This window comes from Pelobates fuscus, chromosome 3, assembly GCF_036172605.1.
Source record: "Pelobates fuscus isolate aPelFus1 chromosome 3, aPelFus1.pri, whole genome shotgun sequence".
In the NCBI taxonomy this organism is placed as follows: domain Eukaryota; kingdom Metazoa; phylum Chordata; class Amphibia; order Anura; family Pelobatidae; genus Pelobates; species Pelobates fuscus.
In genome coordinates this window covers 318,554,543-318,670,870 of record NC_086319.1, presented here as the reverse complement: position 1 = coordinate 318,670,870, position 116,328 = coordinate 318,554,543, and the positions used below count along the sequence as shown (strand labels likewise).

The following is a 116,328-nucleotide window of genomic DNA, read 5'->3' as shown; positions in this document are numbered from 1 at the left end:
AATTACAGTCGGAAAGGATGCAGCATTTGCAAAATAAATTAAAAAGTATGCTTTACACAGCGTATAAGGGTGATGTCACGGCACAACGGGAATCTAACAGGAGGTGAAAGTCATCCTCCTCCTCCCACGACCACGCCGGCAAGGACAGGACGCTTTAAAGGCGTGTTGTTGATGTAGGACATGCAGACCTTTTTAAGTCCTACGCATCGCCACAGCCCTTCGGGATCCACCCTCAGAGAACGACTTACCTCGCCTTAACTGTGAATATCGACACTCTGAGGAGCGATAAACTCCTTGACTACTGGGCGTGCAGGCTTGACCTGTGGCCTGAGCTACCCCAATCCGCTTCAAGTGTCCTGTCAGAAAGGACCTTCAGTGCAGCAGGAGGTATTGTCACTGAGAAGAGAAGTCGCCTAGGTCATGAGATGAACTGCCTTGGGCTAAAAATGGTCCACACGCTGCTGTATTTTAGCTCTGAATGCCGGTTGACTTGCGTGACTTATCCGCCACCAACTAGGGTTCAAGCCGCAATGTTTTAGGGCACTTTCTGCCTGGGAAACAAACAAAAAAATTTATGGCCGCTGCTACAGCAGCGGCTGCAACAATACCTAATTTTTCAGGCATGTGTACATGCCTAATTTTTCGGGCCTCTGGTGCTGCACTGTGGCTTCAAAAACCAAACCCCCCAAAAAAGCACATAACAGGGATTAAACTGATAGGAATAGTACTACTTAACACACCACTCCTATCTGCTGGCACATTAGAGTGCACGCACAGTGCCCCAAATTTATAGTAGGAGGACCGACCAAGCATCTTTTTCCATCTCCCGCTTCCTAAAATCGATGCCATATACACGTCCCTTGATAGGGCGCCAGCTCGTTATTCTCTTGGGCGCCAGCTCGTTATTCTCTTTTTCACTTCACTAGGGACACTTTACTGCACTATGGGCACTTAGACCCACTCTTTGTCTTGCACGGTGTTATTCCTAGCCAGCATCTGTGATGGGAAATCAGGCAGTCATCTAAACGTTTAGATTGAGCTTTAGCTTAGAACACCCTTGAAGGTGTTTAAGGAGATTAGGGCTAGTTTAGAGGATTCTTCTTAGACCTCTATGAGTCTTTATAGCCCTTCTACCTATCCAGCATTTCTGGAAACTAGCTAAGAGAAAGGGTGGCTGTGTGTCTGTGATACATTTAACTTTATATCACCTTATTGTCACTTTATCACTCTGGTCTCCATACTCTCTGCCTATACCCATCTATTTAGAGGGAATTTCCTTGCCCCTGGCAATATTATATAATAGGTAATAGTATTACCATTATTACACAATTAGCCAAAATAGGGGAATGAGTATATTATCCCTTTGTTATTTATAAATGATACAATAAAGACGTCTGTCCATTACTCAATTTACTTTAACAAAGGGTACTAACCACGGTATTATGAAGCATTACTCTGCTTTCCATTTCTCCCTCTATTATACACCTATGCTCACTAGGATTTGTAGGTATCACTTTATTATAGTTGTCTAACCTTTTCCTATGACAGTTTTAGATCTCCTTTTTGGGAGATTTTTTCTTTTTTCAGTTTATTAGCATACTTTCGGGGACCCTTGGTGTTGTACGTGGCTGGGTGGAGGAAGAGACCTTCAATGACATCAGTGAGGACAAGGAACGGACCCTATGTAGGGGGAACAGTCCCTATTCTGCTCTGTGTCAGTGTGCATCAGGGATCCTTAGGATAGGTGTCAATCCATATCTGCCAAGTGACCCTATGTAGGGGGAACAGTCCCTTTTCTGCTCTGTGTCAGTGTGTATCAGGGTCTCTGAGGACAGGTGTCAATCCATATCTGCCAAGTGACCCTATGTAGGGGGAACAGTCCCTATTCTGCTCTGTGTCAGTGTGTATCAGTGATCATTATGATAGGTGTCAATCCATATCTGCCAAGTGACCCTATGTAGGGGGAACAGTCCCTATTCTGCTCTGTGTCAGTGTTTATCAGGGATCATTAGGATAGGTGTCAATCCATATCTGCCAAGTGACCCTATGTAGGGGGAACAGTCCCTATTCTGCTCTGTGTCAGTGTGTATCAGGGATCATTAGGAGAGGTGTCAATCGATATCTGCCAAGTGACCCTATGTAGGAGGAACAGTCCCTATTCTGCTCTGTGTCAGTGTGTATCAGGGTCCCTGAGGACAGGTGTCAATCCATATATGCCAAGTGACCCTATGTAGGGGGAACAGTCCCTATTCTACTCTGTTACAGTGTGTATCAGGGTCTCTGAGGACAGGTGTCAATCCATATGTCAAGGTGTCAATATGTCATATGTCAGGTGTCAATCCATATCCATTGTGATTTAGGAATTTTAGGTGATTTATGCCCTTTATGGATTAAAACCAGACTCTGCATCAACTGTGTAATTTTCCATGGGAGTTTTGCCATGGATCCCCCTCCGGTATGCCACAGTCCAGGTGTTAGTCCCCTTGAAACAACTTTTCCATCACTATTGTGGCCAGAAAGAGTCCTTGTTATAAAATTTGCCTGCCCATTGAAGTCTATGGCGGTTCGCCCATTCGCGAACATTTGCGTAAATTTGCGTCCGCCGTTCGCAAACCGAAAATTTTGTGTTCGCGACATCACTAGACCTTAATTCTTTTGATCTCCAGCAGTTGTCAGCTGATATTGATTCACGACTGCTGTCCATCCCTTCCCTCTTCTGTCCTTCACTGGCCATCTCCGCATATAACACTACCCTCACCTCTGCCTTGAACGCTGCAGCACCGCTCCAAACAGGCACCTAGAGGAGGACCCACCCCCAACCATGGCATACTAAATCAACACGCTACCTGCAAAGATGCTCCCGTTGTGCTGAACGCTCCTGGAGAAAGTCTCGCACCCAGTCAGACTTTCTCCATTATAGATTCATATTGTGTTCATACAGCGCAGCCCTTGCCCTTGCCAAACAGTCCTACTTTTCCTCTCTTATAAGTTCATGCTCCCGCAATCCCAGGCGTCTCTTTGACACCTTTAATTATCTTCTTCGCCCTCCTGTGGCCACCCCCCAAACTAACCTTACTACTGATAACTTTGCATGTTACTTTACTGACAAGATTGAACAGCTAAGGAAAGCATTCTCCCCTCCTTGCCATTTTGTTTTTCAAAAACACATGTATCATGCCTTTCCTACCCTTCAGACATTCTCCCCAGCTACTGACCAAGAGGTGGCAGCTCTTCTCTTTTCCTCTCGCCCCACCACTTGCCCGCTCGATCCTGTCCTATCTCACCTTATTAGATCTCTCTCCACTTGTCTCGTGCCTTCCTTAACGCACATCTTCAACTGCTCTCTCTCTTCTGGCATTGTCCCTGTTGACCTTAAACATGCCACTGTAGTACCTATACTAAAAAAAAAAAACATCCCTCGACCCATCCACCCCCTCTAACTATCGTCCCAAAGCTTCTGGAAAGACTTGTCTTTACCGGTGTGTCTCATTTCCTCAATTCCAACTCTCTCCTTCACCCTCTTCAATCTGGCTTCCGCCCTCTCCACTCTACCGAGACTGCACTTATCAAAGTTACTAACGACTTAATCGCAGCTAAATCCAAAGGCCACTACTCCATACTAATTCTTCTTGACCTCTCAGCGGCCTTTGACACCATTGATCATGCTCTCCTTCTTCAAACTCTTCAATCGCTTGGTCTCTGTGACTCTGTCCTCTCGTGGTTTTCCTCTTATCTCTAGCAATGCTCATTCAGTGTCTCTTTTTCTAATGATACCTCCTCCCCTCGTCCTGTCTCGGTTGGAGTCCCCCAAGGCTCTGTCCTTGGTCCCCTTCTATTTTCTCTTTATACTGCCTCTCTTGGCAAACGTATTACTTCTTTTGGACTCCACTACCACCAGTACGCTGATGACACCCAGTTATATCTCTCCTCCCCGGACCTCTCCCCTGCCGTCCTGCAACATGTCACTGCTTGCCTTTCTTTCATCTCTGACTGGATGTCCTCCTGCTTTCTGAAACTCAATCTCTCTAAAACTGAGCTTCCTCCTCCTAGTACTGATCCTCCTCTTTCGCTCTCCCTTCAACTTTGTGGTACACACATCAGTCCATCCTTGCAAGCGCGCTGTCTTGGCGTCATACTTGATTCTGGCCTCACCTTTGAGCCTCACATCCAGCATGTTGCCAAATCCTGTAGATTCCATCTTAAAAACACAGCCCGCATTCGCCCCTTTCTTACACAAGATGCTAACCCTCTCCTGATTGGTCCTCCCAAAACGCTGTACTGCACCGCTACAATCTATAATGAACGCTGCTGCCAGACTGATTTTCCTCTCTAGTCGTTTCTCTCACACCTCACCCCTCTGCCAGTCCTTACATTGGCTTCCTGTATGCTATAGGAGTCAATTCAAGGTATTAATTCACACCTATAAAGCACTGAACAACTCTAGCCCCCCTTATATCTCCTCACAGATCCATAGCTATGTCCCTTCTCAGTCGCTCCGCTCTGCCCGTGACCACCTCCTGTCCGTTGTCCGCACCCGTATGGCCAACTCACTCTTGCAGGACTACTTGCGGTGGCCCCCTTCCTATGGAATAGCCTGCCTACTGCCATCAGACTCTCCCCTAGTCTAGCATCTTTTAAGAAGTGCCTTAAAACCCATCTCTTTAGGAAAGCTTATGGCCTCCAAGACTAACCTCTACCTCACATACCTGTCTCTTGCTCTCTCCTAAAGGGCAGCCCACCTTATTTGACTGCAAATTCCTGTCCTAATGTGTTTTACACCCCACCTCCTATAGAATGTAGGCTCGATTGAGCAGGGTCCTCTTCAACCTATTGTCCCCATAAGTTTTTTTTTGTAATTGTCCTATTTATAGTTAAATCCCCCTCTCATAATATTGGAAAGCGCTACGGAATCTGTTGGCACTATATAAATGGCAATAATAATAATAATAAAACAAGTATGTAAAAAATGTTTAAAAATTACTCACCATAAACATTTAGTACAAAAATACAGGTTTAGACCACCCAGGTGCAGTATATAGAAATAAAATAAAATAAAAGGATAGTTACTTCCTTTTTGATCGGGTATAGGTATAACAAAAGGATTCCTCTCAATCCTCAATACAACTTTAGACAAAATAGGATGTACCTAAACCTATAAAGTAATAGAAAATACGCTCATAGGGGATTAACGTAAAGACACAAATAGCCCCTTAATATATTGCACTCACAAAATTGAAGTGATTTTCAGGCTCATCAGTTAAGTGGATTCTCACGAATTCCTCACAATTGGAATGATGAATATTGCATGTAAAAGATAAAAATGGCATAGTATAGCACTGTTGTAAAGTATAAATCAGCTTTTAATAGTTGCACTTACAGTGTAAAAGGTATAAAAAGGCCCATCAGTACAAATCTGTTTGTCCCATCACTGTGGAATATGGTAATCCTCATAGAGATATCCAGCAGGAAAAACAGGTATAAAACAAAATAAAATACAAATACAAATAAATAGTTCACTCTACGCGTTTCGTCTGTCTTCTCAGACTTCCTCAGGAGTAATAAAGTGCTTCGAATCCTCTGGGGACTTCACCTTCTTTTTATAGGGCTTTCCGACGTTTTTTTCATCTAATTTTCTCAATCAGCTGATTCCGATCAGCTGTGTTTAAAAGTCAATTTTCACCTTCCTTATATGGAGTTCCGGAAAGCGTCTGTGGAACGCATGTGCGTTCCATTGATCCGGAAGTGTCTTCATTCTCATCAGCCATGCGGAAGTCGTATACACCGCTAGAACGCATATGTGTTCCACTTCGTTCTCTCGCGGACTTCACAAGGATTATGCAGTCCCCGAGGTTCAAAGCAAACAGAACAAAATAAGATCAAATCACATTATATTAATAGCTTATTATCTATATGTTCTAAACAGTACTTCTCTTAAACCATTTATTAACATACAATCGAAGAGATCAAATAAAACATGAAGTATAAAATATAAGATATATTTACATCATTCCTATTATATTTTGATTTCTCACTAACATTGTAGTACATAATCAATTTTCTACATTAATAATTAATAGTATCTTAAAGGTGTAGACAGAGAGTAGCAAAGGGATGTGGGAGGGAATAAAGGGAAGGATTCTGGATCACTAAGACCTTCAAAAATAGTAAAATATAATAGTCAAAAATATATAATAATAAAATAAAAAATATATAAAGTTATAATGATAAATATGAGAAATAATATATATAAAAAAAAATAATAATGGGTATAAAGGGTATAGAAATGTGTGTAAAAAGTATGGACAAAATTATTATAAAAAACAAATTAAATCAAAGTCCACATTAAGACCTAGTGGTTGAAGAGTTTTGAGTCTATGGATCCAGAATCCCTCCCTTTGTCTGAGTTTGGTGGTAATATCCCCTCCTCTTACATCTAAATTCACCTGTTCAATAATTATCCAGGATCAATTACACGTTTTAAACTTGGGACATAGATTACAGTGTGTGGGGACTGAATGGTTCTGAATTCCTTTCTTTATATTATTTAAATGTTCCAAAAAGCGTACCTTCACTTTTCGTCCTGTTCTCCCCACGTATTGTGCCCCGCACCCACACATAAGGAGGTATACTAGTAGATGAACATGTAACACATCCTTTAATTTTAAACTCCTCTCCAGTTGTTGTACTTTTAAAGCCTTGTACATGACATGGCATAAGTCTACATGCTTTGCATTTTCCGCAGGTGTAAAATCCCTTTCTACTATTTTTTACCCCAGTTTTATTCGATGGTTGGAATAAACTGGGCGTAAGATAAGTTGATAAGTTCCTCCCTTTTCTGTATATGACCTTGGGCATGTCTGGCAATTGACATCCCAAGTATTTGTCGTGTTGTAAAATAGACCAATGCTTTTTGATTATTTTGTTGATGGAAAAGGCTTTAGAGTTATACTGTGTATTAAATGAGTATTCAAAAGGGTTCTTTGAGTTAATTCATGGTTTAGGTTTATCAATCAAAAGGTCCCCTCTATTGGTATTTTTAATCTTTTGAGCCTCTAATTCTAACTGATCTTTCTTGTAACCCTTTTCCACAAACTATTTTGTCAAAAGATCTACTTGCTCTGCATATAGTTTCTCATTAGAACAGTTCCATCTCAATCTCGTGTATTGGCTCTTTGGAATTCCTGCAAGCCATTTAGGGTGGTGTCCACTGTCTGATTGGATGAAACTGTTCATGTCTGTAGGTTTAAAAAAGGTTTTTGTTCTAATTTTAGATTCTTCGATGAAAATTGTCGATGCCAGAGCACCAGATTTGCCCCAAATGGACTGTCTGCCCAGACAAATGTCTGTTCCCAACTGTCCATAAAGATGTTAGCGTAGCTAGGGGCAAATCTGGTGCCCATAGCCGTACCCTTGATCTGCAGAAAAAAACTCATCATTGAACATAAAAAATTATGTGTCAAAATGAACCTAAGGGCATCAAGTAAAAATAACCTAAAGTTGGAATCTAAGGTTTCATCTCCCTCAAGTTGCTTTCTCACTGCTTCTAACCCTTGATTGTGGTCTATCACTGAGTATAAAGAGCTTACATCTAGCGTAATCCAGATGTAGTCTTTATGCCATTCAATCGAGTCTAGTTCTTGTAGTAAATGTTTTGTGTCCTTCAAGTAGGACTTAGCCACTTGGGCATATTTTTGCAATGAATGGTCAATAAATTGAGATAGTTTACATGTGAGGGAGTCGATTCCACTTATTATGGGCCTTCCAGGTGGATTTGTTTTAGAGTTGTGCACTTTCGGGAGAAAGTAGAAGGTCGGGATTCTGGGGTGTTCTTGAAAAAGGAACTTATAGGTGTTGGTATCGATGGTATTATTAGTTAAAGCTTCCTCTAGTAAGATTTTTAAATCACTCTTAAACAGTATGTTTGGATTGTTGATAAGCTTTGTATATGTAGTATTATCCCCTAACAATCTATAGGCCTCTCCTAAATAGAATTCCGTGGACATGACCACTATACCGCCCACTTTATCTGAATTTTTGATGACTATGTCATCTCTTTTTTTCAGATAATCCAGGGTTTGTATCTCTTTTTTTTGTCATATTGTTACAATATTCCTTTTTACTTGTTAATTTTTCTAAGTCCTTCGTTACCATTTTATTAAAGACTTCTATTTGACTACCTTTGTCGTAGGGGCAGAAGGTTGATCGAGGTCTAAATTTCGTGAGGGCATCTGTTTCATATTTAAGTTGCATTTTTTGCCCCAACGGGTCCTCTAGCTCCTTTTTGATAAAAAATCTCTTTATGCTGAGCTTTCTAATACATTTCTGAAGTCACCATAAACATTGACATAAAGTGGTGAGAAATGGTGACAAGTTAAGGCACAATATACACCATATAAGATACCCTGGGGAGTCTGCTTTCTCAAATGGAAGCCCTTTGTGGGTTTATTATAACATTTAAACTGCTATGATGCCACAACAAGAGACATAGGCCCGTCAAATCAATCTATGAAAATTCTAACTATGGAAACTGAAATAGCCTTGTCTCTTTTATGGCGTAGATTTACAGAATAGTGCCAAAGGCATACAATGGGGCTATCGTTGTACTTATCAGATATAGCTGAACACAATATGGGCTTCTGTACAGGAGTAGCACACACCAAGTTTGCAAAATACACATTAAAAAAACCTTGTTATATGTGTATATGCCAAAATAGTAAAAAAAAAATTTACTCCAATATTTAGCAGAGATTAACAATGAAATAGCTACGTAAAAAGTATCAACGTAACCTTAGGTAAAGAGCCTGTGATGTCTACTTTATATAAATATATACTTTTGTGTGGCAATTTAGCTTTTTGTGATGGCTACTAAACTTACAAGACAAACATACTGACTTCTAAAATTGTTCCACATTTAAATTTTATTTTAGTCCTTGTATTTTGTGTCCTGTAACTTTCAAAATGAGCTGAAATCCTATACATATTATGTACTCTATAAATCAAGACACATAAATGAATTTATTTTGAATTACGTTTCCTACGCTGGACATATTATGCACATGTTATTATTGCCTAAACTGAGAAAAAAAATTATTATTTTCGTTTTTTTCCCTGTATTTTGACTTTTTTTTATAATTAATGAGAATTTATATATGTATATGTGAAATCAAATTAAAGCCTTTTTTTGTCATCTAAAAACGGTATATAATGTGTGTTGGTGCAATAATGAGAGAGATGCAAATTGCGGTTGAACACAAACAGCAAAAAATTCAAAAATTGCTTGTGTCCTTAAAGGTAAGACAAGCTTCTGAAGCTGTGTCCTTAAGGGGTCAAGATATTGCAATGAATTTGTTAGGTAAATGCAAAATTGTGTATAAAATTATAAATGTTGTTTTACTTGCTGTATCCTGTTATATAATTAATAAGATGGTCAGGGTGTAAATGTTAATAAACAAGACAGCATATAGTTTACTTTTTATTCTTTTGCTTATTAATGGTGCGTATTAGTCCGATAGTACATATATCTCCAGCCAGCTATGTTTACATATGAATGATACAATACAGCAAGCAGTAATGTCCAAAAATCTATGTATAAAGAGTAGAAAATGGCTCCTAGGTGTACCCAATTAAGTGCTAACATTCATGGTAGGGACATACTTAACAGAATATTGGGATGATGAGAAGATGGGATGATAGGCTGAAATGCTCAGCACTATCAGTAGGTGTCAGTATTCCTTTTACACACATGCATGCTAATGACTGTTGTAACTCAAAATAAATTGCTCTTTGCTGCTGTGCCTGATACTAAGTTGCAAATGTTTAACTAATTACTTGCTGACGTATAGACAGTTGTATAACGGAATCATAGTAAATTATATAGAAATAAAGTGATGGAGTCAGAGGTACCATAAATGAAGGAGTCAGAGTCAAATGTTTTGTGTACTAATGCCATAGCCCTGATCATTTGCTAACATATACATCGATTGCAAGGTAGCAAAGTTTATCCATGTTATTTACTAGTAACAAATATTCTAAAATAATGCTTGTATTTAATTTCCAAACCAAATGTACAGTTACTATTGTGCATGGTTAGTTTGACTTTTTGGTGAAATAATTATGTACTTTGAGTATATTATTATTACCATTTATATAGTGCCAACTGATTCCGTAGCGTATTACAATATTATTAAAGGGTGGATTTAACTATAAATAGGACAATAAAAAGAAAACTTACAAGGACGATTGGTTGAAGAGGACCCTGCTCAAACGAGATTACAGTCTATAGGAGGTGGGGTATAAAACACAATAGGACAGGAAATAGAAATCAAATAAGGTGGGAGTGAAGCAGAGCTGGAGGAGAGAGTAGAGTGCTGCCCTTAAGGAGAGAGCAAGAGACAGGTATGTGAGGTAGAGGTTATTCTGGGAGGCCATAGAATTTCCTAAAGAAATGCGTTTTAAGGTACTTCTTAAATGATTGAAGACTAGGGGAGAGTCTGATGGCGGTAGGCAGGCTATTCCATAGGAAGGCGGTCGCCAGCGAGAAGTCCTGCAAGTGTGAGTTGGCCGTACGGGTGCGAGCAGCGGACAGGAGAAGGTCACGGGCAGAGCGGAGAGACTGAGAAGAAGCATAACTATGGATCTGTGAGGAGATATAAGAGGGGCTAGAATTGTTCAGTGGGTTAGCACTTTGAATTGACTCATATAGGATACAGGAAGCCAATATAAGGACTGACAGAGGGGTGGGGTGTGAGAGGACCGACTAGAGAGGAAAATCAGTCTGGCGGCAGCATTCATTACAGACTGTAGCGGGGCAGTACGGCTTTTATACCCCACTTCCTATAGACTGCTCGTTTGAGCAGGGTCCTCTTCAACCTATCGTTCCTGAAAGTTTTCTTGTAATTGTCCTATTTATAGTTAAATCCCCCCTCTCATAATATTGTAAAGAGCTACGGAATCTGTTGGCGCTATATAAATTGCAATAATAATAATAATAATACTAATAATGTTTTAAAGAAAACTAGAGCAGACAGAAAGAAATGAAGAACATATCCTAGAGAAGCTGAAGCAAATGGGGAAAGGTAAGTTCGGCATGACAGGACCACCCATCAAAACCAAATCATGTGTTTAATGTGTCTATGACTTGCCCAAAAGAAGTGTGTGCCAAACTGAGCGACCTCTGTAGCCACTTACCAAGAGATGCACTTCTGGATGTATCAGCCTGGAAAACACAGGCTACAACTCAAGAAGAATGACAAATAGCATGAATGTGGAGAGGGGTGCTTATATCATGTATTTTATTATTTTAGGAAAACATTTCATGCACATGTGTTGTTTTTAAATGTGTAAAGAAAGTTAATAAATGTTTTTTTTTATTTGTGTTTAAAGTGCACATTTTAAACAGTGAGTGATATAAGACAAAAATAATTAGCTGATTTATTAATATACACTGTTCTTGTCACTACAAATTTAAGTGACAGTAATTTTTTTAGATCAATGTTACTTAGAGATATTATTCATCTCCCATGCTGCAATGCTTGAAGAGTTGTGATAGAAGGCAAACGATGTGTGTAAACATGTGCTTTACCAAGCATGGTAGGTGGATTTCAGATGTTTTCCGATTTTATTGCATCCCTAAACCAGTTCAGTACCATCTCTTTATTTTCATTCACCCATCTAATGTTTGCTTTAGTCTTCTCTATGGCTTGTTCCAATGATTGAGCAGCTGTTCCAAACCCACTTTCTTGGTTATCAAATTTGAACTGCTCCAGCTAAAAAAAATAAAAAAAAACAAGAAGCACAAAACAGCATGAACATGATCATCTATTTAATTCAGCGTAGTATTTGTAGTATGTACAAATTCAATTTTACTGTACTATTTTAAACACATTAACATTCCATGTACCCTGACCATGTCATAATGCAATGGATAGTTTAATTCTCTAGTACTCAATTTGTCTAGTAATGAATGGGAAGAAGATATTGCTTTAACAGACAGTGAGAACCAAATAGAACTCGTGTGTAACAGATAAGTGTACAGCATACCCAGACTTAGCTTTAGAAAGATCATATCCATAAATTAATATGTCATCGTGTCGGGAGGAGGATAAAGCTTTTCTTAATGTCTGCTGGTTTATCTTGATTATTGTTGTTTAAATACATTTCCAGTGAAATTAGACTTTTTTTCCTCCAGTAAACGTTTATATTTCTTACCTGTTGCAGATCGAAGTCAGTGGAGAAACGGAGAGTCACCTGTTGAAGTATGTTACGAAAAGAGAATGTGGACCCTCCAAGCCTAAATAAGGAAATTCATAGATGAATAAATATTAAATAATTATACAATTAATTTCAGGGAGAGTACTGGCAACTTTTAGCCTGGAGTGGGGGAGTATGAATGAGTGGCCATTCATGTGCACATAGTTACCGATCTCTGTGTGGATAGTACCTGCTCATTCAGTGCATGCAATATATGGGTTAGGCACATAGTGGCAGTAGGAGTGGCATGCTGTGACATCAGTTTCCATTTGTATAATGCACGGTGTGACGGAACACTTACATAGATGTATGCATGTCTTAAAGATTCTGACTGATTCCTGCTGCAACATAGAAACATAGAATGTGACGGCAGATAAGAACCATTCGGCCCATCTAGTCTGCCCAATTGTCTAAATACTTTCATTAGTCCCTGGCCTTATCTTATAGTTAGGATAGCCTTATGCCTATCCCACGCATGCTTAAACTTTTTTTGAATATAGTCTCCTCCTTTACTGTGTTAATTCCCTTTATGTATTTAAATGTTTCTATCATATACCCCCGTCTCATCTTTCCTCCAAACTATACATGTTAAGATTAAAGTTGAGCGGACACCTGGATTTTCTGGTTCGGCCGAACTTTGAAAAAAAGTCCGGGTTCGGGCTCGAATTTGACCCTGAACATGACCCCGAACCCGAACACCATTGAAGTCAATGGGGACCCGAACTTTTGGGCACTAAAATGCCTCTAAAAAAGTCCTGGAAAGGGCTAGAGGGCTGCAAAAGGAAGTAAAATGGGGGTAAGAGTAGGATAGATGTGTCCTGCAAACAAATGTGGATAGGGAAATCACTTAAAATAACATAAAAAATAAAAATACAGCTGAGCCATAAAATAGCACTTGATGGAATCTTTGATTTTAGCTTTGGAAGAACATAAATCAAAATCTAAAGCATGGCTCTCAGGAGGATCACCAGAATTATCCATTTGAGAGAGGGTTGGAGTGCAGGGTATTCTCTTTTATTGTTCAAACTGAGCTCAACTCCTGATGCATGGAGAAAAGGACTTCACAAGCCTCTGCTATTGTGTACATAGTTTATACTACGTGACCCATAGGTTGAGGAGGCGGTGACCGTGGCGGTGTAGGTGAAAGCGGTGGTGGAGGAGGAGGAGGTAGCCAACACTGTTTTTATTTGTTTGTTTTTTTAATTGGGGTAGCCTCCAAAATATTGGGATTTTGGACATATAAAAAAATAAACATTTGCTGCCTCTGGTGCATTTCTTGCAGTCCTGATGCATGGAGAAATGCTCAATTCCTGATGCATGGAGAAAAGGCCTTCACAAGCTTCTGCTATTGTGTACATAGTTTATACTAAGTGACCCATAGGTTGAGGAGGCGGTGACCGTGGCGGTGTAGGTGGAAGCAGCGGTGGAGGAGGAGGAGGTAGCCAACACTGTTTTTTCTATATATATATTTTTTTTAATTAGGGTAGCCACCAAAATATTGGGACATATAAAAAAAAGACAACTCTGTTCCACAGAGCGACTGACCCGTGCGTGCTGCAGCTGAAACTCCACTATTGTCTGCTGCTGCTCGCACAGTCTCATGAGGCGGTGAGCGGGAAGGCCGAAGTTACGCTGCAGCGCAGACAGGCGAGCAGCAGCAGGGGATAAGGAGGAAGTGCGTAAGGAGGTGTAATGGCGCCTTGCAGATTAGCGAGATCCACCATCAGAGGAGATTGTCAGCAGAACGTTTTTGGAGTTGCAAGCCTATGTTCTTGCCAATAGACAGAGGGTGACCTCCATGAACCCAGATGAAGGAAGAAGGGAGCAGAGGGCACCGGGAAGCACAACCACCCTGGCCCACAAGCTGCCATACAATGCCTTCAAAGACTTCAAGGAAGCAGAAGAAGGCATCGACGACTTTTTAAAAGACTTTGAGCACCAGTGCCTACTCCAAGACGTGGACCCCAGCGACTGGGTCACCATCCTTGCCAGCAAAATAGTGGGGAAGGCAGCGGATATTTACCGGACTGTACCAGAAGAGCAGATCAGAGACTATCCCTTTATTACCTGTTACAAGAACCCTACTACTGTTACAAGAACCCTACAAACCGTTACATAAGTACTCCCTTTTGTTCACCCAATACTATGTTTAGTATTATTCAGATTGTGCGAACCCATTCCACGAACAGTTATAACTATTCATTCGTGTATACGAACGACGGACCACCCAGCCCTTGGCGTGTGCCGCCACTTAACCCCGGTCACCTTTGAATGAATGTTATGTATTAAAGTTATGTATTAAAGTATTAAAGTTATGTAATTTTATACTGTTTTATATGTTGTAATAAAACGTGGGATTTTGGACGCTTGGAAATAATTACATTGTCACAACCGTTGGACTCATTATCTCCAAGCTGGGCGGTAACAATTTCAAAGGATACATTGTGTTACTATTGGTCAACTGTTCATATTGTCTCTGTATCCCATCAGGTCCAGAGGGGGCTGTCCCTGGACCTTGGGTTTTTGCATAAATAGTGATGCCTGTGTGCCATTAAACTCAGTTCATTTTACCCTCAACTCGCAGTCTCGACTCGTGTTGTAGGGAACCGTGAATCCTAGCTCTGCTATAGCTAGTGGGATGTTCTACACTTACAGGTTTTTGCTGATTGAAGCAGCGTTCGACTCTCCGAGTTCGGGAACCAGGACATCCAAGCGGTCCAACCTCCCGCAAGACCGGAGGCAACCGTAACATTACCCAAATCCTCCTGGCCCAGTATGCGGTCACCACCAAGCAATACCGCCGTAAGTTTAGGGAGACCCGGAAAGGGGAGAAGGATTCCCATGCGGAGTGGGCATGCCGCATCACAAGGGCCACCCAGAACTGGCTCAACTCCCATCAAGTCAAGTTCTCGGAGGAGATCACCCAGCTCATCATGCTAGAGCACTTTTTCAATGGGCTCCCCAACGACAAGGTGACAACGCATTCGTATGTCATCCATATCAACTTTCGATGCCATTTACTGCGCCTACCATGGTGACCATGGGTAACGGGGAATCAGGGTTCGATTCCTTAGCGGGAGCCGGAGAAATGGCTACCACATGCAAGGAATGTAGCAGGCACGCAAATGACCCACTCTCAACGCGGGAAGGTAGCGATGACAAATAACAATACAGGACTCTTTAGAGGCCCTGTAATTGTAATGAGTCCACTTGAAATCCTTTAACTCTGATCAATTGGAGGCCAAGTCTGGTGCAGAGTGACTGACCTGTGCATGCTGCAGCTGAAACTCCACTATCGCCTGCTGCTGCTCGCACAGTCTCTCCAGCATGTGCAAGGTGGAGTTCCACCTTGTTGGCACGTCGCATATGAGGCTGTGAGTGGGAAGGCCAAAGATACGCTGCAGCGCAGACAGGCGAGCAGCAGCAGGGTGAGAACACCGAAAGAGTGCACAGCCGCTACAGTGAATGTCACATCCTATTCCAAGTTGCGGATCAGTATAGTGAGGGCTTCTGGTATCCAGTACTCTTTTTACTGAAGCTGCATCAGGGTCCTGGTATGTGGCCGCACAAATGCTGGTGCTCAACACCAGGGGGTGTGCGGTTACCCTGCACCAGACCCTGCTAATCCATTCCACACTGTGACTCCTAACTTCAACATTAGGCATACTGGGTCCCGGTCACTGGACTGCCCTCCTGACCGTGAAACTGCGAATGGCTTGTTAAATCTGTTATGGTTCCTTTTATCGCTCCATCTGTTACTTGTATAACTGTGGGAATTCTAAAGATAATACATGCTGACGAGCACTAGGGGACCGCCGCTCCGCTTTTGCACACTGCTGCCTCTTATGCTGTGCTGGTGCCTCTGTGCGACCAGCGCCTCTTCCTCCAAACTGCACACGTCACTCGCATGACCTTGATTCCATGTGGGGTCTAGGACCTCATCATCCTCCACATCATCTTCCACCCCCTCCTCAACCCTGCCCTCCTTGCCGGTCTGCACACTGCAGAAAGCCACAGCAGTTGGCACCTGTGTTTTTCCAGCATGTAAAGTCTGCAAAGGACATATGGAAATTGATTTAGAATTGTATCCAGGCAACAGTTTTCCCTATAAACTGACCTCTCAGTTTGACTTGTGAGGGTATTGCCCCTTATTACAATATTGTTATATTGGTATTTGACGGTTCTATTTGACTGTTAGATATGAAGTGCAGGCCGCAAATGTACTATTTAGCACCCAAGAAAATTTGAATTAGTCAAACTGCGCTGTAACCACAGTATTTGACAGTTCTATTTGACTGTTAGATATGAAGTGCACACTCCAAATTTACTTTTTATCACCCAAAACAATTAGAATTTTTCAAAGTGCGCTGAAAGCACAGTATTTGACGGTTCTATTTGACTCTCAGATATGAAGTGCACCGCAGGCCGCAAATGTACTATTTAGCAGCCACAAAATTTGAATGTTTAAAAATGCTATGTCACAGCACTATTTGACGGTTCTATTTGACTCTCAGATATAAAGAGCACGCCCCAAAATTTACTATTTAGCAGCAAAACAATAAGAATTTTTACAACTGCGCTGTAAGCGCACTATTTGACGCTTCTATTTGACTCTCAGATATGAAGAGCACGCCCAAAGTGTACTATTTAGCAGTTTAGCACCAAAACAATTAGAATGCTTCCAACTGCGCTGTAATCGCACTATTTGACGCTTCTATTTGACTTTCAGATATGAAGAGCACGCCTAAAATGTATTATTTAGCAGATTAGCAGCAAAACAACTAGAATTTTTACAACTGCACTGTAGGCGCACTATTTGACGCTTCTATTTGACTCTCAGATATGAAGAGCATGCCCAAAATGTACTATTTAGCAGTTTAGCACCAAAACAATTCGAATGTTTACAACTGCGCTGTAACCGCACTATTTGACTCTTCTATTTGACTCTCAGATATGAAGAGCATGCCCAAAATGTACGATTTAGTAGTGATGTACCGAACTGCTCGCTGGCGAATAGTTCCTGGCGAACATAGCGCGTTCGCCACGGCGGGCGAACACATGCGCGGTTCGATCCGCCCCCTATTCGTCATCATTGACTAAACTTTGACCCTGTGCCTCACAGTCAGCAGACACATTCCACCCAATCAGCAGCAGACCCTCCCTTCCAGACCCTCCCACCTCCTGTACTGCATCCATTTTAGATTCATACTGAAGCTGCATTCTTAGATAGAGGAGGGAAAGTGTAGCTGCTGCTCATTTGATAGGGAAATGTATAGGTAGGCTAGTGTATTCAGTGACCACTACAGTCCTGAAGGACTCATCTGATCTCTGCTGTAAGGACAGCACCCCAAAAAGCCCTTTTTAGGGCTAGAACATCAGTCTGCTTTTTTTTGTGTGTGTAATCTAATTGCAGTTGCCTGCCTGCCTGCCTGCCAGCTTCTGTGTCAGGCTCACAGTGGATACTGTGCCCACTTGCCCAGTGCCACCACTCATATCTGGTGTCACAATAGCTTGCATTTAAAAACAAAAACAATTTTTTCACTGTAATAGAATAGCAGTTAGTTGTCTGCAAGCGTCTGTGTGTCAGGCCTACAGCATGTACTCTGCCAGTGCACATTGCCACTCATATCTGGTGTCACAATAGCGTGTATTTAAAACCAAAAAACTTTTTTCACTGTTGTAGATTGAATAGCAGTTACTTGTCTTCAAGTGGGTGTGTCAGGCCTACAGCGTGTACTCTGCAAGTGCACATTGCCACTAATATCTGGTGTCACAATAGCGTGTATTTAAAACCCAAAAACTTTTTTCACTGTTGTAGCTTGAATAGCAGTTACTTGTCTTCAAGTGGGTGTGTCAGGCCTACAGCGTGTACTCTGCCAACCTCTCCAAGTGCACATTGCCACTCATATCTGGTGTCACAATAACATGAATTTAAAACCAAAAAACTTTTTTCACTGTTATAGATTGAATAGCAGTTAGTTGTCTTCAAGCGGGTGTGTCAGGCCTACAGTGTGTACTCTGCCAAACTCTGCAAGTGCACATTGCCACTCATATCTGGTGTCACAATAGCGTGCATTTAAAACCCCAAAACTTTTTTCATTGTTATAGATTGAATAGCAGTTACTTGTCTTCAAGCGGGTGTGTCAGGCCTACAGCGTGTACTCTGCCAACCTCTGCCAGTGCACATTGCCACTCATATCTGGTCTCACAGTAGCTTGCACGCATAGTACCACTAATCCAAAAAAAAATGACAGGCAGAGGCAGGCCACCCCGCAGGGGCCGTCGTGGTCGTGGTGCTGTGATTCCCTTTTGCCCTAGAATAATGCCCAATTTTCAGAGGCCACGTACCCTGAACTTGAAAAGTTATGAGGACATAGTTGACTGGCTAACACAGGACACCCAATCTTCTACAGCTTCCGCTCGGAACCTTGACGCACCATCCTCCTCCAGCTTAGCTTCGGGCACCTCTCAAGATACCACTCACCCGCCTGCCGCCACCACCAACACTAGCACCACACCCGCTTCACTTTATCTGTCAGAGGAGTTATTTACACATCCGTTTGAAGAAATGAGTGATGTGCAACCATTATTGCCAGAGGATGTAGATAACAGGGATATGTCTCAGTCAGGCAGCATTACAAACATGGACGTACGGTGTGATGATGATGATGATGTTGTACCCGCTGCTGCTTCCTTTGCCGAGTTGTCAGATACAAGTGAAGTGGTTGATGATGACGATGCGTCCATGGATGTCACGTGGGTGCCCGCTCAGCAAGAAGAAGAACAGGGCGAAAGTTCAGATGGGGAGACAGAGAGGAGGAGACGAGTTGGAAGCAGGGGGAGGTCGTCTCAAGGAGCTAGAGGCACAGTCAGACAGCATGCATCGGCACCCGGGGTCAGCCCAACAGAACGCCAATCAACGCATGCTGTGTCCACCACCAGAATGCCGTCATTGCAGAGCTCAGCAGTGTGGCATTTTTTTTGTGTGTCTGCCTCTGACAACAGCGATGCCATTTGCAACCTGTGCCAAAAGAAACTGAGTCGTGGGAAGATCAACACCCACCTAGGTACAACTGCTTTGCGTAGGCACATGATCGCACATCACAAACGCCTATGGGATCAACACATGAGTACAAGCAGCACACAAACTCAAAGCCGCCATCCTCCTCCTGGTCCAGCATCTCCAGCCACGTCAACCACTGCTGTCCTCCTTGCCCCCTCTCAACCATCCGCCACTCCGTCTCTCGCCTTGAGCAGTTCCCGCTCATCTGCCCACAGTCAGGTGTATGTCAAGGACATGTTTGAGCGTTAGAAGCCAATGTCAGAAAGTCACCCCCTTGCCCAGCGTCTGACAGCTGGCTTGTCTGAACTATTAGCCCGCCAGCTTTTACCATACAAGCTGGTGGAGTCTAAGGCGTTCAAAAAATTTGTGGCTATTGGGACACCGCAGTGGAAGGTACCCAGACAAAATGTATTTTCACAAAAGGCAATCCCCAACCTGTACTCGATTGTGCAAAAGGAAGTAAGGGCATGTCTGGCACACAGTGTTGGGGCAAGGGTCCATCTGACCACTGATACCTGTTCTGCAAAGCATGGTCAGGGCAGGAATATCACCTACACTGCGCATTGGGTAAACCTGCTGACGGCTGCCAAGCATGGAATGCGTGGCTCTGCAGAGGAGTTGGTGACACAGCTACGCCTGCTGCCACCTCCTCTACTGCTCCTACTCCATCCTCTTCCATAACCTCCTTGGCTGAGTCCGCTTCTGCTGCTGCGTCTTGCTCCACATCAACGGCACCCCCCCAGCTCCCCAGGTACTATTCCACATCCCGGATACGGCAGAGTCACGCCATCTTGGGTTTGACTTGCTTGAAAGCAGAGAGTCACACCGGACAAGCACTCCTGTCCGCCCTGAACGCACAGGTGGAAAAGTGGCTGACTCCGCAGCAACTGGATATCGGCAAAGTAGTTTGTGACAACGGAACAAATTTGTTGGCGTCATTGAAGTTGGGCAAGTTGACACATGTGCCGTGCATGGCACATGTGTGTAATCTGATCGTACAAAGCTCTGTGCATAAGTACACAGGCTTACAGGACGTCCTGAAGCAGGCCAGGAAGGTGTGTGGCCATTTCAGGCATTCCTACACGGCCATGGCGCAGTTTGCAGATATCCAGCGGCGAAACAACATGCCAGTGAGGCGCTTGATTTGCGACAGCCCGACACGTTTGAATTCAACACTCCTAATGTTCGACCGCCTGCTCCAGCAAGAAAAAGCCGTTAATGAATATTTGTATGACCGGGGTGCTAGGACAGCCTCTGGGAAGCTGGGAATTTTTTTGCCACGTTACTGGACGCTCATGTGCAATGCCTGTAGGCTCATGCGTCCTTTTGAGGAGGTGACAAACCTAGTCAGTCGCACCGAAGGCACCATCAGCGACATCATACCATTTGTTTTCTTCCTGGAGCGTGCCCTGCGAAGAGTGCTGGATCAGGCCATAGATGAGTGTGAAGAGGAAGAGGAAGAGTTGTGGTCGCCATCACCACCAGAAACAGCCTTATCAGCATCGCTTGCTGGACCTGCGGCAACGCTGGAAGAGGATTGTGAGGAAGAGGAGTCAGAGGAGGAATGTGGCTTTGAGGAGGAGGAGGAAGACCAACCACAACAGGCATCAGAGGGTGCTCGTTGTCACCTATCTGGTACCCGTGGTGTTGTACGTGGCTGGGGGGAAGAGCATACCTTCATTGACATCACTGAGGAGGAGGAACGGGAAATGAGTAGCTCGGCATCCAACCTTGTGCAAATGGGGTCTTTCATGCTGTCGTGCCTGTTGAGGAACCCTCGTATAAAAAGGATGAAGGAGAACGACCTGTACTGGGTGTCCACGCTATTAGACCCCCGGTATAAGCAGAAAGTGGCTGAGATGTTACCAAATTACAACAAGTCGGAAAGGATGCAGCATTTGCAAATGACAAGTCACAGCAAATCACAGCACAACGGGAATCTAACAGGGGAAGAGGTGAAAGTAATCCTCCTCCTCCCACGACCACGTCGGCAAGGACAGGACGCTTTAAAGACGTGTTGTTGATGGAGGACATGCAGAGCTTTTTAAGTCCTACGCATCGCCACAGCCCTTCGGGATCCACCATCAGAGAACGACTCAACCGACAGGTAGCAGACTACCTCGCCTTTACTGCAGATATCGACACTCTGAGGAGCGATGAACCCTGTAACGGAATGCAGTAGTATAGTCCACGATTTCCGCTGGTATCACAGGTAATCCACAGTCAGAGTTTAGAAAGCAAGGCAATATCCCCAATCCTCCCAATAACCGGACGAAACACAGTTTGGGAGTCAACTAACTTGCTTTATTCACAGACTTCCATATTTATGCAGTTCCCCTTGCAAGGGGTTTCCATACAGATGTTACAGGGGATTTCTCCCATCAGGCAGTGTAATTATCCCAACAGGCATTGCTGCACGAGAGGGATACTCCCACTAAAATGGACGATTAAGTGGATTATCCCCTCGTGCAGCAAAACTGACAATTCACATGAAAATCCATATTTCGCATAATATTACTCACTTTTATACGAATAACCGTTCGGTAGATAGCTCGGGTCTGCGGGCACATTTAGTGAGAATACCGCTCAGATCCCAGCTAAACTAACCGAACGCCGCACAAAATACATTTAACCATCGAGTTCGGTTTTAAACTACCGAACATCGATGGGGAACAAAATGTGATGAGAGCGGAACTCCCGAATGCTCTGGAAGTCCAGTGGTGTTCGTATCGTCGAGTAGCCGTTTTCAGTTCCAGGCTCTCGACGACCGAACACCGCTGCAGAGACAAAGGATCCAAGATGGCCGACCGTCGCATGGTCGGTAGTCGAACGACGGCCACCTAGGAGAGCCTTTAATTACCGATTGCAACATTGTTGCAATCGGTTAATGAGCGCCACGCGACTCTAAGTGTGTGGTCCACCTGGGGAGCCCGTATTCGTTTGGCGAACGGCCCGGATAGCCGCGGTTCGTCAAACGAAGTGTTTGCATGCTGGTAGCTTACGGCTGCCAGCATGCGAACGGCCATAATATAATACATACACAACAAAATATACACAGTACCCCATACAGCCTACGACAACCTTTATACAGTATAGTCCAGAAGTGGCTAAGTTTGCCACAATGCTCCCCCAGAACCAAGCCGGCATACACAGTCTGATCCCAACGGATCGGCTTGGGGATGTCCGGGAGAGTACTCACAGATCACTTTTCAAGTTCAGTTTGTCTGGATAACCCGTCGGCGTTACCGTTTTGATTCCCTGGACGGTAATGTATGGTGAAGTCGAAGGGCTGCAGCGCCAAACTCCAGCGCAGCAGCCTGGCATTGTCCAACGGGTTGTGATCTGTGAGTAAGGAAAAAGTTTGTCCATACAAATACGGCTGTAGCTTTTTAAGGGCCCACACCACGGCCAGGCATTCTTTTTCAATGGCGGCATAGCTCACTTCACCGGGCAACAACTTTCGGCTCAAGTAAGCTACGGGATGTTCTCCGCCATCGGCTCCCACTTGGCTCAGCGCTGCCCCCAATCCAAACATTGAAGCGTCTGTGTGGACAAGAAATCTTTTAGTTAGATCAGGAGCAGTAAGTACAGGAGCATTAGTTAAAGCAGTCTTGAGTTGTTGGAATGCCTGCTCACACTCTGGGGCCCAGACAACCAGTCGAGGAAGGTTCTTGCGGGTCAAGTCCGTCAGGGGTTTGGCCAGGGCACTGTAGTTGGGTACGAACTTTCTATAATACCCTGCAGTTCCTAGAAAAGCTAATACCCGAGTTTTGGTCCTTGGGGTAGGCCACTTTGCCACGGCCTCAATCTTGGCTGGCTCGGGTTTCTGCTGCCCACACCCCACTCGGTGCCCCAAATACTGCACTTCGGCCATTCCTATGTGGCACTTACTGGGCTTTAGGGTTAACCCTGCCTCCCCAATACGATCTAGTATAGCCCCTATATGTCGTAGGTGCTCTTCCCAGGTCTGGCTAAATATGGCGATGTCATCTAAGTACGCACAGGCATAATCTTGAAAGCCGTCCAGTAGCCGATCTACCATCCGCTGAAAGTGGCCGGAGCGTTTTTCATTCCGAATGGCATGACCCGGAACTGGTACAGGCCAAACGGAGTGACAAACGCCGACTTGGGGATGGCATCATCGGCTAGTGGAATTTGCCAGTATCCTTTACACAAATCAATGGTAGTGAGATACTGGCCCCGTGCCATCTTATCCAACAGCTCGTCTATTCGGGGCATCGGGTAGGCATCCGACACCGTTTTGTCGTTTAGCCTCCGGTAGTCGACACAGAACCGGGTCGTGCCGTCCTTCTTAGGTACCAGTACTACTGGTGATGCCCAGGGGCTATCGGAGGGTTCGATAACCCCTAGCTGTAACATCTCGTCTAGCTCTGCCTTCATATGGGTCCGGACTGACTCGGGGACCCGATATGGAGCCTGTCGCATAGGTAGCTGTCCCGGGGTTTCGACTCGGTGAATGGCTAGCGGAGTGTACCCAGGCAAATTGGAGAAGGTAGCCCTTTTTGCTACGATCAGCGCTTGTACCTGGGCACGTTCCTGAGGGCTTAGCCGCTCCCCCAGCTGAACCCCCCGGGAGGGCTCTGTGGCTAAACCAACTTCGCCACTGTGAACTGGAGAAGCCTGGTTGCCCGCCTGCTGCCTTTGGACTATGGACCAGACTTTATGGGAATGTGATACCCCAGATAGCTATACCATGGAGCCTATTCATATAATGAAAGACTATGGGAAAGACTTTAGCTCCATGGCAATTGTACTGTGTGAATAGGATCTGCGCGCTATTCGGTAGTTTTGTGCGCTCAGATCCCAGCTATCTGGGGATATGTGAAATGTCTGTGTGTTATGGTTAAAAAGTAACTTTCTGTATTTTAAAGTGTTTTATGTCTTTCTGTAACCATGTGGTTAATGGAGTCTGTCTATGTGCTGGAGATAATTAGATTACTTCTCCAGCACAGAGAAGGCTCTGTAAAAAACAGTCTGAGCTGGGAAGCTAGGGGTTTTAAAAGATACTTTACTAACTTTTGAACCCCTGGTCTGATCCATGCCATTTTTTAATATGTCGTTCCCCTGAATGGATTGATTATGGATATGTATTTTTATGTGAATGTGATGTATGGTTTTAGAGTTAGGAAAGTTGTGTAAAAGTATATTTTAAACTGTATGCATAATGGGATTATGTGTCACACTAAGGGGAGGGGATGTGTGGGAGGTAACATCTATGTCATTGGTTCTTTTATGCCTCCCCCTGGGTGTGGCCTGTATGTGTGAGTTGGAAATAAAAGCCAGGCTGGATGAGCCAGTCCTGAGTTCCTGTTTAACCCTCAAAATGAAGTGTTGTCTCGTTCTTGGGGGGAATTGGATTGTAAGCTGACTGCCAGGAGTGTAAGCGGATTGTATGCTTTTCTTGTTCAGCTGTTCCAGTTCGGAGTGTTATCTTGTATCCAGTTCAGGAGTTTGGTGTTCTGCAGTAGCTGTGCCTGTCTCTCAAAAAGGGGATTATCGCCTAAACGGATTTTTCCCCTTTTATGCTGAAACGGTCCGTTACAATTGGTGGCAAGCGGCGGGATCGTTCCTACAGCCAGAAGGACAGCTACAGGAAACACCATTTCCGTGGATTACAAATTGAGGGCAATGCTAGTACCCGTACAGCGACCCTATCTACAAAAGAATCAACTTCAGCAGAGCAAGCATGGCATATGACTACACTCAGGAGGAGTTGGACAGAGAGGTCAATGAGGTGCTGTCTGGCTATGGACCCAACCCCCCGGAGAGAGCCGTGCAGCTCGCCAGGAAACTAGTAGGAGAGTACCTGCAATCCCTAGTAGATTTGGCCAAAAAGGAATCCCAGGGAGCTGAAGGTGTCGTCCTTCCTCCCCAGCGGCAGAGTAAGTCCCAGGGAGCTGAAGGCGCAGCCCTTCCTCCCCAGCGGCAGTGTGTACCCCAGGGAGCTGATGGTGTCGTCCGTCCTCCCCAGCGGCAGTGTGTGTCCCAGGGAGCAGAAGGTATCGTCCTTCCTCCCCAGCGGCAGTGTGTACCCCAGGGAGCTGATGGTGTCGTCCGTCCTCCCCAGCGGCAGTGTGTAACCCAGGGAGCAGAAGGTGCCATCCTTCCTCCCCAGCGGCAGTGTGTACCCCAGGGAGCAGAAGGTACCGTCCTTCCTCCCCAGCGGCAGTGTGTGTCCCAGGGAGCAGAAGGTACAGTCCTTCCTCCCCAGCGGCAGTGTGTACCCCAGGGAGCTGATGGTGTCGTCCGTCCTCCCCAGCAGCAGTGTGTGTCCCAGGGAGCAGAAGGTGCAGTCCTTCCTCCCCAGCGGCAGTGTGTACCCCAGGGAGCTGATGGTGTCGTCCGTCCTCCCCAGCGGCAGTGTGTGTCCCAGGGAGCAGAAGGTGCAGTCCTTCCTCCCCAGCGGCAGTGTGTACCCCAGGGAGCAGAAGGTGTAGTCCTTCCTCCCCAGTGGCAGTGTGTACCCCAGGGAGCTGATGGTGTCGTCCGTCCTCCCCAGCGGCAGTGTGTCCCCCAGGGAGCAGAAGGTGCAGTCCTTCCTCCCCAGCGGCAGTGTGTAACCCAGGGAGCTGATGGTGTCGTCCGTCCTCCCCAGTGGCAGTGTGTAACCCAGGGAGCCGAAGGTGTCGTCCTTCCTCCCCAGCGGCAGTGGGTGTCCCAGGGAGCAGAAGGTGCAGTCCTTCCTCCCCAGCGGCAGTGTGTAACCCAGGGAGCAGAAGGTGCCGTCCTTCCTCCCAAGCGGCAGTGTGTACCCCAGGGAGCTGATGGTGCCGTCCTTCCTCCCCAGCGGCAGTGTGTACCCCAGGGAGCTGATGATGTCGTCCATCCTCCCCAGCGGCAGTGTGTCCTGCAGGGAGCAGAGACAGTCAGTCTCGCACCCCAGCAGCAGGACAAGAGAATGAAAGGGGAGACAGCTGGTCTCCCTTTCCACCAGCAGAGAGAGTGGCAGGGAGAGGAGCCTGCTAACCCCTCTCCCCAGCGGCAGTTCACCGTCCAGAGAGAGGAGCTTGTTACACCCTCTCTCCAACGGCAGCCTAACCCACCAAGGGGAGATGTTAAGCCCCACAACTGTGCAGATGGGACCGTAGTCTCTGCACTTACAGCACAAGGGGTAGGGACGGTCGGTCCTGTCCCCCAGCCACAGAGCGGTGTATCCAAAGGGGAGACAGTCGGTCTCTCCCTCCGGCAGCCGAGCTATGCACCTAAAGGGGAGACAGTCCGTCTCCAGCAACCAGGCTCCAACCAGACTACTCCCGTGGTAGTGCGGGCACCAGGACAGAGTACCGCTGGTCTCTGCCCCCTCAGCAACCCACCAAGGCAGCCTACCAGTCCCCCACACAGCCATGGTAAGGCACCTGGACATGGACCAGATTCTCCCTTACCCAGGTGTAGTAACCGTTTATTGTGGGTGGGCTGTACTGCTGTTTCTGTTTTGTGGGTGGGCTGCTGGACTAACCAGGGCACTGACCGGCAGGAGGTCAGGTACCCTGTTAGTCTAATTGGTAAAGGGGAGAATTGTGGCGAAACCAACTTCGCCACTGTGAACTGGAGAAGCCTGGTTGCCCGCCTGCTGCCTTTGGACTATGGACCAGACTTTATGGGAATGTGATACCCCAGATAGCTATACCATGGAGCCTATTCATATAATAAAAGACTATGGGAAAGACTTTAGCTCCATGGCAATTGTACTGTGTGAATAGGATCTGCTCGCTATTCGGTAGTTTTGTGCGCTCAGATCCCAGCTATCTGGGGATATGTGAAATGTCTGTGTGTTATGGTTAAAAAGTAACTTTCTGTATTTTAAAGTGTTTTATGTCTTTCTGTAACCATGTGGTTAATGGAGTCTGTCTATGTGCTGGAGATAATTAGATTACTTCTCCAGCACAGAGAAGGCTCTGTAAAAAACAGTCTGAGCTGGGAAGCTAGGGGTTTTAAAAGATACTTTACTAACTTTTGAACCCCTGGTCTGATCCATGCCATTTTTTAATATGTTGTTCCCCTGAATGGATTGATTATGGATATGTATTTTTATGTGAATGTGATGTATGGTTTTAGAGTTAGGAAAGTTGTGTAAAAGTATATTTTAAACTGTATGCATAATGGGATTATGTGTCACACTAAGGGGAGGGGATGTGTGGGAGGTAACATCTATGTCATTGGTTCTTTTATGCCTCCCCCTGGGTGAGGCCTGTATGTGGGAGTTGGAAATAAAAGCCAGGCTGGATGAGCCAGTCCTGAGTTCCTGTTTAACCCTCAAAATGAAGTGTCGTCTCGTTCTTGGGGGGAATTGGATTGTAAGCTGACTGCCAGGAGTGTAAGCGGATTGTATGCTTTTCTTGTTCAGCTGTTCCAGTTCAGAGTGTTATCTTGTATCCAGTTCGGGAGTTTGGTGTTCTGCAGTAGCTGTGCCTGTCTCTCAAAAAGGGGATTATCGCCTAAACGGATTTTTCCCCTTTTATGCTGAAACGGTCCGTTACAGGCTCTATCTGCTCTTCCGGCTCTAATAGGTCAGGTAGGGGCAGATTCTCCTGATCCTCCGAGGCTGAGGCGCAGATCGCCGTCACGTCCTCTATCCTCTCATGGTAGGGTTTGAGCATGTTCACGTGGAGCATGCGTCTCTTCCCTTCCCCTGAGCAGGGGCCGATCACGTAGGTGGTGTCACATCTCTGCTCCACCACCTGGTATGGGCCTTGCCAGATGGCCTGCAGCTTGTCTGTGCGGATGGGTTTTAAAATCAAAACCTTCTGTCCCACTTGAAAGCTGCGGTCTCTGGCTCACCTATCGTACCAGCGGCGCTGGCGTTGTTGGGCCGCCTGGATGTTGGTGCGCACAGTCTGAGTCAGCGCCTCCAGACGGTCCCGGAACTCCAGTACGTATGATACAATAGGGGTTCCATCTGTGCTATTCTCTCCCTCCCAGTGTTCCCTAATTACATTCAAGGGCCCTCGCACCCTTCTTCCAAACAGTAATTCGAACGGGGAGAATCCTGTCGATTCCTGGGGGACCTCTCTATATGCAAAGAGCAGGTGAGGTAAAAACCTCTCCCAGTCTTTATGGGTTTCCCCAAACGTACGGAGCATCTGCTTCAATGTACCATTGAATCTCTCACATAGTCCATTGGACTGGGGGTGGTAGGCGGAATTGACTATTGGCTTAATGCCACATACCTTCCACATATGTTGGGTGACCTCGGCGGTGAATTGGGTGCCCCGGTCAGATATTATTTCTTGGGGAAACCCCACCCTGGAGAATACCTTCATTAAGGCGACAGCTACTGTTTCAGTGTGAATATTAGTGAGCGCTACGGCCTCGGGGTACCTGGTGGCGTAGTCCACTACTGTTAGGATATACCTTTTTCCAGAGGGGCTGGGCTTTGGCAGGGGCCCCACTATGTCTACAGCTACCCTACTGAAAGGTTCTGCAATAATGGGGAGGGGAGATAGCTTGGCCTTGTGGCGGTCACCTCGTTTACCTACTCGTTGGCAAACGTCACAGGAGGTGCAATACTGTCGCATATCCTTAGAAATTCCGGGCCAGAAGAAGGCATGCGTTAGTCGATATCGGGTACGGGTCATCCATAGGTGTCCGGATAAGGGAATATCATGAGCAATCCTAAGTAGCTCCTGCCTATATTTCTGGGGTACCACTAGCTGTTTGGTTGTCATTGTGACGGACCCTCCTATTTCCCTCTCCGCGAGGCGGTACAGTAGCCCTTTCTCCCATGTGTACCGCTCCCCCTCTAGCCCTGCCTGGTCAGTGTGTACTCTGTCCCGATATACCTGTAGGGTGGGGTCTGTCTTCACCTCTGCCTCAAAGGTAGTCGGGGTATCCCAGGACAGGTGGGTTGTGTGGGGGTCATGGTCTCTTACCTGAGCCTCAGAGTGTATTGGTGAAGCCGTGGTGCGAGCCTGCTGCCGGGTAGTCACTGGATGGGCTTCCTGGTGTGGGGCCTGGGGTATAAAAGCAGAAGTCATCTGGCCCAAGTCATTCCCCAGTACAACATCTGCGGGTAAATTTTGCATAAGACCCACTTCCATAGTCCCCTCTCCCACACCCCAATCCAAATGCACCTTGGCAGTAGGTAGTCTGTACACTGCTCCCCCTGCCACTCGCACTGCCACTGATCCGCCAGTGTGGGTTGAACCTGGGACTAAATGAGGTGCAACCAAAGTTAGGGTGGCCCCAGAATCTCGAAGCCCTTGTACCTCCTTCCCTTCCAGGGTCACTAGCTGGCGATGATGCTGCCGGTTGTCCGTGGCTCGAACCGACATCACCTCGTGGAGTACTCCTAGAGGTTCCTCGGTCAGGGTGCTCAATATTTCCTGGGTGGCTGGTGCTACTTGATAATGATGAGCAGCAGCCCTGGGTGCCAAATTTTGTCGGACCTGGTTCCACGCTTGTCTGCTCCGGTTCTGAGTGCACTCTCGGGAGATATGTCCCCACTGTTTGCAGGTGTGACACTGGATGTTAGCCCGGCCGTTGTATCGGGAGGGAGGTGGTGGATTACTGGGCGTGGATCTAGACAGTGGTATTGTGGGGCCGGTAGGGGTAAAGTTACTGGGTGGCATGGGGAGTCGAGGATAAGTCTTACTTTGGAGTCCGTGATGTCTCCTGGCATCAAAATGTTGATCAGCTAGTCGAGCCGCTTCCGTTAGGGTGAGGGGTTTCCGATCTCTCACCCATTCTTGTGCCTCTGCGGACAAGCAATTAAAGAATTGCTCCAGCAGCATTAACTGCCGCAATTCTTCCATAGTGGTAGCGTTGCTGGCTTGTATCCACCCTTGTGATGCTTGGTCCAGCTTGTGCGCCCACTCTGCATGGGAATCTTTTTCGGGTTTGCGCAAGCCTCTGAACTTGCGCCGGTATGCCTCTGGGGTAATGGCATAACTCTCTAAGATCGCCCTTTTTACTTTTGGGTAATCTTTGCTGTCCTCTCGGGGCACAGCGCGGTAGGCTTCTGCTGCCCTACCCGATAGTTTGCCTGCCAGTAGGGGTACCCATACGGCTGGTTCCAAATCGTGCAAATCACACAGCCTCTCGAAATCTTGTAAATACCCGTCAATCTCATCTTTTTCTTCGCAAAACACTTTAAATGCATGATATGGGATTTTGGGTTTTACCTGTCCGTATATGGAGGCAGGAACAGACTCTGCCCTGGACGGTGGCTCCGGGGTGCGGTTTGCCATCAGATAATCCTGCACATCTGACATCAGTACGGTCAATATTTCCAAGGGTACTGGCTGCGGCAGAAACTCCATCCTGGTTCTCAGCTCTCTCTGGTATGGGGTTTCTTCCATGGCTGGTGGAGGTGTAGCGCTGCGAGCTCTGTCTCCCTCCATCAGTTCAGCGATCAGCACAGCTTTGGATTTGTTGCTGGCTATTTTACCCCTGGCTTCCAGTAGCTCCTTCAATGTCTGCCGTTTCAATACATTATAATCAATCTCCATACGAATTGCCCTTTGCTTTCCTTGTTCGGTAGTTTCAGCTTGCACGAACACTGCTTTTCGGCTGTAAGGTTGGATCCCGTCGCTTGCCACCAATTGTAACGGAATGCAGAAGTATAGTCCACGATTTCCGCTGGTATCACAGGTAATCCACAGTCAGAGTTTAGAAAGCAAGGCAATATCCCCAATCCTCCCAATAACCGGACGAAACACAGTTTGGGAGTCAACTAACTTGCTTTATTCACATACTTCCATATTTATGCAGTTCCCCTTGCAAGGGGTTTCCGTACAGATGTTACAGGGGATTTCTCCCATCAGGCAGTGTAATTATCCCAACAGGCATTGCTGCACGAGAGGGATACTCCCACTAAAATGGACGATTAAGTGGATTATCCCCTCGTGCAGCAAAACTGACAATTCACATGAAAATCCATATTTCGCATAATATTACTCACTTTTATACGAATAACCGTTCGGTGGATAGCTGGGGTCTGCGGGCACATTTAGTGAGAATACCGCTCAGATCCCAGCTAAAATAACCGAACGCCGCACAAAATACATTTAACCATCGAGTTCGGTTTTAAACTACCGAACATCGATGGGGAACAAAATGTGATGAGAGCGGAACTCCCGAATGCTCTGGAAGTCCAGCGGTGTTCGTATCGTCGAGTAGCCGTTTTCAGTTCCAGGCTCTCGACAACCGAACACCGCTGCAGAGACAAAGGATCCAAGATGGCCGACCGTCGCATGGTCGGTAGTCGAACGACGGCCACCTAGGAGAGCCTTTAATTACCGATTGCAACATTGTTGCAATCGGTTAATGAGCGCCACACGACTCTAAGTGTGTGGTCCACCTGGGGAGCCCGTATTCATTTGGCGAACGCCCCGGATAGCCGCGGTTCGTCAAACGAAGTGTTTGCATGCTGGTAGCTTACGGCTGCCAGCATGCGAACGGCCATAATATAATACATACACAACAAAATATACACAGTACACCATACAGCCTTCGGACAACCTTTATACAGTATAGTCCAGAAGTGGCTAAGTTTTCCACAAACCCCTTGACTACTGGGTGTGCAGGCTTGACCTGTGGCCTGAGCTATCCCAATTTGCGATAGAGCTTATGGCCTGCCCCGCTTCAAGTGTCCTGTCAGAAAGGACGTTCAGTGCAGCAGGAGGTATTGTCACTGAGAAGAGAAGTTGCCTAGGTCAAAAAAGTCTAGATTACCTCACCTTTATTAAGATGAATGAGGGATGGATCCCGAAGGGACTGACAGTGGGTGATACATTCGACTAAAAAAGGCCTGATGAGATGAGCTGCCTTGGGCTAAAAATGGTGACCCTATGTAGGGGGAACAGTCCCTATTCTGCTCTGTGTCAGTGTGTATCAGGGATCCTTAGGTTAGGTGTCAATCCATATCTGCCAAGTGACCCTATGTAGGGAGAACAGTCCCTATTCTGCTCTGTGTCAGTGTGTATCAGGGATCCTTAGGTTAGGTGTCAATCCATATCTGCCAAGTGACCCTATGTAGGGGGAACAGTCCCTATTCTGCTCTGTGTCAGTGTGTATCAGGGTCCCTGAGAACAGGTGTCAATCCATATCTGCCAAGTGACCCCATGTAGGGGGAACAGTCCCTATTCTGCTCTGTGTCAGTGTGTATCAGGGTCCCTGAGAACAGGTGTCAATCCATATCTGCCAAGTGACCCTATGTAGGGGGAACAGTCCCTATTCTGCTCTGTGTCAGTGTGTATCAGGGTCCCTGAGGACAGGTGTAAATCCATATCTGCCAAGTGACCATATGTAGGGGGAACAGTCCCTATTCTGCTCTGTGTCAGTGTGTATCAGGGTCTCTGAGGACCGGTGTCAATCCATATGTCAAGGTGTCACTATGTCATATGTCAGGTGTCAATTCATATCCATTGTGATTTAGGAATGTTAGGTGATTTATGCCCTTTATGGATTAAAACCAGACTCTGTATCAACTGTGTAATTTTCCATGGGAGTTTTGTCATGGATCCCCCTCCGGCATGCCACAGTCCAGGTGTTAGTCCCCTTGAAACAACTTTTCCATCACTATTGTGGCCAGAAAGAGTCCCTGTGGGTTTTAAAATTTGCCTGCCCATTGAAGTCTATGGCGGTTCGCCCGGTTCGCCGGTTCGCGAACGTTTGCGGAAGTTCGCGTTTGCAAACCGAAAATGTTATGTTCGTGACATCACTACTATTTAGCAGCAAAACAATTACAATTTTTACAACTGCGCTGTAAGTACACTATTTGACGCTTCTATTTGACTCTCAGATATGAAGTGCACCCCACTAATGTACTATTTAGCAGATTAGCAGCAAAACAATTAGAATTTTTACAACTGCGCTGCAACCGCAGTATTTGACGCTTCTATTTAACTCTCAGATCTGAAGAGCATGCCCAAAATGTACTATTTAGCAGTATAGCACCAAAACAATTAGAATGTTTACAACTGCGCTGTAAGTGCACTATTTGACTCTTCTATTTGACTCTCAGATATGAAGTGCACCCCACAAATGTACTATTTAGCACCAAAAAAATTGACTTTTTAAAACTCTGATGTAACCGCAGTATTTGACGCTTCTATTTGACTCTCAGATATGAAGTGCACCCCACTAATGTACTAGTTTGCAGAATTCTTTCCTAATATGTCCCTGAAAGCGGAAGTATCCTCTCCCTACACTAATAAGAGCTCATTTGACATGCGGCGCTATGTGACTCCAGCCTATATATAGAGGCTGGGACACATGCTGCACTGGCCAATCACAGCCATGCCATTAGTAGGCATGGCTGTGATGGCTTCTAAGGGCACACAAGTCAAACGCTTGTTGATTGGCTGCCCTGCAGCCTTTCAAAACGCGCAATTAAATCGCCGAACACCGAACTCCAAAGCGAACATACAGTGATATGTCCGTGTTCTGGTCCGGGGTCCAAAAAACCTAATGTTCGGTACGAGCCCGAACTTTACAGTCCTGGTTCGCTCAACTCTAGTTAAGATCCTTTAACCTTTCCTGTTAAGGTTTATCCTGCAATCCATGAACCAGTTTAGTAGCCCTTCTCTGAACTCTCTCTAAGGTATCAATATCCTTCTGAAGATACGGTCTCCAGTACTGCGCACAATACTCCAAGTGAGGTCTCACCAGTGTTCTGTTCAATGGCATGAGCACTTCCCTCTTTCTACTGCTAATACCTCTCCTTATACAACCAAGCATTCTGCTAGCATTTCCTGCTGCTCTATTACATTGTCTGCCTACCTTTAAGTCATCAGAAATAATTACTCCTAAATCTCTTTCTTCAGATGTTGAGGTTAGTTCTGAATCAAATATTCTGTACTCTGCCCTTGGGGTTTTACGCCCAAGAAGCATTATCTTGCACTTATCCACATTAAATGTGAGTTGCCACAGCTCTGACCATTTTCAAGTTTACCTAAATCATTTGCCATTTGGCTTATCCGTCCTGGAACATCAACCCTGTTGCAAATCTTTGTATCATCAGCAAAAATACACATTTTACCATCAAGATCTTCTGCAATATCACTAATAAAAATATTAAAGAGAATTGATCCAGATACAGATCCCTGAGGTACCCCACAGGTAACAAGACCTTGCTTTGAATATACTCCATTAACTACAACCCTCTGTTGCCTGTCACTCAGCCACTGCCTTACCCATTCAACAATATTGGAATCCAAACTCAAAGACTGCAGTTTATTGATAAGCCTTCTATGTGCAACAGTGTCAAAAGCCTTACTGAAATCTAGGTAAGCAATGTCTACTGCACCACCCTGATCTATAATTTTAGTTACCCAATCAAAAAAATCAATAAGATTAGTTTGGCATGATCTCCCTGAAGTAAACCCATGTTGTCTCTGGTCTTGAAATCCATGTGTTTTTAGATGTTCAACAATCCTATCCTTTAACATGGTTTCCATCACTTTCCCCACTACTGAAGTAAGGCTTACTGGCCTATAGTTGCCAACTCCTGCCTACTACTAATATAATGAATAATGACCTAGGCATGTGATGGGTGGCCTGAGCAATGTCTCATCTCACCTAGCTGCTGCTTGCAAATACCACTAGAGACAACATGTACTCATCCTAGTCTGGGAGCCTGGTAGACAGTGGCCCCAGTACGAACTCCATATACAACTATTGTTACAAAATGGAAAATTCCTCCAAGTCGGCAATCTTTCAGGTTTAGCTACTCTGGCTTTAAATTTATTATTCACTTTGATTTCATGACAATTCGTTCTTCAGTAAATAGACATCGAGTGTTAACTGATTAAATATTAATGGCAAAATTGAGGCTAAAATAATTGATTTAGAAAAATTCTTAATTCACAACTCATTTTTGCCATTCAGATTTGGTATTTTGTGAGTAACCCTTGTTAAACAATACTCCAGCTGGAAGGTTAGGGCAACTAGCCTTATAATGCCCCTTTAAACGTGCCCACACAGCACATGGCAGTGACACACAGTATGGTAACAGTAGCATTCAATTGTCTCATAATACAGTTGTAATTTGCTAGCAGGGGGAATATCAGCTCTATAATCACCTGCAATGTATTATTATCTCTGTGAAATCTTTGAATCAATCGGACGTGTTTGTCAGGTACACTTCTGTATTTTGTTTTAGGACATTTAGTCAAATTCATGGTCACTGCCATTTAGATTGGTCCATTCATCCAAAAGATAAATTAATGAATCTCTTATATAACAAAAAAAAATTGCTTCATCCATGGAGTATATTATTTCTTTAGTTAATTACGAGGAAGCTTGTAACTTATCTTACTTTAGGAAGGAAGCAGCAAACAGAAGAACTGCCTAGCGCTCCCCATTATCTTCCATTATGCTTATATTACAATATGTAAAATGGGGGGACCTTATACAGGGTCTGCCAAATGAATTATAATTTTCATCATTAAACATCTTTAGTGTTTGAATTGTGTGGAGCTTACAACCATTGTGTAATCCAATGATCCAGCTCTTTAACTGTGTATAGACCTATATACAGACATCTCTTGGACATATGAATATTGTTGTTTATAATTCTTTACTTTCAGTGTTCTGGGGAATAATCTTGCATGGAATTACTCTGTTCTAAAATCAGGACAGTACTGCCAGATACAGGTTAGCCAGTAGGTAAATAGGCAGCAATCGATGTTCTAAGAATCCTAAAGAAAAGATACTCACTCATTCACAATGGTTTTCCACTTAGCTCTCACAAAATCCCATCCAAGACTCTGTCCTATCACATTGCTGCAAACACTGTTAATGGTGGAGACAGCATCTTGTCGACGAATTTTACTGGTATTCAGCGAATATTCCAGGAGTCTGTAAATAAAAACACAGTACTAGCCTAAATGGTGTATGTTCCAAATGTTCCTGATTCAATTCAATAACAGTAATAACAGTGAAATAATTACTCATACTTTCAAGTGCTAGCATTAATGGTTATATATTTTGTAAATAATAAAGTTCTTAGAGTGTATTATATATATTATGAGGAATAATATAGCTGTTGATGCTGCTCATGAGTAGTGGAAGTTTGAGTTAAATTATTGTGCTTTTATTTTCTTAACCAACCACACTCACATGTTGTCTCGCTCTGTGTCTCATAGGGTTATTTATTAAACTGACAATTCAAAGGGAATTTTAAATTTAAGACCAGAGGAGCCAAAATGAAAGCAAAACTGACTAATAGAATTATTTTAGTTTGGCTATTTTGACCTTAAAGGACCACTATAGGCACCCAGATCACTTCAGCTCAATGAAGTGGTCTGGGTGCCAGGTCTCTCTAGTTTTAACTCTGCAGCTGAAAACATCCAGGCTCTAGTGGCTGTCTCACTGACAGCCGCTAGAGGCGCTTCCATGATTCTCACTGTGAAAATCACAGTGAGAAGACACTGGACGTCCTTAGGAAAGCATTGAGTAATGCTTTCCTATGGGTGGTTTGAATGCGCTCATTTGGCGCTGACGTCGGCAGGAGGATGAGAGTTCCTCAGCGCCAAGGGAGCCCAGACCATATTTGGAAATGGGAGGTTAGTTAATTGTAACTATTTAACACATGTGTATATTTTATCATTTATGTATATGGTATATATAGCGATGCTTGTTTATTTTACTTCATACCTGCACCTGAGGAAGACCCATTACAGGTTGAAACGCGTTGTGCTGCAATTTATGTTATGCCCAATTGTGTTGTTTTAATATTATTCAATAAAATGTCTTTACCCTACTTGTGCCAAAAAGTCCTGCCTTGCTGAGCAACTACAAGCTGACCGAGTGTGGGAAGACCATCTGGTGATTTTTATCACACTAAGGCGATACCAGCCAGAGCCTGCTATATTAGGCTCTGGCAATGTGAGTTGTTTTATGCAGCTTTTCCTACATTTCAAATTGTTACACAGTAATACACTTTGTGGATTTTTTCATTGTATCTTTATACAGATCTGTGATTCCTTTCGTACCATATTCAGGGAAGGATCTACATTAGAGTGTAACTGTGGTGTGAAGCACTCCCCACTACTATATCTTTTTTGTATTTGTTTCTGTAACCAATTGGGTGATCATTGGTATTTGGGGATTGTTGCTTTATTTCATTAGCGCCAATTGCACTTTTTAGCTTTTTTTTTTTTTTAGAACGGAGTATTAACTTGTTCAGTTTTCATGCACACTCACAAAATAGAAGAGACAGAGGAATTTAAGTTTAGAGTGACACTCACCAGCCAGCCAGACACAGAGCAAAGTGAGAATGCTGTCCTTTTTGTCATATCATAAAGAACATCTGTATCATTTTCCAGTCCATTTGGGCCCTTGTTGTTATTCAAGGAAACCTTTATTGTAACAACATAATACAAGGTCTTACCTCATGCCCTAATCTCACCTGTTTAGTATCCAGGTCTCCCTGCTGCAGGCCAGAGCAGCCCTCCGCTTGTCTGATTCTTGTGCAATGTCCGATTCTACTAATTTTTCCCATAAAAAGTTCCATTCAGCTTCTCCTCCATGAGCTACTGCGGTGCAGTAAACGGCTGATCTCAGGTTTGGATGGATACTATTTTATACAAAGGTACAGACAGAGATATGTGTAAGAAAAGAAAATTATAACATGTGCAATAATCATCCATTGTACGTTCAAAAAAATTAGAAGATTAAATGGGAACAAAGTTATTGCCTTAGTGAACACATCAAAATAGATAGAATTATTTGGTCTAAGAAACATGACTCTACATCCTTCTGTTGTTGAAAATCATCTCATGTGATTACTGACATCTAAATACAAAAATGCAGTTTGTGAAAACATACAAAAAACAACAACACATGCAAAATGGACTATTTAGTCGGTACTGTTTTGGGGCTCCTGACAACCCTTAATTATGTGTACACGTAGGTACATTATATGAATTGATGACACTTTCAGTTTTTGTGATTTTTATTATTGCTACAAGTTACACATGCAATATAAGTCTATAAGCAACTTCCAAAATACAAGTGTTTTTTTCCAATTATTTAGCCGTGACAGTCATTTAATAAATAATGTATTTGCACTAACTGATTCAGATGTCATAACTTAGAACAATGTCTGCTCACTTTAGACAACATTCATATTATCTTCTATAATCTGAAATGTTAACTATGTGTGGAAGGTATTTTAAGTAACTCAAAATTTTTCAAGGAATTCATTTATCTTCTGGCACTGAATGTTTAACCCTTTAAAGGATCACTATAGTGTCAGGAACAGAAACATGTATTCCTTACCCTATAGTGTTAACACCACCATCTAGCCCCCCTGGGGCCCCCATGCCTCCATAAATATAGTAAAAATCTTACTGTATTCAAGCCTGAAGCTGTGAATCTGTAAAACAAGCAGTCTGCTGCCATGTGGTAGCCTGATCCAATCACAGTGCTTCCCCATAGGATTGGCTGAGACTGACAAAGAGGCAGATCAGGGGCAGAGCCAGTATGATTCAAACACAGCCCTGGCCAATCAGCTCTCCTCATAGAGATTAATTGAATCAATGAGTCTCTATGAGGAAAGTTCAGTGTCTACATGCAGAGGGAACAGATACTGAATCACAGGATGCTGTGCACAGTGCTGCCCTGTGCTCTGCTGACAGCAGATCTGAGTGGATGGAGGCATATTATGCCTCCATCAACTCTGAAGTCCCTCTGGTTCACTCTGAGTGACTGCGACTGGAGGTGTTCCTAGCTTTCAATGTAAACACTGTATTTTCTCAGAAACTACACATTCTCAGAAAATACAGTGTTTACATGAGAAAGGCTGCAGGGAGCTATAGTTCTCACCTGAACAACCTCATTAAGCTGAAGTTGTTCAGCTGACTATAGTGTCCCTTTAAATAGTTACTACAACTCTCTTGATGGTGGGGACTTTTCTTGTGTAAAATAGAGAAGTGATGCCAGCTCTTTCCTCCTCAATCCCAAAGGGGGGATGAGTTAATCATTCAAAGCAGAAGTTCAAAGAAACCCTTTTCTAGACAATATTGACTATAATGACCCCCCATGACTCTCTACCTTATTAATCTTTTAACTACCAAGTGCTCTGCATTAAAAGTAGCAAAATAAATTGTCCTATATACAATAGACATGACAAAACATATTTAAAATGGTAGAATATAAAGTTAGATGCAAGTGCTGAAGTGGGCACAAAATGCATCAGATTGATTTGCCGTTTCGTCCTCATCTAAGCTTTGAGGTTATTAATTTAGTAAAGGTTCCTTTTTGCACAGACCTTGTGGATTGAGACTTTATTTCTTATTCTTGACAATGGAATTCTTGTGCACACAGTTAGCGTGACAAAAATTGTAAAGTGGTTGAATAACCTATTATGTGTATTTGTAAGAACTCTATTCCAGGGATTCCAGGGAAAGTAGCTTTCTAAAATTGCCCCAAGATTGTAAAATTAATGTGTATATCTGGGCATAATGCCCACATACAGTTACAACAGTTAGTGCAGGTGGGTGTACTTTGCAGAACCTTTGCAAACAGCGATCTTAGTGTGTCATCCCTCCCCTGTTCTCCTGCTTTTTTCTAGGAAGTTACTGTAGTTTTTGGAAGTGTGTTCAAAGCCTTCCCCATTCACTGCAAGCATGCAACAATGACATGTATCTACAATATTTGCTGTAGGGTGTGCAAGGAGGGAAAAGAGCTGACATTTTGTGTTTCTCTGCATAGATACAGAAGGACATAATTGAGCTCTGGCAGAGAAATTAATTTCTCTGCATGGTACAAAAACTTTAAAGCAAAGGGAGAAATGTTATTTTATAATACAAATTGGAAGTTATCATGAAGGCAGGTCCAGCAGTTTATTTTATACCTCGTAATGGCATATCACTGAAGGCTTAAGGTAATTGGCTGTGGTTGTCTAGTCGAGTACATTGTGCCATTCATTTCCCTATTATGGCAATAGTCTGACATAAGTAGCTACTATGTTGCACGGTGTGTACATGCTCACCTATTATTGTTAGTGGCCATCCATTTGTTAAAGAGATTAGATGCAAATTCAACACATTCTGGAATGCCATAGCTACATGCTGTGCTCACCACGTTTATTTCACTGTATCTGTGGGAGAAAGTAATTAAGTCACCTTCTAAGCAAAATAAAAATGGGCAAACAGAATGGGAGAGGTGAAGAGAAATGGGCTAGAGGGAGAAAAGTAGAGTCTGTGAGGGAAAAGGAGATACAAAAGAAGTGAGACAGAACAGGAAGGAGGAGATAAAGACCATGAAGTGTATGGAGATGCAAAGACAATAGGTGTAGGTTGTGAGGTGAATTGTCAATCAATGTGTGATGACAAGATGAAAATACAAAATGAAAGGGAGCTGCAGGGAATCTGATTTTGTTCCCTGTGCAAATGCACCTCTTGCCCACTAGTCTCCCCCAAAAACATTCCCCCTCCTATGCAGTGCCACTCTGTGCCTTTCCTTCCCATGGCCATCTCCAGGTTTGTTTTTCATACATTACAGATTCCTTTTCACACTCCGTGTCATCTCATTATGCCTCTCTTCCATTTCACAAACGTTTAACTTACTGGTCTGTTAATGATTCTGGTCGAGTAGTAAAATTTCCAGTCACATTTTTAAAGTGTTCAAATAATGGTCTGACTTGTTGCTTCATGTATTTCTGTAGGAGAATGCAAACATTTGTATCATTATGATCCTGCAAACTTTGATAGCATAAAACAATTGTGATGTTAAAGAAACACTATTGCAACGTGTTCATTTTTTTACTGTTTAGTAGATATAGCCTAAACATACATGTATGGCGAGCGTCAGAGGTGAGAGTACGAACAGAGGATAGACGCAGGTCTTAGACTGAGCGCAGGGGCCTGAACGGAACATACTTGTATATTAGGGAGGATATGTAGGTAGGAGTAGCGTTATGTAGAGATTTGCTCGCAAGTACCAGGATTTTAAATTGAGCCCTATAACTTACGGGAAGCCAATGTAGGGACTAGCAGAAGGGGGAGGCATAGGAGGTGTGGGTGGACAGGAAGATGAGACTGCCGCCTCATTCATTAGACTGCAACAGTGCAAGTTGGGAACACATAAGACCACTGAGAAGCAGATTGCAGTAGTCAAGGCGAGAGAGGATAGTGGGCATTAGTTAAATAGGGGCGGGTGTTTTTGAGATGGAAGTGGCAGGATTTGATGATCAACTGGACATGAAGGGTAAAGGAGAGGTCAGATTCAAAGAGAACACCTAAGCAGTGAGCATTTAAGGTAGAACTGATGGTAGAGCCATTGACTTGGAAGGAGACTGATATGGGAGTAGCAAGACTTGAGAAAGGAAAGACGAAAATTTCTGTTTTGAACAGGTAACGTTTAAGAAAAGGAGCAGCCATCCAGTTAGAAATAGTAGAAAGGCAGTCAGAGACATGAGTCAAGAAGGACGGGAGAGGACAGATAGATTTGCATTTTATCCATATAGAAATTATATTGGAGGCCAAAAGAGTTGAGTTTACCAAAGGAGGCAGTATAGGTTAGGAACAGTAGGGGACCATGGGCAGAAGAGAGAACACCAACAGAGAGGGCTTGCGGAGACGAGGCAGAGCCAGAGAAAGAAATACTGATAGAGCGCTGTGAGAGATAGAACCAAGAGAGAGCAGAGTCTCGTAGACTGAGATTACGGAGGATGAGAAGAAGTGTACATGGCCAAGCTATTTCATGGAAAAATCAAAGCTCAGTGCTGATGACTTATAAGGTATAATTTGCAAAATAGGGCAATTTAAAGGGATTAACTTTTTACAGTCCTCATAAATAGTTGTTCTGTAAATGTCTAACTTAAAATCCATATAACAGGGTTATTTAATAGTGAGAATTATAAGTGAATTTTAGATTTAAGGCCAGAGTAGCTGAACTGCAAGCATAGCTGACAAATAATTTTTCCAGTTTTGCTATTTTGACCTTAAATTTGCTATTAACTTTGAATTCTCCTCTTTGTCTTTCAGTATTCTGTGGTTTTTTTTTTTTTTACAACTACTAGCAATTTTTCAAAACTGTGTCTTTCAAACGCATTCTATCAAATCACAGATGTTATAGCAGGAAACTATGAGATGAGTTATAACATGGCAATTACCCCCATGGGTCCGTACACCTCCGACCGATCAAACATCTGTTTAAAGAAATACAGACTGCTTAACGCTGCCTGCCAAGGCATGTATTCAACGTCTTTCCAGAGGTATCTGGTGGTGTCTAATGCTCTTCTTGTATTCACGACCTTGGCTCTAAAACACAATAGAAATTAAATATTTAAATATTAAATTAAAATATATTCCTCACCCCTACACAAAAACATATTTTTCAATCCATAGCAACTGTAAACAAACCGCTTGCTAGCCAATGGCAATTATGTAAATGCACAATTCTACTGGCCACCCAACAACATGCATGCATGATACTACACTAACTATAGATATGGTCTAAAATCTGTGTTCCAATCCAAATTAAGTTTAAAGGCTGTAAGTGGAGCCTGTCGTTAACTAATAATATTAACATGCAAAAAAGTACATGTTTACAAAATAAAAACAATATGATACTCATCTTTTAAGTTCATGAGGCTGCTATTCATGTACAGGCGAGCTGTTTAGATTAGGTAGGCACTTCAGCCAATCAGGACCCCTTTATTCTGGTGTGTGAGGCCGCGTCCATTAACGTTTGCTAGGAAGGGTCTATAGGATATGCAGTTCAGCCCCAGCAGAAGTTCCATTCACCCATAGGAGTGGAACTGCTTAATAAGCCAACTGTAGCAACACCATGTCTAAACTAAACAATCCCATGCAATTATTCATAATGGCAAAATCTAAATTTGACTCAACTCCAAATATACATTCAACCACTGTATACAAACTTCATTTAAGATAGTAAAATTTGCATTTAACTCTTGATTTCTTATGTAATATAATTGAGTTGTATCTTGTATATATATGCCTATGGTTACTGTCTGAGTGTGAAGGGGTTTATCATCACAATGCAGTGGGTTTGCTTGATAAATAGAGGTACTGCTTGTTAAAAGTAAAAAATGAAGATGTCCTATGCTAGGTGGTGGTTCAGACTCCTGTGGGGTGCCACATGTGATATTTCTGAAAAAAAAGTTACATAAAAGTGTTAAAGATGTTTGGTTTGTGATATATTATATCTGTTCTCCCTCATAACAATTATTGTTGTGTTAGCAGATCCCAATGCACATTGATCTACATACATATCTACGACTGAAAGTACCTCCTCCTGCTCACTCCAAAGAAAAGTGCATGGTGCTGTTTTGTGGTTTGTTTGTTTTTTGGTTGGTGGTATCCATATTGGTTCTCAGTTTAGTATCACCCTTTGATAATTATCTTACCTTGCTAAATTGAAGGCATCATCGATGATCTGGGCACGGTTGATAACAGGAATATTCTTTAAGACAAAATAGGAATTTTTTTATAAACATGTATTTTCTATACGTTGTTTCAAAAGATAACAGTACTGTGAATTAGTAAGGTAGAGGAATATACCAAGGTATACTGTTGTAAGAGAACTGTTAACCCTATTCTCGAGGAAGATTAGACAACAAACTCATATCATTTCCTCTCATCTGGATAAAGTCTATTTCCTCTTCAAATGTTAGGTTGTTGGTTCTTCCTAAAAAAACAGAAGCATATTTGCACCCTTTATAAGTAATAGAGAAATTACTATCTAATTTATTTGATAGCTGTATAATGGACATGATTTCGTGTGTAAGGTGTTCCAGAATGCCTCGTGAAGGATGTCCAGAAGAAATCCACTCTTCAGCTTTCCAATTATCTCCAATACCATTTATACATATCTGTTGGAGAGATCCTCAGCCTCCTAAATGGATGTAGAATACCCCAAAGGAAAAATGTAAACATGTTTTTTAGGTTTAGATTTTCCAACCAGTTGTCACCTTTTGTAAAGCTGTGGAACACTGACTAAACCTAGAAATAGGAAGAACGCTTAAAATCAAGGTTTAGCATCTTAGAATCTATGTGGCAGATGTCTTACTCCAGTATAACAACCTGCACTCTGCAAATCAGATTGTTCCATTTGATATGATATAGATGTAGTGATATTAAAGGGACACTATAAGCACTAAAACAACTTTAGCTTAATGGAGTGGTTTTGATGTAAATATCATGTCCTGCAATTTAACTGCTCAATTCTCTGCCATTAAAGAGCTAAATTACTTTATGTAGCCCTAAACACATATCTCCTACATGTGACCTACACAGTCTCCCTATACTTTTCCTGTGAAGAGAGATCTAATGTTTAAATGTCCTTTGTCGACATTCTTTTTCATTTAGATTGTGTTATCTCTCTTAAAAGCCTACTAGAGCCTGCATGAGCCGTGTGTGTGTGATTAAAGTTCAATTAACAGTGCAGGAGATAAAACTTCTAAATTAAACACACGGTATGTTAGATCTGATTGCAAGTTAAACCTTTTTTTTTTTAATGCAGGCTTTATCAGTCACAGACAGGGTAAGTGTGGCTTGGGCCAAAAAAAAATTGAAACAAAAGGCAGAGAATTGAACAGTGAGACTGCTGGGACATAATCTATACACCAAAACTGCTTCATTAAGCCAAAGAGTACCCTTTAATATGCCTAACGAGCACCTTTAGTGAAATGCTCCTGATGGACACTATCCATAAATATGGATCCACACTGTGTAGATTTGCTTGAAGATGAGACCATAACTCATTAAAGCTCATGGGCTGCGCTGGGCATCAAATGGGAGGGAGACCTGAAAAATCCCCTGTCTCTTGCTGAATCATTTTTTCATAATAGTCTGATGATACTTGACTTTTGTGCTGCTTTTTTTTTATTTTTTTTCACTTTTGTTGATCTAATAATTTATGCTTAAAGGAACACTCCAAGCACCATTACCTCGACAACTCCTTGTAATGCTTTTGAAAAGATTGACTTCTTACCAGAGGTCCACCTGGCACCACTTCTATCCATCACTACCATCTCCAGAGAGCCAGACGGGCCTCAGCAGAAACTTCAGTTAGGCAGATAATGAGGATGGTCCGGCTCTCTAAATGGAGGCAGGGAGTGGCACCAGGTAGATTCCAGGTGACAGATCAAACTATTCAAGAACAATTTGACTCCATAAGGGGTGTATGGGACAGAAAGCTACTAGGGCACTCATGCACCATAACCACTACAGCAAGCTTAGAGATTGGGAGCATTTATATAAGACACTGTAGGTGTGAGGATATCCCCACTTACTTTTTTTTTATCTGCCTCATACCCCTGTCTTTTAGTTCTCTCCTTTAAGATATCTACACACACTTTGGGGGCAAATCAGGGCTTGAGTCCTGCAGGAACGCGTGGGAACGGCGTTCCTGCACTTTTTCCACAGCAGGAATGCCGTTCCCATTACTAGTCCTGCAGGACCCAGGGCTGGCACAAGCGGCTGCCAGAGCAGGGGGAGCACAAATCCGAATCCCCTGCCTCTGAATGGGGACTCGGATTTTTAAATTCACCTCTCTCCCTGCAGTCAGTGGAGTCGTCCGGCCTCTCCTGATAATGTCAGTAGGAGGGGGCGTGACTTTCTCTGCTCTTCTCACAGGACCTCTGGGGAGCAGAGGAAGTCACGCCCCCTCCTCCTGACATCATCAGGAGAGGCCGGCTTACTCCACTGACTGCAGGCTGCAGGTTCAAGATCCTGTCCCACCCCTCCTGGCCCAAGGTAAACCTCAGTGAGGGGGGAAGGCACTTTCGTTTTTTTTTGTTTGTTTTTTTATCCCTTTCCTGAGTCCCTGTCCCCCTCCTCAGTCCCTGTCACCCTATTTAAGGCCCTGTCCCCCCCCCCTCCTCGGTTCCTGCCCCCCTCCTCAGTCACTGTCTCCCTCCTTAGTCCCTTTCCCCAGTCCCTGTCTCCCTCCTTAGTCCCTGTCTCCCTCCTTAGTCCCTTTCCCCAGTCCCTGTCCCCCTCCTCAAGCCCTATCCCCCTCCTCAGTCCCTGTCCCCATCCTCAGTCCCTGTCCCCCTATTTAAGGCCCTGTCCCCCCCCCCCCTCCTCGGTTCCTGCCCCCCTCCTCAGTCACTGTCTCCCTCCTTAGTCCCTTTCCCCAGTCCCTGTCTCCCTCCTTAGTCCCTGTCTCCCTCCTTAGTCCCTTTCCCCAGTCCCTGTCCCCCTCCTCAAGCCCTATCCCCCTCCTCAGTCCCTGTCCCCATCCTCAGTCCCTGTCCCCATCCTCAGGCCTGTCCCTTTCCTGAGTCCCTGTCCCCCTATTTAAGGCCCTGTCCCCCTTTCTCAGTTCCTGCCCCCCTCCTCAGGCCCTGTCCCCCTTCCTCAGTCCCTGTCCCTTTCCTGAGTCCCTCCCCCCCCCTTCCTCAGTCCCTGTCCCCCTATTTATGGCCCTCTCCCTCCTCCTCAGTCCCTGTCTCCCTCCTCCTCAGTCCCTGTCTCCCTCCTCCTCAGTCCCTGTCTCCCTCCTCCTCAGTCCCTGTCTCCCTCCTCAGTCCCTGTCTCCCTCCTCAGTCCCTGTCTCCCTCCTCAGTCCCTGTCTCCCTCCTCAGTCCCTGTCTCCCTCCTCAGTCCCTGTCTCCCTCCTTAGTCTCTGTCCCTTTCCCCAGTCCCTGTCCCCCTCCTCAAGCCCTGTTCCCTTACTCAGTCCCTGTCCCCCTCCTCAGTCCCTGCCCCCTTCCTCAGTCCCTGTCTCCCTATTTAGGGCCCTCTCCCCCCTCCTCAGTCCCTGTCTCCCTCCTCAGTCCCTGTCTCCCTCCTCAGTCCCTGTCTCCCTCCTCAGTCCCTGTCTCCCTCCTCAGTCCCTGTCCCTTTCCCCAGTCCCTGTCCCCCTCCTCAAGCCCTGTTCCCTTACTCAGTCCCTGTCCCTTTCCCCAGTCCCTGTCCCCATCCTCAGGCCCGGTCCCTTTCCTGAGTCCCTGTAATGATATTGATGTTACAAAGTTTTGGAGTCCAGTAGCCAGATCAGCAATGTTTTCTGCCAGAGGTAGCCACTCGTTACCCAGGTGGTTGAGCCCCTGAGCCTTGAGTGGCCTTCTGGTCTTAAGCAGAGATGGGAGACTGGAACAGAGAGATGATAATCGTAGTGAGGCAAGCCGAGGTCAGTGGGAAGGAGAAGCAGCAAAGTCAAAACGGTCCAAAATCAGCAACAGGTAGGAGAAACAGGAACAAGCTTGATTAGAGAGTACAGGAACCACAATAATCTGGCAAAGGTACAGAGACAGGAAGTGGCTTTTATAGGCCAAGAACCAGACACATGACCAGACACAGCTGAAGAGACTTGTCACTGATACCAATGCTTATAGAGTCAAGGTTACCAGATCTCAGGTACATTTGCAAAAGGCAGGGTGGTGTAGTGGTAAGGAAGAGGTTTAGCAGCATGTAAGCCAGGGTTTGAAACCCAGCAGAGTCAGTTCCTCACATTACTCCCACCTCTACAGGCGCAGCCTCTGGATGCCCTATTTCCTGGTTTAGCAGGGTACTGTGCATGGAAAGACTGAAGAAGATCAGGAGCATGAATATTGTCCACTGGTTCCCATGATCTATCCTCTTCACCATAGCCTTTCCAAAGAACCAAATATTGAAGCTTGTTGCGGAATATCCTGGAGTCAAGAATTTTTTCCACCTCGTATTCATCTTCACCATCCACGAGGACTGGTGGTGGGGCAGGCAGGGCTCGACTAGGGAAAGTATTTTCATGAAAAGATTTAAGCAGTGCAACGTGAAACACTGGATGTATTTTCATGGAATCTGGAAGTTGCAGACGGAAGGTGACAGCATTGATCTGAGCGATGATCTCAAAAGGTCCCATGAACTTTTGACCCAATTTATGAGAAGGGAATCTCGTAAGGCGGTTAGCCGGTCAGTGACTGCAGGAATGGAAGTAGTAATTGGGAGACTCACTAGAAAGGTTGGATGGTAACCATAATTAGCAAAAAATGGGCTCAGAGAAGTGGAGCAGTGTTGGGCATTGTTATAGGCAAATTCCGCCGTGGGTAGAAAATCCAGCCAGTCATCCTGCAGGTAACTAATATAGCACCGCAAATATTGTTCTAATGTCTGGTTGGTTCGCTCAGTCTGTCCATTACTTTGTGGATGAAAAGCTGACGACAGATTTACATTAATACCTAGAATAGAACAAAAATATTTCCAAAAATGAGATGTAAATTGCACTCCCCTGTCAGAAATTACTTCATCAGGCACTCCATGCAAGCGAAATATTTCCCGAATACCTAGGTCAGCAGTCTGTTTAGCTGAAGGGAGACCACGAGCTGGTATGAAATGACTCATCTTAGTTAACCGGTCCACAACAACAAGAATGGTAGTGTGTTCTTTAGAGGGAGGTAGTTCCACAATAAAGTCCATGGATATAGATCCCCAGGGACGATGAGGAATAGGAAGAGGCTGAAGCATGCCAACAGGGGATGAGTGAGGAGTCTTATGTCTGGCACATACATCACAAGAGGACACATACTTCTTAACATCCTCATAATATTTAGGCCACCAAAAGGATCGGGTAAGTAGTTCTTGTGTCTTTCGGATTCCTGGATGACCTGCTGGTTTTGAGTCATGGAAGAGACGTAAAACGTCCAGTCGCACTGATTCTGGAACAAACAGACGTTGTTGAAAAATCCAAAACCCATTAAGCATGGTCATATGAAGATCACGAGGAGGATCACGAAAAACTGGATCATCAGCGTAGCCCTTTTTAATGCGAGACATTAGATCAGAAGGAAAGGTAACTCCTAAAAATCTACTCTCAGGCAAGATGGTGGCTTTGGTTACTGTAGTGTGGAGGGGGTCAGCTATCCTAGACAAGGCATCTGCCTTGCCATTTCTGGAACCAGGGCGGTATGAAATAAAAAAATTAAACCTTGAGAAAAATAGGGACCAGCGTGCTTGTCTGGCTGACAGTCTCTTAGCTGATTGAATACATTCCAGATTTTTGTGATCTGTGAGGACAGTAATTGGATGGGTGGCTCCCTCCAAGAGATGTCTCCATTCGGCAAAGGCAGCTTTTATAGCCAAAAGTTCTTTATTCCCTATGTTTTTTTTTCAGCATATTAAACTTTCAAAACATTAATAAATCAAAACTGTCAAAAACATCCAGAGTATCCACCATAACCACTACAGCTAGCAACTGTGTCTACTTGTTGGCATAATTATCAGGTGGCAACATATAACTTGCAAATTTAAAAGAATCTCCAAGAACCCAGAAAATCATTTGATTTCCCTGTAGTTGGTGCCTAGGAGTCCCAGTAGTGTTAACTCTGGGAGATTTTATTTTATTGTGAATGTGCTTTGCTTGTTTCTCTTATATTAGAAACATATTATTCATCATGTATAAATACTTAAGCATTAAACGAACTTCACGAACCGTATGGTCTGTCTCCAGTTGTGCAATGAGCTTGTTCCAGTTTGCATCATCATAATTAACTCGATAGTATCCTGTTACATTGATGTTGGCTAGAAACCATTCATTTGTATGAATCTGAAATTCATTGACTGTAGCTAGACAGGGAATAAAAGAAAAAGTAAATGTAAATATAGTGCCAAGTAATAACAGGTCCGTCTCTGCCATTGCAATATTATCACAAGTTTAGAGCCAAACTTCCAGGAAGAAAAAGGCCCAAAACAGCAAATGTAAGAAAAAAAAAAGAGTTTATCTTTATTTCTTCATTTAGGATTCCATGCAGGGACACAGCAAAGGGAAATGCACCAAGTGGTGTACATATGCATTTTGTGCCTTAGTGGCACTTCAGAGCCTCTGATGGACTACCTCTGTTCTGAACCTCTGATGGGCTGCCTCTGATCAGAACCTTTGATGAACTGCCTTTGATTAGAACCTCTGATGAAGTACCTTGTGTTTGACCTTCAGAATTCCTTTTCACTAGATTCTATATTTCCCAAAACGTAATGAGAATTATTTGCTTTAATTGATCTGTGCATACAAATAAATATGAATAATATATAATATAAACAAAGAGTAAAAGATGTGAGAAATATGCTTGAGAAATGCACATACCTTTATCATGCATTTTGTCAATGAGCTGAAAACATTAGCTGATACTGTTATCCAGGGCCGGACTGGGAACACAATTTGGCATGGGCATTTTTTAGTCACAGCCGTCCAGTGGGAATGGGGTGAGGCCAGAGGACGGAGGCTGTTGTTTCATCACCAATGACCAACACTATCCCCTCAAAGTGACTATATTGGTTCAATGCTCCTCCAGGGCAACCAATGCGCAGAGCCCTGGTGAAGTGCTCTTGCACAAGAAAAAGACCCTGTATTTGTTCTGAGCAGCGCAAGTAGGTTTAATGACACGCTTGCACTGCATTGCTTGTGTCTTGTCTCGTCTCTCAAAAAGTAGGATACCAGTTATCAAATGGGCCAGGAAAGAGTATTGTGCATGTGTTTGGAAGCTTCTTGTGGGATTGTGTATAAATATAGAGTGAGCTGATTGTAATGTTGTGTTTTGTGTAAATAGGTCAGTTTTAGTTGTGTTGTGTTAGTGGTGTAATGTGTGTGGCTTGGGTCTGTAGAGAGTGTGTGCATATTGGTGCTGTAAAGTGTGTGCATAGAGGATGTAGTATGTGTATAGGTGATGTAGTGTGTTTAGGGGCTGTAGAGTGTGTGTATAAGAGATGTAGTGAGTGGAGAGGTGCAGTGTATATTATGGGTGGAATGTGTGCGTGGGGGGTGCAGTGTGTGTATTAAGGGTGCTGTGTGTTTGTTAGGGATGCTCTGTGCGTGTGTGAGAGGTGCTGTGTGTGAGGGGTGCTCTATGTGTGTGTGGGAGGGGGGTGCAGTGTGTTTATGAAGTGTGAGGAGTGCTGTGTGTGGGGGGGTATGTGAGGGGTGCTCTGTCCGTGTGATAAGTGCAATGTGTGTGAGGAGTGCTGTGTTTGAGAGGTAAGTGTTTGTATGTGTGTGCATGTGCGTGTGTATGAGGGGTGCTGTGTGTGTATGAAGGGTGCTGCATGTGTGTGTGTGGGTGACGGTGCAGTGTGTGTGTGTGTGTGTATGAGGTTTGCTGTGTGTAACTGTTGCTATTTGGCCTATTTATTGGTGGGGGCCGGAGTAAACATGCATTTTTTTATGTTTATTAATTAATTAATACATTATAAAAAGTTATTTTACCTTTTCCTCAGAGAGAGGGACATTGCCCTGGTGGTCCGGTGGAGATGAGCAGCTCTAGCCTGCCTGCAGCTCCTCTGGCTTCAGGCAGAGTTCAATCCTCTGGCGAGATCCTCGGAGCGTTGCCGTGGTAACCCATGGCAACGCTCCGAATTGCCCAGCTCGTGGGAGGAACCTTCTGCCTCCCGTTTCCTCCCAACAGTCTAAGTATTGTTATCACTAAACAGGAATTGTGGGAGTTGACAATTAATTTGCAAATCTTATTCCCAAATAATCAAGTTGGAAAAGTGTCTCAGTTAGAGAATGTTTCCAGTTCAGCTACTTTTTTTTTTCTAAAATTGGTCAAATTTCCACAATTCCCGTTGTAGTAAATAAACTAAGAGCAAAAGTGAAAGAGTGAAAGACATTACTAGCTCACACGGCCTCATATGTGTCCATTCATTTATAAATCCGCTTTAAAGAAAGTTTATGAAAGATTTTTCGGTAATCATTCCATTTACCTAGCCTGATATTTGCAATATTCTATTCACACTGACTATTAACATATAAGAACATTTGACAAATCAAAAAATCTACTTTTGAAAATACATACATTTGGGAGGATTAATAGCAATTCTTCCTCTGATTAAAAACTATTAGCTCTAGCTAGTAAATCTTGTTTTGTTATCTATTCAGATAAATGTTACACCACCTTTTATAAGGAACCATTCACTTTCATTATACAGGACCTGTAAGACTTGTTACCTGTGGGAGTTTGAAGCCAGTAGTTCCCCAGAGAAGTGTTTTTAGAATATGAAATTGGCACAATCCACGTGTAACTGGAATAGATGTAATGGACAGTAAGCAGTATACACATATTTATCTCACATATATTATTGGATCATGGATTTATTTCACATATATTATCACATGTATATATTTGTATTGCCAAAAAAACTATAATAATAATAATAATAATAATAATAGCAATATGTGTGTAGCTTGTAATTTAGAGTGGGTTTGGGATTTTTAGTATCTATTCAGAAGTGCAGAAAGTGGAATATTTATATGTATTTTTATTAATTGAATATTTATATGTATTTTTATTAATTGAATATTTATATGTATTTTTATTAATTGATGTGTGTGTGTCTTTTAAAGCCAACTTGTCAGTAATATCCAGGCTGCTCTAACTGCACATGAAAAAAAAATCCCAAGCAAGAAGCTTTCTTCCTTTCTGCTGTCATGCACAGGGATGACCAACAGTATCATGGTGTCGAGGTAAAACGAGGACGTATGCTCTTGGATAACAGTTGGGCTGGATGGAGCAGTTCACAATGGTTTTTGCCCTGGGCATTGGACAGTTGGATCATCCATACAGCATCAAGCAAATTGTTTCAAAAGTACTATATCGTTTTCATAATAAATATTTTTTTCTTTCCAGTCTTCTCTCAGCATTCATCTCATGTAACCAAAACAGCCACTACCTTGTGAAAATCTTCAGTTCGAAATTCTTCACCCAATCATAAACCTATACTACCCATCACCTGATTTATAGAGCAATGCTCACATCCTGCTACAGTTTCACCATAATTCCCATGCCACAATCTTCTAACATCATCGAACATGACCCTCTCTTAAAGGAACAGTTTAGACACCATAACTACCTGATCTAAATTAAATTGTTATGGTGCCAGAAAGCCCTCGGGCGCTCTCTTACCTCAAGGGGTTAAACCATTCTCGAACGGTAAGTACCGCTATATGAAAGGGGAGCTACTGATTGGCTTAGAGAATCTATAACGGCTACCCTAGTAGTGAGAGGGTATCAGCCGTTGGAGACGTCCTTTTTCCTGGCAAGCTGCTGTGCAGTAGTGGAGTTGCTTATTCCCATCCACGAGATCCAAGAGAAGAGTCAGGCATAGCTGTTAAAATAGCAAGCTGGTAATGCAGTAAATCCCCTTCCAAGAACGAGACGAGGCTACGTTTTGAAGGGTCAAGAAGAACTGAATTTTAATGACAGGGATTCTCCTTTTATGTGATTCTGCCCATGCAAGGGAGAAACCCACATAATTAACACAACAACCAATAAAACATAAGGTACAACCCACACATCTCCACCCCTCAGATAAGCTTGTAACCCAATTAACAGAAACACATTTCTCAAGTTCTGGATGTACCCCAAAATACCTGGGGTACATGCATAAATCAGGTGTAGAATCCAGATAGCCCTATTCTAGGGGGAACAACATATAAAAAAATCAGTCCATTCGGTTCAGTGGTTCGGGAGATATGGGACTTTAAAGCTTTGACCGACCGCACAGGCAAAGTAGCCGAAAATAGTTCCATGAATTTTGGCCTTGCGGTCGGTCTCTGTTCGTGTGTTAAAAGTCACAGAAAGGCTTGCCATCCATGCAAAACTCGACGTTCGCTAGCATCCCCATAGGCTATTAAGTCTTTCTACCGAACGGCAGGGTGTTCGGTAGTTTTGGCACGAAGTTCCGGGGTTATGGAAGTCTCAGCGGTGTTTGCCTACTCGAGTGTCCGATTTTAGTTCCAGACGCTCGACGGCAAAACACTGCTGTTCGGGAGTTAAGATGGCCGCGAACACGTGTAAAAGTTGCGAAATGGCGGCCAACCAGGAACTGAAACAACGCGTTCGCGCATTTCCCTTTGAAGCTGAATGTGCCGATCAGGGAGGTAAATAACCACTTAATGAAACAGCAGGGTGGTCCGGTGTTCGGTAGTTTGTATTCGTATAGGGAATACGTTAGAGGTCCTGAACTGCTGTATTGTAATATCCACACGAAAACAGGTAAGGATCTTCAATCTGTTACAGCATCAATTGACCACTCTAGCCTAGCAGCGGCGCCCTTGCTTCCTCTAACTCAGATTCAGATGCTGGATGCTGCCTGAAGGACCTGGAGATCAGCGAGGAAGCAACCTTTGGGGTTACTCTGTTTAAGGTAAGAGAGCACCCAGAGGCCTCCTGGCACCATAACAACTTAATTTAGATCAAGTTTTTATGGTGACCGGAGTGTTGCTTTAATAGTACCCAGAATATCTTGTGTCATATTTGCTCTTCTCAGTCCTTATGTAATCAATCCAGGGAAATGTTTAAATGGTCTCCTACTTTTCTTTTCCTACCTTGGGCACATGTTGCCTTTGTTGTTAAAACGCAGCCATTAAGCACTGTAAATACCAACAACTGGTAGATATTTGTGGCTAAAAATAAAATGACTGGAATCCATGATCCACCCCTGGATTTAAATTAAAAAAACATTGTTTTCCAATGTATTCCCATAGCATCTCCGCCATGACACCATAAGCACTTTGCTCACTTTCAGCATTTCCACTCACTTGACATGCATAGTTATTTATTGAAAGGCATATACACTATCCTTGTAGATAGCCATTAGTGTTTCATTGTATTTCATTAATGAATACATTTATTTTTGAATTCAGGATGAACTGAGATTCTGCAGTTGTTGGCTATCTTTTCCGCTTTAGACCTAGATATATCAGGTGTAATTTTAATTCAGCAATAGGTGTAAATTTTTTTTTTTTTACCGTATAGCATTTTCTAGCTTGGAAACAGCTGATAATAGCTAAAGAAAAAGACAGCCATTTTAGAGTTTACAGACTTAATGGAAGATGATTGAGTTAAACTTTAAATCCTTATAAAGAATTGTGAACACCTCGTGTGGGCTAGATTCTATTAAAGCAATAAAAATGATCTCTGGCAAGTGAACTATAGTTTTCCTATTGACTACTATAGAATAATTGTTGTTCAGTTACCAGAGATTTCTGAACAGTCCCGTATCTAGTCCTCTATCTGGATTTTTATATGGTCTTGCCAATCATTCCATGCTCAACATTGATGAGTGGGTTGGTGCTTGGCACTTATACAATAATATAACCAATTCTTAAATATATGTATTGTCTTAATAATATACATTCTTACTTTTACCATCTTCCCTATATGAATAAACGTTTACTGAAATGGATCCTAATTACTTTTTCCCCAATATTTAAATGCAATACATACTGACAAACATATTTATGTTTAAAGAGTGATTCTGGAACAATGCTCCAAATGTATGGCAATCATCATTGGTAATTGTTCTACTTTTATGGCTTTGTATCAAAGCAACATTTTACACATCTCCCTGTTTAGTGTTCTACTTACCTAAACTCTGAAGGGCGCGTTACTGTGGAGTCAGGATCCAGGAGGAAATGTTTCTGAGTTACAAGTCCAGTTGTAGTGTCAATAGTCACCACTGGAAATCCCATCTGTAGAACCCATGTGTCCATGATATTGGCGACTGGTTGAGGCAAGTCTAAGGAATGTGATGTTGCATCCACTGCCTGAGATAAAGATTAATATATTTAAATAATATATCACAAAATTGTTAAATGGATACAAGGTTGAAGTTGTACATTGACAGTTAACTAGATTCCCAATGACTGTATATATATATATATATATATTTCTTAATCGTATATAATATAAGTTAATATGATTTATATTTGCAAAAAAATTGTTGCAGCTATATGCGGTATTGTCAGCACAGCAACACTGATTTCAAAGGAATGTCAACAGGAAATGTGCGTTTTTTCTGCTCACTCTCTGTCAAACTTGTGCACATGGTAAACAACATTCACTGCGTACAAACTAGAACATCCCTCTCCTCTCTCCAGAGAGCCTGACTGAAAGACAGATAGGCTCATGTCTGGTATAAGTTTAAATGTAAATATTAGTTATTTATATTATATTAATATTTTGTTCTATACATTATCAATAGAGCACATTAAAATGAGTGTCACTTGCTACACTTGAATTACTTCTCTCCTAACTAGATGAATATATTGGGCAACTTTCATTTGCATTAAAGCCTCTCATACATTTCCATTTGCGCCTGTTTTAAACCTTCCTAGAAACATGTCCCCTTGCCAATGTTAAATTCTACACTTCCACTTTTCTATAGAAGCACTGGAAATGGAGAGTGAGTGTAAAGGACCACTTAAGTCATCTAGGCCAATTCACTTTAATGAAGAGCCAAGTTCCTGGGGAGGAACTTTGGACTGGACCATTGCTGATGAGGTCAGGCCTCCTCCATGACGTTATAGGAGGTGGAGAGGTTATCAGCTTTTGCAAATACAAGATAGATAACTGCATATTTGTAAATTTGAAGTGATTTCTTAGAATGCAAAGAATGCATTCCAAATTCCAACAATGTGCTTACTGCTTGCAAATGAGTCCACAAATCACTGTACACCGTGTTATCATATTCAAACGTTTTCAGGTATGTCTGAAAAAATAAATAAAAACAACATTATTATTTATTTGTCACGTTCAGAGTAAATGATGTGGAACAAAACTGCAGATTTCTTAGGACTTTGATCTTTTATTAAGACACTTAGATGGAACTGAGACTTCAGTTCCAGAATTACAGTTACTGTTTCTTTAAATAATAAACGGTTTGTTTCATTTAGCATTGACAAGGTTCAGAATTCTTTAGAGTCCGTTATTCTTGTTAACAGTTCAAATTATAAGAGATTATATACATTGGAATTATCAGTAGCAAGAATGGTGCAGCAAAACATAAATAGTACTTGATTTGAGGTATGCTGTAGCAGGCTTGCTGAACACCTTGACAGCAGACTTTAGTATGATGAAATAAGATTATCTGTAGCAAGACAGGTACAGCTGAACTTGAATAATACTTGATTTGAGGAAAGCTGTAGCAGGATTGATGGACAACTTGATAGCAGACTTTAGTATGCAGAAATAAGATTATCTGTAGCAAGACAGGTACAGCTGAACTTGAATAATACTTGCTTTGAGGAAAGCTGTAGCAGGATTGCTGGACAACTTGATAGCAGACTTTAGTATGCAGAAATAAGATTATCTGTAGCAAGACAGGTACAGCTGAACTTGAATAATACTTGATTTGAGGAAAGCTGTAGCAGGATTGCTGGACAACTTGATAGCAGACTTTAGTATGCAGAAATAAGATTATCTGTAGCAAGACAGGTACAGCTGAACTTGAATAATACTTGATTTGAGGAAAGCTGTAGCAGGATTACTGGACAACTTAATAGCAGACTTTAGTATGCAGAAATAAGATTATCTGTAGCAAGACAGGTACAGCTGAACTTGAATAATACTTGATTTGAGGAAAGCTGTAGCAGGATTGCTGGACAACTTGATAGCAGACTTTAGTAAGTTGAAATAAAGCTTTAGCATTGTAAGCTCTTAACTCAGAGACTGTAAGTTACTTAACTTCTAGAAGTAGAGGGATTGTGTCCCCAGCTCTCCTCAGAGGCGGTTGCTTCAGTGAATGGTTGCCGAGAGTGCTGGTAGTTGTCTATGATGAGGAGAGATGATGGGGACTTGAATATTCCTCCAGTCCGGTCTAGTAGCGAGTGGTCGTCTCAGCGAGGTATGTGAGCCGGTGAGTTTGGCGCGGTACGCGTTTCAATAATCCAGCGTCTATCAGCTGGTGCGGTCGCATTAAATAGCAGACCGCGGCAATGGGGGTGTGGCTAAGCTCCGTCAAACCCGGAAGTATGAGGAGACATCGGGAGGCTTAAGGCCTGACAGTACCCCCACCTTAATGAGCAACCTCAGGGTGCTATCTCAACATGGTTTAGAAGGGTAGCGTCTATGAAAAGCAGAAATCAATTTATCAGCATGGATTCCAGAGGAGTTTTCCCAAGTGTCTTCATCAATTCCATATCCCTTCCATCTAATGAGGTATTGTAAAGAGCCACGATGAATCCTTGAATCTAGAATTTTCTGAATCTCGTATTCTTCTTCACCCTGAACTAAAACAGGATCAGGAGAAGTAGTTACAGCTCCATGGAAAGGAGGATGATGAGTTTTAAGTAAGGATACATGGAAAACAGGATGAATTTTCAAAGTAGACGGAAGCTTCAATTCAACAACATTACAGTTGATTATTGACTTAATTGGAAATGGACCATGAAGAAGGGAACTTAACTTCTTAGATGGCCAATTTATGAAAATGTCCTTTGAGGAAAGCCAGACAAGATCCCCAATTCCATAATCGGGAGAAGAGTTTTCTTTAATATCAAATTTTTTTCTTTGAGTGGATGATGCAAATTCCAAAAGTTCATGTAAAAATTTGAATAAGGATGACATATGAGAGATTTGATTCGAAACAGAAGAATTAGACGAAAGATTTGTTTGAGCAGGAAACAAGGAGGGATGAAATCCATAGTTGGAGAAAAATTGAGTCATCTTGCTATTAGTATGATAGGAGTTGTTGTAAACGAATTCTGCCATGGGCAACCAGGTAATCCAATCATCTTGTAAGTGAGAACAATAACATCGTAGATATTGATCTAAGCATTGGTTGACTCCTTCAGTTTGTCCATTAGTTCGGGGATGATATGCTGATGTCAGTTTACGTTGGATATGAAGAGAAGCACATAATGCGTTCCAGAATTTGGAGGTAAACTGAGTCCCTCGGTCTGAAATGATTTCGTCAGGCAGTCCATGAAGTTTTACAATATTGTCAAGAAATAATTTTGAAAGTTCAGAGGATGAGGGTAACATCTTTAAAGGGATAAAATGGGACATTTTCGTGAAGAGGTCCACTACCACTAGAATGGTGGTATGCTGTTGAGAAGGGGGAAGATCCACCAAAAAGTGCATAGAAATGGATTGCCAAGGTTTTCCGAGAATTGGTAGGTTCAATAATTGACTACTTAGGTACTGAGGTCCTTGTTTGGATCTTTGGCAGATTGAACAGGTTTTAACATATGATTTAACGGTTTTGTCTTGATGAGGCCACCAATAATATCTCTTGGACAATTCAAGGGTCTTTTTTTTATACCTGGATGATCTGCCAGGTAAGAATCATGAATAAAATTGAGCACTTGATTTCTGAAAGCAGGAGGTACATAAATTCGGTCCTTGAAATAGTAGAGACCGTCTTTCTTCGATAGTTTAACTGATGTAGGAAGATTAAGAGCATCTTTACTGAGTCCTTTTATGTCGTCGAGAAGGGAAGATAAAGTCCCAACGACTGTATGAGGAGGAGGTTCCAGTTCGGTGTCCGAATAACAAGAGGTTATAGCTGGTTCTTTAGTAGGCTGAAGGATTGGAATATGTTGCAAGCATGTTTCCTTGCAATAATCGGAGTTAAAGGTAAGAGAAAAGGGGGACCAAGAGATTTGAGGGTTGTGGTTCCTTAACCAGTTGATCCCTAATATAATAGGAAAAAACGGTGATGGGATAACATCAAATATAAGATTTTCAGTATGAGTATGATTGGTGGTTACTTTTAGAGGGATGGTTTCATGAAGTATTGGTCCCGATGAGATGAGGGACCCGTCAATCACTCTAACAGGAACAGAAGTTCTTTTACGAATACAAGGAATTGTATTCTTTGTTACAAAGGCTGAGTCGATGAACACTCCATTTGCACCGGAATCGATGACAGCCTTAGTCATAATTTTATTAAAGGGCACGGAGGCTCATATTATGCTTATCTCTTTCTTTAATATACCTCAGCAGCAAAGAAAAAAGTTTTTAAAAACATTAAAAGAATCAATTAGGATAGGTACTCCAGGGGTTAACCTAGTATGCTATCCTTAGCCAATAGGAACAGTCCATGTATCCATGTCCACCCATGTGACCTCTCTTCTCCCTCTTTCTTTGCTGCTGCCTCAGCTAAGTATCACCTAATTTTAGCTCTCTGTATTTGAGTTAAATTATTGTTGATTTTTGGTTGTAATAGATTGATTTGTGTTCATATTACTGTTTTACATTAATATTGTACATTATTTGCTGATTTCAGGGAGGTTTTTAGTGTCCCTTTATAGGGATTTCTATAGGTAGAGGAGGGGCAGCCCTGGTGTTTACTGGGGCTTATGCCCCTAACTTCGTACTGTGGACCGGGCTTTTTCCTCCGGTCCAAGTAACACTCTCCCCCCTCCCCTATCCCGCTGGGTAGTTTATTACCCGCAATCTGTCAAGTTTTATTTCCCTCATAGCTTCCGCGGCGGCCGGCTTCAGTGCGGACATTTCACTGAGCCGCCCGCGCATGCGCATTCGCGGTCGCATAGCGCGGCGGCCATTTTCCCCTCTAACGGCAGAAATTTGCCGCGCTTTTCTCCCGACGCTCCCAACCCACTGGGCGGGAGCGCGAGGAAGGGGTAGTGGCTAATAACTGTCAGCCAGCCTAGTGTCCCTTTGCAGCCATTTCGGAGGGAACACTAGGTAAGCTGACAGCTTGTTTGTGCCTTGCCCTATCTCCTCCAATTTTAGTTACCTTTTAAGGTAAATTCTTCCCTGTGTCCTTGATTACTAATATTAAAAGGACAATATTGTACTGCATCACAGCAGTTATAATTAAATTGTTTATTCCGAGGGCCAATATTACTGTGCAAAATTAGTGACTTTTGGAGCAGACTTAATTATATATATATAATGCAGCAGCCTAAGGAACAAGAATGTGCCAGGACGGCTGCGAGCAATAAGGACACCACACATGGTGGGTCCCTTGCCCCACAACCTATCTCCCCTCTAGGGGAAGAGGTGGCGTCTGGGGAACAATTGAACTCTGAAGAGTTCCATTCCTTATTAGATGCAACCATGACTAAATCAGTCACGCAAGCAATCTATACGGCTATGGGGGCGATGTCTGACAATCTGACCCTATCCATTAGTAATGCCATTATGGCGTCTGGTCATAATCACAGAGGCCCCAGCTCCAAGGCCCAAGATGAAAAGCCTGCCCCCCTTAGCGGTTGCAAGGCTACTAAAAAGACCCATTATATGGGAAAACAAACCTCCAAAACTGATTTTACGGACAGGTTGCGCCCTGTCACTGATGAGGACGTGGGGCCCCCACGTAAGAGAGCCTCCCACCGGGCAAAAACGGTGAGGTCATGGAAATGGGCAAAAGCCCAAACAGAAATATCCGACACTGATTCGGACCAAGAGGAGGTATTGAGCGAGCCAGAAGAGATGGGCTCATTGGAATCGGAGAACTCTTCTCCAGAGCACAGTTTAACTGGCAAAACAGCCAACAAAGGCCAAAAGCCAGCGGATGATTTAATTATTTTAGATCCGCAAGGGGAACCCCTATTTAATCCTGATGACCTTCAGCACCCGAGGTCGACCGAATGGTTTCCTGCTGACCATGTGGCCCAATATATAGCGGCCAGAATTAGGAAACCCCTGGACAAAGGTACCAGGAATAAGTTGAGGGCAGAATGCCCACGCCCGACGGTCCCGGATATGGCTTGCGCCACACCGGAATTGGACCCCAAAATTGCCCAGTTTCTGGGTAAATCGGGCTGGAAAGCCAAGAAAGGGCTGGATTATTCTCTGCGCCATTGCCAGGACAAGGTGCTGGATTCCTTAGGCCCCAGTGCAAAAATATTCGACATGGTCGAAGCGGCACTTTCAGGGGACACACCAGTGGACCTTTTGGCCATCAGAGAGTGGGCACAGCGCTCTATATGCCTGATTGGCAATTCCAATGCGGCACTTTGTACAGAAAGGCGCAAAGCGGTTCTTATGAAAATCGACCCTAAGCTGGTCAACATGGCATTGTCTGAACCTGGACCGCAGGCGAAAGGCCTCCTTTTTGGAGACAATTTTGTCAAAGAATTAGGCAATTACGTTAATACATTCACAGCCCTGGACAAAGCACAAACAAACTTAAAGCGTGTGTTCGCCCCAAAGGTTTTTGGGGGGGCTGGCAGACAACGGGGCCGTCTGTCCAGCCGTTCATCTAGGAGCTCCTACCGGGGCTACCGAGGCTCCTCTTCACCAAGATTCCCACAGGTGGAAACCAGAAACCCCTCACCCTTCTTCCCTGTCAGGGGCAGGGCATGGCAACCCAGAGGACGCAGAGGCGCCACTTACGGCCGACGGCCTTATGGTGAGTACCTTTCAGAATTCCCATTCTTGTACACCATATGTGGGGGGCAGACTATCCCAATTCATCGAGGCATGGCACAGACTAACGTCCGATGCCTGGGTCCTCAACACAGTGGGGGGGTACCACATAGAATTTGTTCAAACCCCAGTCCAAACTTCGGTCCCTCGGCCAATTGTGTTTACCCCACAAGACAGGGAACTCGTGTCAAAGGAAATAGAATTATTAAAGGAGAAAGGCGCGATCTATCAAGTCGCACCTCACTCTCCAGGTTTCTTGAGCAACCTATTTCTTATCCCCAAAAAGGGAGGAGGTATGAGACCAGTGATAAACTTACGCCCACTCAACGCATATGTGCGGTATCGCCATTTCAAAATGGAAGGGATTCATTGCCTGCGAGACCTCCTCAGGCTGGGAGACTGGATGGTCAAATTAGACCTACAGGATGCCTACCTCGCCATCCCCATAGCGGAAGAATGCCACCACTTCCTGCAGTTCCAATGGAAGGCTCAAATGTGGAGGTTTCGCTGCCTCCCTTTCGGCCTGTCATCGGCTCCATGGTGTTTTACGAAACTGTTGAAACCGGTAGTGGCGCTGCTACGCAGCAGAGGAGTGCGCATGATCGTCTATTTGGACGATATACTGATCATGGCTCAAGACGCACTCCTACTCCAACAACACCTAACTTGGACAATTACACTTTTAAACAACCTGGGATTTCTATGCAACTGGGAGAAGTCAGTTCTGACCCCTTCACAGTCCATAGAATTCCTAGGATTCAACATAGAAGCGGTCCAAGGAACCTTGAAATCAGGGCCCTACAAAGATTGAAAGCGGCCCAACTACAATCAGGTCAATCTTACTCAGACTCCGTACAGCTCGATCACACAGCCAAAGAGGAACTCAAATGGTGGCTGCAGCACATGGAAGCGTGGAATGGCAGAGCAATCTTTGGCAACGCTCCAGATTGTATAATAGAGTCCGATGCCAGCACACAGGGCTGGGGAGCGCGTTGTGGTCGTATTTCAACAGGCGGAAGATGGTCCCAATCGGAAAGGATGCTGCATATCAACAGCCTAGAACTTATGGCAGGAGCATTTGCTCTGAAAAACCTTTTAGGTGCCAAGACACACTGCTCCATCGTATTAAGGATGGACAACATATCAGCGGTGCAATATATCAACCGCCTTGGCGGCACCAGGTCCAAAATCCTAGCAGATTTAGCCACGGAATTCTGGCAATATTGCCTGGACCGCAACATATCGGTACGAGCCGAGTACATCCCAGGCCTCACGAATGTTGTAACGGACTGGAATTCCAGATATCTGCGGGACGCCAGCGATTGGCGCCTGAATCGCGGAGTATTTCTACGATTACAGGACCTGTGGGGCCCACTGCACATGGATCTGTTTGCGTCTCGTTTGAACACGCAACTACCGAAATTCTTCAGCTGGAGACCAGACCCAGACGCAATAGCTACGGATGCGTTCCTCCAGCCATGGCCGACCAGAAAACTATATGCGTTTCCTCCATTCGCTCTGATAGCACGAACCCTAGTACATCTCTACCGCTCTCAGACGACGTTGGTCCTGATAACACCATTCTGGACAACACAGCCATGGTTCCCTTCTCTCATGGAGATGTCTATAGATCTTCCCAGACTACTCCCAGAATACCCATACCTTTTGTCGGACCCCGAAGGGAACCCACACCCACTGATGATGCAAGGGCACCTCAGGCTGTTAGCGTGGCTCCTATCAGGGGACCATGGGTCGTCCCGGAGGTTCCACAGACAACGTTGGAATTATTGGCGGGAGCCTGGGCCCCAGGAACCAGGAGATCCTACAGTCGAGCATGGAACTCCTGGAGTGGTTGGTGCTTGGAACAACAGGTGGATCCCGTATATGCTCCTGTGAATTACCTGCTACGTTTCCTGACATACTTATATGATCAAGGCCTAGCTTATCGTACTATTAATGTCTATAGGTCAGCAATTTCGGCTGGACATCAAGGCTGTGAAGGAACACCAATAGGGAAGCACTTATTGGTGTGTAGACTCTTACGCGGAGTGAGGTTCGCAAGACCTCCACAACCCAGATATGCATCAACGTGGGACGTAAACCTAGTCCTAAATTTATTGGAATTATGGCCACAGAATTCTGACCTTACACTTAAACAGCTATCAGCGAAACTGGCCATGCTCTTCTGCTTGATATCTTGCAAAAGAGTATCCGATGTGAGGGCATTGGACGTGGATGCACGTTCGTTCACCCCATCAGGGGTCACTTTTAATATTACCAGACGGACAAAAACAAAGATTACTACGGTATCTTACCCAGCATTCCCTCACAATACAAACCTATGCCCAATAGCGTGTCTCAAAGAGTATGAAAAACGGACGCAACCATTTCGGAACCCTAATCGGCACGAACTATTCCTAGCTATCAACACACCACATCAACCAGTAACCTCGGTTACCATAGCCCGATGGGTAAAATGGGTGATGACATCCGCTAACATTGATACATCCATGTTTGGAGCACACTCCACTAGAGGAGCTATGGCGACTAAAGCATTTAATCTGGGATGCAGGTTGGAAGACCTGTTGCGGACGGCCGACTGGTCAAGGGAATCCATGTTTAAAGAATACTATTTTCACCCTACAGAACACATAACATCATCAGTCATTGCTCAGCTTTGAACTAGCATAATATGAGCCTCCGTGTCCTTTAATAAAATTACCAGATTTTACTAATTTCATGACGTAAAGTCATGATTTTATAAAGGACACGGAGGCGAATATTAGCCCACCCGGTAAGTATCGCGAAACAAACATGATAAGTATCGCGAATTATGATTAGAATATCAAGAAAGATGTGAAATCCCACCCAGTAAATTGTATGACTAGTAATATTGTGGGTTGGTATGAAATGTAATGAATGAACTAGAATGACTCTAAAACAATATCGCTTACAGTAGAACATATGGTCTGTAGAGGTTCATATACTATAGGATTTAACCTTCATAACTGCGACACACAGTTGCTAGACCACACATTACCATTTCTTTTTTCTCTCCTTTCAGCTTAACGAATCACAGTAAATGATATGGTTGATCGAGTTTCATCTCAATTCAATTGGTTAAAGTTCATTGTTGGTTATGAAGATGAAGGTCAACGCACAGGTTATGGACCCAGTATCTACGCAAGTTGAGGAATTGAAGCTTCGGCATGATCAAAGAAAGAGGGAGAAGAGAGGTCACATGGGTGGACATGGATACATGGACTGTTCCTATTGGCTAAGGATAGCATACTAGGTTAACCCCTGGAGTACCTATCCTAATTGATTCTTTTAATGTTTTTAAAAACTTTTTTCTTTGCTGCTGAGGTATATTAAAGAAAGAGATAAGCATAATATTCGCCTCTGTGTCCTTTATAAAATCATGACTTTACGTCATGAAATTAGTAAAATCTGGTAATTCTTTTATTGTCCCACTGTAATATGAGAATGATAGGGGACATTTGAGTATTTGCTGTAGAGGGGAGTGCACTTAGGATGGAAGAGGCATGAGTCTGCCTACTGCCCTTTATCCGTTTCAATAAAGGGCAATCAGAGACCAAATGAACTTGAGAGGCACAATACATGCAGAGGTTTAATATACGTCTTCGATTTTTCTCTTCAGGAGTGAGGGGACTTCTTATTACCCCTATTTCCATAGGTTCGGTTGGTAAGGATGAGTTGTCAGAAGGCTTTGGAGGATTAAATGATTTTTTCCCAATTGAAGTTGAGAGAGCCTTTTCGGCCTTTCTTTCTCTAAGCCTTCTGTCAATGCTGATCAATAGATGAATCAGAGCATTCAAAGTAGTAGGGAGTTCTATTCTAGATAGTTCATCCTTTACAGCTTCAGATAAGCCGATTCGAAATTGGTTGCGCAATGCGATGTCATTCCATTGCGTTTCTACTGCCCATCTTTTAAACTCAGCGATATAATCTTCAACGGGTCTTTGTTTTTGCAGCAAAGTTCTAATTGTTAATTCAGCAGTATTTTGTTTGTATGGATCTTCATAGAGAAGAGACATGGCTTTAAAGAATTCCTCCAGTGAATCTAAGATGGGGTCATCATTGTCCAAAAAGGAATGGGCCCAGGACATAGGTTCACCTCTCAGAAATGAGATAACTGAAAAAACCTTAGATCTTTCTGTGGGATAAGATCTAGGTTTTAAAGCAATCAATAATTTGCAGGAATTAAAAAACTCCCTATATTTGGAACGATCACCATAGAATTTTTCAGGGTTACATACAGCAGGATCGCTAGTTGAGTGCAGAACAGTATGAGGAGAATGCGTTTGTAAGTCTCTGACATAAGTGAGAAGTCTTTCATTTGTAACCTGCAGGTCTTGCACACCTTGGTTAAGTGAATCGACTCGTTGATTCAGCAAAAATACTTTAGAATCGAAATCTGCTGGTTCCATTACAAAGGCTGGATTATTCTGTCACGTTCACAGTAAATGATGTGGAACACAACTGCAGATTTCTTAGGACTTTGATCTTTTATTAAGACACTTAGATGGAACTGAGACTTCAGTTCCAGAATTACAGTTACTGTTTCTTTAAATAATAAACGGTTTGTTTCATTTAGCATTGACAAGGTTCAGAATTCTTTAGAGTCCGTTATTCTTGTTAACAGTGCAAATTATAAGAGATTATAAACATTGGAATTATCAGTAGCAAGAATGGTGCAGCAAAACTTAAATAGTACTTGTTTTGAGGTATGCTGTAGCAGGTTTGCTGAACACCTTGACAGCAGACTTTAGTATGATGAAATAAGATTATCTGTAGCAAGACAGGTACAGCTGAACTTGAATAATACTTGATTTGAGGAAAGCTGTAGCAGGATTGCTGGACAACTTGATAGCAGACTTTAGTATGCAGAAATAAGATTATCTGTAGCAAGACAGGTACAGCTGAACTTGAATAATACTTGATTTGAGGAAAGCTGTAGCAGGATTGCTGGACAACTTGATAGCAGACTTTAGTATGCAGAAATAAGATTATCTGTAGCAAGACAGGTACAGCTGAACTTGAATAATACTTGATTTGAGGAAAGCTGTAGCAGGATTGCTGGACAACTTGATAGCAGACTTTAGTATGCAGAAATAAGATTATCTGTAGCAAGACAGGTACAGCTGAACTTTAATAATACTTGATTTGAGGAAAGCTGTAGCAGGATTGCTGGACAACTTGATAGCAGACTTTAGTAAGTTGAAATAAAGCTTTAGCATTGTAAGCTCTTAACTCAGAGACTGTAAGTTACTTAACTTCTAGAAGTAGAGGGATTGTGTCCCCAGCTCTCCTCAGAGGCGGTTGCTTCAGTGAATGGTTGCCGAGAGTGCTGGTAGTTGTCTATGATGAGGAGAGATGATGGGGACTTGAATATTCCTCCAGTCCGGTCTAGTAGCGAGTGGTCGTCTCAGCGAGGTATGTGAGCCGGTGAGTTTGGCGCGGTACGCGTTTCAATAATCCAGCGTCTATCAGCTGGTGCGGTCGCATTAAATAGCAGACCGCGGCAATGGGGGTGTGGCTAAGCTCCGTCAAACCCGGAAGTATGAGGAGACATCGGGAGGCTTAAGGCCTGACATTATTGTTTTCAAATTACAAATAATTTGGAATTAAAGCAGAGAGTATATGCCTCATGTTTAAATTTATAATACAAATATATGATGTATTGCACTTTATTTGGCAGGTACGTACAGCCAAGCCTTTAACAAACACTTCCTCGGAGAGAAAACTGGACAGCATCCGAATCACCGAAGCACCCTAGATGAGAATGAGAAGATAAATAAAATATGCACGTAATTCATAGTGATATCTCTACAATATAGTTATTTGTATGAGGTCTTTTGTCTATGTGATCTGCACTCAGTGATTCAACCTATCCTTCAGAAAGTCATGGGCTGTCTACCCTTTCCACAGATCTTTGTAATGTCTCCTTCCTTCTTATTTGATATTGTTGCTGCCTCCTTCCTTCCTACAAAGACTTGTATCATCCTCGTAGACTTTTGACCAGCAGCCTCTGGGCAAATGTCAACATTATGGCTCTAGGTATAGGTTACACTAATGCTAATTTAGTTAATGTTCCATTACTAGAATTTATATACATGTTGTCATTTGAATTGTGTATAATAAAATACTTGTAGTGAGATAGAGAAAATGCATTTTGACTTTAATTTGCATTTCTTTAAAAGAAACTAAAATGTTATATTCTGCAGAGGTTGTGATTAGAGCATACTAAATGTCAGTAACCTGTTGGCCTCCAGTTGATATAACTGCTGTGGATATATTTATCAATGACCTCACCTTGCTATAACTGATAGCATCATAGAGTTGACTTATTTCATCTGGAGTGTTCACCTCTTCCTCTTTCGATGTCAGTGGATGAGAAGACGCCAGGGCATCAAGTGCCATTGCTCTATATACATCATTAAGCACTATCAAATCTTTCTGTAAGAAATTGAGCAACATATTAGACCTATAGTTACTGTTACTGATACACGAATAGCTTTGGTGAATGATGACCCTTTCATGTCATCTATATGGCTGTTTAGATAAAATGCAGAAATAAAATAAAAGACTTAAGTAATATTGAAGGTTGTCCTATAGTAGTAATTTCACTAATAGGTATTGGGAATATTATTGTGGAATTGAAGTAGATATAATTGCCAAATTGCCAAACTCGCCACAGTAAAGTAGTACAGTAGTCTTGTGTGTAACATTTAAGATGTTGCATGTTTAAGGGGTCTATGTGTCTGCACTATGTAAACCTGAAGCCAATTACATATGTGTTTGTGTGTCAATTAACTATAGGCACTAAATGCATACACCTGGAGTTATTATATTACTATTATTATTTTTATATTAACCTTCCATATTCCTTTGCCTTTAGACCAGTGGCAAGCAACCTTCTGTACTCGAGATGTTGTGGACAATATTTCTCTTGATTCTTTCTCAGCATTATGGCTATAAGAGCATTATGGATGATGTAGTCCATAACATCTGTAGTACAAAAGGTTGCTTACCCTTGCTTTAGACCAGTGTTTCCCAATTGGTGTTCCGCGGACACAAATGGGGTTCAGCCAAATTTCAGGAAACAAAATGGCCACCACGATAATTGAGGCGGGCGGCGAGAGAGCTGAGCAGGGGAGAGTGTTCCCTCGCCGCCCTCCTCAATTATCGTGGCAACCATTATCACAGCATGCACAGCAGTGATGCCAGAGCCGGAATATGACGTCACTCTGGCATCACTAAGAGGCGCGCGAGGGAGCTGAGCAGGATGATCACAGCTCCCTCGCCGCCCGCATGCCAGCCGCTCAGCCTACTGGACCAGCCCCACTGGACCCCAGGGACTGCACGCCAGCCACTCAGACCAGCAAAATAAAAAAATTGTGTGTGTGTCTGTTAAGGAGTTTGTATGTGTGTTTGTCAGTGAATGTGTGTGTGTGTGTATGTGTGTTTGTCAGTGAGCGTGTATGTGTGTTTGTCAGTGAGTGTGTGTGTGTATGTGTGTTTGTCAGTGACAATGTATGTGTGCTTGTCAGTGAGAGTGTATATGTGTTTGTATGTGTGTCTGTCAAAGAGTATGTGTGTTTGTCAGTGAGAGTGTATGTGTGTCTGTTAAAGAGTATGTGTGTCTGAGTGTGTGTCAGTGTGTGTATCTGTGTGTCAAGGTTGGTGTATGTGTCATTGTGTGTATCTGAGTGTGTGTGTGTTTTATGTCAGTATGTGTGTATTGGGGGTTGTGTGTGTGTGTGTGTGCCAGTGTATATCAGTGTGTTTGTATGTGCCTATGTGTGTGTATGTATGGAAGTGTGTGTATCTGAGTGTGTTAGTGTGTATGTGTTAATGTGTGTATCTGAGTGTGTGTATGTGCCAGCATGTATCTGTGGGTGCAAGTTTGTGTATATGGCACTGTGTGTATTTGTGTGTGTGTATTTGTGAGTCAAGATGTGTGTATGTGTCACTGTGTGCATCTGAATGTGTGTATGTGTATCTGAGTGTGTGTATCTGTGAGTCAAGGTGTGTGTGTCTGTATGTCAGTGTGCATTTCTGTGTGCCACTATTTGCCAGTGTGTGTGTATCTGTGTGTCAGGTACATACATATACAGACACAGATACACACTGACACACAGATACACACACTGACACATACAAACACAGATACACACTTTGACACACAGATACACACACCATGACACACAGATACATGCACACACACACACACACACACACACAGATATACACACTGTGCATCAAGGTGTGTGTATCTGTGTGTCAGTGTGTGGATCTGTGTGCCACTTTGTGACAGTGTGTGTGTGTGTATCTGTGTGTCAGATACATACACACACATAGATACGCATTGACACACAGATACACACACTGGCATATACAAACACAGATACACACACCTTAACACACAGACTGCACAAATTTTTATTTTATTTTTTACCTGGGGAGAGGTGGAGGGGAGGGGGGGGGGGTATTCCACAATGTTGATACACTATGTCAAAGGGTTCCACTGGAAAAAAAATAATTGGGAACCACTGCTTTAGACTATACTTCATTCTGGTTCCCTCAACTTAGGTTTGTCTCATTTGTATGCTGATATGCCCAGAGAGTTTTTAGTTAAAGGGATACTGTGGCAAACATTCCCTTGCCACAAACTCCTGGAGGAATGTGAAGGCTAGCCTGTTTCTGATGCCCCTTGAGTGTGTGATGATAGTCACCATCACATGGAGCAGAAGGACACTTTACTGATTTGTTCCTATGTCTAAGTCACCCTGTGCCCATTATAGGTGCAGGATGTTGATAATGTGTTTGTATATTGTTAATTGTTTTGTGTGCTCTCCTGTCCATGCTAGATACCAACGAAGTGGATTTAGCTATGGAGCCTGTATAGCGCCTTCTGTTCGTAGCAACAGCTATATGCACTACATGAGTAGCAAGGCTTGTTAATTTGCATATTCAGGTAGATTTGCATATTGCTAATTCTGCAGGCAGTGGAGATATTTTGTGTAGATTGTGGTAGATTGTGAAGAAGCACATTTGGCTTTACTTGTGTGGATAAGCAGCAAATATTTAGAAAATATCAGTTACTTGAAACAGCATGATGAAACAGAATGATGAAAGGTAAAAGGAAGAGAGACCAAGAGCAAGTAAAAAAAAAAAAAGAAAGAACTTCCTTCCTGTGAGTGTACCAACAAGTCCATATGCATTTATAAACCATACTCTGAACTGCACAGCACTGTCTACAGCTCAAGTGCTAAGTACATACATATTATGCAGTACATGATGTAGTATTTCCCACAAGGAAAACAAGGCATTTGCCAAGGGGGGCGCCATAAAATGCCACCCCAAGATCCCAGACAAATGCCTTGTTTGCCTTGTGTTCTGGGGCTGTCCGCCTTACTGTGAGTGAGTGAGTGTAGCTGTCAGTGTGTGTCTGTGAGTGAGAATGGGTGTTCCTGTAAGTGTGTGTATGTCATTTTATGTGTATCTGAGAGTGTGTGCCTGTCAGTGAGTGGGTCTGTCAGTGTGTGTCTGTCTGTGAAAGTGTGTGTTGGTTAAACAGTGTGTGCCAATGACTGTATGTGTGTGCCAATGACTGTATCTGTCAGTGAGTGTATATCAGTGCATGTATCAATGAGGGCATGTGTCTGTCAGTCAAAAAAATGGCCATGACACGAATTGAGGGGGCAAATTTAGATTTTGGGGGTGCCCGACTTTAGTCGTTCCTAGGGCAGCACAAATCCAAAATACACCACTGCCAACACCCCTTCTCAACAGCATGTGCAGAATTATGTGACATTCAGCTTCTTTTGTAGTAAACAATGATGCCCCCTTGGCAACAGTTTGGTGAGTGCGTCTACAGTCATCTTTTCTGATGGACAACACTGAATGTCAATAACTCCTTGCTCTTGTGTGTCCCTGAGCAGATGAGGTTTTCAACAATTTCATATGCATATATAAACAGTACTCTAAACTGCACAGTGCCATCCACAGCTCAAGTGCTAAGTATATACATATTATGCAGTAAATGATGTTCTATTTCCCAACAGTTCTCACTAGAGATGTCGCGAACATAACATTTTCCGTTCGCAAGTGGCGAACGCGAATTTCCGCAAATATTCGCGAATGGGCGAACCGCCAAAGACTTCAATAGGCAGGCGAATTTTAAAACCCACAGGGACTCTTTCTGGCCACAATAGTGATGGAAAAGTTGTTTCAAGGGGACTAACACCTGGACTGTGGAATGCCGGAGGGAGATCCATGGCAAAACTCCCATGGAAAATTACATAGTTGATGCAGTGTCTGGTTTTAATCGATAAAGGGCATAAATCACCTAACATTCCTAAATTGTTTGGAATAACGTGCTTTAAAACATCAGGTATGATGTTGTATCGATCAGGTAGTGTAAGGGTTACGCCCGCTTCACAGTGACAGACCAAACTCCCCGTTTAACGCACCGCAAACAACCGCAAACAGTCCATTTGCACAACCGCAAACTCCCCATTTGCACAAGGTTAGATACCAAGCTAGCCATGTCCCGTTCCTTGTCCTCACTGATGTCATTGTCTCTCTTCCTCCACCCAGCCACGTACAACACCAAGGGTCCCCGAAAGGTGGCAACAAGCCCCCTGGGATGCCTGCTGTGTTTGGTCTTCCACCTCTTCAAAGCCACCTTCCTCCTCTGACTCCTCTTCTTCAGACTCCTCTCTCTGCGTTGCCTCTCTCTGCGTTATTATAAGGTGTGTTAAGTAGTACTATTCCTATCAGTTTAATCCCTGTTACGTCCCCTATCAGGGGACGTGTATATGGCATCGATTTTAGGAACCGGGAAATGGAAAAAGATGCTTGGTTGGTCCTCCTACTTCAAATTTGGGGCACTGCGAGTGTAATCTAATGTGCCACCAGATAGGAGTGGTGTGTTAAGTAGTACTATTCTTATCAGTTTAATCCCTGTTACGTCCCCCTCATCAGGCCTTTTTTAGTTGAATGTATCGCCCACTGTCAGTCCCTTCAGGATCTATCCCTCATTCATCGTAATAAAGGTGAGGTAATCTAGACTTTTTTGACCTAGGCGACTTCTCTTCTCAGTGACAATACCTCCTGCTGCACTGAAGGTCCTTTCTGACAGGACACTTGAAACGGGGCAGGCCAGAAGTTCTATCCCAAATTGGGATAGCTCAGGCCACAGGTCAAGCCTGCACACCCAGTAGTCATGGGGTTCATCGCTCCTCAGAGTGTCGATATCTGCAGTTAACGAGTCAACTATGTCCTCAGAACTTTTCAGGGTACGTGGCCTCTGAACACTGGGCATTATTCTAGGGCCAAAGGGAATCACAGCACCACGCCCACGACGGCCCCTGCGGGGTGGCCTGCCTCTGCCTGTCATTTTTTTTTCGATTAGTGGTACTATGCATGCAAGCTACTGTGACAACAGATATGAGTGGCACTGTGCACTGGTGAGTTGCACTGGTGTGACACTGCCCTGGCAGGCCCTGAAACGCACACGTGTGAAGGAAACTGACTGCTATTATATTACAGTCAAAAAAGTTAGTTTTTTTAAAATGCAAGCTATTGTGACACCAGATATGAGTGGTGGCACTGGGCAAGTGGGCACAGTATACGCTGTGAGCCTGACACACGCTGGCAGGCAGGCAACTGCAATTAGATTACACAGGGAAAAAAAAAGCAGACTGATGTTCTAGCCCTAAAAAGGGCTTTTTGGGGTGCTGTCCTTACAGCAGAGATCAGATGAGTCCTTCAGGACTGTAGTGGACACTGAATACACTAGCCTAGCTATCGATTTCCCTATTCAATCAGCAGCAGCTACACTGTCCCTCCTCTCACTAAGAATTCAGCTTCCGAATGAATCTAAAATGGATGCTGTACAGGAGGTGGGAGGGTCTGGGTGGGAGGGTCTGCTTCTGATTGGCTGGAATGTGTCTGCTGACTGTGAGGTACAGGGTCAAAGTTTACTCAATGATGATGAATAGGGGGCGGACCGAACATCGCATATATTCGCCCGCCGTGGCGAACGCGAACAAGCTATGTTCGCCAGGAACTATTCGCCAGCGAACTATTCGGGACATCTCTAGTTCTCACTATAAGTTACATGTAAGGAGCATAAACATAAAGTTTTGTATGTTAGTTCCTTTTGGAACTGTGTGTCCTGTGTGGAAATGTAGGGATTCCAGTCACAGAGTTGTCGTACCTGTTGGCTTGTGGCACGATCCCTCTAGCCCTGGGATGAATCAAGAGAACTAGGCCTGAGAGTCGCAAGTGTCTTTATAAAGGCAATAGCAAGCACTATAAGCAGAGCTGCAGCAGAATAGGTAAATGGGACGATACCTGCCTGGAAGAAGGGCTGCAGCAGAATAGGCAGAGAGGACGATACCAACCTCTCAAAGGAGAGCTGCAGCCTGATAGGGTGGAAAAGTTTTAGAGAGACTTCAGCTAAGCCTCGGCGACTGGGGTTAAAGCACTCCAGGCTCCCTACTCCAACAGCTAGAAAGTGGATTTGGAGGTACTCGGTCGGAGCACATTATCTTCGTCACGTTTGGTGGTACCGCTGGCATGGCTTCCTAGCATTGGAGAAACAGAACACCACTGGGACTCCAGCACATCTTCTGGAGGGAGTGACCACAGAGTTGGGCTAGACAAGCATGGCGTCCAGCAATGCTGACTCAGAGTTTGCTAAGTAGATGAGGGGGTTGCTAGCTATCTATGGGCCCAACCTCTCGGAGGAGAGCATATGGTACACTTGGGCTGGGGGGACTGATAAACTGCAATAGAAAGTGGAGTGGCACGGTATGTTACAGGTAGAGGAGACGATCGGCCTCTCTCCCCAGCAGCAGTGTGAATTACAGGGAGAGGAGAGTATCGTCTTCCCTCCCCAGTGGCAGTGTGCATTACAGGGAGAGAAGACAGTCAGTCAGTCTCTTGCCCTATCGGCGGTGTGAGTTGCATGGAGAGGAGAAAGTTGGTCTCCATCCCCAGCAGTGTTGTGAGTTTCAGGGAGAGGAGAGTATCGTCCGCTATCCCCAGTGACAACGTGCTTTACAGGGAGAGGAGACAGTCAGTCTCCCTCCCCAGCGGCAGTGTGAGTTACGGGGAGAGGAGACGGGCGGTCTCCCTCCCCAGCAGTAGTGTGCGTTACAGGGAGAGGAGACATTTGGTCTCTCTCCCCAGCGGGGTTGTGTCATGCCGGGAGACGAGAGTATCGTCCTCCCTCCCCAGCAGCGGTGTGAGTTACTGAGAAGATGGTCAGTCTCCCTTCCCAGGGACAGTCGCAGTTAATTGGAGCCTGTCTCCCTCCCCCGTGGCAGTATGTGCAACTGGAAGCAGAGACGGTCGGTCCCCCACCCCAGCGGCAGCTAGAGCAACCAGGAGTGGTGACGGTCGTCCCCCTCCCCAGCAGCTGTGTGTTGTGCCAGGAGAGGAGAGTATCGTCCTTCCTCCCCAGCAGTGGTGGGAGTTGCAGGGAGAGGAAAAGATCAGTCAACCTCCCCTCCAGCAGCGGAGCGAGTTACCGTGAGCAGAGACAGTCTATCACCCTCCCCAGCGGCAGATGGTTTTGCTGGGAGTGGAGACAGTCAATCTCCCTCCCCAGCGACAGTTGGAACTACAGGGAGTGGAGACGGGCATCTCCCGCCCTAGCAGCAATATGAGCAATCGAGAGAGGAGACAGTTGGTCCCCCTACCCAGCGACAACTTGTTTCATCTGAAGTGGAATATAGTGGCCTTCCCTCCCAGTGTGACAATGGAGCTACAGAATGGAGCTTGTAGCAGGAGGCTGCCAGGGTGACTGAACATTTAGGGTAAGGATGCCAGACTAACACAGACACTGACCAATTGGAGGTCTGGGATCTGGTTATCCTCCCTTTAAAGGAGGATAACCAGATAGCGCTCCCTTGCCAGGAACTCCTGGAGGAATGTGAAGCCTAGCCTCCTGCTTACAGACTATGGGCCTTGTCCTGAGGCCACATGCTTGCCCTGAACTACATTGTGTGACGGTAATGATCACAGATTATTTGTTCCTATGTCTAAGTCATCATGTGCCCATTATAGATGCAGGGTATTCGTAATGTGTTCATGTATTATTAATTGTTTTGTGTGATCTCCTGTCCTGCTGATGCTTGTTACTAAGTAGATTATGGAGCCTGTATATTGCCCTCTGTTGGTAACAACAGCTATATGCACTACCTGAATAGCAAGGCGTGTTAATTTGCATATTCAAGTAGATTTGCATATTGCTAATTCTGCAGGCCAGAGAGATATTTTGTGTTAATTATTTTCTTCCCCATCCCCTTATAAATATGTCATTGTGTTGCTGTATGTTGTCTGATATAATTTGATTAGCATTTTTATTGAGTTCTCACCATAAGTAACATGTAAGGAGCATATGGCCTAGACCCAAGAAAATATAAAGTATTGTATGTTTGTTTCTTTTAGAACTGGGTGTCCTATGTGGATTTTTAGGGATCTTAGTCGCAGATTTATCATACCTGTTGGATGGCTGCATGATCCCTCTCGCCCTGTGATGATTCAAGAGAACTAGGCCTGAGAGTTGCAAGTGTCTTTATAAAGGCAATAACAAGCACTATAAGCAGAGCTGCAGCAGAATAGGCAGAGGGAACAATACATGCCTGGAAAAAGTGCTGCAGCGGAATAGGCAGAGGGGTGGAAAAGATCCAGAGAGACCCCAGACAAGCCTCACCGACTTTGGTTAAAACGCACCAGGCACCCTCACCAATAACTAGGAAGCGGATAAGGCGGAGGTACTCGGTCGAAGTACAAGAGCTCCATCATAGATACTAAAGGCATATTTAGCTTAATGAAGCAGTTTGATGTACATAGATAATGCCCCCGCAGTCTCACTGTTTAATAATCTGCCATTTAGGAGTTAAATCACTTTTGTTTCTGTTTATGTAGTCATTTTTACACCTCCTCTGACTGTGACTCACACACCCTGCATGAAAAAATGGTTTAATTTTAAATCAGATGTTAACTTACATTCAAAGTATACATGACTAAGATTTCAGGCCAAAACACTGTATTTTTATTTCTCTTTTTCTGTTTCTAATAAATCTGTTTTAAGTTCCAACCCTATTGAACCTTCAGACTCTATTTTTTTTACTTTGTTTTTTTACCTGCTCTGTAAATTGTACTTTAATCACACAAAGGAGGCTTATGTGGGTTCTAGAAGGCTTGTAACACAGCAGAAGACAAGAAAACAGATTAAACAGACAGTGCAATAGAGGAACCTAGAATATCTAGGTTTATTCCACCTACACTGTAAAAACTGAGCAAATCCATTGCTCTAGAAATTGTGAGTTAAATTTTCTCAAATATAACACAGAGACTATATACGCTTTCCTCTTTTCCATATATGTATGTGAACATCGCTGGAGAATAAGTGAACCAACAATATCACTGCGTCAGGACTATACTACCTAATTCCTGAAAATTTGAACTTTAATGTAAAGATCTACACTTATGAATGCACTTACTATATTCTTTGGCACTTTATGTACCATTTATTAGTATGAATTTCTCTTTATTGAAATAATTTTTTCCTTTTCTTTTCTTTTTCAAAAACATTCATAGATACACAAATATATTTTTGTTATCATCAGTGTAAATACGTATAAAAATTACAATACTTAACACATGACAAGACATACCTAACAGACATAACAATCATTAACAATTATTGGCTGGAATCTATAGATTGGAGAAAAGAACCATATCATCTAACATATCAAAAAAGAATTAATATTCATTGAAAACGTTCTTTAATCTTTCTTATCCAATTATCAAAATGATGGATATATTTTCTATCATTATTTAAACATGCAACTCCTCTCTCCATTTCAAGCTGGAATAACAATTGAGCTATAAATTGTTTCCTATCTGGTGTGGTTGTTTGTTTCCAAGTTCTTGCTATTAGTATCTTCGCTACAATAAAAGAATGGATGATCAGTATTAATTGATCTTTGGGGAGTCTATCCCAGTTGAAATGAAGTAGACCTACCTGTGGACATTTTTAATATTGAAAAACTCTAAAAAACAATATATTGATTCCCATAGAGTGGAAATTTTTGGACAGCTCCACCAGATATGTAACCTATCTCCCTCATGTGATAGGCATCTCCAACATAGGGAGGAATTAGATGTTGATATTTTAGCCAGCCTTGTTGGTACTAGGTACCACCTATGGAGAACTTTAAAGAAAGTTTCAATTAAATTTAAACAATGTATATGTTTTCTAAGTAATGTCATAGGTGTGCACCAAGTCTTATCAGATAGTTTAATATTAAGATCTTTTTCCCATTGTTTTTTAGCTGTGGGCTAAGTATCTGAGTAAATTTGTCTAATCAAATCAGTTGCAATAGAACATATTGATTTTGTTTCCTTTTTTATCAAAAATCCTATAATACCAAGTTATTTATGTTGCTTTCCTTTCTTAATAAGGACTCATTTAGAAATCCTCTTACTCTCATGTAAGAAAAGATTTCTATGTCAGAGAGATTAAATTTAGATTTAAAATTATTAAATGGCAGCAATTTGCTATTTTGAAGGAGATCTTTGATATAGATCTCTTTATCAACTCTCCATTTGGAGAGGTGTATATCTGGAATAACTCTTTCCATAGCCCGGATATTTGCTCCTTCAATAATTTTTTTTGATATCTTATGTAATTTTTTGATTCGTTGCCATTCTTCGATAAGATGGGATACGATCATAGAGTTGAATTGCATTAAATGAATATTATAATTAGTCTTATCATCCCAAATCAGGAGAGCTAGATTGTTCTCTTTTGTTCTAATTGATTCTATCTGATACCAGGGATGTTTTCTTGAATCTGAAATATAGAATGTATGTATATGGGAAACAATATTAGCACTGTATATATCTTTAATGAGTGGAAAGGCCATTCCTCCTTGATTCAATTTTTTTGTTAAAACTTGGGATTTTATTCTTGGTGTTTTTCCATTCCAAATAAAGTTAGAAAATGAATATTGGAGCATGTCTAGCCAAGGTTTTGGAACTTTCAATGGAATCATGTTAAAAACATAGGCCTATTTGGGGATAACATATGCTTTTATTGTGTTGACTCTTCCCCACCAAGAAATTTCCAAGGAGCGCCATTCTTTTAGAGTTTTATTGGTGTATTTTAACATTTTTTTAGAAATTAGTCCCGTAATAGTAATTCCTAAATATTGGAACTCTTTTTTAGTCCACTGGAAGTTATATTTCCCTTGAAGAGAACCTAGCATATGGGAATTTATATTAATTGTTAAAGCTATAGTTTTATGAAAATGTATCTTATAATTTGATACATCTCCGTAGTTTTTAATCTCTTGCATTAAATTAAAAAGTGAAATATCAGGATCTGTTATTGAGATTAATATGTCATCTGCGTAAATTTTCTCTGATAGTTATAGCAAATGGTTTGATTGAGAGAACGTATAGCAAGGGCGATAGTGGGCACCCCTGCCTCGTTCCGTTGTTAATATCAAACCATTCTGAGCATATATCATACCCTATTATTCTTGCTGATGGGCCTTTGTAAAGAGCCTTGATTGCAAGTACAATCCAACCTTCCAAGCCGAATGCAGTCAAAACTCTATTCAGATATCCCCATCTGACCCTGTCGAAGGTCTTTTCTGCATCAATCGACAGGGTCAGAAGGGGCGTCTCTGTTAATTGAGCATATTCAAATAAATCAATGATTCTACGGGAATTATCACTAGCGTGGCGACCTTTAACAAACCCTATTTGGTCTATATGTATCAATTCAGGAAGTAATAAATTAAGTATTTTAACATCTATATTTATTAAAGAAATAGGCCTATAATTTGTTATTTCTGTTGAAACTTTGTTAGGTTTCAAAATAGGCTTTATATTGGCCCTTAATATTTCTCGTGCTATTTTGCCTGAAGAGGCAATTTCGTTGAACGTTGCAGTTATATTAGGTATAATAATTTTTTTGAATATTTAAAAAAATAAATTAGAAAAACCATCTGGGCCAGGCGTTTTTGATGATTGTAAATTATTTATGGTTTCTTCTACTTCAGTCTGTGATATTTTTTGATTAAAATTTTCTCTTTGGAGTGAGGTAATTTTAGGAATTATTAATTTTAGTATTTCTCGATGGCCTGATCTGTGGAGATATGATGTAAATTATATAGCCTTTCTTATCTATTTAGTTTTTAATCGTTTTAAATTGAATTCGATTCTTTCAAGAATCCTTTGATTTATGATATTTTTATATTTTTTAATTAAAACTATTGTATCCTGAGAAAATTTCTTATTATTTTGCGCTTGAAGTTTGTATAATTGTAGTTGAGTTCTGATAATTGAGTTTTTTCATAACTTGCAAGTTTTATTAAATAGCCCCTAGTAACCGCTTTATATGTACACCATACATTTTGGTTGAATGTAGTATCCGGAAGATTTTCAGCAAAAAATAATTCAGGAGATTTTTTATATATTCTATATTTTGTTTTTTTGCTAATTAGGAATCGTTGAGTTTCCATGGTGAAAAATATTTTTTCCCATTTTCTTTCATTTCTAATATAAGAAATTTATGGTCTGACGATGCATTGATCTCTTTTTTAATAGATTTGACTAATTTTATAAGGTCAGAGTCACCCCAACACATATCTATTCTTGCTGAGGTTTTATGGGCAGATGAAGTATGGGTATAGTTACGGTCCGTGGGATGGAAAATTCTCCATAAATCAAAAATATTGTTTCTTTTAGCCAAATTACATAATGAAGATGCTTGATTGGCAAGATTTTTATCTGTAAGTTGGCCAGGTTTTATTTGTTTATCTAATTTAGGATCAGCCACACAGTTAAAATCTCCTGCTATTAATAATATTCCTTTTCGGATTGTTTCCACCCTTCTCATTATTTTTGAAAGATATTTAATTGGAGAGTGTAGAGTGTATTGAATCTCGGTAATCTTTGCTATGCATATAATGGATCTCCCTTCTAAGTCACTTTCAGAGTAATCACATGAGTAATTGATCAAGTTAGAAAACAATATTGCTACACCCTTTTTTTTTTGTTTGATCTGATGCTTCAGCAATAATAATTAACTTTTTATAGTTCCAATAATGGTTATTTTGTTTCTTCCAATGGGTTTCCTGAATGAAGGAAATTTGAGCTTTTTCTTTAAGTAGAGTATTATATAAATAAGCTCTTTTGTTTGGGGAGTTGAGTCCTTGAACATTAATTGATATTAGTTTTAACATTTCCAATCATTAATTTTAATTAATTTATTTTTCTTTTTTTCTGTAATATTACAAGTTCCATTGTCCTTATCTTATCCAACCAAATAACTTTACAATAACATTTATACCCAAACAACAAATATTTTAAGATGTTAAAAAACATCATACAAAAAGAAACGTTGCAAGTTATGCAACATTTACAAATTGGAATACAACATGACTCCAACATCAAAGTATCGTATAGATACCCACAGGGAGGGAAAACTCTCTGGGAAAAGAGAGGAAGGAGAGAGAGGATAGAGAGAAAAAAAAGGGATTAATCCCTGTTGTCAAATTTTCTCTCCGTTTTACCGTTTCCATCATAGATGTTATCAATTAATCTTTATGATAAATCTAATATTCTTTCTATTTTACCAATGATATAATTAGAGGACCAGAATCGTGAAAATGATTTTGTGCAAAAAAAATTCCCCTTTCTTTCTTTTTCCCTTTTTCTATCAAAGTGATGTGAGAATATTTAGATTATTCTGTTAATTTACAGCAGTAATTTTTTTTTATAGTGATTAACCCCTTAAGGACACATGACATGTGTGACATGTCATGATTCCCTTTTATTCCAGAAGTTTGGTCCTTAAGGGGTTAATATCCCAAAATATGACACATTAAATTAAATCTTATCATATTACAAGTAATCAGTGATATGTGAATAATGTTTGAATTCTATTACTTCTATTTCTTAATTCACATTTTTTATAGTTTTTAGATCAATAATATCTTTTTTTTTTTTTTTAAACTCTAAGTGGAGAAAAAAGAAATTCACTTTTCTTTCTTTTCCCTTTTTTCTATCAAAGTGATGTGAAAATATTTAAATTATTCTATTAAATTACAACGGTGATTTTTAAATAGTAATTCAAATCTTTTCCTCATATGTATGTGAACAGCGCTGGAGAATAAGTGAACCAACAATATCACTGCGTCGGGACTATACTACCTAATTCCTGAAAATTTGAACTTTAATGTAAAGATCTACACTTATGAATGCACTTACTATATTCTTTGGCACTTTATGTACCCTTTATTTACACTATTGCACTATTGTCATTTCATGTTCCACTGGGATCTACAAGAGTGACTTTAACCTTCGTTTACATCCACAAATGGGGATAATACCTCTAGAAGTTTACATTACTAGAGCTTGTACGAAACATGTGAGTGGGTACTTACACTTGTCTGTCATCAACCCAGAGTATAAAATACTACACTATCCTTATTCTTCCCTCTTTTTCTCTTATTCACATATAAATCCAATAAAGATGTTAAATTAGACTATACTCATTGATTTGCTTTTATATTCCTTTTATACAACATTTTACTAGTTTGTCTTTAATTGACACAACCTGTTTTCTGTACTACTCATCTATACACCAAAACTGTTTCATTAAGTAAAATTTGTTTTTGGTGTCCCTTTAGGTCAGACCCCTTGAAGGTCTGGTATGCCTCTTGCTATAACTAGCTTCTTTCTTTAAAAACATTGTCTACTTTAAGAGAAATATTCATTACAGCAGGTCATATAAGTGTACAAATAATATACATACTATATTCCAAGAGGGCTCTGCTTTGTCTACTCCCAAATATTCTACGTAGGAGGCAAAACCTTCTTTCAGCCACATATCATTCCACCATCGTATGGTCACAAGGTTTCCAAACCACTAAGAAAACAAATCAAGAACAGATGTGTGAATTATGTGTTCTTTTCAGTTCAATCTAATATTAAATCACAAATGAGAATATGTAGGAGTGTGCACTCAAATGTAGCAGAATTAAACTTAAAAAAAAACCTTTACCCAGCGCAGCATAAGTGCGACTTTTGCCTTTAATTTAAACTACTTTAAACAGCTTCCTAATCTTTTCTGCTACTCATTTCACCAACATAACTCAAAAATAAACATCACTTATTTCAGTTACTAGAGGGACCCTATAGTCACCAGAACAACTACAGCCTAATGTAGTTTTTCTGGTGAGTATAGTATGTCCCTGCAGGCTTTTTTTTTCAGAGAAAAGGCAGTGTTTACATTACTGCTTGGGGACACCTCCAGTGCCAGTCACTCAGACATCCACTAGAGGTGCTTCTTGGGTCAGTGCTGCATGATGTGCAGCACTGACGTTCAGCGTCTCCACACTCTGCATGGAGGCTCTGAACTTTCCCCATAGAGATGCATTGATTCAATGCATATCTATGAGAAGATGCTGACTGTCCAACGCAGTGTTTGGCTCCGCTCCCACCCCACCTACTTGGCTGAGAACATCAGAATTAACAATCTCAGCCAATCCAAAGCTTACCCATGGGATTGGCTGAGATCGTCAATTCTAATGATTTCAGTGAAGGAGGCAGATCAGGGGCAGGACCAGCGCCGGCGGACCTATGCGGCACTGGAATAAAGTTGAGTCTTTTATTTTTTTAAGTGGGGCAAGAGGGAACCAGCCACCTAAGTAGTTATTGTAACATTATATGATCAGGCATACACATTCCTTTAATGTTTCCAGCCATCTCTGCATCCATGGATTTATGCCGGTCAAAACAGGGAACGTTCTGCATTCCTACTCTCAAAATTGCAAGGAAGAGAAATGTTTTGACAAAAAGGGAGATAGTAGTAACAAGTAGTAATCGATTAAAAGACCAACTACAGGACCTGGTACAGGATAAAGTTAAGGGATGTGTTATATGTATATATTGCATCATGTTTTCTGTCTCACTTTTGTTAAAACAATGCAATTAGCTTTACATACATCCAACTGTGTGAAAGTCCAGGTACAAAATTATGTCTGATATGTTCTGTGACATCAAGACCTGACAGTTCCTTACATTATTTATTTTTAAATCTATTCAATAATCTTTACATAGCGTCTTTATCCAGGGAATTTAACATAGATTATTAAATTATACACTAATTAATAATTACATTTTGATACAGCAATATAATTAGGTACAACATATCAACGTTAGGCATCAATGTTCATTGTAATCCTTATATGATCTACCTTCTGGCCTCTCTCGTCTCTCAATATTGAATCTAATTCCGCAGACATCTGATCTAAGTCACTATTTATTTTATTTTTTTTATGCATTAAGGAATTCCTTTTATGAATTGCAAGATAAGGACCATTAGTTACATGCTTAATTTACACGCATCTTAGAGTAAAGTGTTAGACATTTGCTATTAGTGATCCGACTAATTCTCACCGAGCCGGTTATTCTATGAGTTTCGCTGGATTGCTTATACATGTGTAGTGGCGATATAGTACGTCTCAGTTCTATAGCTAGTCTCCGTATAATGCATAGGTGAATCGCGTGTAGTAGCTCCGGGCTATAGGGAGTGAACTGGTCTCTTTAAAAACCTTTTACTTTCAGTGTTGGTGTAATGATATAGACTTGGTATATTTACATCTTATCAGCAAGTACATAAAATAAAATAAAGTTAGTCAATGGGCTAAGCTTCCCGCCTGGGGCTAAGAATATTAGTGCACATTTTCGTATGTAGGACTAGGCAGTAGTAACGATGTGATCGCCCATGCCAGTGGTGGCTGTGGGTGCCATAGCTAGGGTGGTTTTAGAGGGTTGCACTGGCGGTGGCATAAGGCTGGTACCCTGCGGCTGTGCGTTTTGTAGAAAGCTGGATACGTGGGTGAGGACCAGAAGTGTGAGAGCCGTCTGCTTGGGTATTGCGTATGTGTCAGAGGATATGTGCCGTGTTAGGGCTGGGCTCTTAAGACTATGGAGAAGGTCTATGTGAGATAGAAAAGATCGGGTCAAGGGGAGCATGCGCTCCATCGGTTGCTATGCCTCTTGACCCTGAGGCATTAGGGGGGGGGCATGGGCAGTGTGCAGTTGCACTGCCATAAAGGCACAGGGCAGTGCGTGCCACGTCTAAGATTAAACAAAAAAAGGTGAGACATAACTTGGTGTAGTGGGCAGAACATACAATCATTAAACATTAACATAACAATATAGCAAGATTTGGAGGTCTCTGAGTTAGTCAGTCCAGGGTTCACGTTGCGGGTCCTGGGTGCGGAGAGTCCGCCCTTGTGGCATTGTTAGAGAGTCCCAGTGTGGACAGCAAGGCCGGTCCTTCTTCCACGTTGGTAATTTTGTAGTGTTGTTCGTCTTTGGTCACCCATAGCGCTCTGGGGGTCGCCCATCTGTAAACTAGACCCGCTGCTTGCAGGGTGGTGGTCACGGGCTGCATGCTCTTGCGCCAAGATAATGTGTCTCTGCTTAAGTCCTGGAAGAATGTAATTTGGTGTGTTTCAAAGTCATAGGGCGCTTTCCCTTTCATGGCTGTTATCAGGGCTATTTTGTCCGTCAAGGTTTGGCATCGTAGAATTATATCTCGTGGGGCTGACTTAGGTGCCCTTAGGGGTTTTGCTATGCGGTATACGCCGTCAAACGTAAAGTGTTTTGCCAGCCTGTTGGGAATGAGCGAGGCCACTAGGCGCCTTACGAAGTGGGGTAGTTCCTCCAATGGCACCTTTTCTGACACCCCCCTGATCTTGACGTTCTTTCTTCTACCCCTGTCGTCTAAGATGCTGACTTGCCTGGAGACGTTATCCTGTATTGTCTGCATCTGGGTAACTGTGTCTTTAAGTGAGTTTAGTGCCTGGCTCAGGTCTGTCACCTCTTGTGCTGTGGCCTGTGTTCGGGCTGATACTGCCTGTACCTCTTCTGCTTTCAGGTCTGCTTGCCACATTAATTGTAGGTTACCTTGTAGTCCTGCCAGCATGGACTGGATGTCACTTTTAGTCGCTGGGGCTAGTCCATCAGCTGCCTGTGCTTTTATGTTGCCTGTGTCTGCCCCTGCAGTGCTGTGTTCTGAGCCTTCTTCCTCAGATCTTACAGGTGAGGCTGCTGTGATCGCGCGGGCCTGTGCGGGTGGAGGGTGCTGCAGCATGCTGTCTATGCTCCGGTTAGGCGTGGAGGTACTTGCTGCCGGTTTGTTGGACCTCCAACCCATCTCTTCAGTTGTGTGGGAGTCTGCCTATATTAGTTGTGGGCTCTGTCCGAGCCACGCTGTCAGCTCCCTGGTGAGGTACTGGTCACGTGTGCGGTAGGCCCCTTGGCTCTTAACGCGGCGTTTCGTGCCCGGCTGCTGAAAGAACGGCATCTGCGTGTTCAGCAGGGTGTTAGGAAGCTGTTCCAGGCGGCTGTTTTAGGCGATGGGCTGCGGGTGTGCCGGTTTTTCCCCGTTTTTTGCGCCGGCCGTGTGGAGCTTTTGCAAATGGCGACTGCCTCGCTGTGCCGCTAGCTCCGCCCCCCCGATCTAAGTCACTTTGACCTTTAACATCTATCTTGACTTATTGAAAAATTCTATGACAATCTAAATCCATAAGTTATTTTAACGGTCTAAATATTCTTAATTCATTAAATGGATAAACATTACTATATACCTTGTTAGCTAACCCACCTCTTCTCTTCCTTCTTTTTTTCACTAATATCTATATTGCCTATTATGTACTAGACTCATCTCAGTCTGCCGTGGAGCTTCTTTGATGTGAAGATGGATTATATTTTTTCGATACTTTTTAACTTTTTTCCTCATTGTTTTGTGATTCAGCTCTTTGCCTATTATAATAAGTAGCAATTGGCTATAATGTTTTTTATTTAGTGGGGTTTTTTTCATTGAAGAAAGAAAATTGAATAAATAACATTGTCAATTAAGACTTCAAATGGCAAGTATTAAAATTCTTTACAGGATTTTTTTTTTATTTCTACTATGTTGTGCCACCTCACTATTATTTGTATGAGGATAGTAGGTAGGGACATATTTTGGGCAACTTGGAAACCCTTAGACACCCGGCAGACTGTCATTTTATAAGTCCAGGAGACAGGGTTACTCCCATTGGGTTCTTTTTAGTAATAGGCAGGCCATCAGCCTGAGACAGCCATTGGACCCCAGGAAAGTCACCCTCCTGCACCCAAAAGGTAGGAAACAGAAGGGTGACTAAAAAAAAATATGTAATTTTGCATTTATGTGTATCTGTATGTTTATCTGTTTGTATGTTTCTCTGTGTATCTGTTTGTATGTGTATCCTTATGCCTATGTGTGTATCTGTATGTGTATCTGTATGCCTATCTGTGTGTCTGTGTATCTGTGTGTCTGTATGTGTTTCTGTGTATGTATGTGTATCTGTGTCTGTATGTGTATCTGTGTGTACATATGCCTATCTGTGTGTCTGTATGTGTATCTGTGTGTCTGTATGTGTATATGTTTGTATGTGTATCTGTATGTATATGTTTGTGTCTATGTGTGTCTGTGTGCCCCTATGCCTATGTGGCCCTATGCCTATCTGCGTGTCTGTGTTTCTGTGTGTCTGTATGTGTTTCTGTGTCTGTATGTGTATCTGTGTCTGTATGTGTAGCTGTATGTGTGTCTGTAAGTGTATCTATGTATCTGTAGGTGTATCTGTGTATCTGTGTATCTATATGTGTATATGTTTGTATGTGTCTGCATGTGTGTCTGTATGTCTGTGTATGTGCATTTGTGTCAATGTCTGTGTCTGTGTGTATCTGCATATCTACATTTGTGTCTGTGTATGCCCCTGCATATCTGTGTGTCTGTATGTGTGTCAGTGTTTGTATCTGTGTGAGTGCCATTCTGTATATCGGAATTTGTATCATTATGTGTGTGTGTCTGTGTATCGGTATGTGTGTTAGTGTGTGTGTGTCAGCTTGTGTATCTGTTCATTGGTATATGTATTTGTGTTAGTGTGTGTCTGTGTATCTGCATGTGGGTCCGTATATAATTATGTATGTTATTGTGTGTATCTGCATGTATGTCAGTGTGTTTGTCTGTTTATCTGTATGTGTGTTAGTGTGTCTTTTTATCTGCATATTTGTCAGTGAGTGTGTCTGTGTATCTGTATGTGCTTTAGTGTGTGTGTGTATCCGTGCATCTATATATGTATGTGTGTTATTGTTTGTCTGTATATCTGCATGTGGTCCGTGTATGTATCTGTATGTTATTGTGTGTATCTGCATGTATGTCAGTGTGTCTGTGTATCTGTCTTTGTATGTTTGTGTATGTCTGTTCCTGTGTATGTGTGCATCTCTATGTATGTCAGTGTTTGCATCTGTGTGTGTATTTTGTCTCAGTGAAAAATGAATGAGGCTAAGTGTGTGTGGGTTTTTTTGTGTGTGTTTGGGGATGGAGTGCGTGATTGCATGCTAGGAAGTAGGAGGGTTAGGTCCAGGAAGCCCAAGCAAATGCCTGCCCAGGGTCCAATCAGTATTAAAGAGTAATAGGTCATAGGGTCCAAGAATCTAGACACGTTCTGGGAACATATTGAGCCATTGTTTTAATAGGGATTAATCCCTAACAGGATCAATCTCTTTGAGGCCCAGTAGACTGGGGATATCTTAGGACGTCGTAGAGCTGTATTTATTTCATTTATAAGACCCAGGAAGCAGGGCATCATTCTTTTTTAAATGACTAAATGACTCTCCACTCTGCAGCCATGGGGTGGAAAAAGAGAAGAGGCAACTCGATGAACCTATCCTGTGTTTTTCTGGTGACCCCACCTTTTTTAATTATTATCTATATGTATGTTTTGTGGAAATACCCAATCAGCTGTCAGAGACAGACGCATCTGGGAGACCCATCTACCCTCCCCCCCCCCCCCCCACCCCCCAAAAAAAAAAAAAAAAGCACTACAGGCTTGCAGTATCTGAATCTACATGTTTCTGCATTAGTTTTATAATGTTTAGGATTACATCATGAAACATACCTGATGAGCAAGCTCATGGGCTACCACTGTGGCCACTCTTTCTTTGTTGCCAATAGATGATACGGCAGGGGCAATTAGCAGAGCTGTCTCTCGGTATGTGATCAGGCCCCAGTTCTCCATCGCTCCGGCACTAAAATCAGGTATAGCCACCTGGTCTGAAGGACAAACGGCACTGTTATCAGGAAATCAGTGACAATATAAATATGCAAACATGAAATAAAAAGTGACTCTATAGCAATTTTACAGTTATTTTATTCCCTTTATCCTGTTATCCAGTGAGGGCTAATCTTCCCATCACATATGTTTGCGAACAAAAATTGTGCTGAGACAGAATTAATGGCTAAGTGAGCACTATACAGAATTGAATTCACAAATATCTGGGGTGCAAGGTTTAGTTGCATTCCCCATCACTGATGTAGACATGCCACCATTCAACCTCATTTGGATCTTTTCGGTACTCGCATTTGGCATTCCCACATGAACGCCTTGTATTCTATATATATTTATTTTTTGGCCGCATTGGGTTCACGAACGCTGTTTTGTTCGCGGGCTTGTGTGCGGCCGTTTAGTAGTTTTGTGGCGTGTTATCGGGTTTTGCCTTACTGGACGCGTTCGGTGCTGAAAGTTTTCGTGCAAGTTCAAGGTTTTTTCCTCCTGTGTATCTCGCGAGTTTGGGGACTGTGTTTCTTTACGGTTTTCCTTATTCTCCCCCTCCCTGGCCCCTGCCTCTTCCTGCTTCATGTCTCTGCTGCTGGTATGGGCCCTGGTGAGCTCCCTCCTGTCACTCGGATATTTCATTTTGATGATTAACCCTCACAACTTGTCTGCTTTATTTCCAGCACTTCTAACTCTTATATTACTTGGGTGTCAGTGCAACATATTTAACTATATATCAGTTTTTGGATATGTGGGTCTCATTCTATGATGCCTAAGCCAAAGGTGCCTGTATGGATACCCCACTATGATTGAGGGATGCCCCTTCTACTGCTAGCTGCCCACATTTGTCAGAGGACCCTGCTTCACGCAGTGAGGATGCGCAGTCCTTGGCGCTGCAGTGCTCTGTGACTGACCCCATTATGTTCACTATGGATCTATGTCCTCGGCCTTGTCCCAGACTATATCTCAGGCACTATTTGCATGCCCTTTGGATGCAGTGACCTTGGGTCCCTTGATGCACCTGCCACATCCTGAGGTGAATCCTCTAGGGGATGCACCCAAAAAGGCTAGCCACAAATCTAGACATGTATCCTTCTCTTCCTCAAGAATAACTATGACTGGCGTATCTCTGGTCACCCCTGAAAGCGTGTCTCATCCACGCAAAAGAGCCTTTTCGCGCCAGGCAGAATGGGTGCGGCGATGGAAATGTGCTAGAGCACAAACTGAGAGGGACTCTTACTTAGAAATTGGGTCTAGCAAGGAGGATGGTGTCGAGTCCTAGTGACTCTGAGAAAGATTCCGGTGAGATGGGTCTTGACATCCATCTTGACATCCATCATCCTAGGTCAGACGAGTGGCTCCCATGTGGTCCGCTACCTGGAAACCTGGGTGCAGCGTCCACTCAGCAAGATGACCTGGAATTAACTCAGGGCTGAATGCCCTAGGCCTTTGGTAACTAAAAAGGTGTGTGACACCCCAGAGGTTGACCCAAAAATGACTCAGTTTGTGGCCAAATTAGGGTGGAACCCGTGTAAGGCTCTGGATTTGGCACTCAGATCCTGCCAAGATAAGCACTTGGACCTCTTTGCTCCCTTGGCCAAATTATTTGATCTGGCAGAAGACACCAGTGCCCAAATCCGGCAGGTTGACCTAGAGGAACTCCACTGTTGGGTCCAAAGGGCCATCTGCATTGTGGGTGTGTGAGCCCCTCCCTCTCTATGGTGCGGCGTAAGGCCATTCTGTTTAACATTGAACCAAAGTTGGCCAATCCCGCCCTTACTGAGGCTGGTAAGGATGCCCAAGGCTTGTTATTTGGTGATTCCTTTATCAAGCATCTAGGGCATTTCATTGGGGCATTTACTGCCTTAGATAAGGCCCAGTCCTATATGAGAAGGGTATTCCAGGGGCAGGTCTCTACCAACGCCAGCAGATTCAGGGGTCGTCTGACTGGGCCCACTATTTCAACTCCCGTGGCTCGTGATGAAGCTCCTTTAACCAATGCCCCAACTACCAGGAGGCGAGAACTCTATCCCACTTCTTCCCCACGCATGGACGCCCATGGCGGTCAAGGGGCGTCAGAGGAAATTCCGTTGCAAGACACCCATAAGCTTAATACAACCTCATGTTTCTTCTCATGTTTCTCATGTTTGTGTAGGGGGCAGACTACATCATTTTTCCAAGCTTGGGCAGCTTGGGCAACCATAACATCTGATGCATGGGTTCTCAATATAGTTCAGGGTTTCCATATAGAACTGGTTGGGGCGCCTTACTACACTTAACCCCTCGACCGATCTGTTTTTCCCTTCGGGATCGCTAGTTGATCGATGAGGAGTTGTTCTTCGTCCTTGTTAAGGAAGCAATAGAACTGGCTCTGCTGCACCCCTCTGGGGTCATCAGCAATATATTTCTCGTTGAAACGAAAGGTGGCCAGATGCACCCTGTCATCAATTTGCGCCCACTCAATTCCATGGTACACCCAGGTGGTTAGTTGGTTCTACAGTTAGTTCCTATAGTTAAACTCTGTTGCTGTTCTGGATTTGTATCCTGCTTGTTGACTGTTGCCTGGTTTAACCCTTCCTGGATTTAACTGCAGTGTTCTTGTGCGGTTGGACTAATTTTTCTGTTCCTGTTATTCTGGTTGTTCTAAGGTGTCGCATCTTCAAAGAAAGAGGAAGATTTAGGAGAGGCGTCTACTATTATAGTGCGACATAGTCTGATAGTGTCTCATGTCACTGTGTATACCATGTTTTTTTTTTTACTGTTTTGTATTATTTGCTGCTATTGGTGGACAGTAAAGAAAGGGATATGCAATACTGTGCTTCGTGTCTTTAATAAAATCATGACAATTCATGATCTAATAGGAAAATCATATAATTTATATAGTAAAAGTGGATACAACATTTTTGTGGTCTCATGGAACACATCCCTAGCATTATTTTTGTTGCTAAAAAGGTTACAGTTTATTTCTTTACATACCTGACTTTGGAAGAGGGTATGTAGTGTTATAATATTCCTCAAAATAATCTAGAATGGGCTTTGTTATACTTAAGGCATATTCTCCTTGGTTCTCATTCTCAATAGCTTTTTTGCGGCCCCAGATTCTAACCTGGATATGGATACAATGTTAGCATGTCATTCTGTAAACCACAACCTTATATTATACACTGAACCGCGCTATTCCTAAACATAGACTTAGACATAGTTTTAGTACATTATGAACTTAAAACAATTTAGGATTTTGTTTCTGATCTACACAAAGTATTCGGTAATGTCAAAGGAAAATAAATATATTTATCTAAATAGTTTACAGTATGTCTTAAAGGAACACTCCAAGCAATATAAACACCACAGTCTGTTGTATTAGCCATGACACTTCTGGCACCACTACCCCCATTGTAAGTAGTCAAAACCCTTTTAGAAAGGTTCACCTTCTATCCTGGTACCACTCTCTGCCTCCTCTCAGCCCCCAGTAGACCTGAAGCTGCCCACTGTCTGTACCACTCATGCACTCGCTTGGTAGACACTTTATTGTATAAGGTTTTGCAAGCACACTACTAAACACTGCGGAGCCAGCGTCCAGTAATCAGCAAAACATGAAATGTATTTATCACATGGGATGTTGTCAAATAACAGAGGGATATAAACAATACAGCATGGTTCTTAGAAGAACACAGACAAGTAGAACTTACCGCTCTAGTGGTACTATTCCCTGGATCACCAACAGAACTAAACTGAGACACTACAAATGCCACGAGGTATGTAGACATTTTGACGGTTTTTGCAAAAACTGTTTCAGTCCATATATCTCTGTCTACAATTATATTATTGTGACCTAAGGGGTGTGAGAAAATATTATTAAAGAAAATGCTTTGAATGTCAAGTCCACAAGTAGCATTTAGAGAAATAACAATTGCATATTGATATTTATTGAAATGTTACCAGGTGCCGATGAGTCATTATGTAGATGCAATCACAGATTGATAATGTGCGCTTTGCTCTTCGCCCATTTGGATCATAACTCATGCTTTGGTTTTAAAAGTTGTGCCCCATTGCTAAGGGTGACTGCAGAAATGCAAGATGAGATCAGCAAAACACCATGCTGTGCCAATCAGCATCTCCTCATAGAAATGTACACATGTATAAGTGTGGAGACGCTGAACATCAATGCTGGAGACTAGGAAGCATCTCTAGTAGCCACTGTGAACACTTCATCTTCTCTGAAAAGGCAGTGCTTAAAGGGAAAAAACCTGCAGGGACAGGCAGTAGACACCAGAACCACTGTGGTAAGTTGTAGTGGTTCTGGTGACAATAGTATATCTTTAAATAATAATCCATTTATTGCATTTACCCATTTATATGCCGAACTGACCTTTCCCTAATCGCTTCCTCTTCTCCTCCTCTCTCAGGGTCTGTTCTTCATTTCTTCCTGTCTGCTCTAGTTTTCTTTAAAATGTTGTCTTATGTATATTTCCTACACCTGACCAGCTATGACCAGTGGAGGAGCAAAGTGTGCTCCATTTCCTGTGATCAGAGAAATTTTCCCATAATGTTCACTCTTTCCTCCATGATCTAGAACAGTTTGTTTATTAATGTTATGAGGACAATCAGTACTTTTAGGTTGGTTCGATATTTCATTCTAATGAATGAGATTCCAATCCGATCCGTGGTGCGGCTGCATCTTGCAGCCACTTAGTAGGTAACTCCCTAATTCCCGCAGTATCAGGGAGTTATCTACCAAAAGGCTAAGAGACCAAGATTGGTCTTTCAGCCAACTTTACTAATACTAAGTAAAGATTACTTAGTATTAGTAATTAAACTGCTCCTACTCGCTATAGGGGCAGTAGGGGCATGTCTAGTAAACAATGAGCACTGTGGCTGCTCACTGTTGTAAAAGATAAAAAAACAAATAAAGCACCCTTTCCCAATAAATGACCTATTGTCACGATACTGGGGAACCCAACACGCTAACACACACACAGACACACAGACAGAAAGTGTGCAGTACCGGTCCTTAGAGTGGCCGGGCTAAGCACACACAGAACAGTCAGGAGACAAGCCGAGTAAGGGGAACCAGAAAACAGAATAACGAGAAACAAGCCGAGGTCAAAGGGTAGGAGAAAGTCACAAAGTCAGTATAACAAGCCAGAGGGTACGTAACCAGAAAGCACACGTTCAGAATCAATACTAAAAAGCAAAGACCACAACAGGGCACAGATAGACAGGAAAGGTAAGTATTTAAATCCTAGCCTGAATCCTGATTGGCTAACCACCAATCAGTATTAACAAACACACGTGGGGGATATCTATACCCCCCACTGTGTTTGTTGCACTGTAGCTTTAACGCCGGGTCTTAGATAATAGTACCGGCTCCCAGGGTGCAGCGTTAGACATGGGAGGAGGAGAGGAGGACGCGAGCGGCGTGTCAAGAGGAGAGGACGCCGCTCGCTTATCGGTAAGGGGAGAGGGGACCGCGGGCGGCGACGGACCGAGGGTGAGTGCTGCGAGAGGATTGCAGCCTCCCCTCACCGCCGCCCGCGGAGCCCTGACACCTATTGTCCTACCCCCAGCCACCACCCATGAGCGGCGGGTGGAGGCCCTAAATGAAAATGGGGGGAGGATCTATTCTCCTCCCCCTGGCCCCCACCCATGAGCGGCAGGTGGGGGCCCTAAATGAAAATCAGTGGGGGGACCTATTGTCCTCCCCCCCAGCCCCACCCATTAACGGCAGGTGGAGGCCCTAAAAGACAATGGGCGGGAACCTATTGTCCTTCCTCTCGGCCCCCCACCCATGAGCGGCGGGTGGGGGCCCTAAATGAAAATGTTGGGGGGACCTATTGTCCCCTTCCCGGCCCCACCCATGAGTGACGGGTGAGGGCTGAATGTAAAAATACCCCACCAGGTGACTAGAGGTCCCCAAGACCCTAGTCAACCCCTCCAAATAAAATTAAATTAAGCCCAACTACCCCCCTTCACCCTAAAAATAGTGAGGGGGAGACAATAAAACCCATGGTCATTTAGGACCCCCACCTGTTGCTCATGGGTGTTGGCCGGGGAGGGAGGTTATTCCCCCATTTTCATTATGGCCCCCACTAGTTAATAGATGCCCCACCATGAGGGCCAGTTATTAAGTGGCGGGGAGCATAGCTCCTTGCCGCTTCTATCTTTACATATTACAAGGAGGGAGCTGCACGACGGTAGCTCCCTCCTTGTAATAAACTAAACGAACAAATAAACAAATAAACACCAATATTCAGTGTTTGTTTGTTTGACATTTCTATTAATTAGTTTGTCTTTCTGACAAATCAATGAATAGATGATATTCCCGTCCGAATGTCGGACAATAGCCTTGGTGTTTAACTGGGCATGCTTTGGAATTTAACAGCACTATGTAGTTTGGGCAGGTGATGTGTCCCACAGGGCCTTCATCTACACCTAGGTCTGGGCACAAAATAAAGATTTTAAAAAAGGTAATATGGGGGGCCTAGGGGCATATGGGGTGACTAGGGGGAAATTAGATGTAGTGGAGTCGGGAGGGGGGGGTTAAAAAAAAAAAACAGATGCGGCCATGACAGTGCCGCTTTAATGTATATACATACATAATTATTCTAAAAGTGATAAATGCAGCCACTTACGGATAGGACTCATGTTTGATAGAGCCACATAGTCTCTCTTGTGCACGATGGTGATGTTGAAAGTAGCTTTCATTGCTGGTTCATCAAAGCAGGGAAATGCCTTCCTGGCGTCATTAGCTGCCATCTGAGTGGTAGCAATCATCCTGTCACCAAGAACATATGTTAGCTGGAAAAGGGCTTGTCTTGTGTCTGATATTCTGAACAGCTCAATATATTGTCCAGTAAAATAATAAGTTTACAGAAGAAGTTACATGCATTATGAGAGCTGAACCTCTTCATTCAGAAGATCTTATTGGCACTGTATTAGGCCTAAACACTATTTAATAGCTCAATCCAAGCACCATAACCACCGCAGCCTGCATTAGTGGTTATGGTGGCATGGGTTGGTTCTCTGTTGCCCTCTCAGAGTAAATAGCCAAATCATTTAAGAACATTTTGACAACTTACCTGATTCCTGCTGGGCACCCACCCCTGCTCCCGGAAGCTGCAGTCACAGAGGTAAGACCAGACGTGCAGGTCCGCCCTCATTGCTCTCATTTATGGTTTTCAAATCATGTTATTATCTGATGTTGTTGAGTTTAAGGGGAGGGAGGCATCTTTTGCCCATAACAAAAATCAAGTAGATATGGTGGTTAGGTTGCAGATGTCATGTATCTCACACTAATATGTTAGTTGCCATATATATTTGCACTACATATAACTAGATTAGTTGTCTCTCATAAAGTGCCGTTGAGTCACAAAGGTAGTGAAATACGCAGATCCTGTTGATTTATCTTCCATCTGGCTATAAATAACTGCCTTTCAATTCAACAGGCCTGTGTCAAGAGCCAAGAAAGAATGGTCCAGACCTTGAAGGCTGTGACCAAAGTACCCAACGATTTAGTTGCTGCTAAATCTCGCGGCCATTACTCTATCCTAATTCTCCTTGACCTTTCTGCTGCCTTTGACACTGTTGATCATCAACATCTTCTTTGCATTCTTTGTATTTTTGGTCTACGGGATACTGCTCTCTCCTGGTGCTCCTCCTACCTCTCCCAGCACTCTTTCAGTGTTTCTTTCTCGATCTGCCTCTTCCCCCCAACCACTCTCTGTCACCGTCCCCCAAGGTTCTGTCCTTGGTCCCCTACTGTTCTCTATCTACACTGCCTCCCTTGGTAAACGTATCAGCTCCTTTGGCTTCCAGTATCATTTCTATGTGGATGACACGCAAATCTACCTGTCCTCTCCTGATCTCTATCCGCCCATCTTGACTCGTGTCTCTGACTGCCTCTCTTCGATTTCCAACTGGATGGCTGCTCACTTCCTTAAACTCAACCTGTCCAAAACAGAACTTCTGGTCTTTCCTCCCTCAAGTGCTACTACTCCCGTGTCTGTGTCCCTCCAAGTCAACGGCGTTACCATCATCTCTACCTCACAGGCTCGCTGCCTGGGTGTTCTTTTTGACTCCAACCTCTCCTTCACCCCTCATGTCCAATCAATCGTCAAATCCGGTCGCTTCTATCTCAAAAACACTCAAAAGTACGCATCCGCCCCTATTTAACCCCGGATGCGGCCAAGGTGCTGGTCCATGCTCTTGTTCTCTCTTGCCTGGACTACTGCAATACTCTTCTCAGTGGTCTTATGTGTTCCCAGATTGCACCGCTGCAATCTATAATGAATGCGGCAGCTAAGCTCATTTTCCTGTCCACCCGCACCTCCCACGCCTCCCCGCTATGTCAGTCCCTGCATTGGCTTCCAGTTAGATATAGGGCTCAATTTAAAATTCTGGTGCTTGCTTACAAGTCCTTACATAATGCTGCTCCAACCTACCTATCCTCCCTAATACACACGTATGTCCCGTCGAGGCCCCTATGCTCTGCCAAAGACCTACGTATATCCTCTGTCCGTACTCCCACCTCTAACGCTCGCTTCCAAGACTTTTCCAGGGCTGCACCTCTTCTTTGGAACTCCCTTCCCTTCTCCGTAAGAATTTCACCCAGTCTCCACTCATTCAAAAAATCATTGAAAACTCACTTCTTCAAGAAAGTATATCAACTGTAAGCAGGTTTTCATCCCCCAGCCTCCATGACTCCTCTCCTGCAACTGTTAAAAATTACCTTCTAAGCCCTCAATGAATACTTTTCTAACAACCTACTTCGTACCCCTACTTTTACCCTTTGTGTCACTATACCCCACTCCCTCTAGAATGTAAGCTCATTGAGCAGGGTCCTCCACCCCTCTGTTCCTGTACGTCCAGTTGTCTGGTTACAATTACATGTCTGTTAGTCCAACCATTGTACAGCGCTACGGAATCTGATGGCGCTATATAAATAATAAAATAATAATAATAATAACATAAGCCAGTAGAGTTGTGGTGTCACCAATACCATTGCAGGGATAGTACCCTATTCAGTACTCCAATTCAGACACACTGCACATTACAGTATGGGAAATTCTTCCCCCTGTGACTCTCTGCAGGTGTCAAACATGAAAAACACACACGATGCTAAGGTTGTTCCCCTTTAAAAGAGAAACTACCAAGCAAGCCGGTAAAGTTATAAACAGACACTAATATTGAGCCTAATAAATCTTAGAATTTAGAGACCAACAGATAGGAAAAAATAGGGGAGAAAAAAAGAGATATACAGAGCAATGCTAAATATTATTGATACAGTGCGTAATACCAACCACTCCCAGCTCACATATTGATGAAGAAGAATTCATCAAAGAATGGGAGGAAGCTGCAGGCCAGTGTTCTATACGCTTTATGCAGATCATATGTAAATATGTAAATTTGAGACATTGACATCATATTCCGGCTCCCAGCATGACTCTGCGGCGCACGAGGGAGCTGAGCAGAGAGCTCACTAATCAGTGCTCCCTCGCCAGTGCCGCCCAGCAGCCACTGGACCCCCAGGGAAAGGGAGAAGCCCCCCCTCCCCAGCATTCCCAAAAGTAAGGAGGCTGGGGGGGTTGAAGTAAAAAAAAGTGAGTGTGTTAATGTGAGTGAGTGTGTGTGTGTTAGTGTGTGTGTGTTAGTGCGTGTGTGTGTGTGTCTGTTAGTGAGTGTGTGTGTGTGTGTGTGTCTGTTAGTGTGTGTTTGTCTGTTAGTGTGGGTGTGTGGGTGTTTTAGTGTGTGTGTGTGTTAGTGAGTGAGTATGGGTCTGTTAGTGTGTGTGTGTGTTAGTGTGTGTGTGTGTGTGTGTGTGTGTTAGTGAGTGAGTGAGTGTGTGTCTGTTAGTGTGTGTGTGTGTGTGTGTGTGTGTTTGTGTGTGTTTGTCTGTTAGTGTGTGTGTGTGTGTTTGTGTGTTAGTGTGTTTGTGTGTTAGTGAGTGAGTGTGTGTATGTTAGTGTGTGTGTGTGTGTGTTAGCGTGCGTGTGTGTGTCTGTTAGTGTGTGTGTCTGTTAGTGTGTGTGGGTGTGTCTGTTAGTGAGTGTGTGTATGTCAGGGAGTGTGTCTGTTAGGGAGTGCGTTACTATGTGTGTGTCTGTTAGTGAGAGTGTATGCGTGTCTGTTAGTGAATGTGTGTGTCTGCTAGTGACTGTATGTGTCTGTTAGTGAGTGTGTGTGTCTGTCAGTGAATGTGTGTGTATTTAGAAGGCAGGGCAGGGGGGAAGGGTGGGGTGGTGCGGGGGGCGTCTGAGTTTTGTCATGCCTAGGGCAGCACAAAACCAGGATACACCATTGCACACACAGACAGGCAGACAGTCTCACACACAGACATACAGTCATACACACACACACAGGCAGACAGTCACACACACACACACACAAAGGCAGACAGTCACACACACACACACACACAGGCAGACAGTCACACACAGGCATACAGTCACTCAGGCAGATAGCCCCCCACACATAGCCAGACAGCCCCCACACACACACAGCCACAAACATACACACAGACAGACAGCCACACACACACAAACACACACAGGTATACAGTCACACACACACAGGCAGACAGTCACACACACACACAGGCAGACAGTCACACATACATACACACATACAGACAGTCACCCACACACACACAGGATGACAGTCACACACACAGACACAGGCAGACAGTCATACACACAGACACAGGCAGACAGTCACACACACAGACACAGGCAGACAGTCATACACACAGACACAGGCAGACAGTCACATAGACACACACAGGCAGACAGTCAAACACACAGACAGACAGACAGACACACACACACAGTGTCAGACAATCACACAGTTACCTCTGTTTATTGTGGTGGCAGTGCAGCTCCTGGAGACTGGTTATTGGGGAAGCAGGTACTCCCTCCTACTTCCCCTGCAGCAGTTACCTGGCGCTTTTAGCTCTGACCCCACTGCACGGTAAGCTCCGCCCCGTCACCTGGTAAGCTCCGCCCCCGCAGCACTTTTCTTTTATCCCGGCCGGCCATGTGTGAGCTGTGTCGGCTGCACGGCGCCCCCTGCTGCCATGGCGCCCTGTGCGGCCGCAGAGCTCGCACATCCCTAAGACCAGCCCTGGATACTCAGACACACACTGGCACACATGCAAATCCACAGATACACACAGATACACACTGACACACCGATGTACATGCAGACCCACAAATACAGATACTCAGATACACTGACACATGTTACACACACAAAATCAAGTGGGCTGCACTCATCTGAACATGCATACCTGTAAGGGTGCTGCTGGGGCCAAATCCATACAACATACAAAATCCGGCGCACTCACTTATTCACTAAACAGCAATTCCAAGTCTTACAGAATGAAATGGTTTTATTTAAAACACCTCACCTAGGCAAAAAATAATGGTGGTTTACACACACACACACACACACACACTATGACACATAGTTATACACACATATACCCACACTGATACACACAAAGATTGACTGACACTCAGATACACATTGACACAGAATACACACAGACACTGACACAAACACAGATACACATACTGACACAGAAATACACACACTGACATACAGACACACACAGATGCAGAAAGTCATACAGACACACACACATAGATACACACAGACATACTGACAGACACACACTGACACACACCCTTTGATATACATACTGACACTCTTACACACAGACATACATACTGACACACTTACACACATACTAACACACAGACATACATACTGACACACTTACACACAGACATACATATTGACAAACAGACATACATACTGACAGGCAGACATACATACTGACACACTTATACACAGAAACATATACTGACACACAGACACACATACACACACAAAGACATGCATACTGATACACTTACACACAGACACACATAGTGACACAATTATACACAGACATATATATTGACACACAGACACACATACTGGCACAAAGACATGCATGGTCATACTGACACACTTACACACAGACACAAATACTGACACACAGACACACATACTGACACACAAACATGCATACTGAAGCACTTACACATAGACATACATACTGACACAAACACATACAAGTAATTTTTTGGCTGAAGTTGATGGGAGTATGTCTGGCAGCTGGCTCTCCCCTTCTCACTGCCTCCACTCTGCCTCCTCCCTCCCACGCAGAGTAAGCTGGGAGGAAGTGATTGTTACTTCCTCCCAGCACTGACAGTCTCTGCCATTTTTAAAGGGGCCCGGTTGCGCTATTAAAGGGCCACAGTGCTGACCCGGCCCCTGAAGACTTATGCCCATCGGGTGGCCATAAGTGCAAGGGCCACCCAATGGGCCCCAATAGCAAGTGGGCCCCAGTGCAGCTGCACCAGCGGCAGCTCCACTGCTACTGATAGGGAATGTAGGGACCTGGCGGCAAGGCCCCCCACACACCCCCGGACCACCGGGCACATGACAACAGTCATAGTTGTCACCCCCTGATGGTGGCCCTGTGTCCAGATTCCTATGCTTTATTGAAGACTTGCATCTATCCTCTCTTCATACTCACAACTCTGACACCCACCTTCAAGACTTCTCTAGGCCTTCACTGTTAATAGCTTTCCATCCCCGTACCTTGGTTTCTACCTTGCTTTCTCTCCTGCAACCATGTCATCGAAAAAAAAAAAAAAAAACTAAGCCTTCATTGTAAACTATTCTAGCAACCAACTTTTTCCATAATTGATATACATCCTACCTTTATCTTTTGTGTCACTTTGCCACACTACCTCTACAATGTAAGCTGATTTGAGAAGGGCTCTTTAGCGCTTTCAATTCCTGTGCCTCCATCTCATCTTGTCTGTTAGTCCACCTATAGTACAGCTCTGCAGAATTTGTTGGAGCTTTATAAATAATAATAATAATTTCTGAACACATTTATTGTAATTTAAACACACATTACTATGAGTATTATTGCTTTGGAGCTCTGTTATACCTGACTCAGGCAAACCAGCAATATGGAGCTCCTAGAAAAGAGGGACATAGTAATAGAAAAGAGGGACAGATGGATTTGTGCCCAAAATAAAGGACTATTATCCCTCCTAAATAGGGACAATTGGGAAGTATTCTTAATGATCTAACCCATTAGGAAATGAAGAATGATTTATATTAAAAAGATTTCAGCATATGCATATTTCTGCTTAGAGCTCCCAGGGTAAACCCACATCTGAAGAGCTATTTGTTGGTTACTCTTACTGGTTATTTATGGCATACACACTTACTTGGTTTCTCCATCCTCCACATATTCACTTCGGTAAAATCCAGCCAGGTCATCTGCCAGCTCCCCATCAAACTCAGTGTATACGGAGTAATTTTTACCAACTTCCAGGGGGTTAACAGCATGTAGCACCAGATACTGTGTTACCAGCACTATATCTACCTTGGATACAGAGAGAGGTTTCCCATCACTATCCCTAAGAGTTGGAGTTGTGGTGAAATTGAGTTTGTTACTGTGGATAATGACAAGGTTGGTTGCTTCATTACAAGTAAAGAAAACTTCACTTATGCCATGAAAGGCATAAAGTCTTTGAGCATTCAGCTGTAGGACTGGCCGTAGTCGAACATCATAATGATATGGCTTAAGGGTTTTTGGAAGCCGATATTTGTTCCATGGTCCATCAGATGGAGTTGTGGTGCTGGAACTACTGGAACTGGTGCCAGATATGGTTGTAGTTTCAGAAGGATTGAGCAGGTCATTGTTGTTGGCCTTTTCTTGAGCATACACAATGGCAAGAGCTATTACTGTAAACACAGCAGCAATACAAAACAGGATACCAAAAAAAGCAGCCAGTTTGCTGACATAAAATCCCTTTGCCATTATTTAGAGAAATATCTTGCAAGGTTAAATGGGGGAGCTAGTGTTTATCTCTTCTCTCCTCTAAAGTTAGAAGGTTTTGCTTAGACCAAGACAATTTGTGTAAAATTAACTGTGTGGAGCAAAGGTTGGTAGCAATTCAGATTAATCCTGTTTTTATGTCTTCAACACCTCCTCTAAAATATTGGCAGACTCAGCTGTTAATATAGAACAAGCATGAATGTTGGAACTATTGAGAGACAGATACAAAGAATAAAAGTGTTTTGTTAACATAGAGACATGATGACAAACAGCTGTTTTGAATTGAATTACATTTCAGATAACTACTTGTTCCAGCTGCTGGTGTGCAAGATTGTTGTTTTTTGTTTTGCGCGTGTGTGCACATTTATATACGTGCAGGTTTACATATTATTTATATGTATATAGTTATATATGTTTGAGGTTAAATATCTGTGTATTAATAATTATGTGTAGGGCTATATGTCTGCACACAAATAAAATGTGTTTGAAGTTATATGTATGTATGTAAATATATGTATACAAATATACACACAAGGGTTTTTATGTCAAAAGGTAAATATCAGTGTATAGGTGTACACTGTGTCCCTAAACACAAATGCTGGCCCAGGAACCTTTCCAATATGCTCATGTCATTGTCACAGTAACCATCAAAAAGACCTGGATGTAGTGCTGATCGTCACAACATGTTTTGGGTACTTGTGCTAAGCAGAGTTTACATTTGCCTTCAAAATATTAGATTTCAACTTTAAGTGGTCTCAGAGTGGTCAGTTCTGCTCATTATCTTCCATTATCATACCTCTCAAAGTCTTTGATAAAGCAGGACTGTCCCAATTTTGGACTCCTGTCCCGCCATCCCAATCACCATAGCTGTGCACCAGGAAATGTGTGTTGTGCTACGCAAAATGAAGAGAAGGCATTAATTCCATGCCCAGATCACTTTAAAAGTGCTCTGCATGTGTGCTGCCCTGAGTGGGGCCATCCAGGTGGGTTGCCAGTCAGCCTGGGGTGCATTCACACCAAACTGACACTTTGAACGGCCCTGCTGACTTACTGCTTATTATGGTCACCACCAGTCAGGGATGTATTTACCACAAGGCAAACAAGGCATTTGCCTAGGGCGGCACTTTCAGGAGGGGCCCCCCAAAAATGCCACCCCAAGCTCCCAGACAAATGCCTTGTTTGCCTCGTGTTCTAGGGCTGTCCACCTTATTGTGAGTGAGTGAGTGTAGCTGTCAGTGTGACTGTGAGTGAGGGAAAGTGTGTGTGTCTTTCAGTTAGAATGGGTATGCTTGTGAGTGTGTGTCAGTGTGTGTATGTCATTTTATGTGTATCTGAGAGTGTGTGCCTGTCAGTGAGTGGGTGTGTCATTGTGTGTCTGTCAGTGAAAGTAATATATTTAGTGTTTAGAGAAATATCAATTAACTGGCAAGATGGTTATGCTTAACAACTTGGAGGTCTGTGCCTACTAGGCCTTACAGTAGTATATTGTGAGGGGTGAACTTGGGAGATTGGAGATAAATAGCTCCTTTCTGTTTGGAAAAACGGTACTCATGCACAAAAAAGCTGACTGCTGTCTTTATTAAGTCCTTAATAGCAATAGTTGCCGATAAAACAGTCTCCCCTTGTTTTAGCTATAGCCTGACCAATAAATCAATAATGTCGGTGGCTAAGGTCTGGTTACCAAAAAGCTAACCAAAAAAACCCCATAAAGGTACATTGGCAGCAGAAAAATCAAAAAAATCATAGGATCAGGAGTTACAATACTTGCTAAATACAGTGTAGCAATGGTCAAAAAGTGATCAACTAAAAGTAATTCCTTCCTTCCTAATCCTACTTGGGAGGTATAGATTGGAGACCGGTTCCCATAATATTATTGTAGCGACTTGTGACCCACTCTCCTGGTATCTTATCTAACCGAGAGCCTGTACAACAGTCCCTAATAGCCTCCCAACACCTTCGAGGGTGTTCTAATCTGTTACTAACTCTAAAGTAGAGCAAAATGCTGCCTAATGTGCCATCACAATCGCTGTAAGGGCAACACTGTGGAAGTGAAAGTAATTACATTAACCAGTGAGGGTCTAAATACCCATAGTGTGCAAAACAAGTGGTGAGGTGAGAAAAATAAATAATAAGGCTAACGCCCGACGCGCGTTTCGGTGTACTCAGACACCTTCGTCAGGGGCTAAGAATTTGTCACCTGGGAAAAGCCGGGACTTTTAAATCCCCTGTGTCCAATCACCATCGTCCGTACTTCCTCCGTCGGCCGGTCACATGACTGGAGTCCTGTGACGTTAATTATGACGCCCTGCATCATGTGACCAGAGCGTCATGTTTCGCTGTCCGTCCACGTGACTAGCCGTGGGCGGACTGGTAGGCGGGGCGATGTGTGTTTGACAGTTAGATTGACTGAATAGCAAACGTCAATAATGACGCCCTGCCTCACGTGACTGTCACTGGGTGGTAGCAGTGGGAGGGACCCTGTGACAAGCATCGATTTTGATTGACGGCTTCTGTTAGAATAGTGCCAGTCTTCAAAATCGGTATGCTCCTTGGTCATCATACTTGGATATATATAATACATTAGATTTCCTCCATGATCCATTTGCTATGTATTCTCTCTACTTATCAGTAGGGGTGGTAGACTTCGTATGGATGTTTATTGCTATGTTTAAAAATTAAACTTATGTTGTCACATTGTACTGTCTTCCACTTCGAAGTGTTGTAAACCAATATTTCCCTAGAGGATTGGTGTACGTTGAGCAATTATGGTAATCCTCAACGGATATCATCCTCTATGGGGGATATAATATAAAGAGTGTTTATATAGGTATAGATCAGGGGTTCGTTTATATAAGTGATGTACAAGGATGATGCTGCACAGAGAAAAGGATTGGGCACAGGTTTTTAAAGGAGATATCTATGTGTGCTGAGTGGTTAACTAATTTATTTACAGTGAATTATTTACAGTGCTGGAAAGAATATATGTTCCATATATTCATCAAGTTGTCAGTCGTTATAGGTAGAGATTATGTTATGAAGGGAGTGTATGTGAACCCTTCATTCAGTCCATTGGGGGACAGGGTTTTCAACCGGTAAATCCAGTAACACTCCCTTTTTCTAATTTGTTGGTCCCAGTTTCCCTTCCTTTGATCCTGTTTAATCAGTTCAATTCCCTGAAACTTCAAGACTGTAGGGTCTCCACTATGTGCATTCTTTACATGCCTAGAGATGGGAGTCTCCATATGTCTAGTAGTTTTAACGGAATTGATGTGTTCAAGGATCCTCCTTCTAAAGGGGCGGAAGGTTTTTCCCACATATGCTATTGAGCATTGGCAGGTGATCAGATATACTAAGCCTTTTGAGCTGCAATTAAAGAAGGAAAGTGTGTCAAAATGCTGTTTTTTGGTACTATCGGTGAAGGTTTTTGAGTCTTTCTTGATGTATTTACATGCCTTACACCTGCCACATTTGTACGTACCTTTAAGGTTATTTGTTAGCCAATGCGTTGGTACTTTGGGTCTCTGAAAGTGGCTGTGTACCAAAGAATCTTTGAGGTTCTTACCCCTCCTTGCTACGAGCGCTACCTGTGCTGGGATGATGTCCCTCAGGTGTTCGTCCTGTTTTAACAGTGGCCAAAATCTGTGCATAATTGATCTTACACAGTTCCATCCAGCATCGTACGTGGCTATACATCTTAGTTGCTTGTTGTCTTGTTCCATCAATTTCTTACGTGGAGCAGTGTCCTCTCTTATTAGGCTCTCCCTGTCTACTAAAAGGGCTCTGTGATAGGCCCTTTTGAGACATTTATTGGGATACCCCTTAGACCTGAACATTGTTCTTAAGGTCCTGGCCCTGGTCTTAAAGTCTTCAATATCTGTACAATTGCGCCTGAGGCGTAGATATTGTCCAATGGGGATTCCCTTTTTCTGGGGTATTGGGTGATGACTCTTCCAGTTTAATAGGCTATTTGTGGCCGTGCTTTTCCTAAATAGATCGCTTTTGATCGTCCCATTTGAATTGGGGATTAAAGTAAGATCTAAGAATGTCAAATTTGGGGTTCCAACTTCAGTGGTAAATCTGAGGTTAAGGTCGTTGATGTTTAACGACTGTACAAATTCTAGGAACTGGTCGTGTGTTCCAGTCCATACGATCACTATGTCGTCTATATACCTTTTCCAATAGTGGATACATTGGACTAGATGGCTTTGTGGGTGAGCAAACACTATTTTTTCCTCCCACCATCCCAGGTGCAGGTTGGCATATGAGGGCGCACAAGACGTCCCCATAGCTGTTCCCTGCACCTGGTGATAGTATACCCCATCAAATAAAAAGAAATTGTGTGTTAGTATGAACTTGAGTAGTTGTGTAGTGAAATTGCTATGTTCATGTAGTTGGATACCTCTTTGACGTAGGAAGTAGCTTGTGTGTTCTAGACCCAAGGAGTGAGGAATAGAGCTGTACAGAGATTCCACATCTAAGCTGCACAATAACGAGTGTGGGGGCATCTGTATCTTAGTTAGCTCAGCTAGGGTCTGTTTGGTATCTCTTAAATATGATGGGAGTTGAGTAACCAATGGTTTTAGTATTTGGTCAATATAAATGCTTGCATTTTGGGTTAAGTTGTTGTTTCCCGAGACTATTGGTCTCCCTGTTAGGATGTCGTATTTCTTGTGTATCTTCGGGAGGCTATAGAACGTAGCAATGCGTGGGCTGTCTCCTATAATGAACTCATATTCATTTTTGGAGATTACATTTTGGTTCAGCCCTGTTTCAAGGATCGTTCTAAATTCCTCCTGAAATTTCTTAGTGGGGTCATGAGGGATAACTTTGTAGGTGTTTACATCTGTCAATATTGTTTTAGTCATATTGGCGTAGTTAGTAGTATCCATAATGACCACGTTGCCCCCTTTGTCGGATGGTTTGATTGTAATATCCTTATTATTTCTTAGGGAGTCTAATGCTTTTACTTCTGCAGTGGTAAGGTTTGAATTGGGTGTGGAGTCTAAATCTGACATTTTGATTTTCTCGATCTCATTGCACACTAGTTCAACGAATGTCTCTATATACTTAGCATCTGTTAATTTGGGGCAGTATCGACTTTTTTTCTTTAGACTGGTTAGTGGGGGTGAGACTGATTCTCCACCTTCATTTTCTTCTAAGAGTCCCACTAGTAGCATAGTCATTCTATAGTCTTTAGGATCTAGTCCTAGCGTCTTTGCTTTTTTCTCCTCTGTGAGGAGATAATTTTTGTGTAGCAAAAGTTTTCGGGCAAACAGGTGGATATCTTTCACCCAGGTGAATTTGTCAATACGTGGGGTGGGTATAAAGGATAGACCCTTGTTAAGGAGGTCCAGTTCTGTTTGTGACAACTTGTATATAGATAAATTGATCACTTGGTTTTTATTCTCTAGAACTGGCTCTTTCGGTTGTACTGCCTCTTGGTTCTTGGTCTTAGTTGGGGGCGGCCTAACCCCTGTTTTTCTAAAAAAGTCACCCCTTTTTTAAGGATACCACCACTCTGTTCGTCTCCAGTTGAAGTAGACGCTTGAGACTCGGGGTCTGACTCACTGGTTTCGTATTCGGAGGTGGAGAACTGGTCTCTATTAACCCTCCGCCTCCTTTGGGATCTCCTGTATACGTTTCCTGTTTTAAAGTCTTTTGTGTCCCTTAAGAATTTGTGGTGTTTACGTTGTTTTATAATGGATTGGAATTTCTCCAAGTTGCTTTGTAATTTGGTTTCATTCAGACTAAACGTTGGTTCTGTTTTGAACTGTTGTACCCTTTCTACCTCTTTTTCCACCTTTTTCTCTATCTCCTTTAGCTTTTTATTTTCATATTTACAGATGATTTCCATGAATTTTGCCGAGCAATGTCCGGCTGCCTCTTCCCACTCTTTTACGAAGTCTTCCTCATCTAAATGTGAAGTTGATGTTGTGGGAACTCTCAGACCTCTTGGTATTAGGCCTTTCTTTAAATAATTTTCCAGGGATGCTATTTCCCAGCTAGTTCTGATTTGTTGCTTATATAGCTGAGTTAAAGAATTAAATCCCGCTGTTAAAGAATAGTTTGACTCATCAGGTGGTAAGTTGACCTCAGAAAAAATAATGTCAGCATCTAGACACCAATTTGAAGCATTAGGTAAGTTGGAGAGGAAACCTGCCATTTAGTCCTGGGAATAGTTTGATGAATTTTATTAGAAAAAGAGAATCTCTATAAAGTCTGACCAATAAATGGGTCCTTAACCCTTAAATGAAAAATTGAAACATAGGTAGTTTGCCTGGTAATCCCCAGTCCTCTGCAGTAAACCATACGGAAGAGGATTTGGGGTGTTGACAGGCAAGAGGTAATGGTCAGTGGGTGTTGCCAGTGCCACCATAATATATTTAGTGTCACTGGCAAATTTCAATAGGTCCTCCCATGGACCTTTCTCAATTTTAAAACTCCCAGGCAGGCCCGGACTGGCCATCGGGCACACCGGGCAAATGCCCGGTGGGCCGCGGTGGGCAGGGGCCGAGGCCGGCAGGGGAAGTCCCAGGATCTCCCCTGCCGGTGTATGCAGGGCCGGCACTATGCGAGCGCCGGCCCCGCTGTTAGCCACGACGGGCCGGTGGGAGATCAAAGATCTCCCTCACCGGCCCACTTAAAAAGACCTGCGGCACATGCTGTTGGGGAGGGAGAGGACCCGGCGGAGCTCTATCTTGCAGCTCCGCCGGGTTCCTCTCGCGAGATCCGGTCATTGCCATGGCAACGACTGGATCTCGCGAGAGTGAACTCACCCACTGGACCACCAGGGAAGGTGTCACCATGCCGGTCCCCCCTCACACTCACCAACGTGCCGCCCCCCCCCCCCCCACCCTCCCAGGCTAAAGGTAAGAAGGGAGAGGGGGGGATATAATGCATGCTTATTTGATTATTTTATTTTTTCCCAACACAAAATCTCTTTTAACATACACCCTCACACACATCACTCTCACCCACATCACACTCAGCACCCTCACACACATCACTCTCACCCACATCACACTCAGCACCCTCACACACATCACTCTCAGCACTCTCACACACATCACACTCAGCACCCTCACACACATCACTCTCAGCACTCTCACACACATCACTCTCAGCACTCTCACACACATCACTTTCAGCACTCTCACACACATCACACTCAGCACCCTCACACACATCACTAGCAGCACTATCACACTCAGTACTCTCACACGCAGCACTCTCACACACAGCACTCTCACACACAGCACTCTCACACACAGCACTCTCACACACATCACACTCAGCACCGTCACACAAATCACACACAGCACCCACACACAGCACACTCTCACACAGCACCCACACACACAAATCACACACAGCACCCTCACACACATCACACTCAGCACCCTCACACACATCACACTCAGCACCCTCACACACATCACTCTCAGCACTCTCACACACATCACACTCAGCACCCTCACACACATCACTCGCAGCACTATCACACTCAGCACTCTCACACGCAGCACTCTCACACACATCACACTCAGCACCCTCACACACATCACACTCAGCACCCTCACACACATCACACTCAGCACCCACACACACCTCACACACAGCACACTCTCACACAACACACACACACAAATCACACAGAGCACCCCCACAAATCACACAGCACCCTCACACACAAAACACACACACAGCACCCTCACAAATCACACACAGGACCCTCACACACACAGCACCCTTAAACACAACACCCTCACACACAGCACCCTTTAACACATCACACACAGCACCCCCACACATATGCAGATACACGGCACCCTCACACACATACACAGCACCCTCAAACACAGCATCTATCACAAACACATACTGCACCCTTCACGTACACACCACACCCCTCACAGACACTCACTGCACCCCTCACACATACACACAGAACCCCAACACACACACAATACTTTCAAACACACACACTACAGCACCCCTCTCACACACTGAACCCCTCAAACACATATTGCACCCCTAAACACATTACATTCCAGACACACACTAGATCCCTAACCCAACTCTGGATCATATACACACACTAGATCCCTATATACACTCTGATTCCGTTATATACATACACTCACTAGCTCTCCTACACATTCTGGGTCCTTCAAACACACACTAGACTTCTGTACACACACACACACTACATTCCTAACATACACACTCTGGATCCCTTATACACACTAGTTTCCTTGTAAACAAACACATGCTACACCCCTAAACACACACTCTCTACAAACACTACATCACCTATATATGCACACACTTACTACATCCCCTATACACACATTCTCTACAGCCCCTAGCAACATATGCATTACATTACACCACAAACACAACACGACTAAAACCGACCTTATTACACAATACCACACCACAATCAGCTCACTCTACACACACACAATCCCACAAGCAGGCTCCAAACACATGCACAATACTCTTTCCTGGCACTTTTATCTCCTGGTATCCATTTATAGAGACACCAGAGACAAGTTGCAAGGAAACACAGTGCAAGCATGTTATTAAATTTGCTTGCACTGTGCAGAACAAATACAGTTTTTTTTTTTCTCGTGCTAGAGCTCTTTAGCAGAGCTCTGCCCTGGAAGATGATTGACCCAACGCTCACTTTGAGAGGGGGCGTGTTTGTCATTGATGATGACGAAACACACCCTCTCTGCCCCGCCCCCTTCTTAGTGGGCCACTGTGCTAAAAAAATGCCCGGGCCTAATTTTTCTCCCAGTCCGGCCCTGCTCCCAGGTATGCCCTATGAATCCCATTAGTTTCTTGAGAATTATTTTTAAGTAGTCTCTTTAGTCAACCATCATAATGACTTAAGGGCTTTTTAAAGACGGCATTTTCCCCTGGCGCATTCACTTAAACAGTAGCTTTGGTGGAACTACTTGCAATGGTGCTATAGTTAGAGCTATAGATATAGCTATAATTGTACTTGTTTTTTTGTTGGTTTTGTTTAATACATTTTTTATGAAAATATTTTTCTAAATTAAGTCCATTTAGAAAAAAATTCAGATGGTACAATTCAAACAATGTCTGCATAGCAACTGTTTACAGCATTATTCTGGAGGGGGGGCTGCTTGTTGGGCTGCGTGTGTAGGGGAGATGCTGCTTGTGTGGATAAGGGTGTCATTGAAAGGGACTGTTGAAGGTATTGGGGGAGACAGAGGCAGATGTGGGTTTGGTGAAGGGGAGATAGGTGCTAAAGGTTGTGTGGGCAGCCAGGGCCAATTTTGGGAGAGGTGAGTGGCCAAAAGGATCCCCATTAGCAGATGATGATGCCTCAAGTATGAAACTGAAGAGCATAGTAACCCAACTTGGGGTAATTAAACTTGATGAAGGCTATTTGCTCCATCATTTAAACATCTGGGGATATTTGTGTGCATTGGGAATTCAGAAGGTTCATTGTAACAGAAAATACTCGCACACAGTGGTCAGTGGACATGCTGGGCAACCAGACCCAGAGAAGGCCACATACTCTTCTCATCCAAATAGCTCAGAGGATCATCAGTAGAAGGCAAAGCATGTTCAGACAGATTGCCAATTTCAGAGGCACTACTCTCCTCAGTCCAAACTGTAAAAGCTAACCTCTGCTATGGTGCCGCTTACCCAATCACAACATGATCAATTTGTAAATCTGTTTCAACCAGCACGTCTCTCTGTAGCTGGAAATCACAGACCCTGTTAGTAAATGTATGTCCCTCCAATATGCCAGGCTGCTGTATCTTTGTGCCACTTTCCCCTTAATCCATGAATCGCAACATAGAAGCTAGCATCAGTTCAGGGCAAATACCAACTCATTTATGAAGATGAGTTTTGAGTAATATTATTATTATTAGCATTTATATAGCACCAACAGATTCTGCAGTGCTTTACGTATATAAAATAGGATATTTGATAAAAAGTAATTTACATACAGATTATAATAGAGACAACATGTGAAGAAGGCCTTGCTCTAATGAGCTTAGATCCATGATCACTTCTGCTATATTGGCTTGGATTGGCTTGGCTTGGAACAACCAGTTTTTTTTTCCAAAGCATCCACCTTGTTTATGTGCCTACTAGTATTACTGTGTCTCAAAGTTTCTGTGGCATCCCGTAGAATATTATATTATTATTATTTTTTTTTTAAACACTATATCATTAAGAATACAAATGTGTATTCCTAATGCTATAGTGTTAAGTAGCTGTTTAGTTTACTGCCTTCTCCGAAGCTGGTCAGATCTCCATAGGAAAGCATTGGGAGGCTAGTGTGAATGCGACACCATCTGGTAGAAATAGTAGAATTTTGTCCAGTCCTTATGCCCCAGTGGAGAGTCAACACCAATGGAGTGGTTGTTAGGTAGGCTATGGATTGCCCTCTGCTGTTACAAAATCTTTTCAAGCATTCTAAAGTGGAGTTCAGTGTGTTGGTATCCTGTTGTAGAATGCAAATGTATGTTCCTATTTTCTCTTACTTTTATGTAAATAGTTGACAAGCCCTCACAATATGGTGGAAATGCCGAGCAATCCTCATGAATTGATAGAGTATGGTTGGCACCTCTGTGTTGCTTTCATAATTTTGCACCCTTCAATACAAAATATAGGATGTGTGAAAAACAAGAACAAGATCTGCAAGAAACCATCTCACAGAGCTTTCACCATGTTAGAATGACCATCAGTCACCACTAACCCAATGTGCCAATTGGGGCTGCCTGCTCTACCAACTAATTTTCTAACATCCATCTGATTGCCTGCAAGATGTCTGCTGAAGTGTGCTTTTCATCCATTTGTTGAGCATGTAGTAGGAGACGTTGATAGCCTTGCCGTCCACTGTAAAGCTAACATGCTGGTGAGGTTGAACCTCGTCTACTACCATCCCCAGACACCGTGGGCTGCCATCAAGGAGAGGAAACCATCCTGGCCACTATGAGTTTTCTATATATCTTTATTGAACTGCACTGACTCACCTATAGCCAGGGGAGGGCTAGCAGCCTTAGGTCTGGGGGGCAAATCCAGTCAAGTGGCCCATTGCACCACCGATTCGATCTGATTCAGTTGTGGTTTTTTTAGCCCCAAACCTCTCCCTCTTACCCAACCTTCTCAGTTTTAGACTAATCCACTAATGACAGCAACATCGCATCATTGTACAGCAGCAACAGGTAGAGAGCTATCCAACACTGGAGCCTAGACTGCATGATCACGTTGATCAGACTCCCTCTCTTCTCACCCTGTCAGTATGTTGCAAGATTAAGATATCTTCCAAATGCACAAGTGTAAATCTGTCAAGCATGCCCAATTAACTTTTCCAGCATTCCTAGGGATAGGACACTGATTGGTTAGATGAGTGCCCCCTGGAGTGCGTGTGGAAAGTATAAAGAAGAAGAGGCATTTAAATATGAAAAAACATATTTACCTGCTTTTTGCAGCCTGCAGAATGAGGCAAATGACTCATTCAGAGCTAAAGCTCTATATAGGAATTTGTCATATTATGATAGGTAGGGGATAGTAACATGACGCATGGATGCAGGATAGGATCTCTTGTAGGGAGGTACAATTCTGAGCAGGGGGAGCTAAAAGAGAATGTGATTTGGGAGCTAATCTTCTTTCCTATTATAAAGTACAATTTTCCTTCTTATTCTATTCTCCCCAATGTGTGTATAAGTACATCTACATGTATGACTGTGACTTAAAAATGTAATTTATTGTGACAATACTATGTGTATTTATTGGTAACATAAACAGTGATCATACAACATGTACCATAGAAAATAGCTTCAAATATATCATAATTAGTGATGTTGCGAACATAAAATTTTCGGTTCGCGAACGGTGAACGCGAACTTCCGCAAATGTTCGCGAACCGGCGAACCGGGCGAACCGCCATAGACTTCAATGGGCAGGCAAATTTTAAAACCCACAGGGACTCTTTCTGGCCACAATAGTGATGGAAAAGTTGTTTCAAGGGGACTAACACCTGGACTGTGGCATGCCGGAGGGGGATCCATGGCAAAACTCCCATGGAAAATTACACAGTTGATGCAGAGTCTGGTTTTAATCCATAAAGGGCATAAATCACCTAACATTCCTAAATCACAATGGATATGGATTGACACCTGACATATGACATATTGACACCTTGACATATGGATTGACACCTGCCCTCAGAGACCCTGATACACACTGACACAGAGCAGAATAGGGACTGTTCCCCCTACATAGGGTCACTTGGCAGATTGTCAGGGTATTTATATCGGCAGACATTTTGTGCTATGATAGAAATTAAAAATGTACATTGTCAGTCACTCTGAACAGAACAGACTCCATTTTGTTATTTTCAAGTTAACAAAGAGACAAGAAATTTCTATCCTTTCTGTAAAACTAACCACTTTGCCAGAGCTAAAGGAATGCATAGTATAAACAAACCAAGTGATAAGAGACTGTCTAATTGCTAATGGAATAGAATTAATTCTAAAACCCAGACATTTGTGACAGAGAAGATTAAATAATTAAATTTTACTTTCTTTATGTACAAGATCCCATTGTAAGTTAGGGGTCAAAATTAGTTTACGAACTGTCATTTTAGGAATTACTACAGAAAATGCCGACACAATGTCTGGAAAAATCCCAAAGAAACCTTTGAAATGACAAGTAAATATAAAATATAGCAACCATATAGATAAGCCAAAATTACGTCAAAATAGCCACCAGGAAAAGTTAACTCTTTCCTGGATAGGTATGTTTAGTGGGACGAGACTGCCCTCTATAGACCAAATACTCAAATTGTCAAAAGGAAGGTAACCACACC

The 116,328-nt window shown here is 43.1% G+C and overlaps 1 protein-coding gene across 1 annotated transcript; it reads right to left on the bottom strand.

Moving 5' to 3' along the window:
* Positions 1-11,390: 11,390 nt before the first annotated feature.
* LOC134603180 (aminopeptidase N-like) lies at positions 11,391-103,637 on the bottom strand. Its single transcript, XM_063448913.1, has 20 exons — positions 102,853-103,637; positions 96,193-96,335; positions 93,250-93,392; positions 92,537-92,666; positions 89,405-89,559; positions 83,221-83,334; positions 68,679-68,822; positions 68,073-68,138; positions 56,647-56,712; positions 55,590-55,768; positions 52,169-52,242; positions 49,664-49,797; positions 43,656-43,711; positions 42,396-42,543; positions 40,849-40,940; positions 40,272-40,379; positions 37,686-37,853; positions 35,993-36,133; positions 12,208-12,289; positions 11,391-11,765 (listed from the first exon to the last, which is right to left on the bottom strand). Exons 1-20 carry the CDS (start codon positions 103,446-103,448, stop codon positions 11,601-11,603), a joined length of 2,904 nt encoding a protein of 967 aa, XP_063304983.1. The 5' UTR covers positions 103,449-103,637; the 3' UTR covers positions 11,391-11,600.
* Between the last annotated feature and the right edge of the window lie 12,691 nt (positions 103,638-116,328).

Bases quoted from the DNA above. Each gene is read 5' to 3' on its own strand.
- LOC134603180 (XM_063448913.1), bottom strand. From the start codon at position 103,448: ATGGCAAAGGGATTTTATGTCAGCAAACTGGCTGCTTTTTTTGGTATC. The intron at 96,336-102,852 runs GTAAGTGTGTAT...TCTTGGTGACAG, and splicing joins GTGGAGGATGGAGAAACCAA to GATGATTGCTACCACTCAGA. The intron at 40,941-42,395 runs GTAATTGCCATG...ATTCTCCTACAG, and splicing joins AGGTGTACGGACCCATGGGG to AAATACATGAAGCAACAAGT.